This window comes from Pezoporus wallicus, unplaced genomic scaffold (assembly GCF_028554395.1).
Source record: "Pezoporus wallicus isolate ANWC-B61680 ecotype Strahan unplaced genomic scaffold, APGP_CSIRO_Pwel_v1 contig_2299, whole genome shotgun sequence".
NCBI classification, from domain to species: Eukaryota; Metazoa; Chordata; class Aves; order Psittaciformes; family Psittacidae; genus Pezoporus; species Pezoporus wallicus.
The window spans coordinates 110,816-234,330 of record NW_026636533.1 but is presented as its reverse complement, the minus strand read 5'-3'; the positions used below and the strand labels follow the sequence as shown (position 1 = coordinate 234,330).

The 123,515-nt window shown below is 39.9% G+C and overlaps 1 protein-coding gene across 1 annotated transcript; it reads left to right on the top strand.

Annotated features, from left to right (window-relative positions):
* Nucleotides 1–1,850: 1,850 nt before the first annotated feature.
* LOC130594541 (alpha-mannosidase 2-like) lies at nt 1,851–59,433 on the top strand. The gene is made up of 11 exons (XM_057400498.1): nt 1,851–1,974; nt 10,884–11,049; nt 13,071–13,301; nt 13,399–13,521; nt 17,931–18,045; nt 22,102–22,235; nt 23,293–23,434; nt 28,583–28,716; nt 49,114–49,308; nt 55,486–55,596; nt 56,485–59,433. The coding sequence occupies exons 2-11, from the start codon at nt 10,906–10,908 to the stop codon at nt 56,635–56,637; spliced, it is 1,482 nt and encodes a 493-aa protein (XP_057256481.1). The 5' UTR covers nt 1,851–1,974; nt 10,884–10,905; the 3' UTR covers nt 56,638–59,433.
* The last annotated feature ends 64,082 nt before the right edge of the window (nt 59,434–123,515 follow it).

Below are 123,515 nucleotides of genomic sequence, written 5' to 3'. Positions count from 1 at the left end.
AACCCGAAACAACAAAAGCAAAGCAAAACAAATGGCAAAAAAAACCACAACCAAGCAAAACCAAGCCAAGTTTTAGTTTTTTATTGGATGAAATAGTGATCGCAATATGTACGACCTCGTTTTATTTTTGTCATTGAAACTCCTGTATCAGTAACTTTACGGGATATGGACAGGATGAATGGTTGTTTAGAGCTGCACTTAAACCCTGAATACAGCCTATTTTTTTTATTTTTTTTTAAATTACTTTGTGGTGTTAATTTTAGTGTTCTGCTGCCTGATCAGTTTACTAGAATTCGGGTGATCTGTGACTGCTATGAGCATGTTCTGTTTGTAGTCAACTCAAGGTCATTTTGACTAAATTGAATGAGTATTTAGAAAGCTGTTGCAAAGGCAATGAAATGCTTGGCTGACACACAGTAACTCAGTCCTCTGAATCATGAAACATCAGTTAATGTAAAGTTGAAATAACTATTTCAGTAACAATTATTCTAAAAGAAGTTACTTTAAAATTACGAAAACCAAAGGAAGGGTATGGTTGTTCTGCTTTATAGGTGGAAGTTAGCTGTGCAACTACCTTTGTGACAAAACGTGCAAATTCTCCTTTGACAGTATCTAATGGGAGAGTAAGTGAGGGGTGAGGCACATTGATCTCTTAATTCCTACTCTTTCTGTAAGTTCACTGGAGTTTTTCAGAGATTTCCATTTTTACCATGTAAGTTTCCTGCTTATGTTAATCACACTACATGCAGGGTTATCTCTGAACTGACTTTCGGTACTGGTGGTTTACATTTCACTCCAAGTTTTTCTGGGAACTTTGGAAACAAACCAGAGAGTAAGCTAAGAGAGGAATGCCTGTTTTGACATCAGGAATAGCTGTTTAAAACTGAACTGTTGTACATTTTTTGAGGAGTTAGAAATTTTCATTATTAATAGGAAAAAAGCAGCTTTGATTTGCAGTTCATAGCACTCCAGAGCTTTCTGTGGAATTAATCTTTATTTTTCAAAACTCAGTTTTGACTGTCATGCTTCTGAATTCAAGTTGTCCTAAAAGTTGTTAAATTTCAAACTTCTAATCATTAATTTTTCAGTGCATAAAAATTCATATAAACCAGACTTTTCAGTTATTGGTCTGTCTTTTTTGATAAACCAATGACAGCCTGTTCTAAATATTTTTGGTTACTGACTGTTTTGAATTTGCAGTTGGAAAATTAAACCAGTAAATAAGTTAATACTGTTTATAGCATTTGTAGAAACTTTGCAGCTTCTCAAAACTGTACAAATTTAGGATTTCCATTTTGGTGCACAGAATATCAAGTTTTTGTTGGGTTTTGCAGTACCAGCGCAATCACAATCAGATTGTGAAGTTGCAAGAGATTCCTGGATTCCTCTGAAAACACTGTTTGTGATGAAAATGCAGAAAGAATAGATTAACTAAGCATACTTTGGAGGAGGGTTTGTTTAAAAAAAAATTTTAAAAAATCAAGCAAAGAAAAGAAAAAAAGGAAGAAAAAACCCCACCAACAAAGCAAACAATCAAAAAATAACCCTTAAAGTCATCATCATGAAGGAGTATGCTAGTAAAAAATTGAATACAGCTGAAAGATCTTCATTGTATGCATGTACCTGTTGAAGCGGTTTTGGAAGTAGAAGATACACATTTTCAATATATTAGTATATTTGTATATTATTTCTTTTTTTCCAGGCACTCGTCCCTTCAGCCTCCTTGATTAGCTTTGAGGCAGTACTGTAGTTAGTCCAAGGCTCTCAAGGCAAAGACTGAAGTGGTATGGCATACATAATATAAAGTCTTTCTGCTCTTCTGAACCAGATTTTTTTTCCCTTCTAAATGCAGATTTATAAAGCCTGCACTACAAGAGGAACAAGGAAAGGATTTTAGTGAAGGTACTTCCTGATCCTGAGAAGTCAGGGGGCTTCAAGCCCATCTTGGACTTCAGAACACCTCACAACTTTGTGGTAAAAGAAAAATTTAAATAGTGCCTTTGGACTTAATCCTTTTATCCTTAATTGGAGAGTAGTATGTGCTCCAGGTTAGGGTATGTGTGCCACTGCAATCCATCCAAATCATAGGAAGTATGTGTATTTGGCATATGTAGTAGGTACATATATAAAAGTCTTGTCTTAGGTTAATGTTGTTTTTTTGTGTTTTTAGAATTTATAGTTCTTGCTGTGCTTTGTCTGTGTTTATCATGAATGCCATTTTCTTGAGGGTGTTCCATGGTTTGTTCTTGAGAAAGCTACGCAAAGGTCCTGTTACCTGTGAGAGCGGAGGAGTGGAATATGTGCCTGTCATCTGCCTAATTCTCTGCCTTTTGCATGAGGAATGAATATTATAAAGATATATGTGTACAGTTATAGAAAGAGATTTAATAGGAATGCATATGTCCGAGTTCTCTCACCTTCACTAATGAATCTAAAGTTTGCTTTGGGTTTGTCATTAGGAATGGCATTCCTGGAGTGATTCAGAGTTCTGAAATGTCAAGTTAAGATAATGGAACCTTTTTTAAACACAGTATTTGTTTTTAATTATTTGTATGTTAATCAGAACTGTTAGCTATAACTGCTTTTAGAAAGAATATGTAATTTAAAAAATACAGCTCTATTTCTAAACTACACATTCAATTTCTTCAAATGCTGTTATAGTCGTAGCATCATTCTGTTTTGTTAGTTGAAACTACTGAATTATTGTGAATGCCTCTTTCTTATTTCATGATGTCACAAGTTTGATTTTATAGTGAAAAGCTGATCTGTGAATAATAGATTTTGTTCATACCTTTGTTTTTATATTTATGAAAGCAACACAAATACATATTGTGTGCTTGAGGTTTCAAGTTGAGGTTAGACTCACTCACACTAATTTTTCCGCAGGATTCTTCTTTCATAACCTGGGAAAGATGTTTTGTTTAGGAAGAGGCAAAAATTTTAAGATTTTTCATATATAATCATATTCAAGATTAATATTCTACTCTGTATTAAATAGTTTCATAAGAGTTGCTGATTAGATATAAACTGTTTTTTTTTTGTGTGTGTGTTTGTTATATCTGTGACAATATTTTACAAGAAGCTCAATAAATAAGTTTACAAGAAGCTCAGTGGGATGTGATGCAGAGGACCATGTTAGCATTGTTTATCTTATAAGCCAAAAAATCTCTGTAGACTTTATTCAGTCAATGGAAACTTTATCCTATCAACTCTGTCAGCCAAAAGCCTGCTGGGAAAGTATCAGGATCTCCTTTTGGCGAGAGTTTGTTTTGGTTTTTTTTTTTTTTTTTTTTTTTTTTTTTTACTTTATAGAGAACTGTTTTCTTAACTTAAACTGCCCTGAATTTACATCTGGCAATATGTCTGAGACTGAGCTTTTTAATCACAAGGTTTGCCTCACAAAGGACTTCTCTGTTTAATTGAATGTTTAGGATTGTATACTTACAAACACTAATGGTTTCAGCATCTACTGTATCTCAGAGGATGTGAATGTTAAAGCTGTAGCAGCTATTGAAATTAAGCCTTGTAATAGAACTAGGTGTATTGATGCAGTTTAAACTGCACATAATGTGCAGCTTATATTTAAAAAACTCCCCACTAACCCAAACTGGAATATTGAAGTCCCCCCTTTCTTTCAAAATGGAAAGCAAAAGGCATTCTTGGCATCATGTTTTAATTCCACAACTTCATTTAATTTCTAGTCAGTTTGTTGTAAATGCATTCACTCAGTTAATAGACTGGCTGGTTGCCTAACTATGACTTAAATGCTCATTGATAAATATTGGATATGACGTACTACTTGACTTATCCTTAGATACCCATCTGAGCAATTTGGAGGTTTTTTGTGCAAAGTGAGGCTAAAAACAAGCAAGAAATTCTGTAGTGCAGATCATAAAATCACAAATAGTATTTTATTTGTATCAGTCATGCTAACAGAGTAGAATGTAAATAGATAATAAAATTTGAAGTCGTACTGGGAGCAAACATTCTATGTAGGATTAGAATTTAAAACTGTCTTAGTAAACTGGAGCAAATATTTCGTAGTCAAGGAATTAAATGAAGCAGGCAAGTGGAATTCTTACACACCACATGGTAAAATGTGGGGTCTAACCAAATAGAAGCAGCAGAAAAAGACTAGACGTTACAGAAGATCAGATTAAGAGAGTTACTGGTATGGTGTCAGAGGCAATTTTGCTTTTGAATGGTTTAAATAGAACACAGCTGAAACAGTGTGCTGTAGAGTTATGAAATCTTCACCAAAACAGTGATAGCTAGCGGGTTTGAGTTTTAGAAAAAAATTAATTTGCTGTCAAGGAGAGTGTCATTCATGATCATGAGCTTACACATTTATTTGGCTTTTGATTAGTCTTGTTTCTAAGGGAGTATTAAGAACATAGCTTGAGATATTGGAGAATGTCTAATTTTTTTAGAATCAGTGAAGTAGCATGATTTCATGAGAAGCAGATGATTTCAAATCCTTTTTTTTTTAAAGAAAAAAAAGGTTGATTAAAAGACACTTGAAGTTATATATGCGCATTTATATGGCATTTATTTTCAGAACACTTATTTTGTAGATTCTTTCCATCTTCAGTCATTCATAGCAGAAATACATACAAACTTGACCAGGTATAAAAAAAAGTGGATGAGGGGATCTGCAGTTAAAATGTCACTTGAATCTTACTTTTGACTAAGGGAGCCTTCACTTTCAATGTGAGAGAGCGTAAGAGCTTTGAGCAGAACTAAGTAACTTGATATGTTTTTTTGCCTAGTGTTTTGAGTACTATTTATCAGGTTTTCTTAAGAAAAAACAATTCTTATGGTTAGTTTTTGTTCAAAAATTCCCATGGCCCTCTATAGCAAGGAGAATCCTTTGTAAGTAACGTGAGAGTAATTTTTTTGTCATGCAGTTATTTTTAGTTTCGTTCTGTATTAAAAAATTGAGGAAAGTAAGTGTCTATTACATGTTTTCTTGGGCTTCAATGCAAAAATCACAGAACTCTTCAAGGGAGGTTGTATATATTTGCAGTGTACAAGTAAGTATTTGTTTTATGTAGGTAGTCTTAATTCTCTGTTCGGTTTATCAGTATCCCCATGAACCACCCTTGGCCTATGTAATGTCAGTTCATGGAATACTTTAGGATTTTGGCTTTCTTGGGCTTTTCTTTTGTTTGTTTGTTGGGTGGGGTCTTTTTGATAAGCTCCCAACATACAGCAGAAGTCACATAGTTTTGTTTTGGTTTTGTGTTTTTTTTAAAGATACCTTTGGCAGCTACAAAAAGCTTGTTTTAACACTAATACTAATCCCCAGTTTGTTTCAATCTCATATGCATCAGTGTTTGCTAATTAAGCAATGTTACTAGCTACTGACTCTTCTCACATCTTTTGAAGTAATTGATTTTCGCATATTTTAGATATGCGAAAATTCAGTTGTTGTTCTCTCCTGCCCCCCCCCCCCCCCGCCATGTGATTTTGGAGAGTTTTTATTGTTTCATCATCCCAGTGAGATGCCTTTGATAGAGAAATTAAGTTTTGTTAAGAATTCTAAAATTGTATTCCATCGAAGTCCATCAACTGCCAAGATCTCAGAAGACCTTTCTAGCTGAGTTCTGGTTTCCAACTCACCAGTCCTTCTGGTGATTTTTTACATATGTAGAGTTATTTCTGTTCTTTTTCTTTAAGGATTCAAGCATTTTAATTATAAGTCTGTTCATGATTTTCCACTCTCTTTCACTTCCTCCCACCCCTTTCACATTTCAGGAGAACTTTAATGCTTCTGTTTTTTCTTTTTTATTCTTCAGTGGAAGCCTGCTGATATAGTATATCATTTGGCTTCATGGTTTGTATGGTTTCTCAATTTTGGCTGTACTTGTAGCAGTTTTGCTTTTTTCACCACTTCACTGTTTTTTTAGCTTAGCCTCTGTTGTATCAGAGGGGAAAAAAACTGGCTAGTGTCAAAGGTGCTGTTCATGTAACTTTCTGTTGAAATTGTGCGTATGTCCAGAGGCCTGATTCTGATGAATTACAATGGAGAATGCTCTAGTCTATGACGGTTTGTCAGTTTCTAATAAAATTGATCAGTCTGAGCTGGAGCGCCTCGAGAAATTGGTTCTCAAAGCAAACGAACAAAGATCCTCTACTGGGCAATTAAAGCTGTTGTCCGAAGCTGTCTTGAGTGTGTTTTGAAGAAGTGGTTTTTTGAATAATCCTTTGTCAGTGATGATCCTCTGACATTTACTGCTTCTGGTTTCTCACATTATTGGAATGGATTGCTTGTGAAGGCAGCATTGAATGAGCTTTAGAAGAAAATGGTAATTGTGCAGCAGGTGTTACCAGTGAATGTGTGTATGCGTCAATATGTATGTATGTCCATATATGTATGCACATCAGCAAAACAAAAAGAACAGTGGTCTGAAATACTGTAACTTTTCAGTTTAAGGAACAAAATTTACAATAAGAAAGAAAGTATTCACAGTGAGAATGGGGGAGGGGAGCTTTTATTCAGCTGTGGCTGAAAATGCTTCAAAGAAAGCTTAATCTTTACAGGACAGACTAGTTAAAATATTCTTTGATGCTTGGAGGTGCATCTTTAATAGAAGGGTTTATTAATAGCATATGCAGGTTATATAAGGAAAATTATCATGCTTGTATGAATAAAAGATACCTGTTTGAGGTTTCAAAGACCCAGAAAATTATGGGGTAAAAAAATTCAAGGTATATCTAAGAGTGTCTGAAAAACTGGTGTCAGGATTTGCTTTTCTGAAATTGCAAATATTTGCACATCAGAGATGCAAGAGCTCAAATCTGCATGTGTTTCTCATTTCTTTGTGGGGCTGAGAGCAGTTTACTCCTGCTCCCGATGCACAGGTGCAATATGTGGTCTCTGTGTGAGTAAATTGGATGTGGTTTATCTGTAGTTATATTATTTCCTTTTGTTTCTATACAGTTTATATTAAAACAGTTTCAGAGTTCTTTGATCTCTTTAATGAATGACAGAAATGATAGCTGAGACTTGGCCATAATAGGGTTTCTAAAGCAAAATACTTCAGGTAACTATTCATCTGAGTTTTACTAGTAAGTATGAAAACTCCTTCCCATGTATTTGGACAAAAGATGTGAGCTTTCGTAGTTTTCTTGGTGCTGTTGCCAAAGACCAGTGATCTGAATAATGAAAGAAAATTTGATTACTGCTTCTGAAAGACAATAATATTCATGGTTTTGCCTTAAAATCCGGAATAGAAAAGCTTTAAGTACTGTTAAGTTGCTTCTCTGTGTAATGTAACCACAATACATTAAGCAGTTGTACTCTGCATTTGTAGATATCATTCACTGTAATGATACAGCTTAAGTGAAGTGCAGCTTTTGTGTTTCATACAGAATTTAAAATAGTTATAGTATTTAAGGGTGGGAGTTGAATAGTACTTCAGAAGTGATGTGATTTAATTACATTAGTCAGTGCTTTTGTATAGGCACCAGCATTATATCTTGAGTATAAATACTTCAGTCCTGCTGCATTAAAATTTGAAAGCAAAATACTGCAACCTGTGCAAAATTCCTGCAGGTGTCCTGCTAAAAATCTGTCCTTTCGTTACTAGGTTCATTTGACTGCATTATTACTTTACATACCTATAATGCACTTAAAATACCTTGACTCTAGAAGTATAAAACATATGTAACTGAATACCACACGAGCTTTGTTTTACTGACTATTAAAAAAAAAAAGTCTGGTGAAATATAGTGATGATACGGCAGTTGCTAGGGTCTCTTGTCATGGGTAAATTTGTCATGTGACTAAAGTTATGAAACGTGCTTATATCAATGGGAAGGTGAACAAAGTTTCTGGAAATATTTTTACGGTCATATTTATTTGGCAGATAATTTATATTTAAGGAGGATGTATAACATCACTGGAAACAGATTGTACGCGTTAGCCAGCATTTTAGTTGGAGGCATAAGAATTGAGGAAGTCCACTGTAGAGAAACAATAAATTAAAGATTTTTATGATGTTCTGTTCATGAATGATGTTTATTTTTAGCTTTGGTGTTGGATCATCTTGTAGATCTCCATTGTTTCTGGCACGATTCTTACACAGTATATGAGGAGTTCTTAGCGTATTTCACTAATTTATTTATATTTTGTCTTCCTACATTTTAAGGGGTCTGGAGTGGGACCAATGTTGGTTTAGTTTGGTTTTGATTTCATAACTGCTGTAAGAAAATACATTGATAATTAAGTCAAACTTTTATCCACAAAGAAGGTCTTTTCAATTAAGCAGAAGTGTAAAATGACCTACCCAAGTCCAGGGGAGGCTGTTACAGAGTCTTGCACAGGTTCTTAAAGATGCTGAAAGCTGACCAAGAACACGATCTACTATTGTGTTGTCTAGTAATCTAGGAGTCTTCAACATGAAACGAAGCAGAAAAGAGAGCATCCCAAAGTGATTTTTGTTGTGCTAGGAGGAAACTGAGCACAAACTGAGCACAGTTAGATGTGCAAATATGCAAGGAAAATAGTTGTTACGCACATGAGTCATGATTTAGCAGTACTTACTTCAGCACAGGAATTTTCCTCTAAGGTGTTGAAAGTAATTTTTATAGGTAGCACATCCTATGCATGCAGGTAATCCAAAGGATCTTGATAGAAAAAGTGAACACAGCCTCTGTGTTTAGTTTATTTAACTAATGAGAAGTTGGAATTGACCTTTCCTACTGATTGTGAGGTAAAAGGGTAGCGGTGAATTATAAAATTGAAGATGAACAGCCTCAGTTTGATGCAGAAAAAATGGGAGCCAATGAAAATATAAGGGGAAAACTGTAGCCTGGTTAATATTCATAAGGATTCTGAGTGTCCATAGAGTAAAACGCATTTGTTAAAATTATTGTTGCAAAAAAATCAAAGGATGGGATGGAAAGAGATTAGGTGACATTTTTCACCAGTATGGAGAAAAAGAAAATTTTTTCCTCTAGGTTTCTGTATTGCCTCCATAGTTTAGTGGTGGATTAATTTAGTCTCTGTCTTACACTAAAATTGTGTAGAAGTCCTCTCTTTCACAGTAAGGAGGAGTTAAATTTGTATTTTCTTATTAACTAAGCAGTTTGTTGTTGCCTGTCAGCCCTGAATGTTGTGGTTTCCTTATTTCCAAAGTATCATAGCAGCAGTTTTGTCCACTGCCTGCCAGACTTTATCTACCATAAGAGAGACCTCACTCTCCTCTGGCATGTGTGTAGAGTGGCTACTCTCAGTCAGTTTAGAGCTGTGTTGGAAAAGAGAAAAGTTTAAAGGGTTTAGCTAGGCAAGTAACTTGTTAGCAGCACCTTCGTTGTACTGTAGTGCTAGTCTAGCAAATAATGGAGCATCGAGCATTTAAGTGCACGAGTAAGGAATCTGGAAGGCTAACAGTCAGAATGTGAGATTATGGAAAGAGGTTCAACCTCAGGTGATGTGTGCGTGAAAGACCTGAGTGACAGTATGAGTTTTCTAGTTTGGGTGGAAGGAGACAATTGTGAGTGAAGTGGTTTGATCTGTGAAAGTGATAATTTAATTTAGAAGGTTAAGATGTGAGAGAAAAATAAAAAGAGAAAAAAAAAAAAGAAAAAAGAAAGAAAGAAAACCACTGACAGCCCCCTGTGTAGAAAACGGAGCAGAGAATGAAGAGAATCTACTTAAAAAAAATTCCAAGGGTGTGATTTCATACGGAAGAACTAGGTATCATGGAAACTGATGAAAGATAAGATTTCATGAAGGAGTAAACTGTTTTACAGTGGGAAGGGTCAAGGAAGTTGAAGACAGAATACTAGTTCAGCTGTGTTTCTAAAAATTTGTTAGAAATTTTGGCAGGAACATTTTTCATTGTTAAGGACAATTCTTTCTAAAAGGTGAAATGGACAGAAGCAACTGTGAGGGAACAGGTTGTAAATAGTGCATTCTTTGAGCTTGGCAATGAAGAGGCAAGAAGTATAATGATAGTGTTACATGGATGCATAAGGGACAAATGTTTTAGTATAATTTTATTTTTCTGTACCTTACAATATAGAAACTTGTAATTAAAAACAAAAAAAAACAAAAGAAAAAACCTAATGGAACCCGAAACAAATGCAACAACAAAAATGCCCAAAACCAAGTGAAACCTGTTGGCTAATAATGTTTCTCTCTTTGATTTCAGGGCTGATTCTTTTGTTTAGTAACATGATCTGTGTTCCAAGGGAAGAACACAGATTATATAAAAATTAGCTATTCTGTATGTACGTAATAAAAATATTTCAATGTACATGCAGAACCTTTCCATGGGGAATTTTGGTAAATCTATAATTTAAATAAATTTGAATTTTCCTTTATAGCAGAGAGAAACTAGTCCCTTTAAAGAATGTGTATCATATATGTGCCCATGGCAGAGGTGTTGGAACTAGGTGATCTTTTAAGGTGCATTCTAACCCAAAGCATTCTATGGTTCTATGTATATACAACAGGTATTGTCCATTACTTAAGTGTTTCTCTATTACGTTAAAGGGAAGACAACTGTGGATGAAAGTTTAATAGTTCAGCCTGAAAAGTAAATTCAGAATGCCCTTAAATATCTTGACTGTGCTTGCATTTGTTAGTAGCAATTCTTTAGTAGGTAAAGTGGGAAATACATGTATTTTTAGCATAAGGTATTTTCAAAATTGCTTTGAAAAATAATAGCATTAAGAAAAGAAGATCTGTCAAGAATTGATGTTAAATATCCATTGTTTCCTGATTATGTTTTGCATATTTATTTGTTGTGGTATGTACTTGTTGTTCTAACCTTGTTTTAGTGCTCTGTATGTAAAATTTATGTGAATAAATATTAAACCTGAAGGAGGAAATTTGTTTGCCAAAAGATAATTTGTCAAATATGTTTTTGCAGATACCTTTTGATATATAATCCTATGGAACAAGAGCGATTTTCAGTGGTTTCAGTCAGTGTGAATTCACCCAGAGTTAAATTACTATCTCCTTTGGGAAAACCTGTTACTGTCCAGATTAGTGCTGTTTGGAATGGAGCAACTACAGTATCACATGAAGCATATCAGGTATGCTACTTCAAGTAAAAAGCATTAAAGTTGTATTTTTTGACAGACATTATAGTTTCACAACTGAAGAAAATGGAAAGCATATTTCAAATATTGGCAGTTCTGTCTTCTGCAGATAATGCCATTCAACAGAAACATTTCTTTTACCCATCACAGAAGTTTAATAACAGTTAAAGGATCAGTTTTAGCTATGTAAAGAGAAAATACTGGATGTGTGTGTTTTCTCCCTAATTTGATAAAGCTTTTTCCTTCAGGTGGTAGTCTATACACAGAGCTATACACAGTCTGTATGTGCTGAAGCACTCCAGCGGAAAGGTTTTCTAAGTGCAGTGGCTTAAGCAGTTAGATCTGGGTTTTTCAGTGTTTGGTTTAGTGACTTGGGATTTCTTTGTTTGTTTGTGGGGTTTTTTTTGGGTATTTTTTTTGTCATTTTGTCTTCCTGATGCAGAGACTGGATAGCAATCTCCATTACTCCTCTACTCATGCTAGACAGACAGCTTTTCTTGGTTTTGGTTTCAAACAAAGTTTTGGATAATTTCTGAATCCTGCGTCATTATAGAAGATTGTTGTCATTGATCACACATCAGAAACTGTACTTTAAATTCTTAGTGGTATATAGTACTGTACTACTGTAATAGTACTGTATTACTTTTGGGCTTACATTCTCAAGTCTGATTGATTCTGACCTGGGAGCCAAGTTGTACTTGTTTTAGAATAATATTCCTGCAAAAGATAATTCAGTAAGTGTCTCTCAGTTATCTTACGAAGGGACAGTTATTGTGGTTTAAACCTGGCCAGCAGCTCAGCCGCACACACTTGCTCATTCACTGCCCGCAGTGAGATGGAGGAGAGAATTGAAAGGTAACAATGAGAAAATGTGTGCGTTGAGGTAAAGACAGTTCAACGGGTAAAGGAAAAGGCAACACAAGCAAAGCAAAACATTCATTCACCACTTCCCGTGGTCAGGCAGGAGTTCAGCCATCTCCAGGAAAGCAGGGCTTCATTGCATCTAAGAGTTATTTGGGAAGACAAACACCATAACTTCCAACATCCCCCCTGTTCCTTCCCTTCCCCCAGCTTTATATGCTGAGCATGATGCCATATGGTATGGGGTAGCCCATGAGTCAGCTGTCCTGCCTGTGTACCTTTCCAGCTTTTTGTGTACACCCAGACTGCTCACTGGTTTGGATGGGTTGAGGAGCAGAAAAGACCTTGATGCTTCATAAGCAGTGCTCAGTGATAGCTGAGATAGAACACGCTATTAAAACATCACACCATATGAGTTACTATGAAAAAATGTAACTGTTAGCCAAAACCAGTACAGTAATTAACACAGTTGTCTGAAGAAGAAATAAAATTACATATCTGTACCTCAGATTTTAAGCAGATTGCTTTGGAGATTTGCCTTTTATATAACTGTTCCTTCTGTGCAATTATAGCTCCTAAATAACCAAAAACTAAAATTGAGACAGTTGCCTTATATTTTACTATTTAATATTGTGGATCTTTAAATGCAACTTGTAATTTAAATAATTTTGAATTTTGCCTTATAGCAGAGAGAAACTAGTTCCTTTAAAGAATATAAATCATATATGTGCCAATGGCAGACGGGTTGGAACTAGATGATCTTTTAAGGTCCATTGTAACCCAAAGTAGGGTCTGTGTGCACTTGATACACCATACATGCATCTTCAGTGCACAGTAAATAAGCTCAGAACTGCACATCACAGCTAACATTCTTTTTAAAAAGGCTTCAAAACCATTATTTCATTAATACAACAGTGATCTTGATGCTAAGGAAATTAGCAATGCAGACATTTTTGTTTGCTAAATTTTATTAATATACTTCAGCTGTTCATTTTAGAATGTCGCTTATAATTTCATATTCATTTATGCAATATGGGAAAAAATCAGCTATCCTAAAATTCCCAAAGCAAAAGGAGTTATGCTGAGCGTAAATACAGTATAAAAGGTTGTCTCTTCGATATTTTTAATAATGCCTTCTTATTTGCTCCCAACAGATCTCTTTTGTGGCACATCTACCACCTCTGGGGCTTGGAGTTTACCAGCTTTTGGAGGTTCAGAGTTCAGAAGCAGTTTTAGCAGACTATAATATATATATGAGGAAGAGCAGGCAGGAGAAACCAGATAGACTTTTCAAAATAAAAGAGATGGAGAATTCTGTGGATAATATAATCTTGGAAAACACTTACATGAAACTGTGGTTTTCTGGAATGTCTGGATTACTGGAGGTGTGTTGTATTTTATTTCAAAACATAAAGAACTTCTGGTTTTATATAGGGAATCCTAAATATGTTATCTATTTCAAACATGATTCTCTATCCTTAGAAAATAAGTACTAAAGAAGATGGTAAAAATCATCAAATGAAGGTGGAGTTTGCTTGGTATGGAACTACAAGTAACCGGGATAAAAGCGGAGCTTATCTCTTCTTACCAGATGGAGATGCCAAGGTAAATCTCCCGTTTGAAGAGAGATTCTAATCTTGGAGTAAATTCATGCATTCATAAAGATTGGAAGAGCTAATTTCACCAGCAGTGAAACAGAGCTGTATGGCTAGAAATAATGACATCAGTTATTGAAATGATTGGCAGAACTTCATAATCCTAGATTTGGGTAAAAAGTGAGCATTAATTTGAAAATGTACAGAATGTTTATGATTCACCAAAAAAAAAAAAATAACGTGCTGCACCTGCAAGATACCAAGTGAGATGTGACTGTTCACTATCAATAAAGTAAGGTCTTTCACTTCCTCTGGAGAAAATGTATAGGATGTACTTGATTCATCTCTGCATTTCTTCACTTTTGTAATTCTTAAGATTTCTTTAATTTGTGAATGAGGAGGTTCCAGTTCATAGTGTAGCACTTATTTAGCGAATATCAGCAAATATATTTTGCTACAGTAATTAAGATACGGAGTTTCAATTACAATAAATGGGAAAACAGAGTTGTAAGCAACTGTTCCAATTTGGTTGTCTAGGGTTATCAGTATTTTTAGATGCATAATTATGAGGAGGGCAACAGCATAATGCAATTAGTTTTCAAGTTGGAAATTCAGATGCGACTGTGTTCTTATACTGACCTAATTACCATATGGACTGTACTGTACCTCTTCTGGAACTGGAAAGGTGATATTTCAGAAAGCAAGTGATGAAATAATGAACAATTTTAAGAAACTATCTAGTTTGCAGTATATTTCTGTTGCCCAGTTTCTCCTGGGGAAACGTAAGTTTGCAGGATCACAAACAAGGAGTGTATATCTGCTGCTTCAGGAAATAAGAAAGGGTAATAACTCTATTTTGTTGTTGTTATATATGTAAATGAGCCTGGAAGTGAACAGAATAATATTATTTTCTCTAACAGTGTCTCATAGAGGCACATGTTTTGAGGTTTGTGATTCTTTCTCAGACAGCTGTGTCTATGCACCCACGTATGTACTAGTTGCTGTAAGTACTTATATATTAACAGACTACTAAGAGATTTTTATTTTTTTCCCATTTTTATCCTGCAGGATCTCTAATGCTAGAGCTTTTCTACCTTTTTATCTCTTCACACTTTGTGGTTGGACTTCCTTTACTAATGCTGATCTCTGACTTGCATAGCTAAAGCTGCTGCTACTAGCTACAAGGAACTTTTTTCACAACAGTCCCTTTTTTAATCTGCTAGGATTATCTGTTGCGTCTGTTCTTTGGCAAAGAACACATACCTGACTTCATCTCAATTTTTGGCCTTCAAACTGAAGGAAAAGATAGTGGTACTTTTCTGCATTTTTTGTAAGTGAGATTTGGATGTTCCACTGCCAAAAAAGAATCTCCATTCTGAGTATCCGTCTTTATCCGCCTTATCTTCTCTCTTGAAGGGGCAGAGGATCATCATTCAGGCGCAGTATTCTTACTTTTAAAGCTTTCCCTGGTTTTGCATGCCTGATATAGGAAGAGACAAGTATGCAGGCACCATTACCTTGAGGGTGCTCACAATACTGAAGAATCAGCTGCCTTGAAGTGTCTGTTCCCTTCTTGGTGCTACATATGTTTCCTTAAGCATCACATTTATCGTTTGAAAATCTGCTCACATATTGGTGGGGTTGCTTTTGGAGACAAAAATATTAAAATTACAACTGTCTCTTTCCGGCCACATAATTCCTATAACACAGTTATTGAGAACTCATAATATTTGACCCACCCACTCCTCCCGCCCAGTCTAATCTCAAATGCTGCCAAATGAAGGCTTATCTGTTATTCAGAAGCAACTTGAAGGTTTTGTCTTGAGGTTTTTTGGGTTGGTTGTTTTGTTTTGTTTTGTTTGTTTTGTTTTGTGTTTGTTTTTTTTTGTTGTTTTTTTTTTTTTTTGTTTTTTGTTGTTTTTTTTTTTGTTTGGTTGGTTTTGGTTTTTGATTTTGGTTTGTTTTCCACCAAAATCTCAGGCATATCAAAAGAAATTCAGTCTGTGGTAGAAAACTTTCCTCTGGGCACAGTTTATTTGACTTCTGTGCCAACAGAGTGTGCTGCACTGCCAGAAATGTCCAAGCCATACTAAGATGGTTAGTAGTGCTTCACTTGACTACAAGGGAGGAGGCTTATTGCCTGTGCTTTATGCCTTTGAGCTGTAACATTCCATGACAGTTTCTGTGCCAGCAAACCTTCAAGTGAAGGCATTTCTCCAGTTATCCTGTGTCCCATGACACTTTGGCACCCAATTTGAGGCCAAGTATTTTAAGATACCCTAGGGAGCTATGGGATATTATTTTGCTCCAAGTATTCCCTTAAAATTTCTAGCTTCGCTCTCCCCCTGCACTTCTTTCAAGGTGAGGTTGTCATATTTCTCTTGAATATGATACTGAAAAATAGTTTCTGGACCCTTTGACCCATATTTCTGTTGTTGTTCTGTTTCTGAAAATACTGCTTTCCAGGCTCAATAGAACCTGCCACAGGAAGCTGCTGAATCTCATGCAATGGAACTCATTCCAGGGGTGGTGAAGGGAACAGACAGATCTTGCAGTAACTACTAATTTTAACCATTTAGGAAGTGGACAGTATCTGCAAAATGACCCTTAATTCCTTTTCTGTCACCTCATCTTTCCATATCGTTCCCATATATCTTCAGCTGGGGAGCAGATCTGGCTACATGAGCAGCTTGGAGACTCTGGTGTGTTAACTTAGCATTTGTGGCAATATCCCAGAATCTGAGAGCTGTTAAATGTATCTCACTTCTGCTGTCTACTTTTATGGGAACGATGTATTCTGGTAGTTGTCAATGTCACCATCATGTTTTATACTAACAAGTTTGATGGAATGGGGTTCATTCATTATTATTTGTTGTGGTGTTGTTGTTGTAGAACTGTAATCCAGGTAACTTTTTTCTGTTTGTTTTATTTTTTTTTTAATAACGGCACAGCATTTTGCATTCCTTCGTCACTCATCCAGCATCTCTCCATTTTGCTGGTTTGGTCCTGGATAGTTCCAGTGAAATTAACTGGATAAAACATATCTGTAAGATCATCAGTAGAAAAATCCCTCTCTTCCTGAAACAACCCATCTTACTGAAGTGTTAACAACTGTGATTCCTCTTCCAAACTCCTGTAGTTGATAGCTGCAGAGTTCCCTCTTGGATCTTGTGCAAAACTGTTATTTAACAGGGTTCTGTCTGAAGCTGTAGGAATAAGTATGTGAGTAGAAAAGCAAACTTAGTCTTTGAAAGTCACTTTCAGTTTCTTCTTTTTTTTTATAATATTTTTTGAAATCTTCTCCATGAATGCATTGTAACATTGTTGAAGAAGGTACGATGATATGAACCTGTACTTCTCTTATCTTCTCTGACTTTTCTCTGTGTGTGTATGTAGTCTTTATTTCCTCTCTTCCTCAAGGTACATTTGATCTTTGATTTTCTTGCTGATGAAGAAAGAGCATACTCTGTCCTGCTTCAATATTAGTATGTACAGGAGGAAGACAGCCTCCCTCTAAAAGCTTTGTGCTTATATTATTCCAAATGACTTGGGTTTTGAGTATTTTGTTGGGGGTTGGTTTCAGTGAAGTCCTTACTCATTGTTGTTGCCCTACAGTAGTAATAGCATGTGTTGTATTTTCTGTGTTTTCAGTTTTGGCTTTGTACACAATATTTAACCCATTTTTACCTTTGTAGATATCCTTGTATTTCTGTATAATGTATGCAGTTCCATTTGGGATCAGCTGTTTCAAAAAAGTTGTTTGCTTATATGGCAGTCACAAAATACCTTAACTACATGGGAAAATAATATGCTATATCTCTTTGGTTTGGCTGTGGATAGGTGGAATTTCTGCTAGTCTTTGAGAGACATTAGTAAGAAGACAGTATTCCTTTTGAGGTCGCTTAATGGTTTCGAACACTACCTCACATTCCAGGGGGCTCCCATGGCAACTGCAGCTGCTTTTGATGAAGAAAAAGCTTTCTCTTTTACACTGAAAAGGATATGCAAACTGATCCACAAGACAGTATAGAGGAATCTTTCCTCATGCAGTGTGCATCACTGATGCAGTAGGCTGTGAGCAAACTAAACACACAGTTAAACCATCTGCCACAGGATACAAAACTACAGTGTTTGATTACAAACTGATTTGTTAGCAAGTACGGTTTTGCTAGCAAGAAACAGCAGTCCAGATGTTTGCAAATATTAATACGTTGTTTGTCTGTAGGCCTTGTATCTATTAATCCTCATAATCCTTGCAGTAAGATATGTAATGAGGGTTATCCTAATTTTAGCTACAGGAAAAGTGAGGCTCTGAAGAGAAGTTGCTGAATTTCAGGTTGTGTTTTTAAATAATTCCATTTATTGGCACTACTTCTATGCAAAGCTTTCAACATAATTATTCTAACTTTCTTTTTCTAGCCTTACATTTTTACAGACCCACCTACCATAAGAGTTGCTCATGGAAGGATTTTCTCAGAAGTTGTATGTTTTTTCAACCATGTGACACATACCATGCGACTATATAAAGTCCAGGGTAAGAACTGTAATATTTTGTGTGTCTCGTTAGTTATTTTTCATCATTGCAGTCTTGGCTTTTACCTGCTAGGGAGTCCTGAACTCTGCTGGGTGATCTGAGTGCTGTAGGTAGCTGTAAATTATGAAAATGGCAAGAAAAATAGAGGTAGAAATACCTCAGAGATGAGGTAGAAACATAGTTTCTTTTATAGCTTCAAACTTACTGATGGAGGTAGAACAATATCTTCTCTGAAGTCACAAAGAATGTAAAGATTATTTCTTAAGGACATTAATAGTGAAGCCTGGTTTACTCCATAACTGTAGGCATGCTTTAGTTATCTATGAGCTTCCTCTTTACATCCATTATCTGCTTGGAAGATCTTGTGACAGAGTCAGCACTAAACACCGGCATACTGACTTCTGAACTGAAATGAATGGAATTTCATTTTTGTTTTTCTTGCTTTTCCTTCAGTAACGCTTGCATTTTTTTCTCTCTGTACCATTCCACAGCTTGTTCCCAAGAAAATTACAGAAAGTAACTTTTGAAACTGTGCACTTCCAAACCTGGTGATTAAATCGGCCAGTGAAGAATGAGAAAGAGGGAGGAAATTGTGGTGCAATTATATGAAGTAATTTTCTTGAAAATTGATATAAATCATAGAATCATAGAATAGTTAGGGTTGGGAAGGACCTTAAGAACATCTAGTTCCAATCCCCCTGCCATGGGCAGGGACACCTCACACTAAACCATGTCACCCAAGGCCTTCGTCCAACCTGGTCTTGAACACTGCCAGGGGTGGAGCATTCTCAACCTCTCTGGGCAACCCATTCCAGTGCCTCACCACCCTAACAGGAAAGAATTTCTTCCTTATATCCAATCTAAACTTCCCCTGTTTAACACATTACGCTTTGTCCTAGCACTACATTCCCTAATGAAGAGTCAATCCCCATACTGGATAGGTACTGGAAGGCTGCTATGGTCTCCATGTACTGGATATACTGGAAGGCTGCTATGAGGTCTCCACGAAGCCTTCTCTTCTCCAGGCTGAACAGCCCCAACTTCCTCAGCCTGTCTTCATACGAGAGGTGCTCCAGTCCCCTGATCATCCTCGTGGCCCTCCTCTGGACTTGTTCCAATAGTTCCATGTCCTTTTTATGTTGAGGACACCAGAACTACACACAGTACTCCAAGTGAGGTCTCATGAGAGCAAAGTTGAGGGGCAGGATCACCTCCTTTGACCTGCTGGTCATGTTCCTTTTGATGAAGCCCAGGATACAGTTTGCTTTCTGGGCTGCGAGCGCACACTGAAGCCGGCTCATGTTCATTTTCTCATTGACCAGCACCTCCAAGCCCTTCTCCACATGACTGCTCTCAATCTCTTCTCTGCCCAACCTGTAGCTGTGCCTGGGATTGCTCCAACCCAGGTGTAGGACCTTGCACTTGTCATGGTTAAACTTCATAAGGTTGGCATCAGCCCACCTCATAAGCGTGTTGAGGACCCTCTGGATGGCATTCCTTCCCTCCAGCATATCAATTGAACCACACAACTTGGTGTCATTGGCAGACTTGCAGAGGGTGCACTCGGTCCCACTGTTCATGTCAGTGGTGAAGATGTTGAGCCAGACCGGTCCCAACACCGATCCCTGAGGGACACCTCTCGTTACTGGTCTCCAGCCGGACATTGAGCCATTGAACACAACTCTTTGTGTGTGGCCATCCAGCCAGTTCTTTATCCACTGAGTGGTCCACCTGTCTAATTGATGTCTCTCCGATTAGAGACAAGGATGTTGTGTGGGACAGTGTCAAACGCTTCGTACAAGTCCAGGTAGATGACATCAACTGCTCTACCCCTGTCCATCAGTTCCGTAGTCCCATCATAGAAGGCCACCAAATTGGTCAGGCAGGATTTCCCCTTAGTGAAGCCATACTTGCTGTTACCAAGCACCTTGTTGCTTTCCATGTGCCTTGGCATGCCATCCAGGAGAATCTGCTTCAAGATTTTTCCAGGCACAAAGGTGAGAGTGACTGGTCTGTAGTTCCCTGGGTCATCCCTTTTCCCTTCCTTGAAAATGGAGGTTATATTTCCCTTTTTCCAGTCATCGGGAACTTCACCTGAATGCCATGATTTTTCAAATATGATGGCCAGTGGCTTAGCAACTTGTTTTGTAATTGAAGTAGGAAACATGTATTTTCGGTTGTTCATCTATTTGGATGAAATTTTTCTGAAATACATCAAGGTCAAGTACCATAATCCGTCAGTTTGTTTATTACAGAAAGAATTATTATAAAAAGGAAATTAGTATAAACAAGAGCTAGCAATAGGACAGATCAGAAAAAAGATAGAAATGAAGCAAGAATTCGGGATACAGAGAGAGACGGTCATCACTGTGGATCCAGTGGTGTCCCGTGGGTCCACAGTAGTCATCCTCGGTGGTGGGAGTCCTCCAGGATCTGTAGTCTGCATCAGAGGAGAGTGGCCCCAAGGGTCCATAGTAGTCATTGGAGGTGGTATCCCCATGGAGGGTGTCTCTCATGGTGATTACCTTTTTCCCCATATATTATGAGTTGGGGGGAATACCTCTGTTCTTAATGTCACGTACTGCACGTTCCTGGTGGATCAGTTTCATTGGCCTTGCAGCCAGGTCTGCAACTTCACATGTCTGTAGCAATTCTTGGGATAATGGACAGCAATTGCTCACACCACTCCTCGAGATAATGGACAGAAGAGTCTTATCTCGGCTCTCTCACCCATCTCTCAGGCAGTGGACTCTCGAGTCCCATTTCAGTTCCTCACACTCTTCTCTCAGGTAATGGACATTGAGGTCTTAACTCTTCCCACCTATCTCTCAGATAGTGGACAGTGGACTTGCATCTCAGCTTTTCATTCCAATCTTTGAGACAGTGGATAGTGGAGTCTGATTTTTTCAGTTCAGTCTGTCACAGCATTCCATTGTGTGAAGTTCAGTGTTTGGTTCAGATTTCAGCAAAGTAAAGACCTTAAGGAAACTTCAGCATGTTCTCAAGCAGAACTGTTAAAATAATTTGAAAACTGTATGTGTAGAATGAAAAAGAAGTCCTAACCTTTGTCCACATGCTTCAGAATTTAGGAATAATATTCAGAAGTATTTTTCTGTAATAAATGCTACAGTTCAGGACCCAGAATGATGCTCAGTTCTTCTGGGTCTTATGTGTTGACTGAGAAGTTTTAAAGAACTAAGTTGGCTAATCAGTCCCTTACTTTCTACTATCGTCTGTTTACAATCTGTCAAATGAGCACAACGTAATCTGTCATCTCACTACAAAGAGGTATTTCGTATCTGTTCTGCTTGTCAGAATTCTGTCCACAATTTTTAGTCCCATTATACTACAGAAAGGGTAGACGCGGTTATGCTGAATGATGGAATGATTCCAATCCAAACTGTATCTCAGACTATTTGAAATGGTCAGGTTATTATTAAAGGTACTCAATTTTCAGTGGGACGCACTGTAGAAAAAAAATCTCACTGAACATCTGTCTGCATTTCAGTTACTTAATCCTTATTTTAATAGTTATGTGTTTGTTCCCCATCAACAAAGACTTTTGTCATGGTTGTTGTTCTCTGCAACTACTTAATTCACTGTCCCCATTTTGGTTAAAACAGCTGACTGGCTTAGTGGAACAGTTGCTGCCAAGAAGCTGGTAATTTCATTCTTATCTGTGGATAGTGACAGCCACTTAAGAGTCAGGAAAAGCTGTAAATGACTAGGTCTTGCTCCAGTGTATTAAATGCTAAAGATAGAACTTAATAGTTATGTGCTCTTTCTTACTAATTTTCTGGAACCCACATTGGCTATTTTCATTAATTGCTTCTGTTCTACTTACATGAAGGTTTCAAAATCTGTTCCATGAGTACTGAATTAGAAGTACTGTTGTACATAACTGAACCAGCTTCAAGTATTTGGTTAAATACAACAGAAAAAGAAAAACTAGCAGGAGAAAACTATATCACTGTGTTCTGGGAGCGCAGGCGTTTTTATATATCTGGCAATCACTTTTTAAAATTGAGAAGTTTTAAATGCGTCTTTTTTATGTAGGTTTGGAAGGCCAGTCTGTTGAAGTTTCCAATATTGTGGATATTAGAGGAGAATATAATCGTGAGCTTGCAATGAGAATTTCGTCTGACATAAACAGTGAAAATAAATTCTATACTGATCTTAATGGATATCAGGTAATTATAGTCTATTAACTATAAAAGTCTAGGGTGTCAGTTTTTGGCTGCCTTAATACTTTGATTGTAAAGAGTTTGAGTCAAATTTAGTCAAACTCTTAACATTAAACTCCATTAATCATTTTAAAGGAAAGCTTTAAAAATGTATGCATTATAAAATTTGATTTAGATGAGATAAAGTAGCAACTGTTTTCTTTCAGGAATTTTGTTAAATATTCCTTTATATCCTTTTTAACGTAAGAGTTGTAAACAGCAAGTTATGACAAGCTACTGTGTAGTTGCTTGTATATCTGCATGTCTTCTTCCCCTCTGCTTTGTCTATTTAATTAGAGGCCTTTGGATAGCACAATGCCAGATGTGCATAAGGTCCAGCAACTCAGACCTAGCGAACAACTGCTTGCTGCTGTGGTGGAAATAAGTGATGTATTTGAAGTGTAATAACTTCTCCTATTAGTAATGTGTCATGTGAAATATAGTGTGACCATTTTCTTGTCTTGGACCCCGCAGCACGTACAAAAGAAAGCAAATTTTCTTTTACTTACCTTCTTTTCTTGCTAGGAATAGTTTTGCGCATAGGTTTGAAAACCACACCTGATGGGTAAGAGAGTGCTTTTTTCCACTTAGTGTGTAGTACTGCATTTTGCTGGAGACAGAAAAGTGAATATTTAAAATTGAAAATAATTTTAATACTACTATTCATTTATCATGTACTATTCAAGAATCCCACTACTGCTTTTACAAGCCAACAATTCATTTTCTTCTGCCTTGAATCTATTCACTGCTTGGTCTCCAGAGGAGAAAAAAAGTTCTCTTAGTCTTTAACTATGATTATTCCTTTTTTCTAGGTTCTCTTGATGAATCTAAAAGTACACTGAAGTTATCATTTTCAAAGTGGTAATTTAGCCACAAACCTCTAAAAAGCTAAATAATATAGTCAAGTGAGTGCTTTGGTGCTGGTTTTGCTTCTAAAGCACATGGGACAAATGTCTGAAAAGGTCTTAGAAATTTAAATGCATAAAAAGAATGTGTTTTATTTAAGTTCATGTTCATATGGCAGATCCAGCCCAGACTGACGATGAGCAAGTTACCTCTTCAAGCAAATATCTATCCTATGACTACAATGGCTTATATCCAGGATGCTGGTGTTCGTTTGACACTTCATTCAGCTCAGTCTCTAGGTGTTGCAAGCTTGAAAAATGGTAAGTATAAGATGATAGATACTATAAAGGCCTATCCTTCATGATTGTCTGAAATAGTTCATTCAGAGATTACCGTACATACTAGCATTTGAGGAAATACCTTTCTCCAACTCTGACAAGTTTTAGAATATGTCAGTAAGGGAGGACGTAGAGGTTGTTCCCACATGAGATCCTGTCATCTTCAATGGAAGATCTGTCTCAAACTAGAGACAGAGGAAAGAAGTTACGAAATGGACAAAATGGGCAATATGTTTTCAGAACCAGGTATTTTTCACTTAAGAACTCTGATGGAACTCAAGGAGGAAACAGTGAAACTAAGTGCTTTTTTCTGTTTTGTACTGCTGTGGTAGCAGAGGGCTTAAGATGAATAATGTGATGCTGATCATGTGTTTTGATTTCTTTGTTTGCTTTAAGGTGTAAAGCACTAGTCTAAAGGTATATGCAAGTATAGCCTAACATCCCTGTAGAGGAAAACAATAGCAGCTTTTCTAAGACTAAAATTAGGGAAATAAAGGATAAAAATTACCCTGGCTAATAATCAGCATGCTTCCTCTGAAGCAAAACCATACTTCGCAAATTTAATGGAGTACTTTGAGAGAGTTGATGAATATGTTGACAAGTAAACTTAATTCATATTAAGAATTCGAAAAGGACACAGTCTTGTCCCTCAAGGCAGAGAAAGCTATGATGAATGACCTGGAGGGATGAAAGAGTAGTCAGTTGTTCAGTCTAGGCAGCTACCCATTCAAATAAAACTAGCAAGTAGTGGGAAAATAAGGTATGCAATTAATAATTTAAGATGTATAATTCCTTGCTGTAATATATTGCGAGTTTAAATGTATATGGTTTTGAAAAACAATGAAATAAATACTTTGAAGGAAAAAAGTGTATCAGAAACTGTACCAAAATATACTTCCCAGTTTCTTTACAGAAAAATGTCATATTAGTGTTCATTCTGACAAAAGGTGACTACTGCACTAGATTGATGGAAGTATTAAAAAGCCTAATTCATTTTGAGGCAAAGAGTTAATGCTGGCCTGTAGGCCAGTGCTTTCATGAAGCCATGTTGGAAATATCAGGCTTTTGTTCCAACACCACCTGATGCAAGACCCAAACCACAATTTTTTTCATGCCTTCCACTGGGAGAAATCACATTTCCTTTAGCCTGATCTTGTGAATGAGCTTGACACCACCAAATATTTGTAATCTCTTGCTGGGTACTGGAAACTAAATTAGCGTGCAGACGTTCTGTTACCTTGTGATGGTGTCTGTTCATTAACAATCCTAGCCTCTGCATCACAGAATAATGCAACATCTGGTGTGCATTCACAGCCTACTGTCCTGGGCTGCATGAAGTGTGACCAGCAGGTTGAAGGAGGTGATCCTCTCCCTTCACTCTGCTTTCATGAGGCTACACTTGGAGTACTGTGTGCAGTTCTGGTGTCCTCAACATAAGAAGGACAAGGAAGCTCTTGAAGTAAGTCGAGAGGAGGGCCACAGGGATGATCAGGGAGCTCGAGCACCTCCCGTATGAAAACAGGCTGAGAAAGTTGGGGCTGTTCAGCCTGGAGAAGAGAAGGCTGCGTGGAGACCTCATAGCAGCCTTCCAGGATCTGAAGGGGGCTTATAGGGATGCTGGGGAGGGACTTTTCATCAGGGACTCTGGGAAGTTCAGGTTAGATATAAGGAAGAAGTTCTTCACTGTGAGGGTGGTGAGGCACTGGTGCCTAAAGAAGTGATAAATGTTCCATCTCTGGCAGTGTTGAAGGCCAGGTTGGACAGAGCCTTGGGCAACCTGGTCTAGGGTGAGGCCTCCCTGCCCATGGCAGGTGGACTGGAAATAGATGATCTTAAGGTCCTTTCCATCCCAAACCATTCTATGATCTAAGTCCTCATAGACCTCCAGTCTCTGTCTTCATGTTATGGAAGTTAAGGCTAGCACTGTTTGACACATTACAGTTAAGTATTAGGAAGATACTGGCTTTCTGTGAGCATTTGTTTCAACTCAGTCAGACATTAGAGGCTTTTTCCTTACTCCAGTTAAATAAAAAAGCAAAAGATGTATCCCATACTTGGTCATGACATCAATTTCTTAATTATGTCACTCTTTGGCAAACTTAGTCATACAAGGTTAACAGTTAATTAGTAGCATCAACTGTTTACTCTTCCTCCACTAAAAAAAAAGAAAAAGAATGTATTCATCTGACTTGTTATCATTAGTAATATTTTATAAAACAACTCTTGTTTATTACATTTGTTCTGTGGGCATGTTGGGCTCCTTAAAAGAGAATAAAAATGAAGCTGAAGGCTCTGTAGCTACTGAAAGTCATATGCTTCATGACGCTTCTTTTGAGGGCCCTTCAGTATCTCAAAGGGATCCTGGAATAAAGTTAAAAAACACTGCCGTTTAGCCAAGTGCCTTGTGTGTCTCTGTGTCCAAGGCTGTCTGACTCAAGGCAAAACCCATCATCTGAGATTTCTATGAACAGATGGTTGTTTCTTATCTCATTCTTGGATTAGAGACAGGTTCCTTGCTATGGAGCACTTAACTCTTAAGCTATCAGATGATCTCAGCAGTGTGAGTAGGATTTCTCACTTTGTTGTCATCAGTCCTCAACATCAGCTTCTGAGAGACTTGATCAAAACTGTAAAGTACATATGCCACAAATTTATTTCTGCTTCCTACTTTCTCTCTTCCTGTTTATGGAATCATAGAATTGTAGAATGATTAGGGTTAGAAGGGACCTTAAGATCATCTAGTTCCATCTCCCCCTGCCATGGGCAGGGACACCTCACACTAAACCATATCACCCAAGGCCTCGTCCAACCTGGTCTTGAACACTGCCAGAGATGGAGCGTTATCAGCCTCCCTGGGCAACCCATTCCAGTGCCTCACCACCCTAGCAGGAAAGAATTTCCTCCTTATATCCAGTCTAAACTTCCCCTGTGTAAGTTTTAACCCGTTATCCCTTGTCCTGTCACTACAGTCCCTAATGAAGAGTCCCTCCCCAGCATCCCTATAGGCCCCCTTCAGATCCTGGAAGGCTGCTATGAGGTCTCCACGCAGCCTTCTCTTCTCCAGGCTGAACAGCCCCAACTTTCTCAGCCTGTCTTCATACGGGAGGTGCTCCAGTCCCGTGATCATCCTCGTGGCCCTCCTCTGGACTTGTTCCAACAGTTCCATGTCCTTTTTATGTTGAGGACTCCAGAACTACACACAGTACTCCAAGTGAGGTCTCATGAGAGCCAAGTTGAGGGGTAGGATCACCTCCTTTGACCTTCTGGTCATGTTCCTTTAGATGAAGCCCAGGATACAGTTTGCTTTCTGCGAGCGCACACTGAAGCCGGCTCATGTTCATTTTCTCATTGACCAACACCCCCAAGTCGTACACAGGGCTGCTGTGAATGATACGATTTAATGTCGTGCTTAAAGAGCTATTCTGAACTGAATGGCAAGTTTACAGTTCATTATGAACTCGGAACTTCATACTTGGTGCTCACCTGGTGCAAAGTACTTTCATACTCCCACAAGTGAAAATATTCTTACGAGAAGGAGTAGTTGTAAGCATTTATATACTGTATTGCCTGCATGGTTTTCCTGTGTCCGCAATATCCACCCGAGGGTGTTAAGAGAGCTGGCTGACATCCTTGCGAGGCTGCTCTCTGTAAACTTTGGGAATTCATGGAGATCAGGGGACATTACAGAAGGCTGGAATAAGGCAAATACTGCCCCCATCTATAAGAAGGACTCAAAGGATGATCCAGGAAATTATAGGCCCATCAGTTTTACAACAGTCCTTGGGGAAATTATGGAGTGTATTCACCTAGGGGCTACCACAAGTCGAAGCCTAGGATTGGGAAAAGGCACCCTGCAGGATGACCTGGATAGGAAGAGTGGGCTAGCAAGAGCCTTACGAAGTTCAACAAGGACAAGGTTATGCACCTGGGCAAACCCAATCTAAGAGTGCAGCAAGGCTACCTGGCTGAGGTGGAGCTCTGTAGAAAGGGACATGGGTATGTTGGTAGACAACTAGCACAATAGGAATGATCAGTGTGCACCTGTGGCAAAGAGAGGCAGCAGGGTGCTAAGTTACATCAACAAGAGTTTCACCAGTGGGAACAAAGCTGTCATTATCCCACTCTACTCAGCACTTGACAGGCCACACCTGGACTACTGTGTTCAGTTTTGGTCCCTGCTATACAAAAAAGATGTGGACAGTCTGGAAAGGGTCTGGAGCAGGGCCACAAACATAGAAGACTGGGAAGCTGTATGAGGAAAGGCTGAGAGGACCGGGTTTGTTCAGCCTGGAGAAAAAAAGTCTCAAGGGGGAGCTAATCACCATGTCCCAGCATTTAAAGGGTGGCTACAAAGAAAATGAAGACTCTCTTTTTACAACAAATACATGGAATAGACAAGGGGTAATGGGCGCAAGTTACCCCTGTGGAGGTTCCAACTTTACACGAGGCAAATTTTTCACAGTGAGAACAATCAGCCATTGGATTAATCTCCCCAAGGAAATGGTGGATTCCCCAACAATCGACACACTCCCCAACAATCCAGCTGGACAGGATACTGGCACATCTAGGTCATTCTTTGCCAAGAAAGGTTGGCATATGATCCCTGAGATCCCTTTCAACCTGGTGTTTCCATGGTTCTAATGTTCTATGATTCCTTCTGCCTCCAACTGTGAAACAAAAAAGGAAAAAAATGTGTCTGGGAGGTGCGTTTTTTAATGGAGTATAAGATGATGATAGTTCCTCTACAGAAGATCCATACAGCTGCAGCTACTTGGGCTGATTCTTCTCTTTGATTCTTTATGTGCCAAGTATTATTCTTACAGATACTAGTTAATAGTAGTAACTTTTCATGTTAAACTGCTATTTAGACTCTTAATAAAAATTTGCAGGACCTTCTGCTGAAAGGCTTGTGAAAAGTTTTTTGAAGAATATTAACAGCCAAAGCCCAAAGGTATTAACTGTTTTCATACTCAGTCCTAACAGTATTGATCTGCTATTACTGTTGCATATGCAATACAAAAAAAAAAAAAAAAGGGATTCTTTAAGTTATATTTAAGGGTATTTTTCTTATATTTAATACAAGCTTTACATGTTCTGTTTACCAGTATAATCCTTGTATTGCTCTTTCAGGTCAGTTAGAAGTGATCATGGATCGTCGACTTATGCAGGATGACAACCGTGGCCTTGGACAAGGTGTCCAAGATAACAAGATTACAGCTAATGCCTTCCGACTTCTGCTGGAAAGAAGACATGGAACAGATGTGGTAAAGTTCATTGTCTGAATTTTTCTGGCTAATTAAGGTTTAAATATTTCTGTTGCAGCAGCAGTAACTCAGTGAAGACATTATTCCATGACTAGCAGAACTAAGGAAACATAGCTTGCAAGGGAATCTTGTCAACTTGCTTGAATATTCTCATTGTAAAGACTTCCATCTTTCACAACAGGTTGCCCAGAGAGATGGTGGCTGCTCTATCCCTGGAGACATTCAAGGCCAGGCTGGATGTGATTGTGGGCAGCCTTATCTAGTCAATGATGACCCTGGTCATTGCAGGCGGGTTTGACTGGATGACCTTTGGGGAGCTCTTCCAACCCAAACTATATGATTCTACTCTTCACACAAATTACCTGTAGTGTCTGCTTTCCCACTCACACTTCAACACATGACTGGGGTACTGTTGCACTGTTGTTGGGGTAGTGTGTACTGTTCTTTCATTCTATTTTTTGTTGTTTTTTTATTAAACTTGTAAAATTACTAATTAGGAAGACTTCTGCTTCTTAGCAAAATCCACTGAATCTGGAGAAAGGTTGACAACATTATTTCAGATGAATGAGTAGAAAGAGAAAACATCTTTATAAAAACAGGTTTTGTAGGAAATAAGATTTAAGTGGAAGTGTTCACACATATAAACCTTTTAATTTCATTCTGATTCTGGGAAAGCTGAGACCATTTTGCCTGGAAGGAGATATTTTTGTACTTGCACAGATCTTAGTTTGCCTTTTTTTGCATTAGTCTTGCGAATAACTCTTTAGTTCTCTATCAGTTTTTTGTGTTTTCTCCCTGTTTTTTTTTTCCTATCATTTTTTAGGACAAAATAAGAAGTACATCTTCATACTAAGGCATTAGAATCATGTTGACAGCATTGAGTACATGTTAAAATCATCACAGAACTAAAGATGAGAGGATGTATCCTGAGCTGCTAATGAATATTCAGATAAATTGGAATGAATTCTGTTTTATAATGGATTTTATTAGCCACTGTGAGAGGATGATAATACCAAGTTTAAAGCTAATTTCCACCACCTAATGATTGTCAGCGTTTTTTTCAGGTTGTACGTGTCACTATGATTTTCTAGTTCCTCATCGTGTACAACACAGGCGGCATGTTAATTGCATTTATCAGTGTGGGGTACAAATGTCTGAGCTAACTTGAAAGAAGTGTACTTGAGTTCTGCAGTAGTCTATCTTTGACAACGAGCATTGCACGGGTTAATCTACCTTTGCAAGAAGAAACCTTCAGAGAGTTCTATACTACTTTATTAGCCAGGGTAAATTGTATTGTATTAAATTAGAATATGAAGCTGATAAGTAGGAGTTATTGGACACAGAAAGTTATGCTTAAATTAGCAAATAATTTGAAACAACAGGAGAAAATCAAATCAGTTAGTGCCATGGTGCTTGCATTGACACTATGTGAAGTTCTGGTATCTTTGAGAGAGACACAAATTTACTCTCCGAAATGTATCTCTGGAAGTCTTCTATTCCAGTCACTGGTCAGAGAAGGTCTGTTTTTCTGTCAGAAGAAGAGACTTTAAAAATCATCTATCCAAAGGATTAGTCGTCTGTTCAGACTGTAATGGAGATGTGAAGGGTTAGAGCATGTTTGGTGCATACCTCCAGCGAAGCTTCTTGGTTACTTACTTCTAAAAGAAAACTAGCGCATGCACATTGAGACTCCTCTGCCATCTAGCACAGTGCCTGGTTAAGTGGGTTTAGTCATAAGTTTAATTTCAGAATGGTGCTGCTGCTTCAAACCAAAACATGTCTTTGGAAAACAGTTTGATGTTTCCTCAGTTATAAAAAACTGCAGCTTAAACAACTCCGGGGTTGTCAGGTTAGTGAAACATTTACATGTGTCTTTGCATACATTTACCAGTTTGTTTGGGATACCAGTCAAACATCAGCTTCATAGAATAACAATGTATTTGCCTTTTCTTATTAAAATCTTTGTCCTTTTGCTACATTTTTTGAAAGATTCTGTGCAAGTTACTAAGAATCTTTCAAAGGAGAAGGGATAGTTAACCTGCGTTGAGGCATTTTTTGGGTACCTGTGTCCGAGCATCTACCTTCCTTCCCCTGACCTTTCCTGCTGAGCTGATAATGCAGTTTAAATAACTGCAGAGTAAGCCTTTGAGGGCAGTTAGTTCTTACACAGTTCTGTAGGGACTTGAAGAGGATCAAAGCTATGGGGGAGTGGGCACAGCCAAAAAGACACGCTGTTGGACCAAACGATACAGTGTGCACAGCCTCCATGAACCAAGTAAGATGTTTTGGGTCAGTTGCTGAAATGAGTAGCTCGAGGGAGCATGCCTTCAACACCAGAGCAGGGGGGAGATCAGCGTCCAGGAGCCTCAACTCAGAGTGGCGAGAGCCACTGAGGGAGCCTCAAGTCCTCAACAAGACTTTCCCATGAGCTGGCAGCTCAGCTGACGTGAGCAGGGACTCACAGGGGTGTAGCCAGGAGCAGTGGCACCAGCCCTCACTGGTTAGAAACCTGCCCCGGGGAGCGTGAGTGACCAGGAGTAGGACGTGGCATGGCACAGCAGTTCACGCGGGCAGGTGAGCACTCGCCTCATGACCAGGGCCCTCTCTGGGATCTCTGCTCTGGCTGCCCCAGTGGTGGTAGTGTCCACACCAGACAGAGCCGATGAGAGGGGAGGCTGCAGTGCAGAGCTCGGGGTGTAGAGTGCCTGCACTGGTCTGGTGAGGGGAGGGTGCACAATGGGCAGGGCTGCACTTGGTGCTCCCTGGTGGAGGTCCTCCTGCAGCAGGGGCTGAGCTGCGGGATACTGTCAGTAGGCTGCAAGAAGTCAGGGAAGCTGGGAGGGAGCAGCACTGCTTGCTCCAGGTCCAAACTGTGCAGGGGCCTCAAGCATCCACTGTAGCTCATGGAGGAAAGAAGGAGGCTGTTAACCTGGGAAGATGGGAAATAGTGACCAAAGAAACCAATAAAAAAAGGAGGAAGAGAACAATTAAAAGCAAGGGGCTTCCTCCTAAATCTGATGTCCCCACCCAGAACCACTTCACAGTTCTGCAGGGGACTAATGAGGAGCCACACACCTGGTGCTGCCAGAAAAAAGCAGCGGGTCATAGTAGTAGAGGACTCTACTTGGAAAGGCACAGAGGCACCCATCTGTCTGCCTGACCCATTCTCAAGAGAGGTGTGTTGCCTACCAGGGGGTTGGATCAAGGGTGTTGCTGAGAGGCTGCCTGGTCTAGTAAATCTGACTATTACCCCCTTGTAGTGATTCATGTGGGTGCTAGTACAGGCAGCAGTAGACCGGAGAACATAAAGAAGGAGTACAGAGCCCTGGGAGAGGTGGTTAGGGGCTCTGGAGTTCAGATAGTCTTTTTGTCAATTCTCCAGGATAGAGGGGAGGACCTTAAAAAGGCTAGGCGAATTGGCCAGGTTAATAAATGGTTAGAACAGCGGTGCCACAGTCAGGGGTTTGGGTATTTAGAAGATGGGACTCAGTTTGGGAGGCTGGGTCTACTGGAGACTGGTGGAGCTGGTCTGACAAGGGGAAGAGCGATTTTGGTAGGAGGCTTGCCAGACTGGTCAAGGAGGCTTTAAACTAGATGTGTTGGGGGAGGAGGGCATCATTCCATCCCAACACTCTCAGTCAGTTGCCAGCACCTATAATAAATGCTCGGAGTGATGTAGAGATATTTCAGCTGCTCCAGCCAATGAGCTGGCTTCATTTGGAGCTCGGCTCAGATGCCTCTATGCAAACGCCTATAGGAGCAAACAAGAAGAATTAGAGATGTGTGCACATCTATGAGGGTATGATATAATAGGTATCGCAGAAACATGGTGGGATGGCTCCTGTGACTGGAGTGTTGGAATGGAAGATTATGGGCTCTTTAGAAAAGACAGGCCTGGCAGGCGGGGAGGGGGAGTTGCCGTTTATGTTATGGATAGGCTGGAGAGTATGGAACTCTGTCTGGGGACAGGTGAGCAGTCGATAGAGAGTTCGTGGGTCAGGGTTAAAGGGAGAACAGTGATGGGAGACATTATTGTGGCGATCTGTTACAGACCACCTGATCAAGGAGAACCTGTGGATGAAGCACTCTACAGATAGGAACAGCCTCACGCTCACAGGCCCTTGTCCTCATGGTGACTTCAACCACCCTGATATCTGTTGGAGGGACGGAACAGCCCAGCACAAGCAATCCAGGAGGTTCCTCAGTTGTGTAGAAGACAACTTCCTTCTGCAAGTAACAGAGGAGCTGACAAGGAGAGGTGCCATGCTTGACCTTGTGCTCACCAACAGGGAAGGGCTGGTTGGAAATGTGATGCTCCAGGGCAGCCTTGGACGCAGCGACCACAAGATGGTCGAATTCAAGATCCTCAAACAGTGAGAAGAGTGTGCAGCAAGCTCACTGCTCTGGACTTCAGGAGAGCAGACTTTGGCCTCTTCAGGAACCTGCTTTGGAAGGTTCCATGGGATGTAGCCCTAGAGGGCAGGGGGGCCCAAGACTCTTGGTTGATACTCAAGGATCACCTGCTACAAGCTCAGGAGTATTGCATCCCAACTAGAAGGAAGTGCAGCAGGAGGGCCAGGAGACCTCCTTGGATGGATAAGGAGCTTCTGAGGAAAATTCAGAGGAAAAAAGCGGCTTATAAAAGGCAGAAGAAAAGGACAGGCGGCCTGGGAAGAATACAGGGATGTTGTCCTGGAAGCTAGGGACCAGGTTAGGGAAGCTAAGGCCCAGTTAGAATTAAACGTGGCTAGGGATGTGAAAGATAACAGGAAGGGATTCTGTAGGTATGTTGTAAATAAAAGATGGACTAGGAACAACGTGGGCCCTTTCCGGAAGCTCTCAGGAGAACTGGCTACACAGGATTTGGAGAAGGCTGAGGTTCATAACACTTCTTTTCCTCAGTCTTCACTGGCAAATGCTCTGACCACACCACCCAGGCCTTAGAATGCAGACACAGGGACTGTGAGAATGAAGACCCTGGGCCCACTGTAGGAGAGGATCTGGTTTGAGACCATCTTAAAAACCTGAACGTGCACAAATCCATGGGACCTGATGAGATCCATCCGCGGGTCCTGAAGGAGCTGGTGAATGAAGTTGCAAAGCCACTGTCCATATTTGAAAAATCATGGCAGTCCGGTGAAGTTCCCAATGACTGGAAAAAGGGAAATATAACCCCCATTTTCAAGAAGGGGAAAATGGATGACCCAGGGAATTACAGACCAGTCAGTCTCACCTCTGTGCCTGGCAAAATCTTGGAGCAGATTCTCCTGGATGGCATGCTAAGGCACATGAAAATCAACAAGGTGCTTGGTGACAGCCAGCATGGCTTCACTAAGGGGAAATCCTGCCTGACCGATTTGGTAGCCTTCGATGAAGGGACCACAGAACTGATGGACAGGAGCAGAGCAGTTGATGTCATCTACCTGGACTAGATGCCTTCAGCACTGTCCCACACGACATCCTTGTCTCTAAATTGGAGAGACATCAATTTGATAGGTGGACCACTCGGTGGATAAAGAACTGGCTGGATGGCCACATGCGAAGAGTTGTGTTCAATGGCTCCATGTTTATGTGTTCAATGGCTCCAGTGTTTATTCTGACAAAAGGAGACTACTGCACTAGATTGATGGAAGTATTAAAAAGCCTAATTCATTTTGAGGCAAAGAGTTAATGCTGGCCTGTAGGCCAGTGCTTTCATGAAGCAATGTTGGAAATATCAGGCTTTTGTTCCAACACCACCTGATGCAAGACCCAAACCACAATTTTTTTCATGCCTTCCACTGGGAGAAATCACATTTCCTTTAGCCTGATCTTGTGAATGAGCTTGACACCACCAAATATTTGTAATCTCTTGCTGGGTACTGGAAACTAAATTAGCGTGCAGACGTTCTGTTACCTTGTGATGGTGTCTGTTCATTAACAATCCTAGCCTCTGCATCACAGAATAATGCAACATCTGGTGTGCATTCACAGCCTACTGTCCTGGGCTGCATGAAGTGTGACCAGCAGGTTGAAGGAGGTGATCCTCTCCCTTCACTCTGCTTTCATGAGGCTACACTTGGAGTACTGTGTGCAGTTCTGGTGTCCTCAACATAAGAAGGACAAGGAAGCTCTTGAAGCAAGTCGAGAGGAGGGCCACAGGGATGATCAGGGAGCTCGAGCACCTCCCGTTTGAAGACAGGCTGAGAAAGTTGGGGCTGTTCAGCCTGGAGAAGAGAAGGCTGCGTGGAGACCTCATAGCAGCCTTCCAGGATCTGAAGGGGGCTTATAGGGATGCTGGGGAGGGACTCTTCATTAGGGACTGTAGTGATAGGACAAGGGGTAACGGGTTAAAACAGGGGAATTTTAGATTGGATATAAGGAGGAAGCGCTTTACTGTAGGGGTGGTGAGGCACTGGAATGGGTTGCCCAGGGAGGCTGATAATGCTCCATCTCTGGCAGTGTTCAAGACCAGGTTGGATGAGGCCTTGGGTGATATGGTTTAGTGTGAGGTGTCCCTGCCCATGGGAAACAGGAGCAGAGAGTTTCGGTCAGTTGGTGGCATCTTTGCCATTACAAGCTTTTGTGTATTCCAAAATAGTCTATTCTGAGTTTTCTCAAACAGTTCTGAAGAACAGGATGTTTCCTGCTCTTTGGGAAACTTCCCATAAAAGGAGCCTGTGTGAGGTGTAGGATGTGCAGTTCTTAAAACAATAATTAAATGTGCATCGCTTTGATGTAATTTAGTGTAGAGTTTTTTGGCTATGACAATATCAACCGAAAGTTTCTTTTAATTTACATCTCTGAAATACTTTTCTTTCTTCTCCTACCCCACCCTGAACAGCATATTTTAGTGGCAGTTGAGCTACATTGATGTGTTGTGGATAGGGAGAATTCTTAAATAATCACTAGCATAATAAGGTAGCCTGTATTCTATTAAGTCCCTAAACCTAACATTACCTCGTTCTTGTGTTTTGAATTCTAGCTCATCTAGCTAGTAGTAAATATGCTGATATGTGCAGAAGACTTCACATTTATTTGTTTTGCTGAAGTCTTTGTAAGTGTCCCCCCAAAAGCCAAACTGGATACCACAAAAGACGTATTCAAAATTACCATGTTGTTCATTAGGTAAGCTATGTATGTAGTAAAATCTGGACAGATCACTTTACATTATACTCATCTGATTTATTGACAACCATGTCCCTGAGACTTCTGTTGATGTTGTTACCTTGTTTTGACACAATTTCTAGATGCATCTTTTTCTTTTCCTAGAATGTAACTAGTAACTTAGTTACTAGATGAAACTAAGTCTGTTAGTTTTGTCTTTGCAAGCATTTTTTGGCTGTGCATATCTTTTTCTCTTCTCTCCTAATATTAATTTTTCTTTCTCCTCAGATTAAGCAAGAACTCGATTTCATTTTTAAGTGAAAGGATTATTATTTAATTGAGAATGAAACTGAGTACAGTTACGCATATTTGCTTGTCAAAAGAGTAATTGTTTCTTTATATTTGAATAGATAGACTTCTGCAGTTATTCTGACTTTTGGTAAAAGTAAGCATTGATATCTTTTCTACTTTCCAGGGCTTAGTATGTGATATTGTTAGCGTCGAGACAAACACATAACCACCGGGATGGTTATATGAGGTGCTTTATTGAGGCGCCGGGAACCAGGGGTACGCACCCAAATCTGGTTCCAATTCCCGTCACATCGCGTTCGCAATTTATACACTAAAAATTTCGTAACTAATACATATTCAACACAGATTACATCATTGACTAATACATATGCATCAAAGATTGCTACATCAATCTATTACAACATCAGCCTCTTCTGCGCTTGCGCAGCCCCCCTCTGGTGGTTGCCCTGATGAAGTAAGGAGTCTTCCTCAGATGAAGTAAGAAGTCTTCCTCAGGTTGTCCTTTTCACCTTTCCTCTACTTGGCCAGGTCCCAATCGTCCTGTGGATGTTAGCATTCTCTTATCTTCACCAGGATGCTTCTGGTATGCCCTTTTTGGCTATCTTAAACTTAGGTTCTGCTTGGGTAGAGTTTTACAATACATACACCCACACTCCCCTCACCATATACAGTTATGTTAGCTCTTGCTACCAGGACTACCATTGTATCATTTAGTTACAGAGTAACTGTGATACAAAACGGCAAAGTTAAAACGTCTTCTAATATACAAAGCCTCACTATTGATTTATAAATTTCTCAAATATAATCTTAACTATTTTATATGATTATTTTGTGGTAAAAACTTCACCCTCTCTAACAATATTAGTATAATAATATGAATAAAATGGGATTTATAGGATGTGGTAATATGTTTATTTCATCAGTGACATAGCTGGAGAAAAGATGCCCTGTCAAGCACACTTTCTGCTTCAGATTCCTATTTTACGCTTTGCCTTGACTTGTTCAATTTATTTAAATGGATTTTAGCCTACTCTCAAGCAGAGAGGCAGGATCCAGTGGCTCAAATACCTACTATGTTTTGGGAGAGATTGTTTAGAATGATACAGACAGTTAGTAGAATCACAGGTATGTTGCAGTCAGATAACAAAATTCCTTTTATTCTACCAGATACATCTACTTTTTTCCGATTAAGTATCTGTCAATGTCCACTTTTTCTGAAAGCACATGCTTGGTGATACAGCCATTTCTGTCCGATTATTGAGTTGTATTTACCATTTGCTATGCATATTTGCATGCATGTATATGTTTCACGTACTAGCTATATGCTATACTGTGCATTGCTATGCTATGCGTAACCACGCCTTAACAAGTATAATTGATGTTTCAGAAAAGCAGAAACTCGACATTGGCTTAACTGTTACCATTTAGAAGCATTTTCAAGGCCATGTGTGACAACCTCAGATATTCTAACAGCAGTTTTAATTATGACTACCATAGTGAACTCATTAAATATATACAAAAGCTTGAATTTTGAAGTTTTGGGGTGTTACAGCGGCGACAAGTAAAAAAAAAGAAGGGGGGGGTATTTCCCTCTTTTCCTGCTACACAGAGCACAGTGCATCTTCTTCATAGCCTTGCTACATATATTTAGTAAGGGAGGTGCACTGGTTCCATATGAAGAGAGAGTTGGGTATATTTTAGTGCTTTACAGGTTTCCTTAAAATACTACATCTAAATCAGAATTACTGTTACTATTTTATAGATGATACTCTGTTTCTTATTCTGAAAGTTTGTGTCTGCTGCTCAAGAGCAGTGTTTCCATCTTTTATATATCTATAGACACTATCTGCTTTCAGGCCAGCACTGTTCTTATTTTTATGCCAGGGAACCTTACAGCTTAATTTCTTTCAGGTATTGTTTTTTCTTGACACTGGGTCAAAGATGTGTTGGAGAAGGTTTCTAAATAAAGACAGAGTTGTCTCCAAGCATGTGGTAACTGCACAAAGCTATAGAGAGTGAATGTTCTCACCCTACAGCAGCCACTCACTGTAGCTGGCTTATGGCGAAGTAGGGAGTACAGAGGATTGCCTTCCTCTGATTTCTGGACTTACAGCTGTGTCTGTTTGGGGGGGGCTCTTTTTTTGTTTTTATTTTGTTGGTTTGTTGGGGTTTTGTTTTGGGTTGGTTGTTTTTTTCACCATGTATGTGTACATAACTCTACAGTGAATCACATTGCTTTGGTTGTTTTAAATTGTCTCCATTTGTGAGTACCTGTCTGCCAGCTCTGTTTAGAAAGAAAATATTTTACTTCTGTAGTATGCATGGTATTCAAGCTTAGTCTGTCCACTTTTAGCCAATGTAATTCACCAAAGCAGGAGGGTAGGCCTCTGTAAGGTGTTTTCTGAGCTTATGTGAGCTGGTGCAGTTTGAGGTCATTACCACTTTGAGGAAAATGTGAGCTCTGGCAGTAGGCCAGAATCCGTCTTAGAGAACAGAGAAAGGTTGCAAGTACAGGGTCTTACTGTATTCTCCAATGAAATAACTCTCTAGGGATAATTATGAAAAAAGGTGTTTCCATCAGCTCTTCGCATGTCTTCCAATGCAGATAGCCTCTCTGGAGGCCAAAAATTAAGATATATCATTGTGTAGTTTCTGTCTTTATTATCAGTTTGGTGACCTACTTCCTCATCAAGGTAGAACTTCAGAAAATTTCTGATCACTATGTTCTGTTATCTTTGGAAAAAGGATAAGCTCTTCTCAGTTAACAGGAAAAAACCATGTCCCTTCTACAGCTCTAGCATGGGTTAATGTAGTTAGGCATTATGTTCCTCTTCCTTTCTCCTGTACCAATATAAACAATATGAGCACTGGAAGAAGAATCAGAAGATAAGAAATAAAATTAGTGGGAGATGCTATAACTAAAGTATAAATTAATTTTATTGTTGAGAAAAGCATTTAATAATGTCTGCATTTATGATCCCTTTCATCCAACTATATTGCTGCGTGTTTGTCAGCCTCAGTAATTACAGTGGTGTGCTTATGGTCATGGGGGACTAGTTAGTTACCCTGCCATCTGCACTCTTCTGGACACAGCAAGCAGCTGTTCTCCAAATGAGCTACACAATTGCTATCATGGCATGTGATTAAAGACTGACTAAATTAAACACGAGGACCTGAGAGCCATCAAAGGAAGAGTGATAGGTGGATAAAGTGAAGGAACCTAAGCAGGGAGGAACAGAGCACACTGAACTGGCAGGCTGCTCCTGTGGCCATGAAAGAACGAAGATGACTCAGCAGAAACCACTTTGTGAAGACTGAGGTCATTATTGCTTAAAGAGGTCCAGGACTTACAGGATTTGGAGGAGAAAAAAAATCTTGGCCTTGTTTTTCTAATTTTTTTTTTTAAAAAGAGGCTTGTTATGGGATGTTGTGGGACATAGGAGGGGAAAAAGAAGGATCGACAAGTAAGTAGGGAAAAATTTGAGTAAATGAGGCATAAAAGGGTTTGCATAAAGTCCAGTGCTTGACCTCCACAGCCTATCCTGTATTCTTATTATTCTGTGTGAGTATGCAACGTTTGTCTAAATCTCTGTGAACCATTAGTCATCTTCAGGTAAGACTAGGAAGCAGGTAGAAGCTCCAAATTTACCTGGATTTGATTATCAGTAGCAGTCCCAGGTTTCCTCACCTGCAGCCTTAGTGCCAACTGAGAATCCACAGGCAGTACAGAAACTCTGTGGTGGTTTTAGAGTCACGTTGAACTAACTCACAGCTTGCTGGGTATTTTACAATGCCTCAGAATTTTCATTTCTTCTATGATCAACCTTCAGGGACCTTTTTCACCTAGTGTAACAGAAATGCATTTTCTGTGTAACAGCCTTCCCAGTGAATTGATAGAAAATTTTCCAGTCCCTGAAGTGAAGAGATAATAACACTTTTTGTCAGCTCAGTTGATTCCTCCTATGCTGGTCTCTTCAATGGCTATCAAAACCCCTAAGCATTCTAGATCATGGTTCTCATGATCTAGAAGAACTTGAAACACATGGCCAAAAAAATTTATGCTTTGATGTGCAAAAATGTAACTTAACTGATGAATATTTCAGTGTTGACAAAAATACACACATGAACAATTCAAGCAGATCCAATACTTATATTTTTCAGGAGTTCCCCCCACCCCAGGGTTTCAGGGAAGTCCAGTGCTCTAGTATATCAGAAAATAATCTGGCATCAGTATTCTTGTTTACAGGCTTTGTAATATTTCAGGATAGCGGCCTCACATTTGTGGCTGTTATTTCTGGTTGCAATTTATCCAGTTTTCAATAAGAATCTAATTCATTGTAGAGGGCCTGGTGTTTTTTATAGAGATTATTTGAAGAGTGTTGTGCTGAAGATGCTTTTGCATCAGAGGTATTAGGTGTTCTGACTCCCATTGGTCAGAAAAGATCTTTGTATCACCTTTTTTGACTAATATACAAAATTCCCTCTGTGACCACTCCCCAGTTTGAAAGCTGCTTGAAGTGATGGTCAGTGTTTTCTTTGACACATGGTTGCATCGGCATTCACACAGTATGACACACAGTATGCTAGAGATTGGAAGGGACCTCAAAAGATCATCTAGTCCAATCCACCTGCCGGAGCAGGAACACCTAGATAATGTTACACAGGAATGTGTCCAGGTGAGTTTTGAATGTCTCCAGGGAAGGAGACTCCACAACCTCCCCGGGCAGCCTGTTCCAGTGTTCCGTCACCCTCACTGAGAAGTTTCTTCTCAAGTTTAAGTGGAACCTCTTGTGTTCCAGTTTGTACCCATTACCCCTTGTCCTATCATTGTTTGCCACTGAGTAGAGCCTGGCTCCATCCTCGTGACACTCCCCCTTTATATATTTATAGACACTGATAAGGTCACCCCTCAGTCTCCTCTAAACTATAGAGACCCAGCTCCCTCAGTCTTTCCTCATAAGGGAGATGCTCCACTCCCTTAATCATCTTTGTTGCCCTGCGCTGGACTCTCTCCAGCAGGTCCCTGTCCTTCTTGAACTGAGGGGCCCAGAACTGGACACAATATTCCAGATGCGATCTCACCAAGGCAGAGTAGAGGGGAAGGAGGACCTCTACTAACCACCCCCCTTCTAATACAGGCCAGGATGCCATTGGCCTTCTTGGCCACAAGGGCACAGTGTTGGCTCATGGTCATCCTGTCGTCCACTAGGACCCCCAGGTCCCTCTCCCCTACACTGCTCTCTAACAGGTCGTTTCCCAACCTATACTGGAACCTGGGGTTGTTCCTGCCCAGATGCAGGACTCTACACTTTCCCTTGTTATATTTCATCAAGTTATTCCCTGCCCAACTCTCCAGCCTGTCCAGGTCTCGCTGGATGGCAGCACAGCCTTCTGGCGTGTCAGCCACTCCTCCCAGCTTAGTGTCATCAGCAAACTTGCTGATAGTACACTCAATTCCCTCATCTAAATCGTTGATGAATATATTAAATAATACCGGTCCCAGTACTGACCCTTGAGGCACTCCACTAGTTACAGGCCTCCAACTAGACTCAGCCCCATAGACTACAACTCTCTGGCTTCTCTCCTTCAGCCAGTTCGCAGTCCACCTCACTACCTGATCATCCAGACCACACTTCCTCAATTTAGCTGTGAGGATGCTGTGGGAGACTGTGTCAAATGCTTTGCTGAGGCCAAGGTAGACCACATCCACCGCTCTGCCATCATCCATCCACCGTGTTATTTCCTCATAAAAGGCTAAGAGATTGGTCAAGCATGATTTCCCCTTGGTGAAGCCATGTTGACTGCCCCTCATAACCCTCTAATCCTTGATACGCCTTAAGATGGCACCAAGGATAAGGTGTTCCATCACTTTCCCAGGGATGGAGGTGAGGCTGACCGGTCTATAGTTACCCGGGTCCTCCTTCTTGCCCTTTTTGAAGACTGGAGTGACATTTGCTTTCCTCCAGTCCTCAGGCACCTCTCCTGTTTCCCAAGACTTGGTAAAGATGATGGAGAGTGGTCTAGCAATGACTTCCGCCAGTTCCCTCAGCACCCGCGGGTGCATCCCATCTGGACCCATGGATTTATGGATGTCCAGATTGCTCAACTGGTCTCTAACCCATTCCTCATCGACTAAGGCAAACTGCTCCGTTGACCTGACTTCATCTAAGGTCTCGGGTACAGGGCTCTTCAGGACTGCCCGCAGCAGAGTAGACAGAGACAAAGAAGGCATTCAGTAACTCTGCCATCTCTGTATCTTCTGTCACCAGGGCACCCATCCCCTTCATCAGTGGGCCTGCATTGCCTCTGGTGTTAGTTTTATCTGCCATGTATTTGAAAAAGCTCTTTTTGCTGTCCTTGACCCTTCTCACCAGGTTTAATTCTAAGGAGGCCTTAGTCCTCCTAGCTGCCTTCCTACATCTTCTAGCAGCAGCCTTATATTCCTCCCAAGTGGCCAGCCCCTCCTTCCATGACCTGTAAACTCTCCTCTTCCACTTGAGCATACCCAGCAGTTCCCTATTTAGTCACGCAGGCCTCCTGGCTCTCTTCCTTGACTTCCTACGTGTCGGGATGCTCTGATCTTGAGCTCGGAAAAAGCAATCCTTGAATGCCAACCAACTATCTTGGGCCCCTTTACCTTCAAACAGCCTTGCCCATGGGATTTCCCCTATCAATTTCTTGAAAAGGCCAAAGTTTGCCCTGCTAAAGTCCAGGGTTGCAATTCTACTTGCTATTCTACTAATCCTACCACACAAGATCCTGAACTCCACCATCTCGTGGTCGCTGCAACCAAGGCAGCCCTCAACCCTTACTGCTTTGACCAGACCCTCCTTGTTAGTGAGGATGAGATCCAGCAGCGCTCCTCTCCTGGTCGGCTCATCCACCATTTGCAGGAGGAAGTTATCATCCATACACTGGAGGAACCTCCTGGACTGTGGCTGGGTTGCTGAGTGGTCCTTCCAGCAAACATCAGGGAAGTTAAAATCCCCCACGATGACCACGGCCTGTGACTGTGAGGCCGCTCTCAGCTGCCTGTAGAAGGTCTCGTCAACTTCCTCACCCTGATCTGTTGGTCTGTAACAGACACCTACAACAGTATCGCCCCTGCCAGCCTGCCCTTAATTCTCACCCATAGACTGCAGTATAGGACACTGAAAAAGAATTAATCACCTTAGAAAATTAATCAAATTTTCATCAGTGACTGGTTGCTATTTGTTGCATTATGGGTATAAATCCTATTATCTAACATTCTTCTACCTTCCTTCTCAAAAGCACTAGGAGTATTTAGAGGCACACAAAAATCTAATTCCAAACATTGACCTCACAAGAAAGATACATCCGTATCTTGAGGACTTTCAGAACTTGTTAGACTTTGATTATACTTTTTGTCTTAACAATGTGCAACTTTGGATGAGTTTAAAGCAAGCACATCTGACTTTCACTTTGTGAGGTCACAGCCAGGCAGTCTTGCATGTAAAGCCTTGCAGCTAAGTTGAAACTATTTACTGCTTGATGTCAGTTTCATGAATTTGACTAGTATCAGTCCCAAATAAAACCTTATCCAAGTTGTGAGCTTCAGGGCAATGTGTGTGAAAGAATGTAATGCAATTTTCTCACTTTCTTCTTGCTTACAGATACCTCCTTCCTCAAGTGGGGAGCATTCTACATAGTTAAATGATGTTGTCTCCTGTTTTGTTTCTCACCTATAAGCAGGCTAGCACAGTATTACCCCATCAATTCTCACGTAGAAGCAGGATCTCATCAAACATGCAGATGAATTATCAATCTTTGTGTTGTACTTTAAGAAAAATTTTTTCATTCCATGTTTATCTTCAGGAAGTTTTAGACTCTTTGGCTGACCATCTTGCTTGCTGTCAGTTGCTAGATTATGATTGAGAGATTTATTAATATCACCTCCCTATACCAATGCTCTGAAGAGTTTTTTTTACTCCACAGGTTAGATTTTCCAGTTCAGAAGCTGCCTTTGAAGAGTGCTGCCAGTTTGTTTTCTGAACCTGTGACAGAGGAATTGATAACAATTTTTTCTTCACACTATGTAAAAGGGAGTTGAAAGACTTTTTCCTTCCAAGAGTAGTCTAGGTGGTTTGGTATCAGACTGTTTTTATCTGCATCCCTTGATTTAGCAGGCCCAGAATTCTGTCTGTTTTCCAGATTTTGAGTGCACTGAGACACCAAGTCAGCATCCACATTTCAGCATGTTTGATCAGGCAGTTTGGATGTGGTGGGGTTTTGGAGTTATAATTAAGTTTCTTTCCTAGCTAGGGCTGTACATGGCAGAGTCTAAAGGAGGACTAAATAGTCAAGATTTGGGATTTTATATTCTTTTTGCCTCAGTTTCTTTTTCTTTCATATTGGAAAGTTTAGACTACTAGTCTGTGCTTAAGAGTTAATTGTTTCCCCGTTAGCTCAATTGAACTCCAGTTACCAGCTCTTCAGCTTTACTTTCTTCTCTACAGTATTTTCCATTTCTTTCTTCCATTCAATTACTAAATGATTTCTGAAGAGTCTAATTGGTGTTTTCCCCCTCTAATTAAGGACCTAATTTCCTCAATTTAAACTTATGCCAGAAAACCCTTCGAGTCTTTTTTTAAACTGTTCCATCTTCCTTTTATCAATAAAATAGCTTATTTCCAAAACAATTTCCAATACAATTTCCCTTTTTATAGACAAGGCTAGTCTTAAGACTTGTTGCAAATTTTTAACCTAAGGTGTACTGGAGTGTGATTTGTTTGTTTATTCTCAAAACTGAAAGAGTTATTCACTTTCAATGACAAGGAAAGATGCTATATGAAGATTTGTTTGCAACTATTGCACAGTCATACAAGAAGCTGTATTTCAACTCAGTTTTCAGTTGGATAATTGTGCACAAATGTGCTGTAAGGTAGTTAGAAAAAGCAGTGTTTGCTTTGATTAGAGCTCATTAAGCCAGCACTCAGCTATATTAGTGGCATTCGTCGGAATCTTGGCAGTACATAATGTTCATAAGGCTGCCAGTGGAGCTTCATTCACACTTTGAGTGCTAAACACTGTCATTGAAGTTGAGGAAATAGTGCCATGTTTGAGAGAGCAGTACTTTAGTTAGATAGAGACTGTGGGACTGCATCTTCTGACTTAGCATGAGCAGGATACTGCTGAAAGCCACCCACACAGTGAATATGCATATAGAGTAACTGTTTTTCCAAATTTGTTGTCTGTATGTGCAAACCCTTTCCATCTTTCCCATTCCCCAGAGTCCTGTTTAAATTTTGGATCACTAGGTTGAGAGAGGAAAGAAGTAACCTTTCGTTACTTCTTTTGTGCCTAGGAGGTAGTGGGATTTAAAGTGTCCCTTGTACATCCTCTGTGAGAGCTTGTCTTCACAGTGTTTCCAAAACCCTGTTTCCACTGCTCTTCTGGCAGCTTTTGACATCTGTTGTGTTCTCCATTCCCATTGCTATTACATATTACAATTCTGTTGGTGCAGTCATCCCAAGCTGACTTGTCATCCAGATGTGGGAATACAAGCTTTTCAAAGTTTTGAAGTAGATAGTATTTAAGTACAGTGCTGTGCCTATGTTAAAACATCTAAATACAGCAGGAGCAAGAATAAGACAAGTTGGATCAGCTCTGCTTCTAGTATTTCCAGTGCCCTTCAAGACTTTGTTTCTCTGCAATCCTCGGTGATTTCTAGAATCTGACAATTGAGGAGCCACACTAGTTCTGCTACAGTTTATCTGAGAATTTTGGCCTATTGCGCATGAATAGGAAATTGTTATCTCCTACCCACATTCTTCTTCAAAGTTTTCCATGGCTTTCCTTTGGTAATTCCTGTTTTCTCAGTTGCAAAATGCATTACTGCATCTTTAATAATACCTTTAATAATACCTTTTTTTATTCACATTACTTCCATTAGCTTTGGAGAGGGTTTTGAAGGATTTAGTCCTAGGAGATTGACCGTCCTGTGCTATCTTTTCCAAGACAATGCTGAGGATTGATCTGATAGTTTTATCATGGCGGTTTGTTTAATTTCACAGCCAGTATACAAACTTGCTCCCATTTTTTCTTCTACTTTTCATCTCTGGGATTTGGGCAAGATTTTGACCCAGGAGTGTCATGCTTATGTTTTTGTACATGGTATTGTTTTGTACACGTAACAGAAGTTTTCAGAAGGGTCTCAAGTCCTTCTGCTCAGGGGTACTCTCAATCCCTTCATCCCCAGACTGTATTAATAAAAGGGGTTGCCCCCACCCAAGTGCAGGACCTTGCACTTGGTCCCATTGAACCTTCTGAAGTTCACATGGGCCCAATTCTCGAACTTGCCCAAGTCTGTCTAGATGGCATTCCATCCCTCTGATGTGTCAATTATACCACTCAGCTTGGTGTCATCTGCAAACTGCTGCGACCATCCAGACAATTCCTTATCCACCAACCAGTCCAGCCAACACATCAATATCTCTCCAGTTTAGAGAGAAAAATGTTGTGGGGGACTGTGTCCAAGGCTTTACAGAAGGCCAGATAGGCCATATCCATAGCCCTTCCTTTGTCCACTGATGTAGTAACTCCATCATAGAAGGCCACTAGGTTCGACAGGCTGGCTGTTGCCTAGGTGAAGCTGTGCAGGCTGTCTTGGATAACCACCTCCCTGTCCTCCATGTACCTTAGCATAGCTCCTAGGAGGATCTGTTCTATGATCTTCTCAGGCACAGAGGTGAGCTGACAGGCTGGTAGTTCCCAGGGTCTTCCTTTCTACCTTTTTTTTTAAATGAGTGTGATATTGCCCCTTTTGCAGCCACCAGGGACCTCTCCTGATTGCCATGAATTCTCAGATACCATGGAGAGTGGCTTGGCAAATACATCAGCCAATTCACTCAGGATTCTGGGATGGATTTCATCAGGTCCCATAGATTTGTGTATGTTCGGGTTCCTCAGTGGTCAGAAACCTGATCTTCACTTACAGTGAGAGAGACTTTGCTCCCCCAGTTTGTGCCTTGCAGTTCATCCACTTGAGAGGTGTGGGGAGAAAGCCTGCCAGTAAAGCCTGAGGCAAAAATGTTGAGTACCTCAGCCTTCTCGTTGTCCATTGTTACCAGTTCACCAGTTGCAAGGGCTTTTGAAACATCATATATACACATATATATATAAAATAATGCTATTTTAAATATTATAATAGGATAAGTTATTTGACTGTTTCATGTACAATTTGAAAGAAATTCTAGAAGACCTTTTTTTTCTTCCCCCTAGTTCTCAGGTGCAAGCAGTCTACTTATTTCACAGGGAAAAAAATTAAAGTAAGAAAACTGGTGATAAAAATGCTAGACTGACTCTAGCATTTCTATGGCAACAAAGTAAACTGTGTTCCTTTTGGTGTGAAACAGTGAATTTTTCTTTGAAAGAACATGTATATGCACCTTTTCTCTGTGGGTAGAGCATGCATGCCGTCAGTTGAACAAAAGACTTTAGCTTTAGCATACTTAGAGCAAGCTTGCTCATACTTTAATTGGGAAAAAAGGAAATAATGATAATGAAGTTTGCCAGTGATCTTGAACTATTCAAGGTAATAAAAAAAATAATCAAGGCTAACTGAAGAATTGGAAGACTCAAGACATTAAGCAAGCAGTAAGGTGGCAGATGGAATTCAGTGTAAACAAACGTAGTGAGGTGCATGGAGGAGCAATCCTCTACAACTATCAAGTGGTACCATTTTTGGAAAGTAATTTGGAGGTCATAATAAATCTGTAAAATTATTAGCCTCAATGCTTAGGAGCTATCAAAGAGGCAGTGTAGTCATTACAAAGAGAAGCACCAAGAATAAAACAGAAATTACCAACTTGCATCAATTCAACTCTGGCATGTTTTCAATTCTACACTGTCAGATGTATTTAAAGATGCTGCAGAGTTATAAATAAATATTCATACATGCATGTGCACCCCAAAACCAGGAATTACTTTTATGCATGTCCGTTATAAGCTGTTAAATAATCCTCCCTTTTCCTTTTAAGTATCTCCCATTTATTATTTCCATGTTTTCAGCCTATCATGGAAAGCGAATTTTAAGATCTCAGTCTTTAAGATACTCTTTTTTCAGTAAACTTTCTGCAAAGTTTTCCCTAAAAATCACCTCTTTAACCTTAAACAGTGATTTATCTGATTAAGTATGCAAGGAAAAATAAGAGCAAAATAAGTTTTCATCCATTTCTGCTGTATCTTCACTGACATCCTGTAGCAGAAAACAGCTTTTTAAAGTTTCTTTTATTTTCTGGCTTCTGGGGACCTTTAGCTAGCTGTTGTGAATATGTAGGACTTGGTCACCTCAGGTTTGTAACACAGCTTCTGCAGCCATGTAAAAGCACTGCAAATACCAAACTTGGGAAAGCAGAAAACTTGTCAAGTCTCAGGGGAGAGTCCATTCAGTTCCTGCTGGGATGACATTGAATAAGGCTGCTAAAAGAAATCTTTTGCATTGTAGGCCTGGACAAAAATGCTAGTTGCAATTTCTTTCAGCAGGCAGTTTTAGAACTTAGATTTAAAAAGAAAGAGGGATGTAAGAGACAAGTTGGGTGAATCTGAAAAAATAGGTAAGAAATACAGGAAAGAAGATCTATGCAGAAAAGGAAGCCTGCAAAAGATGAGCTGACTGTCCACATTCAGGTAGGTACTGAGTAGTGAGAAGCAACTTGCTGAACTAGTAGCTAGCTTCTTTCTCTAAATGACATTGTTTACGCATCAAGGGCTAACATATAAAAGTGAGAAATGTCGTAAAGTGGGGTATTGTCTAATGATCATTTTGAAAGATGTACTAATGATCTGTAAAAACGGGACATATACCTAGTACTAAAAGAGAAATAGTGGATGATGAGAAGTTTCCAAAAGTAATTAAATAGTCTTCAAATTAATTTTTTTCCAGTGAATTAATCGAATCATATAGACGGTGGGTATTGAAATTTAGACCTGATGGTATATTAACTTGATTTTGCAAATATTTTCTGTTGTATTTTGCAGAATCAAGAGAAGGCATCAGTCAGTTTTCCATCACTTCTTAGCCATATGACTTCTTCTTTCTTAAATCATCCTGTAATTCCAATGACAACATATGCTGATTCTGGTGTCCCAGAGATGCTAAATACTTTTTCTCCACTTATGTCATCCATGCCTTGTGACATGCATATAGTCAATCTAAGGACAATCCAATCAAAGGTAAGGTCATGCTACTATTTTTATGAACAAACATATGATATAGCTTACTAATACAGTGTAATCAAATACTTTATTCTAGGAAAGTAATTTGGAGGGTTTATATGGTATGAAAAACTGCAGCATGATGACTGTTTTTTATTAAATTTCCAAGAACTAGAGGCTTGTGTCTGAGTAACATGAAATACAGAATTTTTTTTTCACAACATAAGTGTTGTGCATTATTTAAGTGTTGTGCATTATTTTGTCTGTGGAGGGGGCACATTGCAATGTGTTCCCAAATTTTAAGAGCAGAAGGGATCATATACCATATGATATCATGTATCATATTGGCCTCTTCTGTATTAAGAATTAAATATAATTTGTCTTTTAAATAAAGCATATTTTTTTTTTAGATAATTCTGATTCCATTTTGGAAGGCTTCAAGAAAATCTGCCACATACTGAAATCTACAGGAGTAAATTATTTACGCTTAAAAATATTTTAACACAATACCTATTTTAATTTTTCTGACATCAGCTTACAATCCTTGGTTCCTGTGAAACCCTGTTCTGTACTCAATACTTTTTTCCTTGCAAAGGAACCTACACAATTGTAACCACCATATTTCAGTTTTCTTTTTAATGAACTATAAAGTAGAACTGTTTGTACATCTTGTGTAAATTCTTCCCAGTTTTTCAACACCTTTTAAAATGTGTGTGTATTAGCTATGTGATGTATTGCAGTATCACTCACCAGTGCTGTTGTACTTGGATATTTACGAACTAGTTGTCCCTTCTCCCTTAGGGTCTCCATGGTGGCTGGTAGAACTGCTCATCTCTAATAACCTCAGATTATATTAATTTTATCATATTTCATTTTTAGTCTTAATCCTTATATTAGATTTACAGAATCAATTGACTTTGTCACATTTTCTCTGATGGTAATTCAGTCTCATGTATACTTCTTCAGCTGTGACTGTTTCTTAATTTCAGAGTGGAATAATTCTTAGGCAGGTCTATGCCTTTGAATAGTTAGGAGGAATCTTTGTATTGAATTAATCTGCATGTGAAATGTATGTTCCACATTTCACTGTAAAATCTTTTCGTTTCATGAAACATCTTGTTTGCTTCAGCATGTCAAGTTTAGACCTTCAGGAACATGCAGCCTCTCCCTTTCCAAGGCCTAAACTTCCTCCCCTTGTTTGTATCATGTGGCCATGAAACCTGTAAAATGGAAGGCTGGTTCCATCTGCTTTTTTTGAGTTCAGTGTTAGTACTCTTAAGTGAATCTACAATTTTATCTGGGGTATACCATTCCCACTATCCCAGCTGGTATAACATTGTTTGAGGTTATGATCTCTTTGGTGTCTGCAACTGTATCTTTCAAAGATTACTTAATAGACAGCTTTAATGTGTGCACTTCAAAATGAAAGCTATCAGTAGTCTATAGGAGCACTATCTTTACAGACAGGACAGTTCTTCCCTACAGCAGTGTCGTGGCCAGACAGCTCGTTCACTCACTCCCCCCCTTCTTGCCCTCCCCCTACTCCTGGAGGGACGGAGAGGAGAATCGAGAAGAATGCAACTCCCACGGGTTGAGATAAGAACAGTTTAGTAACTAAGGTATAACACAAATCACTGCTGCTACCACCAATAATAATAATGATAAGGGAAATAACAAAAGAAGAGAATACAACACCTCAGCACCAGCCAACCGATAACTACCCCCCCCCCCCCCCCCCCCCCCAGCCCGACCAAACACCGACCCATACCTTGTCCAACCCCGAGTCCACTAGCTCTTCTGGGTAACTCTCAGTTACACCCTGGAATACCACCCTTGTATGGAGTACCTCTTTGGCTAGTTTGGGTCAGGTATCCTGTCTCTGCTTCCTCCTGGCTTTCCCTCCTCCCTGGCAGAGCATGAGGCACAGAAAGACTAAGAAGGAGAAAAATTACTGCTACTGCTGAACTCAGGACAAGCAGAAATGTTGCTATACCTTGAAAATAATTTCTTGCATATGAGACAGTCTTTTTGAATCATAGAATAGTAAGGGTTGGAAAGGACCTTAAGATCATCAAGTTCCAATCCCCCTGCCATGGGCAGGACACCTCACACTAAACGATCTCAACCAAGGCCTCCTCCAACCTGGTCTTGAACACTGCCAGGGATGGAGCATTCACAACCTCCCTGGGCAACCTATTCTAGTGCCTGTTACCCCTTGTCCTATCACAACAGTCCCTAATGAAGAGTCCCTCCCCAGCATCCCTATAAGCCCCCTTCAGGTACTGGAAGGCTGCTATGAGGTCTCCATGCAGCCTTCTTTTTTCCAGGCTGAACAGCCCCAACTTCCTCAGCCTGTCTTCATACGGGAGGTGCTCCAGTCCCCTGATCATCCTCATGGCCCTCCTCTGGACTTGTTCCAACAGTTCCATGTCCTTTTTATGTTGAGGACACCAGAACTGCATACAGTACTCCAGGTGAGGTCTCCCTTTCTTGATCTTTAAAGAAACTGGATAACAAGTGTCATGATTCTGGCTAATTGATACATTGCAGTTTTTTCCAGAAATGTAGGCTACTTCATTGGTTTAGCTGTTGATTTTCAAGAAATTGTATCATTACAATTTCACATAAAAAGAGTACTGAATTTAGAAAAGTATTAAGACTTAAGGTAGAAATCAGAATGCATGAAAACGCCTTAAAGCATAAATGAGAAAAAAATGTGAGGGGTTTCCTAGTTACCCTTTAAGTTCTGTTCCTCTCAGTGGAAAGAATATTGGCTGTTGTTCTACAATTGCAAGATTTGTGCTCTTGTGATGGAAGAGTCAAATACCTGAGGAATATAAAACTTAAAAACTGGAGCTGTATTTAAAAAATTCTTTGAGTTGTTTGACACAGATTTTACCTACTATAAATAGACTGTCTCAAGATATAAAAACTGAGTACATTTGTCCATTCATACTAAATATAAATACATTTTTTGTCACATTGCTTAAATGTTTCAGTGCATGTCTTTTAGTTTACAGTAATCAGATAAAAAACATATAAATGTTTTTTCTTTCTCTTCAAAATTTTAACAGTATTGCCATGGGATACTGCTTACAAGAAAGCCTATCAATTTGTTTTTTTTTTTAACCTAGAAACCTGATGTGAGAACTGCATTTTTGTTTCTCAGAGATCAAAATCAAAATAAATTTTGGCAGCTCTTCCAGGAAGGGTAGTCAGAGATTTGATAGTAGTTAGGGGATATTTGTCGTATGAAAAATGCTGTCGAGTTTTAGAAGGTTAAAGATGTTATTTATTGAAAATAGAGAAATTTATTACAGGTTTTCTTTCTGTTAGCATAGTCATGTTTAGAAGTTGTATTTGTTGCAAACTAGGCTCATCCTTGCTCAGACATTTCTTAGGTTTGTATAAACTTAATCTAATTTACCTAGAGATCATATGAGAAGAGGCAAGTTAAAGTAGATGCAGCGGCTGTAGCAACTTAGTCTTACACATGCTATGAGAGTAGCTTAGAACAGCTTAATTGATAACACATGGATGCTGTGTGCATGATAAAGTTCTGGGAATTCTAAAAGTTTACCTACTATATCATTGATCTTTATATACTTACCAAAACTTTTTCTGAAGGCTTCATTAGTTTATTACCTTTCTATTTACAATCTTTTGAATCTTAATAATACTTAATTTAAAATTAGGAGAGAAATATTCATGCCATCATTTGAAATGCACAAATGTATTTGTTATGCAGATTTCTACTAAGTAATTCTACTGTAATAAGAGAATCTGTAGTTACCCATTACTGGCTTGTCATTTTAACATGAATTTACCCCATAGGAACTCAGGCTTTTGCGATATGAATTTTAATATTTGATTAATCTAATGTTTAACAGACGGTATTATTTCGTGTGCATAACTGTCTGCTTTTAAGTGCAACACTGTTGCATCAGTAACAATGAAAACAAAGTCGGGTATTTCATAGTTGGAGATGGAAAATAATTTTGTCACATCATTGTTATTTTACTTAATGTAAATAGTGGTACTAGTGTTCCAATAAATAGGATAAGAGCTTATTCAATTATCAGTGATATTAAGTACTGTGAGCTTGTTTAAATATGATGACTGTAGACACAATTCATTAATTAAAAATCTGGTTTTAGGTGATTATAAGCTCATGTCTATCATGAAAATCTCAACATAAGTTTTATTCAAGATTTATAAACTGTGCAAAGTTTTTAGCAGTCAGTATTTTACTGCAAAATGTCTCATTTCAATTGAAGATACTGTTTTTACTATGTTAAATTAGGAATTTACTTAGAAAGCACCAAGTTTATTTTTTGCCATGTACCAAGTTTACCATTTTTTGTTTTCTGAACAAGTACTTAATATTATGAATTTGTCATATTATGAAGCTGTGTCATGCTGGGTTTCAAAGAAGCTGGCTCTAGCTGTTCCCAGATCTCCTTTGCTAAGAAAAAAATTGTTTGGATCCAAGACCAATTAGGTTAAGACCTCTCTGGTTTGTTACACCTTCAGGAGCTAAAGCATCAGAAAGTGCTTGATGCTTGCTGGCATAGATTTCTACAAGGCAGTAAGTACTTACTGAAGTAAACAAACTTAGCTTGTGGCATTTTTTGGAAAAAGCACTAGTATAAAAACAAGTAAACCAGAAATAATTTAGAGAAAAATAGCCTGAAAACCTGGCTATTTTGGCTCTGGAGAATACCATCTTTTCTATGCCCTTATTATGTATGTGACAGGATGGAAGAGCTGAATAATACAAACAACAAAGAAATAATGTAATGCATTATAGAAAACAAATGATTAAGGTAAGCATAGTGATACAGCTGCAAGACAGACATGGAGGTGCTGGAGTATATCCAAAAAAGAGTAACAAATAGCTGGTGAGCAGTCTGGAGAACAAACCCTATGCAGAGTGACTGAGGGAACTGGGATTGTTTAGTCCAGAGCAGAGAAGGCTCAGGGGGAACCTTGCTGCTCTCTACAACTACCTGAAAGGAGGTTGTAGTGAGGTGAGTGTTGGTCTCCTCTTCTGAGTAACAAGTGATAGGACAAGAAGAAATGGCCTCAAGTTTTAGATTGCATAGTAGAAATTTTTTTTTCACGAAAAAGGGTTGTCAAGCACTGGAAGAGGCTGCCCAGAGAAGTGGTTGAGTCACCTTCCCTGCAGGTATTTAAAAGATGTTTAGGTGTGATGCCACAGTTCAGTGGTGGACTTGGCAGTGTTAGTTTGGTTGAACTCAGTGATCTTAAAGGTGTTTTCCAACCTCAACAATTCTGTGAAGGGAATCTTGTCATTCACCACTCGTATGGTGTGAGGATGGCTTGCATGCACATTCATCATTAATGTGAAGAATTTATTTTCTGATACTCCTGCTGTACAAGAGTAGTTTTCTGCATCATAATGTAAAAGAAAAAAAAATGAAGTTTCTGTGTAAATTGGAGTTACCCAGCCAGTTCTAGGCTGTGGCTTTCAATTCTGAAGTACATATCAGAAAATGATTCTGATTTGAGGCACTTCTCTGGTATCCTTGTGACCACTTATCCTGAGTAATTTTACTGGTTTGGTCCACACTAGGAAGTTATGGTTGTGGATTACTCTTGGGTTATTCTTTCATGCCTAATAAGGTTCAAGAGCACTTTATGTCTTAGAGAAACAAAAAAAATATTTAATATTTGCTTTTTAGTGTGAAGTTTCATGTACGCCTTAAGGTGTTAGATTTTGCAGGGCAGCTTTGCAGAATGAAAGCTTGATAGAACATAACAATGTTCTAGTTCATAGTCACATAGCTAGTTTTCGCTAGCTATTGTAATTTGCATGGGATCTCTTTGGTTTTGGCTTTGCCAGATAATTTTTCTGGGAAGCCAATTAATAAAACTGTGATTAAACTTAAATTCTGAGTCTGTACGTGTGCATCTACTGAGTCTTGAACTCCTTGGTTAACAACTTACATTTGTATTTGGGTAGGACTTTGTATATGTAAACTGCCTTGCTGTTTAGGTCTTTCTATGTTTATAGTCTTCTAAATATTAAAAGAAATATGAGAGTTTAATCTATGCTGAACATTGTTTAAAGCATAGATGGCTCCATCCCTGTAAGGTAATGATAATTTTATGAAGTTCTAAAATGTTCTTCTAGTTCTGCTACTTTCTGACTAATCTTTTGTTTGTTTGTAGGTAGATACTGAGCCATCTGATGAAGCTGCTCTGATTCTTCACAGAAAGGGATTTGACTGTAGATTTTCAAACAAAGACATGGGTCTGCTCTGTTCCACTACTCAGGGAAAGGTAAACTAACATTTTATAGGTATTGTAGAAACACTGATAATTAAGGCAACTAATAGATGAAGTCTGGGTAGTAATGTCTCAAGAGTTACACTTTCGGGATAATAGCTAAGTTTACCTTGAAAGCTGTTTTCCATTTGATAAAGATATGGATCTGCTGGTATGTGGGAATGACCATGTAAGCATTAACAAGTAAACCTGTAGGTTAGTTTTAATCTCATTAACTTTCTGTACTTGTTTTCATAAAACATGGATCAGTATTTTTCAAATAATTTTTAATAGTGTTTTAGAACTTTACTATCTAAAAAGAGTCAAGTTACATATTCTGAAGTGTATCTTTTACTATTATTAACATATCCACAAACCATGTGACTGTTACTTTAAAAACTTGCTTATTAGCATGTCATTTGTCTACCCCTGCTCACTTACATGACCTACACCACTGCAAATATCTGAGTGTTTTGCAGTTGCTGTAGAATTGATGTGATACATAAAATTATGAAATATAAATCATGAAACTTTGAGGGTTACAAATGGACTAGGTAGTTATGAATCTGTATAAATTTTGTAATGATTATCTTTTAAGCAGAAGAGCAAGTGTTGTTTTATTTGGAAACAAGATAATTTTAATCCAAATGTATCTAATCAGTTTTTTAATATATTGATTTAATTTACTTGCTTTGAAATGTGGCAAGTAAACAGTGCCTAAGAAGATTTGATTTATTGTGTAGCAGTTGAGACAAGACACTTAAAAAGTTCATATTTGATGTGAGAGTTGCTGTGCTGATACCTGTAAGGAGGGGTATCATTTGGATCCTTGTTGGAGATTTTGAAGGTATTTTCTAAATGTAGTAATATAGTTCTCTTTTTTTTTTTTTTTTTCCCTTCCAGGTAAAGGTGCATAAACTCTTTAACAAATTCAAAGTGGAAAGTCTTACACCCACATCTTTATCTTTGATGCATTCACCTCCAGATGCCAGAAATGTAAGTGAAATAAGTATGAGTTCTATGGAGATAAATACCTTCCGAGTTCGGCTAAGATGAAAGCTGGCTTTAATACTCAGATAAAGAGAAATCTGCAGTTGTATCTTCTCTAAGTTTTGCGTGCAATAAGAAGCACATTATTATTTTTCCAGCTTCTGGATGCTGTGAGAGAACCATGCATTCTATAATTTTTTTTGACCAACACAGTGAAAAGCCATGTTGCAAGCAGCTTACTTTGTTTGGCTGTTTTTTGTTTCTACTTACCCCACCTCCCCTTCCATATAATAGCAGCATCAGTATAAGTTAATGGAGCAAGTGAAGAAATTTCTAAGGATGTTAACCTCTCAACAGATTAAATCTCAGGTTAAATGCTAACTAACTATGTTTCTAGTGTTTTAATTTTCGTAAAGAGGGGATTGGATTTTAAACAGCCTTCTTTGCTGATCCTTGATGAATTTATGTACAGATAATTCAGTGTAGAAGTCCTGATGCAGCTTGTGAATAAAATAGAATAAAATGTTCTTACATAGTAGCTAATGTCCAAATATTTACAATTGTTTATATAAATGACAATAATCTCAATTTATTCCACAATTAATTTCAATTTACTCAACAAAAAGGGGATTATTAATTGTGGTAAAATGAAAACCTGCAGTACTTGTAATAAGTGATGGTAGATTTAATAGTTCTACCATTCACCTGAGTTATGTAAATACAAAAACATGAACCTACAAAATAATTTTGCAATGGAAATGTTTAATAAAACTCCCATTTTATTACTTGACACATTGGGATATGTGCAATTATTCCATTATCATGTATGATGAGAAATGTCAATAATTGTCATGAATACAAGGTTTTTTTACAAAACTCAGATACAGTGTTCTTTGAAATGAGTTTTCTATTTCAAGGTTACCATATCAAGATTAATGTGCCTTATTTTTTGATACGTCTTGTTACAATTTTGGTGTCTATGTTAATGTTTTTGGGGAAAGGTAGTTTATATAATACTTAAGCTGTGTATCTCCTATTTGACAATGCTGGCCACACTCTGATCTGCACCATGTTTGTGCTATGTTATTCTGAACATTTTGACTATTTGAATGTATTAAAATGATGTCATAACATGAAATAAAAAATAATCACTGTAAAATCTAAATTCAGCTGCTTTCATAGAGAAATTGCAGCTTGATGCAGAGAGTTGATACTAAGCAAGGCATAGTTGGCGAACCCATCAGAACGTGCTTGCATATCGCAGACTGTGGTGACCTGTTAATTCAGAATCATGTGCCTATATTTTAACATTTTTCAAATTTGCAACCTCACTTACATTGCCAGTGTTCACCTTGACAATGTTCACATTACTGAAGAATGGAGTCTTACTTTTGCTTTGTCTTCACTTAATTCATATTTAGTGTGGAAGCCATTCAAGTGTGAAAAATATTTCCCTAAGTAGAGTTGCTTTTTACAGTTAATGTATATAAATATCCACTCGCCTATGATCCCATTTCCTAATCTTCATTTATTTTCACAACTTTCTTCTATCTCTTGCTTATGAATTACTTTTGCATACATCATTGCTTATCTTTCATACTAATGCATGAAAAGTCATCGTAACTGGTAAAAAGATGTGCTATTTTTAACTCTAGTATCACAGTTATTTAATTTCATCATTGTTGTTCTACAGTGTATCAAATTATATCATGTAGCTACAGGCTATCTTAAGACAAAACGAAAGTGAAACTTTAATTTCATGCATTGTCACAGGTTGAATCTCTGAGATCTATAGATTTCCCTACTTAATTCAATCTACTGTGCATTTTGTAATTAGTGGAATACTTGCTAGGATCTGGTGCAAGTTAATAATACAAGAACCACTAACCACAAGTGGAAAATCAGACAGATCCAGTAAATAAATGTTTTCATGCAATAAACATGTACTGTAACTTTTATTAGCTGTAGTATTTGAAAATACTGTTTTTTGTTGGAACTCGAAGCGTGGTAAGCTTGCCAGCAGAAAATTCCCATAACATTTATTTTTTTGCATCCTCAGAATTAAAATGCTTCAGAGACTTACATGTTCTGTACAAGAGCACGTTCAAAGTACTATTTCAGTTTTGTTAGGCAGAAAAGTTAAATTTTGATGCAATAATATCTTAAAGTATTTTGCCTGTTAAAATTGCTTCCAAAACATGTTTCGTATAGCATTCAGTCTTTTCTTTTATCATCAGCTGTACAATCAAGATGCCTTCCTTAACCAGCAGATTTAATCTTTGTTCCTTTATCTTGCATTTTTTTTGTGTAACAATTTGGGATCCTTTCCTGAAATCCTTAACTAAGCCAAAACTGCAGTCAAAGTCTGATAATAAATTTTACTTTAATTGGTTCAGAATGTGACTATTTATGGGGTTTGGGATTATTTTTAACAATTTAAAATAAATTCCTAGGCTGTATTTTTTTATATTGGATATTTCAATTAAGTTCTTGACTTTTTCTGTGCATTGGCCACCTAATTTAATCATATTGTTTTATTTTTTTTTTCTATTTTAAAGCTGCTGGGTTTATAACTACTGGTTAAGCGAACCAAGCATCCTTACTTTCCTTCCAGTAGGGTTTTAAAGACAATGTTGTTTAAGAAATGGGTTTAAATCTTGTAATTACTTTCCATACCAGAGTTGTACCTGTGCGGAATTTTCTTTTACATTCCTTTATCTTAAATGTCTTTGGTTTATTTGCTCATATTGTCTGAAATAAACTGATTTCAACTGAAGGTTTTGATACTTTTCTCTTGGAAGGTTTTATATCTCATGGGGATATGTAAAATATGATCTCTAATAAAATATAGTGTTATTGTGATATGTGTTCAGTGTCATTAATGACTTAAACATAACTAAAGAAAAAAATAAAAAGGTAAAAACAACAAGGTTGATATATCGGTAGCTTTTGGGGGAATGACAGTTATCTGTAGTGAGATGAACTGATGAAAATGCAGTCTATTTCATGGTTGTTAAACAGAAAGATGCTAACTTCAGAGATGAAAATGTGTGATTACACAGTACGGGAAGGGGATGGGAAGCTCTTTCACAAAAGAAATCTTGCACTGACTTAGCAGCAAATAGAAGGTGTAAAATTCTAAATTTTTACTTGAATTAATCTAATTTCTCCTTTAAACATTTGAGAAGAATGGAATCTGTTCTTGTAAATTAAATTAACAAAGACCCCATTAGAAAATAGTGAAAATAACAGTTCAACTGAAATTAGAAGACTTTTAAGAAAATATAATATAATGCTAATACAATATGCTGTAATTAAATATGACAAATTGAACAGGCATACATGCTTTAAAGGTTTGCTTCCCAAAGTACTGTTGGAGCTTGAGCGTAATAAGTTGCAAAGACGATTAGTATAAATTTCAGTTAAGTGACTGAAGCTTATTTGATATTGGACTGGATAGTCTTAGCTATAAATACAAAAGTATGTATATACGTAATTTTAAAGCTGATGTTTCAAGATGAAAGTGTATGACATCACAGCATCCAGCAATGTGTATGGGTCCAATTTAAAGCACCCCTTCACTTTTTTAAGGTCATCCTACTCTGGGATCCATTATCAGCATGACCATCTGGATAGAACATATTCTACTAATAACAGTTACCAAAGAAATAATCTTCTATTTTTTGAAACTAAATTGACTGTGTTTGCATGTGTGTCCACTGTGTTTTGAAATAACAGGTGCTAAATTTCTCTGCACGTCTGCACTGATACTGACACAAAAATACATTGCTGAGATTTAATAGGTGGTCGGTTATATATATGACAAAATATAAAATAGAAATTAAATTTGTTGTCTATTGTAGGATAGCTATTATGTCATAAAATGAAGAGTTTGCAACAACAAGCCAAAGGTATTAATTTTGTCTTCTAAAACAAGGAGCATAGAAAAAATTAACACATTTTCTAGAATAAGCTGAATTCATTGGAGAGCTTTGTTATTGTCAGTGTTCTTACTGATACAAAGTTTCTCTATCTCCATGCATTTCTGTAAATATTAAAATGTGGACCTGTCAGTCTTTTATATGCTTGTTTTATGAGCTAATTAGCTATTGAAAGTCCCGATTGCATCACTAGCTTTTGTCTGCCAGAATTTCTATGTTGTATGAATAATGTGTTATTTATGTTACTCTCCCAGCTTGGGTAAATTATTTAGTAATACTGAGGGTAATGAGAAAGTTATTAAATAAACCCCAAAACATCATATATGTAAACTTGTGCTGTTTGAACTGTAAATACAGGGCAATCTTTAACCATGCATTTCAGAGCTTCAGGTTCTCAATATAACATATGCTTCCTGCTATAGAGTGCCTGTTAAAGGGATGTCCATTGACAGTCTTAAGTGATTCACATTATGGGTATCAGTGAACTGGAGACTTTAATCCCAGCAATATCTGACCTGCTTTACCACCAGCACGACTCCCTGTGAATCACACACATTCACCATACAGGAAAGCATGTACTTCTTCTCGAATCATGACCTGCAAAGTAACTTGTGGTCTTCTCAGCTATTCTAGTTTTATTTCTGTTTCTTAGTTATTCCTTTTGTGCTACCTTCTCCTTCCTTAGCATGCCAGCCAAGTGTGTAGTCAGTTGTAGGCTTCAGCATGTCCGCAGCCTTCCAGCTCTGGCCTGTGTGTGCTACAGGGCAGACAGCCTGCAGCATCAGTCAAAGCATGAGAAGTGTGGATGCGAGCTCTCAGCTGTTCAAGAATTCCATGGTTTTAATCTACAATAAGTATGCACATGGGGCACATGCCCTGCTTGCTTGCCACAACTGCTTCACAACACTAACCTGTTCTTCAGGAACATGTATTTTTCTAAATTTCTAAAAATTCACTTCAACTTTTCCCAATTTCTTGAAATAAATTTGTACATTAGTGAGCTGGAATTGTGTGTGATCAAGAACCCAGGAGTTCCTGGTACTCATCAAGAGAGATGGGGGAGTGCTGAAAACTCTGCTCTGTCAGAGCTCTGCTTAGGTAGAGGGGTAAACACGTTTTCCATTTCAGGACCTGTCAGTCATCCTCAAGTTTGCCTGTAACCTACCTTCCATAGGTCCTGAATGTTTTCAGAATTAATTGATCTGTCTTGATCACAGAATCGTAGAATAGTTAGGATTGGAAAGGACCAAGAAATAATAAATCAGAGACATTTTGCCCACTGTTACGGCATGGAGACCCTCTTTGAGTTTCATGTTTCCTAGCTGTCTTTTCCAGAAGCAGGTAGGCACAACCCTATTGATTTAACTACTCTGAAAAAAGAAATCTCTAGTTCAAGTAACTGTACAAATCTCAGAATGAGATGCAACCCAAAAGACTTTTTCCAGCTTTTTCTTTAGAACTCAGATCTTTTTAAACCATAAGGTTCTTACTGGAAGAAAGAGAGATTGTACATTCTCCATCCCTAGCAATACTCAAAAGCCATCTGGGAATGGTCCTGGGCAAAGGGGCCCTGCTTGAGCAGGTGGTTTTACAAGATGACATCCAGAGGTCCCTGCCAGCCACAACCGTTCAATCGTTCTGTGAAGCTGCATGCCCTGCTCCTGTGAAGGGGAAGAGACTCTTCATTTGATAACCAGAATCTATACAAGATCCGGATGCGTGTTTTAAGATGTGAGGCTAAAAATGATAGCTGAAAATTGAGAGATGGAAAAACATTTAACAGAAATGGTTTTCCTGGTTCAATGTGCAGCACTGAACATTTCCAGGAAAAAAATGGAAAATGGCAAGATTAAAGATGAATTTGGACTTGCAGTTTAAAATGCTTAATGGAGGTAAAATACATCCTAAGTAAGCCGTGCTGTCTGAATAACTTGCAGCAGGAAACTGAGAGAAATAGCTTTGCAAACAGATGACCTTTGTTCACAAAACTCTTCGTTAAATACTTGCAACAGTGAAAGAAGCATTTTTGTTCCATATGTTTTGAATTATTTAAAAAAGTAACCCATTCCAAGCTAAAATAAACAATATGAGTTTAATGGAAGCAATTCATGTAGGCAGTGATTGTGTCAAAAGATTGAATACAGCTGTTAGAAATATGTAGATTCTGAATGGAACATGCTAGTAAAAGTCCTTCGCCTAGATAAAGAATTAAGGTTTGCATACCAAAAGGAAGTAGTCTATTTTGACAGAGCTAGAATCAGTCCCTTTGCTTTTGCTTGTGTCTTGGTAAATGAACTCCACTAGCTTGACTAGCAGACATGAGAAAGAAACTATGAAAGCTCAAATGTAACTAAGGCAAACTTATTCAAATGGGCTTGGCACAAAGATCCACAATCTATTCACCTAATCGGTCTACAAATAGACAAAATGTGTTGTGAATTTTCAGTCATCAAAACCTGGGCCTTTGCAATATGAGAAAGATGCTAATAACTGCATTGAGTTGGGTTTGAAGATAGCTAATAAATGTGTATTTGCTGCTAGGAAGTTCGTCTTTAGAGAGATTGTCTGTGTGAAACTGATGATTTATGGGCTATTATTAGCTTTCCAGTACAGAATACATGAGGAGTAGCTGAAATGAGAAACTTATAGTTTGGGGATTTTTAGCAGTTAAATCTCCTACAGATATGTATAAGAAATGGATCTCTGTTCATTTTCTGAATGTTTTTGACAACTAGTAAAGAGGTGGTAGGTTTTTTTATTTTTAATATATAAGATATGAAACAGAACCACCTAAGTGCTAGCCAAGAGGAAAAAACAAGTACTGATTTCTTCCTTGATGACATACATTTAAATGGGGAGAACCAAAAAGCTCTTCCAAGCTGAATGCAAGAGCAATCTTCTAAATCCAAGTAAAACGATATCTATGGTTCACTGACTTAACAAGAGTCTGGAATGGGTGTAACTGTGATAGAGATACCACCTAAGTAAACATCAGTAGCCAAAAAAAGTACAAAGAAGCATTGAGATCTCATTCCTCAGAGCTTTGTCAAAATCTGTAGGGGGACTTTCAGCAGTTCTTGTCATCTTCCTCATGTTTCAATTAAAAATACAAAGCAAATAAGAAAACCCACCCGAAACATACATCTATTTCATCCAGTCTCTGGGAATATCATATCATCTCAGTCATGATTTTTAGAATTCCACAATATAATGTCTATGTAAAGTCCAGTTCACTTTTATATTGTAAACTGTGATCAAAACTTGGGTTTTGCAGGGCTTTGTAGACACTGCTTTCACATTAGCACTGCCCAAGGCTTTAAGTGGCCCAAGCCTTCTGCTATGGTGACAGCAGTTTGGATGTGCAGGTCACAGACTCAGAGTTAGAAAGGTGGTGGCTATGTGGTAATGGGAGGTGTGGAACTGTGAGTGGTCAGGGTGGGAGTTTATACAGTTCCTCTAAAAGTGAGGGCAGTCACCAATTCAACACCACCTTACATTTGAAACAAGTTGAAAACTTGAGAATAAAAGGATTTTTATTGATTGGCAGTGATGCATGGTATCTTGGCAGAGGTGTTAGGTTTAATTTTGTATTCTACACTTGGCTTTAAAAGTAGGTACTGGTAAATGGAACTTAATCTAAATGTCAAAGGAAAAATGTTTTTGTGGTAATGCCAGAGCTGTGATAACATAAAGTAGTATCTCTTGTCTTACATAATGCCTCAAACCAAAATCTTTGATGGCTATTGCTTGTTTGCTGAAAGATGGTACCTTGGTACGTATTACAGTCTTTGAACAAGGATTGATATGATTTCAAGTGGTCTGTGAAAACACAGGATTGTCGATATGAACAAATATGAAGAAATGTGAATAATTAAAAAAATATATAATTTATTTTAGCCACATAATCAACAACAAGAAAATTCCACTGGGGGGGGGGGGGGGGGGGGAAACAAAACATAAAATCCCCACAAAAACTGACAATGCTCAAAACTGGATCATTTTCCAGAAAGCCACAGGTAGAAGGAGTTCTGCTGGACTTTCCTCCTATTATACATCATCTGCTTGTGGGTTTGCCAGTTTTTCAGAACACTTTTGTGGATTAGATAACACCAATTTATAATCTCCGGGCTGAATTTGCTAATGAGCAAATCTGAAATTTGACTTAAGTCCTTAAATCACTGCCCTTCAGGAAAATAGTAATAAATATGATATGGAAAAGACTAGGTTCACTCTGGAAGGTGGGATTTGTGTCTGTGGTCTAATGATTAGAAGAAATACAAGTATTTCTACTGCTGGGAAATGGGTATAGAATAGCAGGCTTGCACACAAAGACAGCAGATTTTTTTAAGAATACGTCATTGTTTTAAACTGTTGGACATTCTGCCGTTCTGAAAACTTCAGTCAAGGTAAGACAGAATTTATCTAGGGGAAAAGAAAAGGAAATTTGGAGCAGAAAACGTGCAGAGAATGGAGCTGAGTGAGCATATAGCCAAGAGCAGCTCACTTGGAGAGCAGCAAAATATGTTGCTTTTAACATATCTGGCACTTCGAATTTTTTAAGAGGTCTGAAATTTCAGAAATAGAAAGAAAAGCTTACAGTGAATGCACATTTTTTTTTATCAATCGCATACCAAGGGAGAAACAGGAACATACAGTGCTTTGGCAAATTTGAGATAATTGAAATCTAAAATATACTATCTTAAGAGTCTTCTGTAGAATTTGGAGGGTACAGTGGGTATTGGCATGATGACTTTTGTAATCTAGTTCTATAAAGATGAGATCAACATACATCTGGTTGCTCAACAACAGTAACAATCAGGTTAGCACACAGCAGCAATTCTCATAGCTGAGCATCAGCAGACAACCCTACAAAACTTGTTCAGAGATCTTGGAAAGCACTAATGGGTTTCTGTCATTTGGGCAGTGTACGGATCCTGCCAACATAGACTGATAAACCTTTCAGTTCGAGTAGAGAAAATGTGATGATGACTTCTGACAAACAAATGGAGAGGCCTTCTTAGAAAAAAAGAAGGTATTATTTCATTTGTTTCACTCTGATAAGAATAAACAATACAAGCCCATATCTGGAGAGATAGGGAAAGATCTCATAACTATTCTGACCCACGCAGCAAAACAATGTGTAAGTTGAATGTAGGTCTCAAGGATTTACCTAAATTTCTGCATTAAAATCTGATTTAAGGCAGTTTTCTGTCTTAAGGGCAATGCTACCAACATCCTTAATTTTTAGGTTTTAGCTGAGGAAATACTGAAAAACTTCGTGCCTGTGAACTAAAACAGCAAAGAGAATACATTTTGGAAAAACCACAGCATTCCTCGGGTCTGATTTGAAAGATAATGTATGCTAGCAGTGAAGGCAGAAAGAGGTTGGTCTAGCTTCCATCAGGCATTTGAATGTTTCATCTTGATTGAAATTCTAAGTTTCCTACTATCATTGTAATGCCATGGAAATATCTTTTGAATGCTGTTTGAAGTTAATCTTGAAAATTAGAACTGAAACCTTGGAAAGTCTATGATGTAATGGACCAGTGCATAAGGCAGAGGATGTGTTTCGACATGTTTGTGGTAGACTTTTATCATAAAGCAGAGGTATTAAAAGCATTCAGTATTTTCATAAGGGAGAGTACTCCATGGCAGCAAACATACAAACTAGTGTGATACAACAATTTAGTGTCAGTAAAGACTGTGAGATTAACGCTAGAATATAGGCTGTATCAGTTATTTGTATGTAGATATCTTCTGTCACAGAAGGATGGGCTGTGGCTAAAAGTTGCTGCAATGACTTTGTGAACTCAGTCTCCCACTTACAGCTGGAACAGAATCACACTTTTTCATTCATTACTTGATTTCATTAAAGCATGAGAGCATTTCACTGATCAATCACCTAATGATAGAAGAGTGACTATCACCTGCATAATGCTAGAGTTTTGATATGCACCAAACCACCAGATACCTTACAGGCAGCATTTTGGCTAGTGCTGCAAGTATAAATCGCCTGTGAGATTTGGTAGCTGAAAAGCCAGTAGATTATGACACAGGTTCACGTCACTGTGTGGTTTCTTTCTCCACAAAAGAATTCCAGCATTTGCCTATGCGCAATATTGTTCCAGGTGGCACACAAGCGTGGAAGTAGGCATGGCCAGCACTGCAGAGGAGGCAGAGAAGAAGCCAGCAGTCCAGCCCTTGTCAAGCAGTGAAGGACAAAGTGGTGCCAGGCAGGCATGTGCTGCTCAGGCACACTGGAAAGTATGTTGCTATGTTGGGAGCTCATTTGGCAGCAGCTTCCCACTGACTTGCTGAGGAACCAAAGATTTGGTGTTAGGCAACAGCTAGAATTAGCACAGTCAGGATGAATGGCTGGTAAGACTGTGTCATGTTAAAAATGGGAGAAAAAAAATACTTCTCTTTAAGCCTAATGTGGTAATGTGTATAGTTCCTGTGAGCAAAGAAACAGCTGACTCAAGAATCCCAGCTTCTAAATTAAAACACTTTCAGACTTTCTAATACTTCTTGGATATTGAATGTGTTAAATATTCAGCACATCATGCTTGAAAATGTTTAATGTATTCTGCAAATATTGGTGGATCGTAATACAGGAATATTGGATCTGTGCTTTTCCAAAAGCTTTTTCAAATGTATGTAATCCTCTTTTAAAATAAAAAGGAAAAGAACACTGTTACAAATCATGTACTTACTATATTATTTAGCGAACTTTTTACAGTTTTTTTTTCAATTTATGTTTTGTATACTATAGTGTACAGGTACATATGTTCTGGTTTTTCAGTTTCAGGAAAGAATTTTATTCTGATTAAAAAAAAAAATCTGAAAGATTTGATGTTTATGTAATACCGGTACATGGTTCCTGAAATTTATATCTTTATATTAATTAATACACAAATCTTTTTCTCCAGATATTTTTCCTTGCAATTTTTTTCTCCAGAATTTTTGTCCTTGCAATTTATATAGATTAATATATAATTTAGAGGTGTAATGACAAACCTCCAGTTTAGATAGATAATTTTCCCTAACCCCTTAGAATATAGGCAACAGGAGCATTTACATCCAATTCTCGTTGCCATGACAATGGCTTTAGTCCCTTTTCTTGTACTTAGAAGAGCTTACTTTCTTTCACCATGCCTGATTCTCAGTGTGCTCCTGCTCCAAATTCCTACTTGAAGAAAGGTAAGATTAGGTTAATAGAAGACTAACAATAAACAAGATAAGAAAGCATGTTTGATTGTAAGTATGCCTTCAAATACAATTGAGAAAAAGTTGTGAATGCAGAATTTCTTAAGCTGTAGGCCTACACATGGCCAAACTTGTCTGACTATACATCTGTGCTTTTATTAAAAGGGTAATGCATTTCACTGGAGGATATGAGAATTTTGATATAATTTTCACTGTAATTTAAAATGTGCCTGGAGCCAGCACACCAAAAAGAAGTCATTTACATTCCTGAAGCTCTAGTAAAGTCACTGTCCTGGTGTTGACATTTCAGACAAGAGAGAACTTTGCTATTCCAGCTCACCTTCTTCATTGCTCACTGTTTAGACATTTTTGTTCAATCACACAAGCTATCAGCTAGTGCAGCAACATCATCACTTCAACTGAAAAAGCAGTTCTCCAATCATTCCCCTGCTAGTTACTCCAAGTCTGCAAATGCGAGTTTAGGACAGAAAATGTCACCATTTCTTCCTCACTGACTTAAGACTTTTTACTTTGGTGTCCTCTACCTCTTAGCAGGTATTGATTGCAACATTTCACTGGCAAAAATCTCTGTGTCCAGAGAAGGGCTGATGGCACATCAGAGGGCTGGTGCACGTCTCCTGTGAAGACAGGCTGAGAGACCTGGGCTTGTGAGCTTCTCCTGGAGAACAGAAGGCTGTAGGGAGACCTTAGAGCAGCTTCCAGTACCTAAAAGGGGCCAAGAAGAAATCTGGGGGGGGATTTTTGCAAGTGCCTGTATTGAGAGTTCAAGGGGGAATGGCTTTAAGCTGACAAAGGGGACAGTTAGATTAGAAAAAAGTCTTCACTATGGGGGTGGTGAGGCACTGGCACAGGGTGCTCAGAGAAGCTGTGGCTGCCCCATCCCTGGCAGTGTTCAAGGCCAGGTTGCATGGGGCATGGAGCAACCTGGTCTAGTGTGAGGTGTCCCTGCCCATGGCAGGCAGGTTGGAACTGGATGATCTTCAAGGTTCTTCCAACCCAAACCATTTAGTACATGTAACACTGTTATGGTACTTTCAGTAGCAAATAATAGTAATTCTCGCAGATGTGGACCACATTCATATCTTTGCTCTTCACCAGTTATTCTACTAGCAGTCATATGCTTGTTTTCCAACCTTTTATTATAACTTGGCAAAACTTTTCTGAGAAAGTTGAACAGAGAAAACCACCTATGTAAAAAGTTCTCACCCAGTTTAGGTATAAAACATCCTCAAACGTGTTTATGAGTTTAAGAAAAATAATCAGTGCTTGTAGCTATCACAATGCAATATTAGTTGTTGGATTCACAGAGAGGATACATAGTATAAAGGCAACACCATTAACCTTCTGCTCAGATCCAATAAAAAGAGGAATCTAGCTTCCTAATCCCTTAAATGTTGCTGTATCTGATTTTCTAGCTGTAGAGATATAGCCAAAAGCCATTGTTTGTAATAGTAAAGCCAGAAAGATCTCACATGTTGTGATCATAACCACTTGCATTACAAGTCAGTTTTGGTCCAGAGAAAGTAGGGAGAATTTTGCATATCTATTCAGTGTTCTGCAAACTTCTCTGCCATTTGCTGTATTCAGAAATGGTATTTTGGGATGGCTATTTGTATTTTTCTGTCTAAAATTAAGTCTAATGTAAGCTATTATGAACCGTGGAATGGCAACATACTGCCCCTCAAAGAAATTAAATGCTGGCGGTTTTGCCCTTTGGCATGAAGGTGTTCTTGGCTTTTTCTGAGTTTAGACCATGTTCATCTCTCACAGATCTCATTCTTCCAAGATGACGTAGCCCTCCATTGCTGACTTTGCTGCATGCAATTTAAAACTGTTTGTGTGCTGACTTGAGATTGTATTGTGGTTTAAGTCATTAAGCAAGTGGCTTGAGGAGAATATGTCTGCTTTTTCTTGTCCTAAAGGAGATATACTGTGCGTTTTCTGTGAGAAGCTTCAGCTCACTTTTCAGAGGGCTCTGCCAGTTCACTATTTGCTCAGACAGTAATGAGCATAAGTTGTTAATGTTCAATTAGTTCAAGCAGTGCTTTGTGATTCTAGGATTCTCAGCCACAGATTGACAAGACTCTCTGAACTGATCTTGAAATATGTATGTGGTCTTGAATTTCACTTCCAGATTCAGACATGGATATGCCACAAGGGCTGTAGAGGTAGAAAAACTGTAATCCCCCACAATTCAGTTTAGCCATCTCATAAACTTAAGTCTCATTATTCATTCTGCTTTCTAATGTGTACTTTTCAGTGACTCTTATTCTGCTAATCTCCTTTATGAATACTAAATGAAATCACACTATAAAAGTGGTGTAGGTATAATTTCTAGAAAAAAAACAGTATCATTCTGGCAAATTATTCTATCACACATTAGATCCAGAGCTTACCTTAGGGCTTACTTAGAGGTAACTTTAGAAACAATCAGCAATAGTTGTCTAATAAGCATTCTTATGTGGATGTTAATTTATAGGAAGATAAACAACATAACAGGAATGCGACCCTTAGAGGTAACTCTGAGGAAATTTGTTTCCCGTCAGCTACTGATGTTAGAAAGGACATCATTTTAAGAAAGGTTCCTCCTCTATGCCTCCAAAAACTACTGTCCCTGTTGCAGTGTAAAAGTTCTTCCAGCCTGTCTGGTACCGGAAGGCCAACTATACAGAACTTGGAAAGCATTCATGCTTTTGGAGACTCAATTTTCTCTTCTCTTACTAGAATATCCTGCTTTTTAAAGGCAGAATAGCTTATGACTCTTCAGAAATAGACGTATATTAACACCTCTTGTGAATCTTGGTATTTTTTCCTATTGCCTTTGTAAATAATATCCATTAATATGAAGCTGTTAGTCATGGCTTAATTTTTTATCAGTGCAAGGGAGAATGTTGCTTGTTGTAGATGACAAACCACATCTGTTCCTTAGCTGGGAATACAAAATGTTGCTCTAGAGCTCCAGGGGAAGGGGAGTAATATTGTGAACAAATGTGCGTATGCAGCGCAACCATGAGAGGCATTTTTGGCACAAATTGCTAAATCAGAGATCCAAATTTTCAAATTCTTCTACATTCTAGATGAATGTTCAAAGGAGATACTTTTCTCATGAATATTTTCCTGGGCTCAAGGTTTCAAAATATATAGAATTTAAAATGTATACAAATACCTGGATGCCCTCACTTCACTTTGTCATGTGGCTGTTGAAAATGAGCTGGGTTGGAAATAGGAGCCTGCCTTATGACTCTGAGGAAGGTTTTTAGTCAGTACCAAGATATTAAAAACTTTGTTGCATGATAATTGACACTGGCCAGCAAGTGAGTGATGATGGAGCAAAGAATCATATATATTAGAAAATGAATGTAAGGTAAAATGAATATCTATGTATGTATTATGTGTCATTTACCACAAGACTCTGCTCTTTGGCAGCCCAGACATCCCTTGACTGTAATTTATGTTTACTGTAATTTTAGCTGGTGGGTCATGGAATGTTGTGATTTGCACTTGTTCACCAACTAACTAATTTAGGAAGCTACTGATTTCCAAAAGGCTGTAGATTAGGCAACTAATGAAGTAAATATGTTTCATACAGGTTCCTGAATGTCTGCCTCTTGGATGATGACAGAAACTGATAATGGGATATGAAAATATGTAACAGATAATTCTTAGTAACTGAAGAATTACCTTCTGTTAGTCTGGAGAGTCACGTTTTTCCTCATAGGTAAATGTGACAGAATATGGTTAATCTCTGCTGCCTCAGCGGTTTCACCCAGAAAAGCCTAGTGGTTGTCGGTTACTCTTGTCTAATCTGGTAGTTCTCCTTGAGTTGCAGAAAAATAGTTAATTCTCTAATTCACTAAATGTTGATGACCCCTTCAACTGCGATCCCTAATATTGCTACTGAATACATTTGATCCTGACTTCTTGGTGTGTGACTAACACCAAAAAGTGATCTGATATGTATCAGCCTGGTATCAGCTGCCTAGATGGCTGTTCTGCTTTATTCTACAGAGTATGTGTAATTTAAAGGTATCCATTTGCACTGTGGTATCCTTCAGTTCTCTTTAACTGCTTGTTTGAAACTCTCTCTGTCATGTGTATTAAAACTGATACCACACTTTCTTTGCTTTTTTTCAGGTTTTCCTAATTCTTAAATGATATTTCTTGACATTTTTTTTTTTTTTTTAGGTAAGCTCGGCAATGAGATCAAGCTTTTGAAGAGATGTTAGATAAAAAGAAGAAGTGCCCAATTTTTGCCACTAGAACTCCCCACATAACACTTTTTGGGGAGAATGAGACTAAGAAATGGGTTTTAAAAGCAGTAAGCCATGGCTAGTCTACTAAGGAGATATTTTAGGAATCTTCCCCAATATGAATACATTCATAGATGAACACTCAAAGTGAAGAAAAATAAAATACTCTGAAAACTGCTCTTTCTTTAGAGAATTTATATTTCTGTATAAATTGAAAACTAGAGCAGGAGGCTTGGACTGGCCTAGAATGGATAAGAATATAAAAGTCTCTGCTTAATAATCACAGTATGCTTGTACCCATAGCATGAATGTGTATAAATGGATACAAATCCAATTCATGGTGCATTTTAACGGTAAGAACAAAGCATAAAGACTTTAAAAGAGAGGCTGTTGTACATATATCTGTCCTCCTGTTCCCTGGAAAGCTTATCATCTCCAAATGTCCAATAGTGTCTGTGCATTTCTCTAGTGAGTTATAAAAGCTACCACAGCAGCTAACCTCTTCTCCTTTAAAAAACAAAAAAGAATCACAGTGGTCTTTCTGATCTATTATATCATCAGTCTTGTCCTTTCATAGGATTTTCTCTCACGTCTTTATTGCTAATGAGATGTTAAGAAGTTATTTTTGATTTCTTTTTCCTGCTTCTTCCAACTTCTGTGTCTCTATATTATTTGCCATTACACTAAACCTCTACGTTCAAAAAGAAAATACCCCATTACCAGATTAATTATATTTATAAATAGCGGGTAGTTCTGTTTCTGTTAGATTCATGACTGATTATTTCTGAGTTCATCTCTTTAAACTCACAAATAAGCAATGGTATTTGTCTACGATTGATCTATAACCTAGCAAAAGGTACCTGTTAGTGTTTTTGCAAGCATCTATATGGTGATGAGTCTTCAGAAAAGATTTGAAAGGAAAAAAGATACCTTATTTATCATATGAAATATTCATTGGTTTTCCCAAAGAATTACTACATAATTCATGTCAATATTTCCATCACATGATCAACAGAGAGAATAGAAAGTTGTTGGTTGCTATGAAGATATGCTTACTTCTGTGTATGCAAATTAAAAATTTGATTTAATTGATCACTTCTGATTATAATCTATTTTAATTTCATTTCAACTAGCATTTGTGATAAAAGGAGTGGTCTAAATTACCTTTAATTTCTATCCATAAAGAAAGGGTTTTTTTTTTGTCAATTACAAATATTTATTTAAGGCCTTTCAGGTTTTGTCACCCATCTTTACTGAGATGAATGTGATATAACGGGCATGTGCTATCTAGTAGAGAAAGGAAAGTGTCTTCTGAGAGCACTTTTCATTCTAAATACTGTGCTTCTTGGACTGAAAAAAAATTTCAGAAGAAACACATATTGTGAAGGATAATTAAAACACCCTTCCCTCATTTATCTGATTTGGTGAAATTTCTTCGGTATCAGATCTTTCTGACTTGAATATCTCTTTCTTTAGTAGCTTCAGGCCTGCAAGATGATTAAATCCTTGTTAATATTTTCACAGTCTTTCAATGTTTTTGAGACTAGAGTCTGTTCTGTGAAATAATTCTGGCATTTGCTATAACACTTTGTCCAGACTTTTAACTAGACTTGCAAAAAATATTAGTAGTGTTGATAGTCGGTATCTTCCCTCAAACATACCTTCTCTATTAGCATGTAAATACATTTAATCAGAAAAATGTCTTTCGTTTTGACATCTATACCTATTGATGTTTTCGCCATAATTCTCATGCTTTTATATTCTTTTGGCACCACACCTATTATTCCGAATTAGGTATTGCCACATCTAAACTAGAGGCAGGACAAATGGCCTGGGAGATGAATTTCAGAATGAGTAAGTGCATATAGGAATCTATATATATATATACAGAATGACTGGCTCTACATTAACTGTTCCTGAAAAAAATGATCAGGAGGCACTGAGTACAGTTCTCTGAAAATATTAGTTCCAGTGCTCAGGAGCAGGCAAGAAGAAAGAGCATTGTGCATTACTGTTAAAAGGAGAGTTGAGGAGCAATTAAAAAAAAACTCAACAAAACAAAACAGAAAATACTGCTGTGAATTTGCACAAATCAACAGTATGCACAGTATGCCTCTCCTTAAATGTTGCCTGTGGTCCCAATTATTTGATCTTTAAAAAGATATAGTATAAATAGAAAAGTAGTGGATGCTTAACAGGGATGATTAGAGTGGCTCCCATATAAGGAAAGAGCAAAATGCTAGACTCCTCAACACAGAATAAAAAAGGTGAGAAACAGCAAAACTGAAAGAATAATAGAATTATAGATTTGTGTGGATACAGCAAATAGGAAATTACTATATTTTTACCTCATAAGAACTAGTTAAGACAGAATGAAATTGCTAACATATTTAAACCAAAAAAAAGGAAGGAGTACAACTTGTGGAAACTCAATTGATAAACAGAATCAAAAAGAGGTTAGACAAATTCAGAAAAGGTAGGTCTTTCAGTGGTTGTTCTGAAAATCCCTAAACCATTTTTTATTGGGAGGCAGGAGAGTAAAGCAGGGTAAGGATTATTTTATAGCTGTCCTGTAGTATTGTTCTCTTACAAATAATACATTGACTGCTGTTTTTTATACTGTATACCCCAAATCTGATCATTCTACCAATTATACAAAATTGCTTGCACAAGGTATTAATCAAATATTCCTCTCCCTAAACCACTTTATGGCTATTCTTATCAGTGGCATCCATTTATGCAGCATTACACAGAATAATTTTAAAGCAAGATTCTACTGAAATGATGGTTTTAGAAAAATAGGTGCAATTCATATACACAGACTAAAAGTTATAGATAAGCATTACCTCCCTTTTAGCTAAAAATAAATAAAATGTGTAGCCTCTTTACATCACTACTAAAAATATTTTAATGACTCAGTAAGTGAACCAGCAACAAAACTGCTTTTACTGAGAAATAAAGGGTTCTAGTCTATTTTATGTACATGATATAGCACAATATTATAATTTAATTCTCTTGGCAAGATTGATAGTTGTGTAGAGTAACAGACTTCTATATTTGGAGTATATCATTACAGTCAAGCTTACCCAACTGCCCACTATTATTTGCCATAAATCTATGTAAGAGTTTCCAGAACAGAGGTATGACTCCAGATACCTCACAAACCTCAGTGTAAGGAAAACAAAATGCTTACGAAATGCAGAGAAAAGAGATTTATTATCACTTTTTAGAGCCTGAAAGGAAAGTTTTGCTTATCCGTAGAACTGCACTGGGAAACTGTGTTTCCTTTTGGTTTTGACTATTCACAATTTAAAAGTTGTAAATCTGAAAATCCTAATCTGAAACACCAGCAAATATGTTTTTCTTGAGCCCTCAAAGATCATCCAGGTTTGAACTCCTTTGAGTTTAGAAACAGAAAGTTACATTTTCTGTGAGGTTGGAATACTTGAGAAGCACATGAAAGGTATGTATCATAGTATCACAGTATCACAGTATGCTAGAGATTGGAAGGGACCTCAAAAGATCATCTAGTCCAATCCCCCTGCCGGAGCAGGAACACCTAGATAATGTTACACAGGAATTGTCCAGGCGAGTTTTGAATGTCTCCAGGGAAGGAGACTCCACAACCTCCCTGGGCAGCCTGTTCCAGTATTCCGTCACCCTCACTGAGAAGAAGTTTCTTCTCAAGTTTAAGTGGAACCTCTTGTGTTCCAGTTTGTACCCATTACCCCTTGTCCTATCATTGTTTGCCACTGAGTAGAGCCTGGCTCCGTCCTCGTGACACTCCCCCTTTATATATTTATATACACTAATAAGGTCACCCCTCAGTCTCCTCTTCTCCAAACTATAGAGACCCAGCTCCCTCAGTCTTTCCTCATAAGGGAGATGCTCCACTCCCTTAATCATCTTCGTTGCCCTGCGCTGGACTCTCTCCAGCAGCTCCCTGTCCTTCTTGAACTGAGGGGCCCAGAACTGGACACAATATTCCAGATGGGGTCTCACCAGGGCAGAGTAGAGGGGAAGGAGGATCTCTCTCGACCTACTAACCACCCCCTTCTAATACAGGCCAGGATGCCATTGGCCTTCTTGGCCACAAGGGCACAGTGTTGGCTCATGGTCATCCTGTCGTCCACTAGGACCCCCAGGTCCCTCTCCCCTACACTGCTCTCTAACAGGTCGTTCCCCAACCTATACTGGAACCTGGGGTTGTTCCTGCCCAGATGCAGGACTCTACACTTTCCCTTGTTATATTTCATCAAGTTATTCCCTGCCCAACTCTCCAGCCTGCCCAGGTCTCGCTGGATGGCAGCACAGCCTTCTGGCGTGTCAGCCACTCCTCCCAGCTTAGTGTCATCAGCAAACTTGCTGATAGTACACTCAATTCCCTCATCTAAATCGTTGATGAATATATTAAATAATACCGGTCCCAGTACTGACCCTTGAGGCACTCCACTAGTTACAGGCCTCCAACTAGACTCAGCCCCATAGACTACAACTCTCTGGCTTCTCTCCTTCAGCCAGTTCGCAGTCCACCTCACTACCTGATCATCCAGTCCACACTTCCTCAATTTAGCTGTGAGGATGCTGTGGGAGACTGTGTCAAATGCTTTGCTGAAGCCAAGGTAGACCACATCCACCGCTCTGCCATCATCCATCCACCGTGTTATTTCCTCATAAAAGGCTAAGAGATTGGTCAAGCATGATTTCCCCTTGGTGAAGCCATGTTGACTGCCCCTCATAACCCTCTAATCCTTGATATGCCTTAAGATGGCACCAAGGATAAGGTGTTCCATCGCTTTCCCAGGGATGGAGGTGAGGCTGACCGTTCTATAGTTACCCGGGTCCTCCTTGCCCTTTTTGAAGTCTGGAGTGACATTTGCTTTCCTCCAGTCCTCAGGCACCTCTCCCGTTTCCCAAGACTTGGTAAAGATGATGGAGAGTGGTCTAGCAATGACTTCCGCCAGTTCCCTCAGCACCCGCGGGTGCATCCCATCTGGACCCATGGATTTATGGATGTCCAGATTGCTCAACTGGTCTCTAACCCATTCCTCATCGACTAAGGCAAACTGCTCCGTTGACCTGACTTCATCTAAGGTCTCAGGGGTACAGGGCTCTTCAGGACTGCCCGCAGCAGAGTAGACAGAGACAAAGAAGGCATTCAGTAACTCTGCCATCTCTGTATCTTCTGTCACCAGGGCACCCATCCTGTTCATCAGTGGGCCTGCATTGCCTCTGGTGTTAGTTTTGTCTGCCATGTATTTGAAAAAGCTCTTTTTGCTGTCCTTGACCCTTCTCACCAGGTTTAATTCTACGGAGGCCTTAGTCATCCTAGCTGCCTTCCTACATCCTCTAGCAGCAGCCTTATATTCCTCCCAAGTGGCCAGCCCCTCCTTCCATGACCTGTAAACTCTCCTTTTCCACTGTAGCCTTAGAATACATTATTAGAGGCAGAGTCACATGTTGTTCTTGTTCTTTAACAGACCTATAACAAAAGGAAAATGTAGAAAGCTGACTGACTCAAAGGAAAAGCTGTTCTAATAGAAACCTCATCTGTATACTGTACATTTAGTTTGTACTAAAACAAAACTCAACAGAAAGACAGTCTAAATGTTATATTGATCCAAGGGCATTATTCGTACATCAAGAACATTCCTGAGTAGGATATTCACATTTTGCTTTCCCAAAAGCCTTATTAAGTAGTTTAACTCACATAACTTTTGGCAACAGGAGCAGTTAAGACTGCAGCACAGTATTTCTTCCCTATTATTTTTCTTGGCATGAATGTCTTCCTCTAATCTGTGAGTAGGTCATAAGACAGGACATTATTTCCCAAGGGGCCCTTGAGAAAGCCACTGGTAGGGATCTGCAGCCCTCCCAGGATATTCACCAGCCCTCCCCCCAAATAGTCAATGGATCTGTGTCTTGCTCCCTTTTCACATGTGTATGAGCTTGTTAAGAGCAGTGGTGCAGAGTGGGCCAAAAGCCAAACTGTTTTCCAGCAGCAGCTTATCATGTAATGAAAAGAAATCCATATGGCCTTTTTTATATTGTAGCTGGAATGTGTCCATGACCTGATAAAAGAGGAATACATTGCACTGGAATATTGCATTAGCATACTCCTACTCTTCTTCCAAGGTCATTGACAAAAATATTTAAATACCATCAGTTCTATAAAACAATACTTGAAAAACTCCCTAATTGCCTTTCTCCAGCCCAGTAGTTCTTCTTTCATCAGAGCTCCATGCCATCTCCAATTCAGGCAGTTCCTCAACCATTTTTTAAGTTCGTATATGAATTCCCAATGCTCCCTAATGTTGTGTATTTTCAGGCTGCTTAATTTCATAAATTCTGTATCTTTAGATATATATATGTATTTTTCTGTCACCAAATAATGGTAAAAGCCACTTTGTGGTATACTAAGTCATAAGACTCCTATGATGCTTGAGCATGTATCTCAAGGGATCCAGCTAAACTTAAAATGGCCTATTAGTAGTTGCTAAGAAAAAAAATAGCTAGTAAAGTAAAAATGTCACACCTATATTATTTAAATGAGAGGAAATTCACTTTCACATGGTTTTTTATAGTTAATGAAATGATCTGCTTGCCATCATATAGTCAAGATTAGGGACTGAGAATTAAAAAACTCAAGGGTCACAACATTTGAACAATTTTCTGGGTAAACTTGAGTGAACAGAATTGAATCTCTTCCATCCTCCTCCTGGCACATAATGCTCTGTTGTGTTGTGGGGCACAAAACAAGGCTGGCACAGGAAAGAGAGGCAGATCCATCTCCACTTCATTCCCCATGGCATCTGTGCCTGCAAAAACCACAGTACAAATGGCTGAAGTAACTCTAGCAGGCCTGAAGGGACTTGGATCGTGCATAGTTGGAGAAAAAAAAATTGTGTACTAGGTCTGAATTTATGCTATTTCTTAGTTGCTGTCTTAGCAGCTGTGTTAAGGCTCTACATATGGTCAGTACTTTACATTAGTACCGTAGATTACGATTTACAGCCTCTTTTGCAGAGAGAATTTGATACTGTTTATATCATTACTTTCACCTTTATCCATTCATTTTACTTTGCAGTTCCAGGAGACTTAATAGGATTTTTGTGTTGGATAACCCTTTTACAAAAAATTTGTTGAAAATCAGTGGAAAGTAAGTGCCAAACCTGCAACTATATTCTAAGTGAAAATGTAGTTCTGAGTGGTGTTTTGTAAAGCGAAATTGCCTTGGAAAATGTAGAAGTTGAAATACGGGACTAACAAAGGCTAAATTGCATTGTGTACTCCCGAACAGCCTGGAGGTGAGGTTCAGATTCATTTCAAGTAATTGTATGTCACAGGTATTGTTTCACTTGGTTAAAATATAACTGCTATAGCAAATAAATGTATCACAGACCTTTATGTCTATTCTTTTTGTGCGCCCTCTGTAGAGAAATGGTCCTTTGTTGTAGGCTTTCTATCCATTTCTGCCAGCAGCTTGGACCTTCCAACCTAAGCTATATTATGTTTAACCTATATTAATGCAGCACTTAGGAACATAATTCCTACCACCATGAGGGAAAAAAATCTGCATTGATGGAGAAAAAGTTTGTTTTGTTTTGTTTTATTTGCAGGAAATGGGGTAGAGGTCTGCATGTTTATAAATAAAATTAACTTATGTGTACTGCTGCAGAGAAACAGAACAGGTGCCATACATCTTTTGAAAATATCACCATTTAATAAAAATGAAACATAAGCACCATGACTTCAACAAAATTAACTTCAATTTCCCCACCACCCAGAGAAGAACAAGTTCAAGATTAGTTATGCATTAAAACACCAATTCATTGAAACTAAAGAAGGGAAGACCTTGTAAATGGAAGTCATGCAAAAAAGGAAAATGATTAGTCTTTATATTAATATTCTGTTCATGATAATTCATATTTTTGTCATTCATTTAATAAAGAATGCAAGTCCAATCTGAAATTCATGGACTAGCAAATGGCTTTCTGCTAGAAATTAAACACAAAAAATCTCTGTCTGTACACATATGTATAAATGCATAGAGGTGTATTGATAAACAGTGCCATGCCAGAGCCTTCTCAGCTTTGGCTGGTAGTTGTGCAGTTTGTGCTGAAAATAGCGCCTAAAAAGATGGAGGATTCTTCTGTGCATAGGTGGAGGTCTTTAAATTATAGTGCAAGTCATAGTCAAAATGTAAACTGAACATTTTGTAAGACCAATGTGTAGGAGGTTTTTCAAGCTGTATGGATTGCATTTTAGTTTAAAGAAAGAATGATCAATTTTGATTAAGGATTAGCCAAACTGTATTTCATATAGGGGTCAGTAAAATGTTATTCCAGATGCTTTGACTATTATAATGCTCATTCATCTAAGAAACAATTTATTTATTTTTTTTTTTAGATTTATAATCCATGTGTTCACATATTCAAAAATTACTTCTAAGGTTTCAACAGAAAACCAGTTTAGATTCTGCTCCAATTGATAGAATTAATTAAAAAATTAGAATCCTTACTTTTAAAAACTTTACCAATATTTAGTTCAAGAAGGTAGTAAACTTATTTTTAAAGTGGAAATATTTGACATGAAATAGTGTGCTTGCACAAAGGAAGATTTATTAGATTGTTCAAGAGAAATTTGCTGAAAAATCCAAGTACTTCTTACAGACTAGGCTGTTTTATAATTATATATTATGTATATTATATATATAATATATATATTATATTTTTATACTACCTACTAAAGACTTCTGAACCTAATTTTAGCTGTTTTGTGTAAAGAAGTTTTCCCAGCAGAGAATCTTTAGTGGTTTTCTAACTCCAAAAATAAGTATGATTTAAAGATACTGTGATATACTCAATCAAATTTCACTGATTTTAGCTTGATATTTAAAGAATAAATTGGAAGTTATGGACAAACTTGTCTCATAGATTTTAAAGGAGAGAAACTTCCCTGCATCTCTCTTAGGATATGAATGCAATGACTCATTCATGAGAAGAAATATTTGCCTATTATTATCTTCTTATTTCTACAGCATTTGGAAAGATGTGACAGAAAGGCAGTTAGTGAGACTTCCTGAGGAAGAATATTTCTTTATCCAGATTCAACAATTTAGATGAAATGCATTTGTTTGCCTACCTACCATCTTTCAGTCTGGAATGAACCAGATATAATTATCTTTTTTTTCATATAATCACATGATCATTTTTTAAAAGTGATTTGTTTTTATTAAGTATCCAAAACTAAAGAACAAAAGACCCTGCTCAATGGAGAAGTGTGCTGGAAGACATGAAGAGAGGTAGGACAATTTAGTGATATAGATGATAAAGCATGAGGTTGATGTAATCCAGAATCCTGAAGTGATCAAATATTCATTCTGTGAAGTGTTTCTGACAAAGATGGAGAAGACGAACTCTTCCAGTCTCACATTTGCATTGCTTTGGGGAAGGGAATTCCTCAGCTGAAAAGACTGCACATACTGAGTACAGCAACGCTGTGCAAGTATTCACTACTTCACTGATTTATGCGGAGCACTGATGTACAAAAGAGCGTGTTGCCAGATGTAGTATTTAATTAGTGTTAAGAATGAGAACAAACAAGGTATGGGTATAACACAGGTAATACTATAAAAAAGCATACTTGAGACAAAAATCACCCTCAAAAGAAGAAAGCCTAGGAGTAGCACAGAGAGTTACAGTTGTTGCCAGTTATTTTGCTCCAGCAATGATCCCCTGTAATATTATGCTTCATAAAAAGTGTGCTTAATCTAGCTGCTCAACACAGTAATCTGAGAATGCTGGGCTTATGTCCTGTGCACATTAAATAAAAACCTGAACACAAAATAAAAGAAGCTGAAGGAGTTAATTAAGGAAGCAGCAGTGGCCAGGAACAACATGAGGAAGAGCAATTTCATTTGTCTACAGATTACTCCAAAGGGGGTAGTAGCACACTCCTCTTTTGTGCAATGTGAAAACTGCTGCTCAAAACTGAAGACCGTTGGTCTGTGAGTGGGGCAAGTGAACAGAAATTAAGGATTATAAATGAAGAGGAATATATACAAAAGACTTTAAATCTTTATGGAAGGTAAGCGTTACTCAAAATGGAGCAAAGATCTCAAATTACTATTGCCAGCAGGGGACTTGAAAACGGGCACTCTCACCTTCCCCTGTTCCTTCCCCTGAGAGAATATGGAGAGGAATTTCTTTCTTTTCATCTATACAGGCTGACAAGGGTTCTTAAAATCATTGAGAGCAAAACTATTCTTTACGTAAGTATTTTCCAACTACTTCATTTGGAGTCCATTTTTATGTCTGAAAATTATTTCTAGCCCATAGTATGTCATTATTGCAAATATTATAATTGAAAACATCAGATGCACTTGGTGACAGCTACAGTCTTTCTGGCATTTAAACATAATATAGTGGAGAAAAGTCCAGATACAATATTGGTTAACTTGCTTAATAAGAATAAAACAAAACCATAAATTGGATTATCACAGACTAAGGTACTATCGTGGCAGAGACCACAAAGAAAGTGTTATAATTTGTAGCATGGGCAGCTGTGAAAGTGTATTCCTGGGTTATGTTGCAAGCTGGAGTGGAGAGGAAGATGTTTTCATTTTTTAGTATTGTTTGGTTTACCATAAGAATGAAGAGTCATAAAGTGTTATGAAATGATTTGTGTAAAAAGGTAAATGAAGGTCTCTATGGATGAAAAGTCCTCAGAAAATCTAAACATATTTTATTGTAGCCTTACATGAACAGTGTTGAATTTTTTGAACTTCACTATAACTAAACAGGCCAGGTTAAGTTAAAGCCTAAATTAGTGCCATAGGAAAAAATTGTTTTGAGTAGTAAAGAAAATATAACATTATTTAGATGGTCTAAAAAAAACCCATGTCATCTACAGTATCATTTTCGCTTCTGTGTGTACATATTCCCACGGCAAAGACCATACCATTATCTCAGAGAAGGTGGGAAACTAACTCATCACAGCAAAGAGCCAGTCTGTCAGCTCAGCAGTGGTTATGTTCCTACCTATGTCTTGCTCTTGCTTCAGCTAACAAATGCTTTGAAACCCAGAAACAGTGAAACCCACTCAGTGAATACTGTGTAATATTTGATTTCTTCTGAAAAAAGCTTATTTTGGCAGCAAGTGTCATAGGGCTCTTTCAGAAGTGTCTGTAAAAACAGAAAGAAACCTTTTCCAATGAAACCATATTTAGAATTATGCGGAAGCATGACACAGAAGCAAATGCTCTCTGGGAAAGGAACACAACCATCCCACCAAAATATGGCACACATTACTTTTGGTTAAAAATATACTATATACGAATCTGAGCAGCCAGAATTAAGGTGACTGGCATACTTTGGGATATATATGTCTCTCCACACTAGCTCTAAACCAGGCAATTTTGGAAGCATTGTAGGAAAGGATAGTCATAGATTTCAGGGCAAAGAGAGTCGCATCTTGAGCAGGTCACCCAAATTTCTGGCAGCCTTGCACTGAAGGCAATAATATCTTAACACAACTGGGTAGATTAAGGCTAGCATGAGCAAGCCTCCATGTGCTTAAATTGCATATTCAAATTCAGGGTAGGCGTAGGGCAAATGGATCGTGGTATGAAGGCATTAAACGCACGTGGTTCAAGACAAACGAAATGGTAAGAAAAACCTGAACAAACAAAATCAGTATGATGATTGCAAGAAGGGATTAGTGTCTGAATGTAGGCAGGATCACAAAGTGTAGTGATTTAAAAGGAAGGGAAAGACAGAACAAAATGTTTTGAAAGGAAAAAGTAAGATTCAACAAGACCTGGTCAAATCAGGTTTTGGCTGTACAAGAGATTTTATTTTTTTTTTAATGTGAAATTGAAGGAAGCAAGTGTAGATAACCACATGAGCTCTTAGTAAGCTTTGTAATGTGAAAAACTGGCTGTGAACTTTCTTTTCTCTTCATTTAAAATCTTTTGTCTAAAAGCTAGTGGGTGTCCTCAAAATGATTTCTAGGATAAAAATTTTTGCCTTTTTACCTTACAAGAATTTCTTCCTTTATCTTAACCCTAAAGACAAGCTAGAGTCCACAGCTTTATTAATGTGTAATAATGGGTAAGAAAGAATAAAGTGCCTATCTCGGTCTTTTGCAATACTGTTAAGATGAAGAATTCATAGAGATATGCTATCAAATGGAGCAAGGTCAAAGGTATAAAGCTTTCAGTAATGTCAAAAAATTCCAGGATTTTATCCACGTCTTTCACTGGTTGCTTTATATTTTGATGGTAAAAAAGCTATATCTGGTTTCCAGGTGCATATTCTAGATGGAAAAAACCAACATGTTAGTTTGATCATAGTAGTAGAGTTTCTGAAGATCTTGAAGATACACAATATTGTACAGAAAAACTCAGGGAAATAAGGAGAGGCAATTGTATGAATCAAAAGGAAAAGCGGGGCAGCTTATTTCAGTAATAATTGCAGTTAGCAATATGTGACACAATAATTCGAGGCAAAACCTTCTGGAAGGATCAGAATTATACTTCAAAAGCTTATATAAATAAATGCCGTGTGTTTCTTTCTCCATTTCAATGGATGTTAATCAGAAAAGTTTTTAAAAACAAAATTTCTATGAGTAGCTTAAATTCATCCATACTCATTAGATGCTCAATTAGGCAAAACAAACTTTTCATCGTATGCCAGAGGCTTAATTTAATTTTCCTAGGATAAGCAGTTAACCATATCTGTAAAGCTCCAATTTTTTGTTTAAATTAGTTCAGGATAGTGAAGCAAAAACTGTTAAATGCTGGAAGGCTATAGGCAGACTAAAATTCAGCATTGTTTATCCTAGATCTAAGGGTATTTACTTCAAGTATTTGTGTAAAAAGAACAGTAGATTCCATCCTACACAGTTGCTCATTGACATAAACTGTCATAAATACTAGGGTAAAATAACCTTCTATTTGCATTACAGGAGTGTACTTTAGTTGTTTTATGATATTTTAGGAAGATTATTGTCTTAAAGGTACAGAGTCAGAGAACTTTTTCCAGTCATTCACAGTCAACTGGCAAATAATTTCTTTTCAAAGGGGTAGATAGCCACTCTCCCTCCCTGGAGGCAAGGGGAGATGTTTTTTTAGAAATGTAATGTTTTAATTACATCAGTTAGGTTTGTATGCAGTATCAAGACTGATGAATGAAACCAAATTTCAATGAAGAGAAGAATCGTTGCTGAGCTAAAGCAGGGAACTTGGGATTTTTTGTTGTTGTTGTTGTTTTTGTTTTTTTTTCTTTCTTGTAGTCAGTATACTGCTCATACCTAAAATGTAACTTTGAAATTCAACCATTTCTCATATGATTGTAAAGCAATCCTAATTGGATCCTATTTTTATAAAGACTTGAAAGTTTGGCTACTTTACCTTATGCCTTTCTATGAAAATATTTTATGAAATGGAGTTATCACTAATAAAAGTATATCAGCCAAAAATTTTAGAACAGGAAGGGACAAATCAGTTGCAAATACCAGTTCAACGGATGGCTACACTTGTCAAATAACCAAGGTTTTTCTCCAGGTTTAAATGGCTGTACATTAGATTACCTCTCTGCCATTAGGCACGAGGGCAACGCCACACATTTTCAGCAGTGTATGAAAATCACCTGCAGCTGATCAATATCCAGGATTAGAATTAAATTTAAAACAGTTTTGGAAAACTCTTTTTGACCAATATTGCGTACATAACCTCAGAAGCAATATAGCATTAACATGTCTAAAGTTACTCCCATTAAATAACTTGCTGTTCCTCTAATAGGGCTCTGATGTGTATTTGCTGTCTTAAAATTAAGTTTTGCCCCGATGAATACATATTAGAGAGGTCATTACTATGATCATATTAATTTGCTTGCCCCAGCCCTGGGGTACTTGATGCAGTATAGGCAGCCAAGAAAGATGCTACCTCTTGCTGCTTAATTTCCTTCACCCGATTCACTAGCTTTGTTTTGAAGGTACGTCTTGTACTGGGGTCCAGAGTAGAAGAAGGGTAATGCGTTGTAGAGTCATAGAATAGTTTGTTTGGAAGGGATCTTTAAACATTACATAATTCTAATTCCCCTGCCATGTGCAGACACATCTTTCACTGTCCAATCTGACTTTGAACACTTCCAATGATTGGGCACAGAATAGCCACAGGTTGCCTCACATTCTCTGGGCAACCTGTTCCAATGTCTTCACCACCTTCATCATATAAAATTTCTTCCTTAGATCCAAAATTAATACATTTATCCTCTTTTAGTTTACTCTTTGTCCTGTCACTATGGGACCTGATAAAAACGTCTCTCCATCTCTCTTGTAAGACCCTTCAAGTACTGAAAAGCTGCAATAAGCTCTTCGGGGAGCCTTCTCCTCTCCTTTAGCCTTTCTTCATAGCAGAGGTGTTCCAGCTGTCTGACCATTTTCATTATCTTTCACTGGACATGCTCCAACTAGTACATGTCTTTTCTGTGCTGGGGATAGCAGACACACAGTACTCCAAGTGGGTCTTAAGACCAGAGAGGCATCTCTTTCAACCTGCTGGCCAGAATTCTTTTAATGTAACCCAGGATACAATTGGTTTTCTGCAAGTGCACATTGGTTGCTCAGGTCCAACTTTTCATCCATCAGTAGGCCCAAGGCATTCTCTGCAGGGCTGATTTCAATCTGTTCATCTCCTATCTGTGTCAATACTGGGGATTGTGCCAATCTGGGTGCAGGACATTACACTTGATCTTGTTGAACTTCAAGAGATTTGCATTTGCTTCTTCAAAGTAGTTAGTATGGCCCTCTGGATTCGATTGTGCTGAGAACAGTGTTGATAAGACAGGGATGTTTAAGTTCTTGCTGAGCAGTGCTTACATAGAGCCCACACTTTTTCTGCTTCTCATCCCACCACATCAGTGAGCAGGCTTGGGGTGCACAAGGAGTTGGGATGGGGCACAGCCAGGAAAGCTTATCCCAGCTGGCCAAAGGGAATGCTTATTGTTCCTTGCAATTGTAGCAAGGTGGGGGTCAGTCTCTTCTGTCAAGTACCAAGAGATAAGACCAGAAGAAGTGGCCATAAGCTACACCAGAGGAGTTTTAAATTGGATATTAGGAAAAATTTCTTGACAGAGAGGGTTGTCAGGGCCTGGAACAGGCTGCCCAGGGAAGCGGTTGAGTCACCATCCCTGGAAGTATTTAAAAGATGTGTAGATGTGGCACATGGGGACACAGTTTAGTGGTGTATTTGGCTGTGTTAGTTCAATGTTCGGACTTGATGATCTTAAAGGTCTTTTCCAACCTACATGATTCTATGGTTCTATGATTCTATGCTATGTACACTGTAATCAGCCTGGGGAGATCACTGGCTTAAAATGATGCCATTAATTACATTTGTTGCCATAGCTAACTTAATTATGTAGGTGTCATCAGGCTTTTTGCTTCGGGGTGTAAACTAATTACCAACAAGGGACATCGGCAACTCATGGGCGACACTACAAATTTGGAAAGTGTGTATATCACTCTTCCTCTTCTTTTCAGAGACCATTAACAATTAGTGTTAATCACTAATTGGACCAGAAACTGACTTCACTTGTGCTAAAAAGCTTTCTTGGATGCAAATTACATGGAAACATGATCTATTCTACTGCTGCATAAATGAAATGGTATAATCATCTGAAGAGTTTAGGTCTTTTATTTTATTTCAGGAAGGGAAAAAAAGTGATAAGGTGAAAAATTCTAATGGTCTAGTGCTGCATAAATCTGTTATCATGATTTAATTGATGAGTTATCAATTTCAAATCTGTTCTGAATATGGAAATTAACATTTCTCCATACTGAACTGGGACTCTGTCAACATCAGACAACACTTTTCTGTATAGAAATAAACTGAATGTACTCTTAACAGTTTAACATTGCTAAGTTACACACTTATACAGAAATCAAATAATGTACTTGATGTCTTTTCTGGTGTAAAAGCCCTGAACTTTTGGATCATGTTTGACTGGGGAAGAGACCTTTTCAGATTGAATGAAGAATTGTGAGAACTGTGTGCTCTGTAAAGAGGCTGTTTCTTGCAGAAAACTATGGGGAAACCAAGAGTGGCTTATGTCTCCAAAATTATGATGATGACCTTTCAGTTGTCTCAAGATGCTTTCTAGTAACTTATTCTTTTCCTGTGCTCTTTTTTGTTCTCTGACATACCAATATTTAAGGGATTGACTTCTTAGGAACTGAGCAGGGTTAAATAACATACTTAAGTGTATCTTTTCTGCTAGAAGTACAAGATTTCAGAAGGATGACAAATCAGAGAGGGGAATAGCATGTGAAATGGCACAGTGATCACACTGGGGGGAATGGTTAAAGAGTCAAAAATGGGACTGCGAGATGCAGTTTGGTTTTTTTTTTAAATCTTACAGGAGCCACTAAACTTCTCCTTATATCGTTGTCCTCTACTGCAAAACTAAAAGTTCATCTTTAGTAAGCTTCGTGAATTTCAGTTGTTTAGTGTTTATTAGTGTTTTGAGACACATCAGACAAAAATGTTCTGTATGCAAAAAAATGCATGTTTTTATAAAAGGCCTTAAGAAGATATTTCAAAATGTATATGAAATTTGTAATAAAATACATTTTGTATATAATGTAAAAATTATGTGCCCCTCTGAGATGAGAGAAGGATTTAGCTTCAGGAGAAGTAATGGAAATTACCAAAGTTGATTGCTGCAAGTTACCCAACAGACGGGATTGTTATAATTATCATTTTCAAACAAGGTACTCAATAAGTTTCAGCATTCTTCCTGCTTGAAAAGTAATCACTAGGATTCTGTCTATCAAAAGTCAATATATGGTACCAATAACCTCAATGCATTTTTAGTTCTTAAATGAGCTTTAACCCTAATTGTCTTGGCAAGCTTTACAAAGCAGTCCTAACAAACTAAAAGGTTAAAAAAAAATCAGCAAAGAGTGATGAAGCCACAGCCCTAGCTCCAGTCACAGAAGACTCAATGACAGATAGGACCTAAAGGAGATACAGGGCCGCAAGCCCAGTGTGCATCCTGAATGGGGACCCAAAGTAAGTTTGTAAGCAAAACTGATCCTTGATTAGATCTCAGAAACACATTAGAACTCATTCAAACTCACAAATATTAATATCACAAACTATACATGGAAAGTTCATGTGCCTCTGTCAAGAGTGTCAAAATAAGACATGAATACAATCACCTGATTGGTTTTTGAGGCATTTGCTCTTGCAAGCAATTGCTCAAGTCCCAACAGTTATGTTAATCAATGAAACCCTTATATCTACAAAAAACTTATCATTTTAGGTGCATAGAAACATCCACCTCTAAAAAATTGAGCTGATTCCCAGAAATGATACTTACGTGTCGTGGTTTAAACCCTAGCCAGACAGCTTGCTCACTCACTCCCAGTGAGTGGTGCCGGGCTGACAAGAATCGAGGGCCCCCCCTCTCCCCCTTCCCGGGGCTCTCCCCTTCCCCGCTCCCGGAGGAATGGGGAGGAGGATCGAAAGAGTGCAACTCCTACGGTTGAGACAAGAACAGTCCAGCAACCAATGTACAACACAAATCACCACCGCTACCACCAACGACAGCAATGATAAGGGAAAATAACAAGGGAAGAGAATACAATACCACTGGCCAAGAAACGAGTTCCACCCGGAAGCCCGTGTCCTTCTGGGGAACTCCCAGTTACCCCCACCCCGGGCATGACGTGCTGTGGTGTGGAATACCTCCCTGGCTAGCCCGGGTCAGGTGCCCCATCACTGCTTCCTCACAGCTTCCCCTCCTCCCTGGCAGAGCATGAGCCTCACAAAGTCCTTGGTCAAGGTAAACATCACTTAGCAACAACCGAAAACATCGGCTTCACCAACACTGTTCCCAGGCTGGAAGTCAAAACACAGCACTGCACCAGCTACCATGCAGGAGAAACATGACTGCTACTGCTGAACCCAGGACAGTATCCACCCCTTATTCCATACCATTCACGTCATGCTCAGATCCCACATTTTCAATACACCATCGCTCTCCTACATATATACATCCATATACATACAGACCAAGAGGAAAAGATCATTTCCTTGGTGCATGGCCCAATCCCTATAATGCTGCTGAGTCCATTCGGTCCATGATATCAGGTTCCATCTCTTGTAACAATCTTTCAGGGCAGGAAAGGCTGTGTGCAGTATTGGATCGTTGCCTGCTGATGCTGGTCGTTCCTTTACTGCGGAACTCATCCGGTTCTATCAAAGTTCATTCTCTGTTGGGATGATGGTTGGAGGGAAGTCAGGGCCAGTCGCTGGTGACCTGGAGACATCTAGTTGATGGGCTATAAAAGTATTACACAGCAGGCAACAGCATACAATTGAGTTCACTGGCTGTTTTCCCCTAAAATCAAATCCCCTTGAGGTATACATCGGACTTCCCCATCTTCCCGCATTACCCACCAAGTATATCCAGGTCCCTGAGCAAAAGCAATCCCACGAGTGGGTTTGCCTTTACCTGAAGCAGGAATTACCCAGACTGTCTTCCCCAGCAAATTCTTCATATGCACCACGGGAACTTTGTCCCCCTCTACAATATGTAAAAGTTCTGACTGGGCTGGGCCAGCCCATTTAAAATCATTCTTCTTCCGGGTCAAATGATAGAGAGGGCTTACAATCGAACTGTAATTTGGGATGTGCATTCTCCAGAACCCCACTGCACCCAAGAAAGCTTGCGTTTCTTTCTTATTAGTTGGTGGAGACATTGCTGTTATCTTGTTGATCACATCTGTGGGGATCTGTCTACGTCCATCTTGCCATTTTATTCCCCAAAATTGAATCTCCTGTGCAGGTCTTTTGATCTTACTCCGTTTTATGGCAAAACCAGCTTTCAGCAGGATTTGGATTATTTTCCTCCCTTTCTCAAAGACTTCTTCCGCTGTATCACCCCACACAGTAACGTCATCAATGTATTGCAGGTGTTCTGGAGCTTGCCCCTGTTCCAGTGCAGTCTGGATTAGTCCGTGGCAAATGGTAGGGCTGTGTTTCCACCCCTGGGGCAGTCGGTTCCAAGTGAACTGGACACCCCTCCAAGTAAAAGCAAACTGTGGCCTGCACTCTGCTGCCAAAGGAATTGAGAAAAATGCATTGGCAATATCAATCGTGGCATATCACTTGGCTGCCTTTGACTCTAGTTCATACTGAAGTTCTAGCATGTCCGGTACGGCAGCACTCAATGGTGGTGTGACTTCATTCAGGCCACGATAGTCTACTGTTAGTCTCCATTCTCCATTAGACTTTCGCACTGGCCATATGGGGCTATTAAAGGGCGAGGGGGTCCTGCTGATCACCCCCTGACTCTCCAGTCTACGGATCAACTGATGGATGGGAATCAGGGAGTCTCGGTTGGTGCGATATTGCCGCCAGTGCACTGTTGTGGTCGCAATTGGCACTTGTTGTTCTTCGACTTTCAGCAACCCCACAGCAGAGGGATCCTCTGAGAGACCAGGCAAGGTGGACAGCTGCTCAATTTCCTCAGTCTCCAAAGCAGCAATACCAAAAGCCCACCAGTACCCTTTTGGGTCTTTGAAGTATCCCCTCCTGAGGTAGTCTATGCCGAGGATGCATGGAGCCTCTGGACCAGTCACAATAGGGTGCTTTTGCCATTCCCTCCCAGTCAGGCTGATTTCAGCCTCCAGTACAGTCAACTCTTGGGATCCTCTGGTCACTCCAGAAATATAGATGTGTTCCAGCCCTTGACAGCTTGATGGCATCAGGGTACACTGTGCACCGGTATCTACTAGAGCCTTATAATTCTGTGGGACTGATGTGCCAGGCCATCTGATCCACACAGTCCAGTAAATCCAATTGTTCCCTACCTCCACCTGGCTGGAGGCAGGGCCCCTCTAGTGGTCATCACAGCGTTGGACACTTAAGTCATGGTAAAAGGGATTATTCTTCATTATCACAGGAGCTGGAGTAAAATCAGTTCTACCTCTCCATCTGGGAAACTGCTCACCAGAGACTGAAGCCATAGCATTCATGGGACGATCAGTCTTGGCCCTTGCTCCCCTCTTCACTCAGCTGTTCCTCCAAAGCTGAAGTAGGTTTTCCATCCCACTTTGTCATGTCTTCTCCGTGATCCAGCAGGTAAAACCATAGGGTAGCCCGTGGCGTATACCTTCTGTATCTCCTCTCTCGAACAATAGGATGCCTTTTGTTAATAGCTGAGACGTGTGTTGGTACACGTGAGGAGCTGGATAAATCAGATAGATCGTCCCTCAACTGTTTGAGGTCCTGGGACAGTTTTTTCACAGCTGAGATGATGGGTGAGATTGTCTTCGAACTCTCAGAGTTTATGAACCATTTCATCCACTGTTAGTGGTACTATGTCATTCCATACTGTTGCCAATGAATGGGCATATGATGACGGTGCATTCCGTGTAAGTTTTCACCACATGGGTCGTGTACATTCGACTTCATCTGGATCTATGGGTGTATCCCCATTATTCGGCTCGATGTGATAGATCATCTCTATGATGGTCGATTCCCTCAGAGACTGGATGCCTTTGTCTATAGTAGTCCACTTGGCCGAATGACTCATAACATCGTCCTTGCAGGGAAACCTTTCTTTCACAGCTGCCAGGAGCTGCCTCCAAAGACTGAGGGACTTTTTCTCTCTTGCAATTGCTCTGTCAATTCCCCCTTCTCTAGCAAGTGATCCCAGCTGCTTGGCTTCTGTACCTTCTAGTTCGTGACTGTCGGTGCCATTGTCCCATCATCGGAGCAACCAGGTGATGATGTGCTTCCCTGGTAGATGGGTAAAAAATTTCCACATATTCCGTAGCTCTGTTGAGGTCTGAGGTCGAGAAGTTACCTCTTCTTCTTCTTCTTCGTCATGTGATGATGACTCCTGATCAGATGCTAGACCGGGTGATGAATACATTGTTTCTTCATCTCACTTCACCCTTCTTGCCTCTTTTTTGCTTGTTCTCTTGCGTACAGGGGCAACCAACATTGGTACGAATTGGTCCTCTGGTTTGGCTGCAGTGATTATCACTGTGGTTTGAGTGGCGACTGTATTTGTTGCTGGGGGTGGTGCAGCTGCTGTGCTTGGAGCTGGGGTAGCTCCCCCCTTCCCCGCTCCAGGAGGAATGGGGAGGAGGATCGAAAGAGTGCAACTCCTACGGGTTGAGACAAGAACAGTCCAGCAACCAATGTACAACACAAATCACCACCGCTACTATCAACTACAACACTGATAAGGGAAAATAACAAGGGAAGAGAATACGATACCACCGGCCAAGAAAACGAGTCCCACCGGGAAGCCCGTGTCCTTCCGGGGAACTCCCAGTTACCCCCACCCCGGGCATGACGTGCTGTGGTATGGAATACCTCCCTGGCTAGCCCGGGTCAGGCGCCCCATCTCTGCTTCCTCACAGCTTCCCCTCCTCCCTGGCAGAGCATGAGCCTCACAAAGTCCTTGGTCAAGGTAAACATCACTTAGCAACAACCGAAAACATCGGCTTCACCAACACTGTTCCCAGGCTGGAAGTCAAAACACAGCACTGCACCAGCTACCATGCAGGAGAAACATGACTGCTACTGCTGAACCCAGGACAGTATCCACCCCTTATTCCATACCATTCACGTCATGCTCAGATCCCACATTTTCAATACACCATCGCTCTCCCACATATATACATCCATATACATACAGACCAAGAGGAAAAGATCATTTCCTTGGTGCATGGACCAATCCCTATAATGCTGCCGAATCCATTCGGTCCATGATGTTCAAAGTTCATTCTCTGTTGGGATGATGGCTGGAGGGAAGTCAGGGCCAATCGCTGGTGACCTGGAGACATCTAGTTGATGGGCTATAAAAGTATTACACAGCAGGCAACAGCATACAATTGAGTTCACTGGCTGTTTTCCCCTAAAATCAAATCCCCTTGAGGTATACATTGGACTTCCCCATCTTCCCACATTACCCACCAAGTATATCCAGGTCCCTGAGCAAAAGCAATCCCACGAGTGGGTTTGCCTTTACCTGAAGCAGGAATAACCCAGACTGTCTTCCCCAGCAAATTCTTCATATGCACCACGGGAACTTTGTCCCCCTCTACAATATGTAAAAGTTCTGACTGGGCTGGGCCAGCCCCGTTGGCAGAACCTCTGGTGTTGACCAACCAGGTGGCTTTTGGTAAGTGTGTATCCCAATGCTTGAAAGTTCCCCCATCCATTGCTCTCAGTGTAGTTTTTAACAGCCCATTGTACCGTTCGATTTTCCCAGAGGCTGGTGCATGGTAGGGGATGTGATATACCCACTCAATGCCGTGCTCTTTGGCCCAAATATCTATAAGGTTATTCCGGAAATGAGTCCCATTGTCTGACTCAATTCTCTCTGGGGTGCCGTGTGGCCACAAAATCTGTTTCTCAAGGCCCAGGATAGTGTTCCGGGCAGTGGCATGGGGCACAGCGTATGTTTCCAGCCACCCGGTGGTTGCTTCCACCATGGTAAGCACATGGCGCTTGCCTTGGCGGCTTGGTGGCAGTGTGATATAGTCAGTCTGCCAGGCCTCCCCATATTTATACTTCAACCATCGTCCTCCATACCAAAGAGGCTTTAACCGCTTGGCTTGTTTAATTGCAGCACATGTTTCACACTCATGAATAACCTGGGCAATAGTGTCCATTGTTAAGTCCACCCCTCGATCACAAGCCCATCTATATGTTGCATCTCTGCCCTGATGGCCTGAAGTGTCATGGGCCCACCGGGCCAAAAGTAATTCACCCTTATGTTGCCAATCTAAGTCCATCTGAACCACTTCAATCTTAGCCGCTTTATCCACTTGTTGGTTGTTCTGGTGTTCCTCAGTGGCCCGACTCTGGGGTACATGGGCATCTACATGACGTACCTTCACCACCAGGCTCTGCACCCGGGCAGCAATATCTTTCCATAGTGCAGCAGCCCAGATGGGTTTACCTCTGCTTTGCCAGCTGCTCTGCTTCCATTGCTTCAACCACCCCCACAGGGCATTTGCCACCATCCATGAGTCAGTATAGAGATAAAGTACTGGCCACTTTTCTCGTTCATCAATGTCCAGGGCCAGCTGGGTGGCTTTCACCTCGGCAAACTGACTCGATTCACCCTCTCCGTCAGCAGTTTCTGCAACTTGTCGTCCAGGACTCCATACAGCTGCCTTCCATCTCCGATGCTTTCCCACAATACGGCAAGAGCCATCAGTAAACAAGGCATACTGCTTTTCACTTTCTGACAGTTTATTATATGGTGGGGCCTCTTCAGCACGCACCACCTCCTCCTTTGGTGACATTCCAAAATCTTTGCCCTCTGGCCAGTCCATGATGACCTCTAGAATGCCTGGACGACTGAGATTTCCTATTCGAGTTCGTTGTGTAATTAGTGCAGCCCATTTACTCCATGTAGCATCAGTTGCATGATGTGTAGAGGAGACCCTGCCTTTGAACATCCAGCCCAGCACGGGCAACCGGGGTGCCAGGAGGAGCTGTGCTTCAGTGCCAATCACTTCTGAAGCAGCTCGAACCCCTTCCTAAGCTGCCAGTATCTCTTTCTCAGTTGGGGTATAGCTGGCCTCAGATCCTTGGTATCCCTGACTCCAAAAGCCGAGGGGTCGACCTCGAGTCTCCCCTGGAGCTTTCTGCAAGAGGCTCCAGGTAGAACCATTCTCCCCAGCTGCAGTGTACAGTACATTTTTTACATCTGGCCCGGTCCAGACTGGTCCAAGGGCTACTGCATGAACTATCTCACGTTTAATTTGCTCAAAGGCTTGTTGTTGCTCAGGGCCCCATTTAAAATCATTCTTCTTCTGGGTCACACATAGAGAGGGCTTACAATCGAACTGTAATTTGGGATGTGCATTCTCCAGAACCCCACAGCACCCAAGAAAGCTTGCGTTTCTTTCTTATTAGTTGGTGGAGACATTGCTGTTATCATGTTGTTCACATCTGTGGGGATCTGTCTACGTCCATCTTGCCATTTTATTCCCCAAAATTGAATCTCCTGCGCAGGTCCCTTGACCTTACTCTGTTTTATTGCAAAACCAGCTTTCAGCAGGATTTGGATTATTTTCCTCCCTTTCTCAAAGACTTCTTCCGCTGTATCACCCCACACAATAATGTCATCAATGTATTGCAGGTGTTCTGGAGCTTGCTCCTGTTCCAGTGCAGTCTGGATCAGTCCATGGCAAATGGTAGGGCTGTGTTTCCACCCCTGGGGCAGTCGGTTCCAAGTGAACTGGACACCCCTCCAAGTGAAAGCAAACTGTGGCCTGCACTCTGCTGCCAAAGGAATGCAGAAAAATGCATTGGCAATATCAATCGTGGCATACCACAGTATCACAGTATCACAGTATGCTAGAGATTGGAAGGGAAAGATCATCTAGTCCAATCCCCCTGCCGGAGCAGGAACACCTAGATAATGTTACACAGGAATGTGTCCAGGCGGGTTTTGAATGTCCCCAGGGAAGGAGACTCCACAACCTCCCTGGGCAGCCTGTTCCAGTGTTCCGTCACCCTCACTGAGAAGAAGTTTCTTCTCAAGTTTAAGTGGAACCTCTTGTGTTCCAGTTTGTACCCATTACCCCTTGTCCTATCATTGTCTGCCACTGAGTAGAGCCTGGCTCCATCCTCCTGACACTCCCCCTTTATATATTTATAGACACTTATAAGGTCACCCCTCAGTCTCCTCTTCTCCAAACTATAGAGACCCAGCTCCCTCAGTCTTTCCTCATAAGGGAGATGCTCCACTCCCTTAATCATCTTCGTTGCCCTGCGCTGGACTCTCTCCAGCAGCTCCCTGTCCTTCTTGAACTGAGGGGCCCAGAACTGGACACAATATTCCAGATGGGGTCTCACCAGGGCAGAGGAGAGGGGAAGGAGGACCTCTCTCGACCTACTAACCACCCCCCTTCTAATACAGGCCAGGATGCCATTGGCCTTCTTGGCCACAAGGGCACAGTGTTGGCTCATGGTCATCCTGTCGTCCACTAGGACCCCCAGGTCCCTCTCCCCTACACTGCTCTCTACTTGGCTGCCTTTGACTCTAGTTCAGACTGAAGTTCTACCATGTCTGGTACGGCAGCACTCAATGGTGGTGTGACTTCATTCAGGCCACGATAGTCTACTGTTAGTCTCCATTCCCCATTAGACATTTGCACTGGCCATATGGGGCTATTAAAGGGTGAGCGGGTCCTGCTGATCACCCCCTGACTCTCCAGTCTACGGATCAGCTGATGGATGGGAATCAGGGAGTCTCAGTTGGTGTGATATTGCCGCCAGTGCACTGTTGTGGTCGCAATTGGCACTTGTTGTTCTTCGACTTTCAGCAACCCCACAGCAGAGGGATCCTCTGAGAGACCAGGCAAGGTGGACAGCTGCTCAATTTCCTCAGTCTCCAAAGCAGCAATACCAAAAGCCCACCGGTACCCTTTTGGGTCTTTGAAGTACCCTCTCTTGAGGCAGTCTATGCCGAGGATGCATGGAGCCTCTGGACCAGTCACAATAGGGTGCCTTTGCCATTCCCTCCCAGTCAGGCTGATTTCAGCCTCCGGGGCAGTCAACTCTTGGGATCCTCCTGTCACTCCAGATGTGTTCCAGCCCTTGACAGCTTGATGGCATCAGGGTACACTGTGCACCGGTATCTACTAGAGCCTTATACTTCTGTGGGTCTTTTTCTCTCTTGCAATTGCTTTGTCAATTCCCCCTTCTCTAACAAGTGATCCCAGCTGCTTGGCTTCTCTACCTTCTAGTTCGTGACTGTCGGTGCCATTGTCCCATCATCGGAGCAACCAGGTGATGATGTGCTCCCCTGGTTGACGGGTAAAATCTTTTCGCATATTCCGTAGCTCCGTTGAGGTCCGAGGTCGAGAAGTTACCTCTTCTTCTTCTTCTTCGTCATGTGATGACGACTCCTGATCAGATGCTAGACCGGGTGATGAATACATTGTTTCTTCATCTCACTTCACCCTTCTTGCCTCTTTTTTGCTTGTTCTCTTGCGTACAGGGGCAACCAACATTGGTACGAATTGGTCCTCTGGTTTGGCTGCAGTGATTATCACTGTGGTTTGAGTAGCAACTGTACTTATCGCTGGGGGTGGTGAAGCTGCTGTGCCTGGAGCTGGAGTAGCTGCGCTGACTGCTGCTTTGCCCTCAGATCCGCCAACATTCTTTTCCTTTTGAAGGTGCTGGATAGTGTTGAACAAAGCCCTGTAAGCACAGGCCAAGCCCCAGCACGTTGCCATGATTTGTCCGTCTCAGGTATGGCCAGAATGACCACACACCTCATTTAAGTGTTTTACTAATTCTTCTGGATTTTGCAGTCGTTTGGTAGTGAAATTCCAAAGTACTGGAGGGGCCCACTGACCTAGATACTTGCCATACTATCCCACACACCCTGCCACTCATGGCTGTCCAGCCTCAAGGAAAATCTCTTGGTCCTCCTACATCGTCGTTTGACCCCAGACAAGACCCAAACCTGACTCTGCTTAACTCCTGAAATCAGTCGTGGGCAAAACACACTCTGTATGCGTGCCAGCATGGTGATTCCCATCACGATCAGCAAACAAGTCTCAACAGCATTAAAAGGCCATTCAAAAACTTCAAAACTCTCAAATGTAAATGGTCTGGGGGGAGGACTGAGAGGGTAAAAGGATGTCTCCTTCACAGCACCTAAGAAGGAGAAAAAAGATGTGTAATTGCTAAGCACCTCCATCATATACCTCCCAGAGTATAAAGGTGGTGACCACACTGGGAACATAAGCCAGATCAGTTTCATGATCAATGATTCTATTGTATTACAAGTCATTACCATAAAGTACAATGAGACAAAAACCTTAGCCCAAGCCCCACACTTGAAAAACACTAATACAGCCAATACCGGATGGACGTAAGATATGGTATACTGAAACTGTGAGATCAAGAGGAATAACCTTGAGAGCCAATAAATCAGCATTGTGACGCGTGACTATTAATCCGGTCAGATCTGTCGTTATCTCAACTCCTCGTGCCCCATGTTGGGCACCAAAAGCACTGTCGTGGTTTAAACCCAGCCAGGCAACTTGTTCACTCACTCCCAGTGAGTGGTGCAGAGCTGACAAGAATCAAGGCCGTTTCCCCCCCCCCCGGGGCTCTCCCATTCCCCACTCCCAGAGGAACGGGGAGGAGGATCGAACGAGTGCAACTCCTACGGGTTGAGACAAGAACAGTCCAGCAACCAATGTACAACACAATTCACCACCGCTACTATCAGCTACAACAATGGCATGGGAAAATAACAAGGGAAGAGAATACGATACCACTGGCCAAGAAACGAGTCCCACCCAGAAGCCTGTGTCCTTCCGGGTAACTCCCAGTCACCCCCCACCCCGGGCATGACGTGCTGTGGTATGGAATACCTCTTTGGCTAACCCGGGTCAGGCGCCCCATCTCTGCTTCCTCACGGCTTCCCCTCCTCCCTGGCAGAGCATGAGCCTCACAAAGTCCTTGGTCAGGGTAAACATCACTTAGCAACAACCGAAAACATTGGCTTCACCAACACTGTTCCCAGGCTGGAAGTCAAAACACAGCACTGCACCAGCTACCATGAAGGAAAAACATGACTGCTACTGTTGAACCCAGGACAATCTCCTTGGTTTCAGTGAGGCGAATTTTTCCACCCAGTCTGTCTAATACAGCCTAATCCTTTGCATTAAGAGAAGCCACCTTATTTGGGTCTCATATTCTCAAAGTATGGGCTTTTATGTCAAAAACATAGGAATTGTATAGTACTTTTCTGCTGTGGTTTTTGTCACAGAAGGACTGCCTCTTCTCTCTACTTTTCCCTCTGTTTGAATGTCCTTTCTCTATTCTTTTCCCTCATAACTTCCACAGCTTGTACTCTTAGATGTCCTTTGACTGGAATTTCAACTTTCTTCCAATTAATATGGAAGAATTTGTGTTGTACAGACAATTGCTTTCAGACTCATGACAAACGGTTTTAGTCCTCTGGGTCTCTGTTCACACAATTGTGTTTCTTGCAGAAATATCTATACAATTTAATGTCAGTGGTATCCATACAGATATCCATAAAGTTGGAACTGGATGATATTTAGCGTCTCATCCAACCCAATCCATCCTATGATTCTGTGAAACATGACTGCCAAACTACCAAGAAAACCATACTATATAACTTCTATCTTAACAATACAATAACCTCTGCTACTGTAGTGTATAACATACACTGTAGATGTATAACATACTAGTACAATGAACTCTGAAGGCTGGAAAGGATAAACATGAAATAACTGGACTGTCATTTCCTTAGCAGTAATGAAACATTGCCATTAACAAACTGCCAGAAACATACTTAAATAATATGAGAAAAGTAGCTTGCATTCACACTATTTACAGAGTCTGTACAAAATTAGTACAAAAGATATAGAAGTCTCAGAATTTCTGAGCATACCTGAAAAGTCACCTGTGAAAGAATGCTGGCTAAAATGTCAAACATGGAGAAAGGAAATACTTTTCTCCTTTCCATTTTGTTCTCTGCCACAGCAAACATCCTCAGTTTGATCTGCAATTTGTAAAGCTTCTTTGACATCTTATTTGTGAATACTCACTGTGAGTGTCACAGCTGCAATCAAATCACAGATTAACACTCTCATGATCAGGCAGCTGTGGGGACAACTCTCATACTATTATTACTTACCTGCAGAGTAACCCTCCTAAAAATCTTTTTTGTGCTGATAATGTATGCAAGAAAGTAATTTTAATTTTTTTCCAATTTAGCATTTCTAATGCTACTTGCAATGTTACACTGTAGCCTAAAACTGCCTTGAACAGCAAAGGATTTTTCACTCTGGCCATGCTTTAAACCAGGTCCTCAGGCTGAGCAGCTGCAGAACTTGATCTAGCTTCTCAGTAGTTAATTCATTCACCTCATTCAGATGCAAGTCATGCATAAGTACAACAACTTTAAAGTAAGACCAAAACCAATCTATTTAAATGGAGTGAATGTACAGTAGACTTAAACTGAATGAGCTTGCACAGAATCCACAGAGGATTGCTGTGTTAGTGAATAAGCTACACACATTGCAGTTAAAATATTCTTTTCAGTGTTGCGATCTAATTCTTTTTTTTTGCCTACAAAACGTTATCCGTCATTGCTGTCCCTCAGGCAGAGGGATGAACAGCTAACCACCAACAGCACCCCTTAAGCTGGGGTCCTTTGTAGGGGGCTGTAGTGTGTAAGCACAGGCGTCCTTACAGAGGTGTAAGGACATCTTGCTTCTTGCTTGCTGGCTGCAATCTAACCAGGCTGTTGAAGAAGCAAATGAGCCCCTTTTTGGGAGTCTTCAGTGCATGCCAACAAGTATCTGTCTAGAACAGGGCTTTTCAGCAGAGCAAACTTTCTCCTGAATAAACTGGGTCTGGCACAACTCACCCAGTATTACAGGGAGGATCTCTGCAACAAGCTCATGTCAGTATGCTCCAGGGTGTAGCTGGAGTGCCTTCAAGCTCAGACCTTTCTTGGGTTTTATTGGTAGGGAAGATAAAGTTAAAGGAAGGAAGGTTGGAACTAGGTAGGAAAATGATGCGAGTGTGGGCAGCCACAAGACACTTCATCAGATCAACCAAGAATGTTTTATCAAGGACTGTGGTAAATATAGCCCTCAAATGCCATTCTGCTCAGTGCTACAGATATGGTTATCTGTCTGAAATGTATCTTTCCTCTTGTTATTACTGCCAGTGGTTTAGATTCAAAATAAATTAATTTTAAAAGGTAGTTACAGAAGTCCTACATAATTTTTTGCTCCTTTCATAGATCCATATTATGATTAGTGGTACAGGCACTTCACAGTTTTGCTTCACCTTTATACTGGACTACATATGATTATTCTTAAAAGAGTGTATGAAAGCTTTGTGAAGACAGTTCTGATAGATGAATGCTTTTGTCACTGGAAATGCTAATGTATTAGGTGAAAGCAGTGTTTTCCTTTAAATTTCATTTTTTGTACAGCAGTAACTTCTTGATCTTGTAATAATTTCATTCTGCAAATTAGGTGGTGTGCTTCGTGGAAGACTCTAGTTTTTATTTCACAGTCAAAGCTACATACTTTAGAAAACACTGAATAGAAGGTCATGAAGAAGCCATCTGAAAAATTTCACTTGTTTACTCTATTCCATGTGCTTAAGTGTTGCTCTGTTGCATGTTCCAAAAAAGCGCTAAAATTATATTGTCCAGTGACAGGTTTTTTGGTTTTTTGTTTTTTTTTTTTTGTCTCAACTTTAGTTCTTTATATATTTAAATAACTGTTTGGACAAATACTGAAATGGAAAGTCATTGTCATTCTGAGGGGATGCAGGTGTGTCTGTGTGGCTTTGTTTGTCAGAAGTGCCACTGTTGCCAGGATACTCTGAGGGAAGATGTCAAAAGACAACAAACTGAAAGAACAGGCCACCTGGACTGTACCAAAACCAGGCCCTTGCATAATAACAAATTTAGCGAGTGCTCATTTTTTCATTAATTTAAGAACAAAATTGGGCTGCTAGTTTCACTTAGGGACAAGCTGGAAAGAATCCTGTGAGGCATTGTTAGATTTCTGACACCAAAGAGACAGCTAACATAGTATGTCTGCTTCCAATATCTTTTACACTTCTGCTGGATGTAGCTAAATCACCAGTACAAGAAGCTTGTAAGAATTGTTTGCCTTTTGAATGGATTTGGCTGTACGGTGTTTTCTTGAAGTGAGATATCTAAAAAGTGTAGCTTTAAGATCTTAAACTGTTCAGATACTGATCAGTTTTGGTTGATGGTACAGGATACGGTTTAGGCCATGATGCTATGCCCTCTTTAGCAGGCAGGTACACAAGTCTCTCAAAGACCCAATGGCCTAATATGGAAATTACTCAAATTCAGATTAGAAAGATGATAGAAATTTAACTGACAACAGTGTAACTCTTTCTACAACTTTCATAAAGATGCGTGGAATCATCTTTGCCAGAAAGAGGACCACTGAATTTCTTTATCAAAGAGATACCTACGGCTCAGAGGCAATAAGATGTTTTTGGCATTAATAATGATGAATCACAGTACAAATCAGTGCTCTAGACAGCCCTTTTTACAGCACAGAGAGAATGTGCCCAGCTGTGCTGCCATACCCAGCAATCTATATTCAACTGTCCATACTGTGGATCCTCTTTCATTTTCTCTTTACTTACAGCTCATTTTCCCATGCTCCTAAGTCTCTCTGTTCACCCATTGCTCACTCCCACACTTATACAAGCCTTGCAAGCCACACAACAAACTTTTCCTTTCCTAGGTCTTGACTGCAGACCTCATACGTAAACCTGCCCCACTTCAGACCTCACAGGGTCTGCAGTCACTGCTCTTCCCTTCCCTAGTAGCACAGTGATATTTCATACTAGCTACATGAGAAACATTCACATCTTCCTCTCCCCAGAAAAGGAGCTCCTAACTACATGTATTGCTGCATGCTCTCTGATGAGGGCAAAGCAAAAAAATTACTGTTAGCAAAGGCAATAAAGAGCTATGTGTGCAGCAGCCTGTTTCTTGACAGGCTGGCTGTCCCTGCAGTCACCTGTGTTTACAGACCTGATTCACGACATCACTCCTATATGCCTCCATTATAACGCAGTCAGCAGAATAACCTTGATAGCTGTGCACCTCTGAAACTGACTGCAGGCTGAGAAAGCACACAGTGAGCATATTGTGTCTGCCCCAGGCTTGCCAGGCACTCTTCTTCTTCTGCAGCTTATTTATGAGTAGTGAGGGCTGGACACAGTGCAACGCTGCCAGTGCCATCAAAACAGATTACAGAAATAGAATAGAGATGTTACTAGAACCTCCCCCTGAGACTGCACTGTTTGCTTCACAGGAAGGCACCTTTTCTTGTTTTGATCATAAGGAAGTATTTTTGTTCAAGACAGAATCCACAGGTTTCTTTGTCTTCTGTGGAGAAAATATAGTCTGAGGTACAAGAGCTTATCACAGGTTGAGTAGAAAATATTTAAGGCACATGAAGTAAGCCAAAATACTGAAATTAAAATAATACCAGGACTACCACGTTTTTAGTCTGTGTTTCCTATTGCTGGTATAATAAACCAAACCTGTTTATTGAATTCTTTTGAGAGGCAGAATCTATCATTAAAGGTGGCAACAATTACCCTCTATTTAAATATAACACTAGCATTCAAGAGGGTGATTCATTAGTACATATTCATCATAAAGCATAAACAATCACACCATCAAAGCACTGTGTTGTCATAAAGCTTCAGCTACACCTCATTGAAATAAAGATTCATTCTGTTCAGTGAGCCTTGTGTCAGACCCTTTGTAAAACAAAAACAAGGCTTTTTAGACTTTCTACTATGTGTTATTCAAGCCCTCTTTTTAAGTTTATTCTATATGAAAAAAAGACGTTTACAATAGTGGGAAAACAATGTAATATTCACACTGGTGTCATTTACTATAATTTTTAATAAGTCATTTTTTATATGAACAGTTAAAGATTTGGTGTGTCTCAATATGTAGGGTTGAGACATTCAGAATAGGTATGAAACCCATAAAGTACATTTAAAAAGCCCTCTTTTTCTCAATCTTAATGAAAAAGATAGTCCATAGAAATGTAGAATTGTGCTTCTAAAATACAGACTGAAAGCTGTGTAGTGGTACACCTACAACCGAAATTGGAATATCCCCTCATAAAGATTTCGAGGCTACCATGAAATTAAACAGCCATACTATCCAGAGGCTGAAGTCGGTATTTAAAATGAATACTCTTGTTCACATGTAATGACTGTACAAAACAAGGGAATTTGCTGTGCCGATTAAGTTTCTTCATATGGAACTCCAAGGCTTAAGGCTGCTTATGAGTTGCAATTCTTTTTTGGTAAAACACTTAAATATTAGTGTTTTATGTCATTAGTCACTAGTATGACCAAAGTTACATAAAATACTTTAGAGAACTGCTGCACTGACTGAAAACTACCTGAAGCCATAAAGCATGTGAAATTTAACTTACACAATGTCAGTGTAACTTCTTATAAATGGTGGATCAGAACTACACTTTGGGCATTTGGAGTTTAAGATCCTGTCTTTTACAGGCTCAGCTATTATGATTGCTAGACGGTTACTAGGTCTTTGTAAATGTGAACATTTTCAGAAGCTGTGGTCGCAGGTAGCAAGCTTTATTATTATCAGAGGCAAAATTACAAAGATAACTGAGGAAAAAAGAGCTTTGAAATTAAGAATCTCAGATTGCTCCAAGGTTACAAAAAAAATTAAATCATAGTCTAGCCACCCACCAGCTATTTTTGTGCCTTGCTTCTTGCAGCCCCAGCTGTGTTTAGAAATGAAAAATTGAAGGAAAATATTTTGTTTGTATAGACCTAAGGGTATGTCTGTATTGTGGAAAACAGCATGTCACAGAAACTTCTGGGCAAATGTGGCATAAGCTAGCTTCAGAAACAACTTGTGTAGTCCCTTCAGATCAAAATGGTGCCAAACCTTGTGAACACTGTGCTGTGCTATTTTGGCAGTCCATCATGCACTGAGCTGTCAGCCAGGGCCCTGTGTTCTGTACTAATGTTCTTCATAGACACACCAAAAAGACATCCGCTGCCTTAAAGCACCTGCAGCTGAAGATATAAGACCTGCTTTTTACACAAAATCATTCTACCAATGCTTTCAATGCCAGTGATATTACCATGCTCAATTTAACAATACATTTATTGTACAGTCAATTGATTACAATGATTCATGGCATATAGTAAATAGGATTTGATATCAAAAATGGAGTAGGAGGAAAAATGAGTACAATTAACAGAAAACACACTTTACATAGCTTCATATCTTAGTTATTTCTCTTTAGCAATTTACAGTGTGATGTCAGTAGGTCAATCTGAATGTGGTATATACAGAACAGTCAACTCTGTTTTCTTACATGATCAGAAGTGCTTAAGGTTATGCACCATGAGAAGAAAGAAAAAAAAGAAAAAGAAAAAATGGAAAAACCCTGATCTTGAAACTAAAGCTTGGAAGTTTGTGTTTGCTCTGGATTGCAGGAAAATATGTTGTACCAAAAAAATATTAACAGAATTTCATGGCTAAATGTGCAAGTTAGTGTCTGATACCCTGCTGTAATTATTATCTTTCCCTGAATCCCCAAGGATATACATTAGTCTTTTAAATTCTCTAGTAAAAATACCCCACAAAACTTAAAGTGACACACTTCTGGGAAAAAAAAGGACTAAGCTTAAAATAAGAAAATTAAGTTTTTGTTTTGCAAATGCTGTGTTATGGAGTTTTGCATCCTAAAAAAAAAACAGACCAAGAAGAAATTCTGCATTGCACAAATGCGTGTCATTAAGCAGTGTGCTCCAAGCTAAACTTAAGAAAGACTAAAAAACAATTGCAGGGTACATACTGTCATACAGGAAAGACAGGGATGACTTCAGAGCATGGAACAAGGTATCAGCTTCCTGGATGAGGCTAAGGAAAGGGTGTTAAGCTTCCACAAATGCTGCCTTTATAGCATTTTTTAAATACTAGTCAGAGAGTTACTCTCCACAGCTCACCCATGATTCTCACCAGTGTCTCCATTTGTTCTATTTTCTTCTTTTATTTTGCTCTCAGAGTTTACAATTCCTTTTCTCCTCTGCATTCTGGTTTCCCTTTTCAAATAACATCAGGTCCCAGACACGACCTTCCTCATCATCTGGAGTGGCATTCTCCCCAAACTGCTTTTATTTCATCTGTACTTGCTGCCACCATATCCCTTCTGCTGGAAGGTCTGTTTCTTTATTTTCTTCTTTCATTTTACATGGTGCCCTGTGCCTTTCTTTATGAGTTTCTGTAATGAATGCTCCATCTTTATGAATTCTTAATTACCATTTCCGAGGAACTGAGACATTCATGACCTTTCAGCTTGCTCTCCTCTGCTACTGCAATTCTGGAATTCCTGTGTCACACACACTGACATGGAGATGACTTCAATTTTCCTCACACAGAGAATTATTAAGCCAATTGGCTTCTTCATCTCTTTCCACTTACTGTCACCTATGGCTTTGCAGCTTCTCTCCCTTTTCTTTTCATCATCAGTCTCAAAGCATCTTTTCTCTATATGCTCTTCGATATACTTAACCAATTAGCAGGTTTTCTGGAGTTAAGCTCTTTGGCTTCCTAGTTTTTTGTCTTTTGTGATAGTGTGTTAAGCTCATCTATGATGATGCAAGCCTTCACATCAATGATCAGTCCACCCCTGCTCTACTCATTACTTCACCCTCATATTTTAATATAGTTAGGAGTTTTGGTTTCACCTCCACCCAAAAAGCTATTATTTGAAAAGTCTTCACCAGGTGCAACTTTAAGTTAGCTGTCTTTTCCAGCAGTTCAGCTTTCTAATCATCCTTCAGTCTTTTTCTACAGTAGCTGCCTGTATCAATTTTGTGCCCTGGCCTTTAGCATTTCTGTGACTTTCTGTCATTCACCTTCTATGATTTTTCTGTTCTCAGCCCATTCTTCCATTTTTACCTTTTTTTCTCCTTCAGTATGATGACTGAGCCTCTCAGTGCTCCACATTTCTCTGTCCACAACTCCCATTCATCTCTTGCCCACTGGAAGATCCATAGTACTAGCCACTACGTAACAGGCCTTTCTTGTGCTCTGCTGTTGCCCTTGCCCTTGCTGTGGAAACCTTTTAACCAATGTAGCTTCCTTTACAGCAGCTTCATTCTCCTTAGCGCTTCTCCTTCTGGATGATGTGCAAGCTTCTTGAGCAAATAGTAACACATAGAGTGATTATAAAATAGTATTTCTGAAAAATTAACTTATAAGGTGGAAATAAGTCAATATAAAAAATCGTTCTTATAATCAATATCTGCCAGTAATATTTGCTCTTCAAAGCACTTTTTTGAAACTTCATCTTTTTCCAAGAAACTGTTTTTGTTGTCCTGTGCAGAATATGGAAACAAAGGTTACAGGCAGTTAATAAGCTTGTTGGATATGGGCAAAGGCTCACTAATAACTGTTTTGTGATTTATTATTATATCCAATAGCTCCTAAATCTTAAAATAAATGTGTTATGAGACTTAGTTATCCCTAGAGACAACATGGATCACTTTTCTTTCATTGACAATGGAGCTGGAACAACTGTTTTTATTTATATGCACATTTCCAGGCCTAAAAGTTTGCCCCTTAAAAGTTGCTAGAATTAAAATCTGATTAGCCCTAGATGAAGAAAGAACTGTGGGACAACAGCAACCTCGTCAACATCTGTGCACAATGCATGTTAAAAAGAAACATAAAAGTCTAAGATGGATTTACGAAGTTTATCAGTTTTCCTCCAAAAGTAAGATGGGGTGAACTCCATTCTTTAACCTTACAGTCTATGTTTTGCAATACTGGAGTCCCTAAATATATTGTAATGTGCAGCTGACCTCCTTAGAATGCTGAAGGTGTTTTTGCAACTCACTGCATCTTAGCAACCTCTGCTTTCTATACCAGTAACAAAGCACCTGGATTTTATGAGTCCTTCTACATACATACTTCAATATTTAATGCACACTGACTGACTGTCCAAGGATTTTTCACATAGTATGGTCTAAACCTCAAAAACTGAGACTAACACATCACAGTAACAGATGATGGTCAGTAGATGAACAAAGAAATAAGGTTGTTAGGAAATGTTTACAAACCACTCACCTGTGACTTCTGGATTTTACAACCAGAAAATTGTCTCAGTATTTTTACTGGAGAGAATTTAAAGCAACTTAGGTACAGCAGGACCTCCACCCTTGGAAGCCTGCAGTATCACTGGCTGCTGAATGTTTCAAAAACTTTTGTCAGAATGCCCAATGGGTCATTTATTGGAAGACAAGGCAAACATTTAAGATTCTCTATGAAAGATCAGCACAAACCATAACACTGCATTTTGCTTGCTTCTCTGTGAAGGAGACATCCTTTTACCCTCTCAGTCCTCCCCCCAGACCATTTACATTTGAGAGTTTTGAAGTTTTTGAATGGCCTTTTAATGCTGTTGAGACTTGTTTGCTGATCGTGATGGGAATCACCATGCTGGCACGCATACAGAGTGTGTTTTGCCCACGACTGATTTCAGGAGTTAAGCAGAGTCAGGTTTGGGTCTTGTCTGGGGTCAAACGACGATGTAGGAGGACCAAGAGATTTTCCTTGAGGCTGGACAGCCATGAGTGGCAGGGTGTGTGGGATAGTATGGCAAGTATCTAGGTCAGTGGGCCCCTCCAGTACTTTGGAATTTCACTACCAAACGACTGCAAAATCCAGAAGAATTAGTAAAACACTTAAATGAGGTGTGTGGTCATTCTGGCCATACCTGAGACGGACAAATCATGGCAACGTGCTGGGGCTTGGCCTGTGCTTACAGGGCTTTGTTCAACACTATCCAGCACCTTCAAAAGGAAAAGAATGTTGGCGGATCTGAGGGCAAAGCAGCAGTCAGCGCAGCTACTCCAGCTCCAGGCACAGCAGCTTCACCACCCCCAGCGATAAGTACAGTTGCTACTCAAACCACAGTGATAATCACTGCAGCCAAACCAGAGGACCAATTCGTACCAATGTTGGTTGCCCCTGTACGCAAGAGAACAAGCAAAAAAGAGGCAAGAAGGGTGAAGTGAGATGAAGAAACAATGTATTCATCACCCGGTCTAGCATCTGATCAGGAGTCGTCATCACATGACGAAGAAGAAGAAGAAGAGGTAACTTCTCGACCTCGGACCTCAACGGAGCTACGGAATATGCGAAAAGATTTTACCCGTCAACCAGGGGAGCACATCATCACCTGGTTGCTCCGATGATGGGACAATGGCACCGACAGTCACGAACTAGAAGGTAGAGAAGCCAAGCAGCTGGGATCACTTGCTAGAGAAGGGGGAATTGACAAAGCAATTGCAAGAGAGAAAAAGACCCACAGAAGTATAAGGCTCTAGTAGATACCGGTGCACAGTGTACCCTGATGCCATCAAGCTGTCAAGGGCTGGAACACATCTGGAGTGACAGGAGGATCCCAAGAGTTGACTGCCCCGGAGGCTGAAATCAGCCTGACTGGGAGGGAATGGCAAAGGCACCCTATTGTGACTGGTCCAGAGGCTCCATGCATCCTCGGCATAGACTGCCTCAAGAGAGGGTACTTCAAAGACCCAAAAGGGTACTGGTGGGCTTTTGGTATTGCTGCTTTGGAGACTGAGGAAATTGAGCAGCTGTCCACCTTGCCTGGTCTCTCAGAGGATCCCTCTGCTGTGGGGTTGCTGAAAGTCGAAGAACAACAAGTGCCAATTGCGACCACAACAGTGCACTGGCGGCAATATCACACCAACTGAGACTCCCTGATTCCCATCCATCAGCTGATCCGTAGACTGGAGAGTCAGGGGGTGATCAGCAGGACCCGCTCACCCTTTAATAGCCCCATATGGCCAGTGCAAATGTCTAATGGAGAATGGAGACTAACAGTAGACTATCGTGGCCTGAATGAAGTCACACCACCATTGAGTGCTGCCGTACCAGACATGGTAGAACTTCAGTCTGAACTAGAGTCAAAGGCAGCCAAGTAGAGAGCAGTGTAGGGGAGAGGGACCTGGGGGTCCTAGTGGACGACAGGATGACCATGAGCCAACACTGTGCCCTTGTGGCCAAGAAGGCCAATGGCATCCTGGCCTGTATTAGAAGGGGGTGGTTAGTAGGTCGAGAGAGGTCCTCCTTCCCCTCTCCTCTGCCCTGGTGAGACCCCATCTGGAATATTGTGTCCAGTTCTGGGCCCCTCAGTTCAAGAAGGACAGGGAGCTGCTGGAGAGAGTCCAGCGCAGGGCAACGAAGATGATTAAGGGAGTGGAGCATCTCCCTTATGAGGAAAGACTGAGGGAGCTGGGTCTCTATAGTTTGGAGAAGAGGAGACTGAGGGGTGACCTTATAAGTGTCTATAAATATATAAAGGGGGAGTGTCAGGAGGATGGAGCCAGGCTCTACTCAGTGGCAGACAATGATAGGACAAGGGGTAATGGGTACAAACTGGAACACAAGAGGTTCCACTTAAACTTGAGAAGAAACTTCTTCTCAGTGAGGGTGACGGAACACTGGAACAGGCTGCCCAGGGAGGTTGTGGAGTCTCCTTCCCTGGGGACATTCAAAACCCGCCTGGACACATTCCTGTGTAACATTATCTAGGTGTTCCTGCTCCGGCAGGGGGATTGGACTAGATGATCTTTCCCTTCCAATCTCTAGCATACTGTGATACTGTGATACTGTGGTATGCCACGATTGATATTGCCAATGCATTTTTCTGCATTCCTTTGGCAGCAGAGTGCAGGCCACAGTTTGCTTTCACTTGGAGGGGTGTCCAGTTCACTTGGAACCGACTGCCCCAGGGGTGGAAACACAGCCCTACCATTTGCCATGGACTGATCCAGACTGCACTGGAACAGGAGCAAGCTCCAGAACACCTGCAATACATTGATGACATTATTGTGTGGGGTGATACAGCGGAAGAAGTCTTTGAGAAAGGGAGGAAAATAATCCAAATCCTGCTGAAAGCTGGTTTTGCAATAAAACAGAGTAAGGTCAAGGGACCTGCGCAGGAGATTCAATTTTGGGGAATAAAATGGCAAGATGGACGTAGACAGATCCCCACAGATGTGAACAACATGATAACAGCAATGTCTCCACCAACTAATAGGAAAAAAATGCAGGCTTTCTTGGGTGCTGTGGGGTTCTGGAGAATGCACATCCCAAATTACAGTTCGATTGTAAGCCCTCTCTACTGTGTGACCCAGAAGAAGAATGATTTTAAATGGGGTCCTGAGCAACAACAAGCCTTTGAGCAAATTAAACGCCAGATAGTTCATGCAGTAGCCCTTGGACCAGTCTGGACCGGGCCAGATGTAAAAAATGTACTGTACACTGCAGCTGGGGAGAATGGTTCTACCTGGAGCCTCTTGCAGAAAGCTCCAGGGGAGACTCGAGGTCGACCCCTCGGCTTTTGGAGTCAGGGATACCAAGGATCTGAGGCCAGCTATACCCCAACTGAGAAAGAGATACTGGCAGCTTAGGAAGGGGTTCGAGCTGCTTCAGAAGTGATTGGCACTGAAGCACAGCTCCTCCTGGCACCCCGGTTGCCCGTGCTGGGCTGGATGTTCAAAGGCAGGGTCTCCTCTACACATCATGCAACTGATGCTACATGGAGTAAATGGGCTGCACTAATTACACAACGAACTCGAATAGGAAATCTCAGTCGTCCAGGCATTCTAGAGGTCATCATGGACTGGCCAGAGGGCAAAGATTTTGGAATGTCACCAAAGGAGGAGGTGGTGCGTGCTGAAGAGGCCCCACCATATAATAAACTGTCAGAAAGTGAAAAGCAGTATGCCTTGTTTACTGATGGCTCTTGCCGTATTGTGGGAAAGCATCGGAGATGGAAGGCAGCTGTATGGAGTCCTGGACGACAAGTTGCAGAAACTGCTGACGGAGAGGGTGAATCGAGTCAGTTTGCCGAGGTGAAAGCCACCCAGCTGGCCCTGGACATTGATGAACGAGAAAAGTGGCCAGTACTTTATCTCTATACTGACTCATGGATGGTGGCAAATGCCCTGTGGGGGTGGTTGAAGCAATGGAAGCAGAGCAGCTGGCAACGCAGAGGTAAACCCATCTGGGCTGCTGCACTGTGGAAAGATATTGCTGCCCGGGTGCGGAGCCTGGTGGTGAAGGTACGTCATGTAGATGCCCATGTACCCCAGAGTCGGGCCACTGAGGAACACCAGAACAACCAACAAGTGGATAAAGCGGCTAAGATTGAAGTGGTTCAGATGGACTTAGATTGGCAACATAAGGGTGAATTACTTTTGGCCCGGTGGGCCCATGACACTTCAGGCCATCAGGGCAGAGATGCAACATATAGATGGGCTTGTGATCGAGGGGTGGACTTAACAATGGACACTATTGCCCAGGTTATTCATGAGTGTGAAACATGTGCTGCAATTAAACAAGCCAAGCGGTTAAAGCCTCTTTGGTATGGAGGACGATGGTTGAAGTATAAATATGGGGAGGCCTGGCAGACTGACTATATCACACTGCCACCAAGCCGCCAAGGCAAGCGCCATGTGCTTACCATGGTGGAAGCAACCACCGGGTGGCTGGAAACATACGCTGTGCCCCATGCCACTGCCCGGAACACTATCCTGGGCCTTGAGAAACAGATTTTGTGGCCACACGGCACCCCAGAGAGAATTGAGTCAGACAATGGGACTCATTTCCGGAATAACCTTATAGATATTTGGGCCAAAGAGCACGGCATTGAGTGGGTATATCACATCCCCTACCATGCACCAGCCTCTGGGAAAATCGAACGGTACAATGGGCTGTTAAAAACTACACTGAGAGCAATGGATGGGGGAACTTTCAAGCATTGGGATACACACTTACCAAAAGCCACCTGGTTGGTCAACACCAGAGGTTCTGCCAACGGGGCTGGCCCAGCCCAGTCAGAACTTTTACATATTGTAGAGGGGGACAAAGTTCCCGTGGTGCATATGAAGAATTTGCTGGGGAAGACAGTCTGGGTTATTCCTGCTTCAGGTAAAGGCAAACCCACTCGTGGGATTGCTTTTGCTCAGGGACCTGGATATACTTGGTGGGTAATGTGGGAAGATGGGGAAGTCCAATGTATACCTCAAGGGGATTTGATTTTAGGGGAAAACAGCCAGTGAACTCAATTGTATGCTGTTGCCTGCTGTGTAATACTTTTATAGCCCATCAACTAGATGTCTCCAGGTCACCAGCGATTGGCCCTGACTTCCCTCCAGCCATCATCCCAACAGAGAATGAACTTTGAACATCATAGACCGAATGGATTCGGCAGCATTATAGGGATTGGTCCATGCACCAAGGAAATGATCTTTTCCTCTTGGTCTGTATGTATATGGATGTATATATGTGGGAGAGCGATGGTGTATTGAAAATGTGGGATCTGAGCATGACGTGAATGGTATGGAATAAGGGGTGGATACTGTCCTGGGTTCAGCAGTAGCAGTCATGTTTCTCCTGCATGGTAGCTGGTGCAGTGCTGTGTTTTGACTTCCAACCTGGGAACAGTGTTGGTGAAGCCGATGTTTTCGGTTGTTGCTAAGTGATGTTTACCTTGACCAAGGACTTTGTGAGGCTCATGCTCTGCCAGGGAGGAGGGGAAGCTGTGAGGAAGCAGAGATGGGGCACCTGACCCGGGCTAGCCAGGGAGGTATTCCATACCACAGCACGTCATGCCCGGGGTGGGGGTAACTGGGAGTTCCCCGGAAGGACACGGGCTTCCCGGTGGGACTCGTTTTCTTGGCCGGTGGTATCGTATTCTCTTCCCTTGTTATTTTCCCTTATCAGTGTTGTAGCTGATAGTAGCGGTGGTGATTTGTGTTGTACATTGGTTGCTGGACTGTTCTTGTCTCAACCCGTAGGAGTTGCACTCTTTCGATCCTCCTCCCCATTCCTCTGGGAGCGGGGAAGGGGGGAGCCCCGGGGGGGGGGGGGGGGGGCAGGGCTCGATTGCTCTCAGCCCGGCACCACTCACTGGGAGTGAGTGAAGCTGGGTTTAAACCACGACAGAGATGTATAAAGAACACTGTGACCTGCAGTCTGCATCTAGGTTCCTCACTGCTGATTCCCTATAAGTGAGTGTCCTGGGTTCAGCAGTAGCAGTCATTTTTCTCCTTCTTAGTAGCTGGTGCAGTGCTGCGGTTTTGACTTTCAGCTTGGGAACAGCGCTGATAACACCAATATTTTTAGTTGCTGCTCAGTAATGTTTACTCTGACCAAGGACTTTGGGAGTCTCATGCTCTGCCAAGGAGGAGGGGAAACCAGGAGGAAGCAGAGACAGGACACCTGAGCCAAACTAGTCAAAGAGGTATTCTATACCCCAGCACGTCATGCCCAGGATGTAAAACTGAGGGCAGTTACCCAGAAGGGCTAGATCACTACGGGGGTCAGGCTGGGTATCGGTCAGCAAGTGGTGAGCAGTTGTACTCTCTTCCGCTGTTATTTCCCTTATCATTATTATTATTGGTGGTAGCAGCAGTGGTTTGTGTTATACCTTAGTCTCTGGACTGTTCTTATCTCAACCCATGGGAGTTACATTCTTTTGATTCTCCTCCCCATCCCTCCAGGAGACGGGTGGGGAAGGGGGAGAGTGAGTCAGAGACTGCATGGTTCTGATTTACGGCTGGGCTTAAACCGCGACAGTGAGAGTTTACTATTGTTGAACGAATTTCACCAATAACTTCTTTCTTGATAGAAGATGATGACTAGGCAATAAAGCAACTAGCTTAGATGAGTGTCATTTGTATCAAAGCTAAAACAACTTCAGTTTCTAAATTCTGTTAAAAAGGGATCTTGTCTTTATTGATCAAGATCACTGGGCAGCGTATAAGATCAAATACCATAAAATCAGAACAGAAACTGTTGATATATATGTTTCAGACTCCACTGATATAAACATAATATTAGTCATGGAGGATACTTTGGATTTACTGGTTGTTTTTCAAAAGTAAGATAGCATCCAAGAGTGGCTTATTTCTCACTACTGAAGACACTGACTATCTTGGTTAGAAGTATTTCTCACCTGTGGACCAGAATGTGTTCTGGTAGCATGGCCTACTTTCAACTGTAAAATACTTTAAAGACCTTATCTAACTTATCACATATGTAATTATTCCTGTAGCTCTTGTTTACATACAGTTCTGCACTGTTATTTTGGGTAACTGTATATAGTTTCATGTGATTTCTATAGTTTCTCTTGATCTATGTGTACTCCTGAGAAATTATTCTAGATGAACACAATGTGGTACAGTACTTTTCAGAGCTCCAAGTTACATTTAAATCCACCTCCTTGAACTTATGACAGTAGCAGCAACAGGCTGAACCAAAGCTAGCAAGTGTGGTAGTAAGACTTCGAGGTTGTGTGGTGGTTACTGCTTGTGTACTTCAACAAAATATTAACATAAAATATTTTCCTTTAATATCCAGTGAAGTAAAAATACCTGAACTTTTCTCAGTTTACTAGCAGTGAGGAAAAAAAAGAAAAAGAAAAAAAAAGTATAGTATCAGCTTCACCGGCTGGCTTTCAAGGCTCCCAGCATTATTTGCAGCCATGTATTCTCTGTATTCTCCGCTTTGCTGTCAGGGAACGTATAAACTCGCCGGGGATTTTTCGCTTTAAAGTTTCAACCTTGCAGTTAGGAACCTGAGCACTTTGGCTCTATTTGAGGTTCTTAATAGCTTTCTGCTGCTTTTGCTGTTTGGTTACCTTCATGTTTTTCCAGCCTTTGACATGGAGCCACCTAGGAGACAAATCTACCTGCTAAGCTGCTGGAGGCTACTTGTGAGGTGCGGCTGGAGTCCTGTGGGACAAGAATTTCTCCAGCACTTGGGAACTGGAGCTTACACAGCTTCAGAACTGTCATGTCACTGCAGCTTACACAGCTTCAGAACTGTCATGTCACTGCAGCTACCTGTGATCTGCTGATTTGTTTCCCTAACCTGCATGGGGGGATTGAGAAAGCAGCTGTGTGGGGCTTGGGTGCCAGCTGGAGTTAGACCACAAGTCTCTGCTCTGCTTTTTCATGTATAGAAGTAATTAAAAGTGTGTTTAAACCCTAACCCACTGCATCTGCAGTGACAGAGAGGGAAAGAAATAATAATGCTCCTAATTTCACATAACTCCAAATACATACCCAGATCAGAGTTGCAGAGTCATGTTGCTGATCATTTTGTCATTCTAGTCTGAGGTATAAAAATATCTCCAGTGGTAGATGGGAAGAATTTTAAATTAGTTCATGTTTCTGGCATGCTCATTTCTTGTCCCTCAAGGACTAATCTTGAATGTGCACTAAAACCTATAGAAAAAAATCATATGGCTGATCTTTGGTTTTGGAAATGGACAGCAATACGTACACCATCTAGGCTTGGGCTGTACTAAAAGAAAAGTAAAATTGTAAAATATATCAACAGTGTTCTGAAATACAATTTCTAAGTCTCTCCCCATGATGCTGTCAACTGCTTAGATATATGTAAGTTCTTGGCAGATTCAGTGATAACCTTTAAAGAGTTTGAAATTCTGTGGGCAGCTGTACAATGACAAAAGACAATTGTATTTCAACCTGGTTTTCAAGCTATGTTTGAATCCCCTTCTGTACTAACAATGTCTCTGAACTTTGGTTCAGAAGCACATAACACTGTATCATGCCGTGATCATTGGCAAAAATATCCACTCTGAGATGGGCTCTAAAACTTCTGGGAAGTCCACTAATTTACCTCCCAACAGGATGCTTTTTGGTTTTGTGACCCTCCCCATAGGCAAACACTCTTTTTTTTTGTTATTCTTGTGACAATTCCTGCTTTTTCCACTTGAACAAGTAGTTACCTACACAACATTGTGTCAAATTCCTCCACTGAACAGAAGAGACCTAATGTGTCTTCCTTGTCCAGAATATTAATTACCTTTATCTGTGAAAAATGCTTGATAAGATAATCTGGCTTTCTAACATTTGCATGTTTAATCCATTTTCAGCTTACCCACAATCCTTCGAGACTAATTATTGCAGAGGCTTTAACTTTATTGACTGACTTCCAAGGTTTTCAGCATCAGTTTCATCCTGCCACAGTATGCAGGCTGCTCTGAAGCTACTGACCCTGCAAACACTCAAGTCTTATAACCTTTATACCTGTTTGTGCATTTTCTTCTCCCCCAAGTTTTGTTCTTCCTTTTTGTTTTTAATTATAGAGGTGGTAGTTGAGAAATCTATTTTAAATTCCTTTGCCAGGTTTAACTCAACTATTCATGTATTCGCCTTCTTTTACCTGAATAGATCTTCTTTAACTTGTGATATAATAAAAAAAAAAACAACCTAAAAACCCAAGAGCTAAGCACATTGTCCTTCTCTATGATAGGAAATATGCTTACTGTTAGAGATTCATTATCATTATTACTACTAACAAGACAGAATTTTGGGTGTTTGTTTAGAGATTAACCACACACAAACTTTTTTTTTCTTTTTTTTAAAAAAGGCCAAACTAGAATAAATACATCCTCCACTCTGCTGTTTTAGCAGATTGGCTTGAGCTCTTCTGATTTTTTGTTTTTTATTTTTTGATTAAAAACTCCATTTGAATTAAATACCACAGGGACATGTGTTATGGACTTGCTGCATTTAGCTCCTGAGGACCCAGTAGGACATGGATTCTATTTTGCAAGGCAGTACATTAAAGGACCTGTCCTTGTGACAAAGATATTTCAGGCAAAACAGGCAAGAGGAATCAGGTCAGAGAGTCAGCATAGGCACTGAGAGAAGTTACAGCTGATTTTACAGGACTAAACCAGTAGAAAAGCCGGGAACAAGATAAAGTTCTTTGAGCATCTTCCCAGCTTTGTGCCTGCTGGGCTGGTGGTGTTCGGTTGTACACCATATGTAACCACAGGACAGCCGATGTGCCCAAGTCACTGTTTTGGTAGCTTGTGCCAGCAGCTCCCAGAAGTGTTTCTGGGATCCACAGTCCTGTACATCAGCAGATACATGTGCTCAGCAATCACCAGGTTACAGACTCCATGCTGATTTAATCATGAGTCACATGATTAAACAGCTCAAGACAGGCATTGAGAAAGCTCTTGCACCAGCTCTTTCTTGTTGCTGTGGGTGCAGGTTCTTTCCTGAGCCCTGGACTTGCCAGCTTCCCTACCTAAAGGTCTCCAGAACATGTGTCAAGGGTGGGCTGGCAAGGCTGGATGAGACAGAGAGCTCAGAACAAGCTATGCCAGGGTGACAAAACAAGGAGTAACACCTGTTTGTGGTAAGTTGAAGAGATGGTTGGGAAAAAATGGTGGTGTGAACCTGGGGAAGAAGGAGGATATGTAGCAGGGAAGAGTGGATGGAGATGCATTCCTTTTTCTCTGCTGGACTTGAGCACATCTGTGCTTCTATCTTGAAAATCAGGCTTGGGAATTACTGTGTTAAAACAAGCATCAGTATAAGCTACTCAAAGTATCCTGGCAGCTGTAAGTTTAGGAAAGTAGGAATTTAAGGTAGATGAAACCACTGTGCACTAGTCTCTGAGCAGCATCACAGGAAAAGCCACATGCTGTTCAGCACTTTTTTTTCAGATCAATGCTGCCCACTTTTCCAGACAGACTGGCAGGTTAATTACCAGTTTGCAACAGAGGAGTCCTACTCTGCAGTATTGAATTCCACCCTGGGAAACCTAGATTAAGATAGAATCACTTGACCACTGCTGCCTTGTGTTGTCTTTGTGCACCAGTCAAATATTACTTCTCTGATCCCTAACACCTGCAACTTCCTTTCAGGTGCTAGAATGATAGAAACTGTTTTGCATTGTGTGTTGTATGAAGTAGAATGCTGCAAAGTAACCAGTGACTGTAGTAATCATATGGCCAAATGGTTTACAGTTCTTTATTTGAAAGATGGGATTTCCTGACTGATCAGAAGGTAGCTAGAATTATCAATGGCTTATTGTCTAAACAAAAAGGTTTATCGAGCAGGATTCTTCTGGGGACTGTCCTGAGTTATGTGCTGGTCAATATTTTTATTATGATCTACATGATGGAAACAAAGGCATAGTTATTACATTTGTGAGCAGTGCCAAAACAGGAGGGACAGCAAGAACATTGAAGAATTCAAAATAATCTCATCAAATTGGAGTCACAACCCTTCTCAGCTTCAAAAGCCACAGGATACATGAACATTCCTTAACTGCCCAGTACAGTTTTAAGTTACAGTGTCTGCCTTGGCCTTACTTATTTAATGAGAATTTACCATGTGTAAAGTTTGAGTCTTGGATGCTTTTAAAGGACTGTGTTTTTACTATTTACATGGTAATTTAACATGTATCTTAAAAAGGTTTTACAAATGTCTCATTTTAGAAAAGAAAAAGTCATTTACAAGCTCATGAGATTGAGCCTTTAGTTGCATAGAGATGTACTAATCAGATCTGGAGTACAGTTTAAACTGGATCTGTGGCTCAGTGGAACATTTGCATAAAAACCCAAAGAGAGAAATGTTGACTGGTTTATACCTACATGAATGTTCCAGTTCTCTTCAGACAAAAATCAAAGCAGTAATAGGATGAAACACCTTTAATGCCCTAAAGACAACTGAAAGCTGACCTCTTGTCACTAAATACTGAAGAGGATATAGTTGTGGCTTAATGGTAAGAAACAGTGCGCAGTCACTTTCTTACGAGTATGAAATAAATCTTTACCACTTCCTCAGATTTCTTATTTAGATCTTTTCCTGTCTTGAATAGCAAAACCCTCAAACCCATTACAAGGAGTCTGAATTTTCTGCATTGTATCAGAGCACCAGATTCTGTCAGGCCTGCTTGAAATGGCTATTTTTTCCCCACCTTGCTATACTTTAAAAGCTGCTTCACAGATTAGTTTATATGGTTTGGATTATTAGAAAGTCCATTTAAGTACCTCTAGCTGCAAAGCAACTTTACTTAACATTCCAGCTCTGAGGGAGCTGCTTTACCATGTCCACAAGAAGACTATCTGGGAGCAATGGTTTTGGTACTGCATCCTAGAGGTGTAGATTGTATGCCAGAAGAAAGGAGATTTTCAGTAGGTTAAGGAAATCTGTGTTCTGCTCCTTGCTGGGAAAGCCTGTAGATCTGCTGCACTCAGATTCTTCATGCCAGCTGCATGTCATCAGGAAGAACCCCTGTGTGGACACTTGCACCAGAAGGAAAAGACAACAGGAGACAGGATGGTGTGGCCAAGGTCTGGGGTGGAGGGAGAAGTGTGGGTTAACAACACCAGGCTGGCTTAGTTAAATACCTGGGGAGTTGAGGTGTTGGTTTATCTGCTAAACAGAGTTAACCAGGCTATCACTGTACAAAGATCTCATGAAAATAAATAAATGCACTTAGAAATTTAGGTATTTAGTGCTTATTGCCCTAAAGGACCCCAAAGGGAGATTAAATATTGTGTCTTCAGAGCAGGGCTTGAATAACATTGTATCTATGTAAGAACAATGAGGAGAAAAATTAAATATTGAGCAGCTGCTTTTGAAGTAAGTACCATCCATCCTGTGCAGTGAATAAATCAGGGATATCTGGGAAAAAAATGGTATGTGATTGTAAGTTTAAACTGTGCCTTACTTTATATAATGCATTGTAGCATTGCATTAGCTAGATGCTGAAACTTGTAATCTAACAAGCCTTGTATACTTGGTTGCATGATGTAACTAAAGCTTTGTGTGAATTGTGATTGCCTGTTTGTACACACACATTTTCCTTTAATAATTCTCCTTTTCCTTCGAAGGAGCTGCCACAACACTGTAGGATGCTTTCAGCACCCCTTGTCTAATCAGATTATGAACATCCCTTCCTGGGGCTCACTGGAGCTTTGGAGCTTTGATAAACCTCAGGATTTTGAGTTGCTTCTCTCCCTGAAGAATGGGGTGAAATCCCCCCTTGGCAGGCATGCACAGTTTGGAGGACAGCCTGGGAGGACACTGTGTCACCCAGCCACCCCACAGTGGGGGAAGATCCATTTCCTTCCCCACAAGGATGTGTCCCATTGGCTCACAGGTGCAGAGTTTGCTGCTGCCATTTTGGGAAGGAAAATGTTGCCTCTGATCTTGCTTCTTGCACTTCTTTAGTTCTTAGCATGGCTCTGAAGTGGTAGATCCCTAGGTGGTGGGCACCTAAGGAGCTATGGACACTTCCCTTACTGCTGCTGCCCTGCTACAGCATGGCCCTGCCTTCAGTAACGAGCCCAGCCCATGTCAGTGACAGCAAACAGTGTGCAAATGCACTTATGAATGGCAAACTTCAAATAAGGAGCTCAAAAATATTCAAGGAAAATAAAGAAAACACAGTAGTAAAACAGAGGTGTATAAAAAGAATAAATTACATATTTTTTACCGCTGAAGTACATTTCTGCATTTCATGTTGCAGAGTACAGTTGTCATGGTTTAACCCCAGAAGGCAACTGAGCATCACACAGCTGCTCACTGCCCTTAGTGGGGTGGGAAAAAACGTAAAATCCATGGGTTAAGATAAAGACATTTTAATAGGTAAAGGAAAAGACACACACACAAACAAAACAAGCCAAGGAATTTATTCACCACTTCCCATGGTCAGGCAAGTGTTCAGTCATTTCCAGGAAAGCAGGGCTCCATCATACATAATGATTATTGGGAAGACATCAATGACATCACTCTGAACCATCCCTCCATTCCTTCTTCCTCCCCCAGCTTTATATACTAATCATGACACCATATGGAACATGTCTGTGGTCAGTTGGGCTTAGCTGTCCTGGCTGTGTCCCCTCCCCAGCTCCTAGTGCATCCCCAGCCTGCTCACTGGTGGGGTGGGGTGAGAAACAGAAAATGCCTTGTCTCTGTATAAGCACTGCTCAGCAATCAAGAAAATACCCCTGTGCTATCAATGCTGTTTTCAGCACAAGCCCCAAACTTAGCCCCACACTAGGTACTTTGAAGGACGTTAACTATCCCAGCCAAAACCAGCACAAAGGTCTGTTGTATCACAGTAATAATTGATATAAAATAAGTTGCATGTTACAATACAAATGTCACTTAATGGATCAAGTCACTGCTTGTACACATTTACCAAAACAAATATATCTGTCAATGAACTGACTTAGTCAACAGGTCATCCCTCCCTCTGCCTTTTAGAGGAAGTCAGATCAGTTCCCTACATGCACCCAGCTGTGGTAAGGGAGTATTGAGCAGGGAGCTTATTATTCAAGCAGCTGCTATTCTGCTTCTGTCTGAGTGAGAAAACAGGATGGTTTCAACAAGCTGCTAGTAACACTGTGTATGTCCTGTGTAATGAATTATACAAATGCATCTCTTTAAACATTAATTTAAGGTCAGTTTGGAAAAGTGCCAGTATTTTTATAGACAGTTGAGAAACTGCTCTGTGTTCAGATTAGTGATACTTTTTTTAGTTTATTATTGAAACTCATATTAAGCCATTTGATCTTATAATTGCTAATACCAATTTTCTTACATTTTCATCACTTCAGTATTTATTAAAACTGTACCAGCCTGTTCAGTTAATAAGTGACCAAACAAAAGCCTGCACTCAAGTTAACAGCATCGTTTTCTTACTTGTGTAACTGCTATCAAATAGTGGCCAGCTGGGCTCATTATAGGGCTGAACGATCAGAGTTTCCAGGAATGGCAGACCAAAACAACGCTATATAGGCTGAGGCCAAGTGGTGTTATGAAGATTTGACTTGAAATGGCATGCTACATGTTCATATTTGGAAAACAAGAAGCCTGATTATCTCTGCTGAGATCAAATTGTGACTAAACTGGTAGCTAAGGTGAGGTGCTTGTCAGGAAAATGTATAAATTGCCTTTGTATTTTGGCTGCTCTTAGTGAAGTGATGAGTGTTGGAAGATTGCATTAAGCAGCTGAAAGTCAGA

Bases quoted from the DNA above. Each gene is read 5' to 3' on its own strand.
- LOC130594541 (XM_057400498.1), top strand. From the start codon at position 10,906: ATGGAACAAGAGCGATTTTCAGTGGTTTCAGTCAGTGTGAATTCACCC. The intron at 13,522-17,930 runs GTAAATCTCCCG...TTCTTTTTCTAG, and splicing joins TACCAGATGGAGATGCCAAG to CCTTACATTTTTACAGACCC. The intron at 18,046-22,101 runs GTAAGAACTGTA...TTTTTTATGTAG, and splicing joins GCGACTATATAAAGTCCAGG to GTTTGGAAGGCCAGTCTGTT.